Here is a 144179-nt window from a genome sequence, read left to right as displayed (position 1 = left end):
TCATAACAGGCTTAAGTTTCGAGTTTGGTATATTTCTGTCCAGCCTTTTTAGCTCTAGACCATCCTCAAGAAACAAACAGAGAGATACACACCCATCATTGAGATATCAATGTTTTTGGTGTCAGGGGACCCTAAAACGTCAAGATCCATCAAAAACGGAATACAAAATTTTTGACGACTCTAAAGCTTTCGCTCCACCCCCATAGATGACAGGTTATGGTGATTGAGGACGCAATGCAAACATTTCGTATTCTGATAATTCCGGAGCTTATATTTGCTCCCATGTAGGTGTGAGAGTGACATATTGTATTAGGATAATTATATTTGTACTATTCAGCTTGAATAGGCAAAACATTTTATGTAAACTCAGAGTATATTTCATTACTCTGTACTGTATTAATTGACCGATGTACTGCACTGTAAAATTTAAAGTCTGAGTTTTGTGTCTTTCAAACATTACTAAGTTAATACAAGTGCTTGACCTGCAAGTTTGGAATGTTTTTTACTTCATAAAGAAAATTGTCTACTTTGAGGTATTTTTGCCAAATGATATAAAGAATGGTTGTATTTATAGTTGAACTCAGAAAAAAGGTTTTTATTTGTAATATGTGTATCTTTTATTTTTGTAATTGTTTAATTATTCTTTTTAGTGAACCCATAGTAAGTAGTGCATTTTTTATAATTAAATTAATTACTGGCTTATATGCCAATCATATTCTCTGATCTAGGGTACATTTTTATTATAATACAGATGCATTGCCACTTGGCTAGGCTGCAGTATTTGTAATATACTGAACTGTAGTTCCAAGTTATTTAGCTGGTGTGTCACATATTTCCCCTTCAGTACATTTCCAATGTTGTATAGCATGTTCTCCAGCCCTCACTGGCTCTTGTGTATGTGTGACTGTTCACAGTTGTTTCCACTGTCACTGTGCTATTTCTTCCCATTTGGTTACATTATATAGACTACTTAACTTAAAAAAACACTGATTTTGCAATTAGTGCCTCTGTATTTGTTTGCTTTTTTACATTTCCTACTGATTGTTCTTTGAACCTCTGGGGACTTAGATGACAAAGTTATGAAAATGTTTGAGAACATATATAAATCAGAGACACATATTTTTCAAAAATCTCTGTACAATGGGGTTTCCTAACTTATGGAAGATAGTAAATATTATCCCACTGTATAAAAATGGTTAGGCTGATCCAAGTAACTACAAGCCACTAAGCTTATCTTGCATCACAGGTAAATTAATGAAAGCCATTTTGTAAGGAATCACGAAAACATTGTCCATCATATGCCAAGAACGAGGGTTTTGGCAGATATTCAGCATGGGTTCAGCATGTTTCACAAATATGCTAGAATACTGTGAAGTAGCCACCAAGGCATACAATCAGAAGTTGCAGAAGTGGGCCTTTAGGGCACAGTATGCAGGTGGGGAAAAAACTACCTCAAATACAAGAGGGTTATGGTGAGAGGAACCTTTTCAGAATTAAGTAATATTAAAAGTGGCGTCTCTCAAAGGTCAGTTATGGACCACTGCAAGACAAGTAGCTGAGTAGTCTTAAGAGACTGCTAAATAATGATCAGGCAGATTGTGAATTCCTTCATTGTGACATAAAGAAAATTCATCCTTTATGAAAAAAAGAGGGTTTGAAAAATAGTAATAGAGGAATAATCCTCTCACTGACCAGTGAAAAATATAAAGAAGTTGAGTGTTTTCAGTAGGTTTTACAGAGATTGAAGACCACATTAAAATATGTAAAATACAGTCCATTCAATAACTACAATCAATTTGCTTCCCACAGATAATGGAATGGGATTGAATTGTCCCATTATAGCATATTCCCCTAACTAACATATAAGCATTTCACATCTCTGTAAATCATGCTTACTCTCAAGGCCTGTCTATATCTATAGAAATAACGTAATGATTGCTCTTATATTCAAATGTTAACTTGTGAAGTGGAATTGGGAAAACTATGAAGAATATACCTTTTGAACCTTACAATACAGCCTAGACCATGAACATGGCGACCAAAAATTTACAACAAACAGTACCTTTCAAGGTAACAATAAAAAAAACACTATCAGCTTACCTTTCCGCAAGGAAGAAAAGCTTATAATGGAGATAAAGTAGCATAAGCTCTGTTCCCAAACTGCAGATTATTCTTAGCAAAACCTAAAGAGCAATGCAATATGTCAACGATGAGCCTCTGCTTGTCTTCGCAGTTGCCGTCCTCTGGGACTTCACTAGCACAAGCTGTGTCTTTATTCATTAGACATGACATGTGCTGAAAAAACATACCTTGAAAGGCCAACATGATAGTCTCAGTAGACATATCACACTTAAGGACAGTTGGTGCCCCTGCACCAAAAAAAGATTTTTGTACAAATATAAGTCTCCTGTTGGTTAATTGCCTAGATTAGAAGATGGTGAGAGACTTTTAAGGCTTTAACTTTTACTTGATTTATTTTTACTTAATAGATTTCTTCTCTCATGTCATTCATGCTCATGTTTTTAGCTATATACAGGTGCTGGTCATAAAATTAGAATATCATGACAAAGTTGATTTGATTTCAGTAATTCCATTCAAAAAGTGAAACTTGTATATTAGATTCATTCATTACACACAGACTGATATATTTCAAATGTTTATTTCTTTTAATGCTGATGATTATAACTGACAACTAATGAAAGTCCCAAATTCAGTATCTCAGAAAATTAGAATATTGTGAAAAGGTTCAATATTGAAGACACCTGGTGCCACACTCTAATCAGCTAATTAACTCAAAGCACCTGCAAAAGCCTTTAAATGGTCTCTCAGTCTAGTTCTGTAGGCTACACAATCATGGGGAAGACTGCTGACTTGACAGTTGTCCAAAAGACGACCATTGACACCTTGCACAAGGAGGGCAAGACACAAAAGGTCATTGCTAAAGAGGCTGGCTGTTCACAGAGCTCTGTGTCCAAGCACATTAATAGAGAGGCGAAGGGAAGGACAAGATGTGGTAGAAAAAAGTGTACAAGCAATAGGGATAACCGCACCCTGGAGAGGATTGTGAAACAAAACCCATTCAAAAATGTGGGGGAGATTCACAAAGAGTGGACTGCAGCTGGAGTCAGTGCTTCAAGAACCACCACGCACAGACGTATGCAAGACATGGGTTTCAGCTGTCGCATTCCTTGTGTCAAGCCACTCTTGAACAAGAGACAGCGTCAGAAGCGTCTCGCCTTTGGACTGCTGCTGAGTGGTCCAAAGTGATGTTCTCTGATGAAAGTAAATTTTGCATTTCCTTTGGAAATCAAGGTCCCAGAGTCTGGAGGAAGAGAGGAGAGGCACAGAATCCACGTTGCGTGAGGTCCAGTGTAAAGTTTCCACAGTCATTGATGGTTTGGGGTGCCATGTCATCTGCTGGTGTTGGTCCATTGTGTTTTCTGAGGTCCAAGGTCAACGCAGCCGTCTACCAGGAAGTTTTAGAGCACTTCATGCTTCCTGCTGCTTACGAACTTTATGGAGATGCAGATTTCATTTTCCAACAGGACCTGGCACCTGCACACAGTGCCAAAGCTACCAGTACCTGGTTTAAGGACCATGGTATCCCTGTTCTTGATTGGCCAGCAAACTCGCCTGACCTTAACCCCATAGATTTTCTATTGTGAAGAGGAAGATGCAATACGCCAGACCCAACAATTCAGAAGAGCTGAAGGCCACTATCAGAGCAACATGGGCTCTCATAACACCTGGGCAGTGCCACAGACTGATCGACTCCATGCCACGCCGCATTGCTGCAGTAATCCAGGCCAAAGGAGCCTCAACTAAATATTGAGTGCTGTACATGCTCATACTTTTCATGTTCATACCTTTCAGTTGGCCAACATTTCTAAAAATCCTTTTTTTGCATTGGTCTTAATTGATATTCTAATTTTCCGAGATACTGAATTTGGGACTTTCATTAGTTGTCAGTTATAATCATCAACATTAAAAGAAATAAACATTTGAAATACATCAGTCTGTGTGTAATGAATGAATCTAATATACAAGTTTCACTTTTTGAATGGAATTACTGAAATAAATCAACTTTGTCATGATATTCTAATTTTATGACCAGCAGCTGTACAGTATGAAAAACAAAGTCATAAGGAGTGTGAGGTAAGATGGGCAGTGCTGGGGGCAGTGAAGAGGAAGGGTAATGATTTTACTATACAATATTTGCAAATCCAGTGTTGTTACTTTCTACAGTCCTTTCATTATTGTTCTAGAAGGTAGTCACTGATTAGTTTAGTATACAGAAGTAAATAACATGAGGTCATCATCATATTCAGAATCAGTACTTAACTTAACATAGGTTTGCTGTGTCTTTGAAAGTTTTAATTCACATCTTCCCCTTCTTGATTGGGCAAAGCAAAATAGCACAATTAACTAAAATTCATGTTATAGCAGTAGTTCTCAAATTTGGTCTTGGGTTTTCTTATGTTAATTGCAAAATAACTCCATAAATCAGTATCTGATGTCTGGGGCTCAATTAAGATCATTATAGGCATTTCAGAGGAGGGTCTATCTCAGTGTTTCCCAACCCCACACAGAAGTGGGAAAAGATGAAGAAGACTCCCTACTGATGTTTAAATAAAGCCAAGTAGTGCACTAGTGCTTACTCCTGACTTCCAACCAATGAAACATTTTTTACTATAAATAAATTATTTTTATTATTTTTATTTTATTATTTTATTAGTGATCTCATTGTTTAATTATTTTACCTTTATTTCTTCTCTTGTTTTGCATTAGGGAAAAGTACAATAATGTTACAGTTATATGTATGTGCAATTAAGCTGTATTTTCGCAATATCTTTAAATGTTTAACTTTATTTTGTCATTTTCTATTTAGCTCTGTGGGTCTGCTTTGCATACAAATTGTATGCAAATACTGAGAATTGGTGATAAGCACAGCAGACCCCACAGGGACAATAATGAATGGAAAGTACAGGAATGTCAGTGTTATCACTTTGTGCCCTTAATTAGTTAATACTTAAACAACCAGAACATTAAAAAGAACAAAACTCCAGTCTATGTTTGAAAGTTCACATCCTTGTAAAGTAAAGCATAAAACAGTTTAAATACATGAGATAAAATATCAAAGATAAATGTTCTGACTATGATGATGTATTGTAAACACCTGGGGCCTCATGTATAAAGGGTGCATATGCACAAAAATGTTGCGTAAGCCCGTTTCCATGCTCAAATCGCGAAGTATAAAACCTAAACTTGCCGTAAAGCCATGCACATTTAACGGTAGCTCCAACCCTGGCGTAAACAAGTTCTCCGCTCAGTTTTGCAAACTGGCGGCACCCAGCATCAAAGCAGTGCTACTGTTCCAGTGTGGTTTCCCTTTCTTTTTTAGATCCACATCCCTGATGCAGCTTTATAAATACACTGAAATTAACCGCATATTGTTTATTAGTTTAATGCATCTGATTGTAATTAACCTGTAACAATATAATAGTCTATGGAATGGTTAAACTATTCTAAATACCATAGCTGCTTTAGCATTGTTACTCTCACTGCACCTTTTTCTTCTTCTTTCAGCTGCTCCCATTAGGGGTTGCCACAGCGGATCATCTTTTTCCATATTACTCGCACTGCACCACTCAGAGCATTTATAACACTGTATCTGAGTGGGAAATCACTGCTCTTCAGCAGATGATTGGGAAGAGATTATCGGTATACACCATCAAGCACATGCTGCCTCAGCCATGCTGTCTATTGAACTGCTCTCATACGGCAAACGCTTCAGAGCCTTTCCTCGTGGTTCAGAAACAGTTTCATCCCAAGAACTATAAACGCACTCAATCAGTCCATCAAGTGCTCCTTGTAGAACACTTTGTACTTATAAGTACAATTACCTCACTGTAAACTTGCGATACAGTTATAATATTGCACAACCTGAGCCACTTTATAAAGCGCGTATTTATATATGATGACAATATCATTTTTAAGATGAAATGCAAGAAAATATGTTTATTATATTATACAGATAAAATGTTAATATCATTTAAATAATCTATATTGTTAATAATTAAACATGTGAGGACACAGTGCCGCAGCACTAGCACAGAGCTGGCGCTCCGTTCATGGATTGTTCCTGCCTCGCGCTGTATTCTTGCTGGGGCTGGCGTGACACTGGAAGGATAGATGGATAGAATAATTAAACATGTACTATGAAGATATTTAAATGTTCCTTAAAAGTTTTGAAAAATCGGCATTCTAAGCTTACACATGGCTTTACGTCTATTACAGAGCTGATTGTGTGGCGATTGGGTATTTGGAGAAAGAAAAGGAAGGACAGGAATTGGGGGTTAGTTCGTTTGAAAAAGACAGTACTGCTGCAATAAATTATTTCATCTAAGGTTCCTCTTGTGGGAGGCAGGAACAATCACTGCGCCACCGTGTTCCCATGTTTAATAAAATGCTTTAACTCCTATCATCAAGAAAATGATATCAAGTATACATCTCAGTATTTTACTTATTCAGAGAGCTGTAATATCACAAATGTAATGGATTCTGTTTCCTGTCGGAGGAAGAGAAAGCCTGTTTAAGAAACACATAGTGATTCACACACATAGAGCACATAGAAGATCAAATACAAAACAAAGCATTTAACGTGCTACTTTAGTTACGATGGGATTTGAGAAACTAGTAAATTAAACGATTTTAAGATGAAGTTTATGATGTTCTACTTTAATGACAAAATAAACTATGTGATTAAAGTGGACATTTCGTGCTTTTTTCCCCACTGTGTGCCTATTTTTTTTCTCTGTACTCTAATAAGCTTTCATATGACACTCAGACGGTGGGCTACGATTCGCCTTTTCACGGTGATTTCTTTTTTATTTCGGGCACTGTGCAACTTTGTAAACTTGAGCATTCGAGTTTCTCCGACACTCTGTCACTTGATCAACTTCCTTTTGTTGATTATATCACTGTTTAAACCAGCAAATAGTAAATTCTTCTATTTTCCTCTGTGCTGTTGCCATCATCTTTTCACAGAAGGCTGAGCTTAAGGGCTATTTATATTGATTTGCATATTCAAAGAGGCGTAATTCTGGGAGGAGTTGGGGCAGGACAGCAGGTGTGTGCATGTGCGTTACTTTTCACACTGACCAAAATTTATGTAAGAACGTGGAATTTATTTAAGAACGTGGAAGTTGGCGTTCGCACAGATTTATGCATCTGGATTTTTTTGTGTGTACGAACATTTCCGCTTTTGTCCGTATGCCATGTTATAGTGTGAATTCTACGCACAGCATTATACTTGAGGCCCCTGGTGTCCCTAATCTTTCAACTTACCTTTCTTCACTTCAGTCACTGGTTAATCAATTATTTATTGTATTATTTATACACTGTATATGCTAAAAAAAGGTTTTGCATTTTTGTCAATCTTTTCAAGGAAATATGCAAGAATGAATGTCATTGTACTTATCAGATTGACATGCTGACCCTGCTGCAGTCATGAATTTCATATTTGTTATTTAATTAAAAAAGCGTTTCCTGTCTTTACCCTCTTCTCGCACATTTTTCTCATTCGCATTGGTTAGGCACGGTGGGATGGCTAAGAGATAATGCCATTCTGTGATAGGACAGGTACACAGAGTATGTAGTGTGGAGCAGTCATGTCACCTCTCTCTCTCACTCACTTGCTCTGTTTTACAGCTTTGGCTCAACAGCACAGCACATACAGAGAAAGAGAGAGTGTGGCAGGGTTTGTCCCGTTAGTCCCATTGGCCAGTCCATCCCTGCAGGTAATTTAAGGTACATCCTTAAAGTAACAATGTAAAAAATTTTATTTTCCTAAAAAGTAATTGAACAGAATTAATCCAATGACTTTTTTCCCCCCAAGGCAGGGCCCTGCAGCCAGCCAGCCAGTGCCCTCTAGGCTGTAGCCGATGATAGTCATACATAGATAGGGGCAGATTAATGAACAGGCTATCAATAAAGGCTTTTTACACAATAAAAAAAATACATAAACCACTAAAGAGACTGTTTTAAAACTCCATGAAGACTTCAAGACCATGAAGACATTTCAAGCCTTTAAGTACAGAACACGATGATGACACAGTTCGAAACTTTTCAATGATGAATCCCTCTCAGGTTCCTGGTTGGTACAATTTCCATATATATCACAGGAAATAATTTACTTAGTAGGCTGGTTATGTTAACATTACAAAATAAGGAATTAGTGTTGAATAATATTAATTTAGGGTGTTCACAAGAAATGTAATGATTTGCTTCATGAGGTAGTAGTAGAATGAGGTAGAATTATGCAATAGAGAAGAATACCTGTGTTAGATATTTTGAAATATTAAAAGTTGTCCTTTAATTTAAATGTTTATTAGTCACTTTTCATCCTCTGATAGAGTTACATAGATGGCTAGATCTCAAGTAAAGGATTAAAAACCAAAAATAATGACATATTCATAATCACTGACTTTGAAATAGTCTAAAACAATAACCACATGCTTATGTCTAAAATTTGTCATTTGTAACCTCCCTTGAGTGGTTCTTAGATGGCTGGGATCTCCGGTAAAGAATCAAATATCAAAAATATAGTCATATCCATGATCAGCAATCTGGAAATAGCAGAAAATAACACTCCACATGCCCATATTACCAATTCCTTTTTTGTCACAGTTTTCTAAAAATTAGTAACTTTGACCCCTTATATCCCGTTAGGAGGTAAACCCTTGAGGTTGATTTATGTGGCATGCACAAGTCCTACTGATCATTTTTGCTTCAGGCACCTATTGGTTTACATTTTACCATAAGGGTGTAATTTCCTACACAATATGCAGTCTAAAAATATCCTAAAAGGGAGGGTTTTTTCACATCTAGAGGTCTAAAAACAGAGAGGAATCCCAAAAAGCTTGACATCTTCTATAACTAAACAGCAAGATGAGCTGAACAGCATATCGTATGTAGGGATTTTCTCGTACTGGTTTGTCAGGAAAAAAAAATGGAAGTGATTCCAAAGCATTCGTATATGTTTAGTCCAAAACATGAAGTTCTGCCAGTTCCCGAATTGGCCGGCCATTTCGTATTTTGGGCCGAGAGGTGTGGCCAAAGTCCGATTACTAGAAATGACCAGTGTATATGCTACTTTGGCTGGCCATTTTACAAAGTGGCGGGAAATCCCTGGCCAAAATTCAATGTGCTGATGTAAGACTGTCCACGGCACATCTTTCGCTTCTGGTGTGACGGTGGCGTGCACGTGGTATTCCAGAAGTGAGTTTTCTATTCTGCACAAGAAACTGCTCACAGTGGAATCCGTAGGCACAGAAGAAAAATCACTACGAACCGACACGTCTTCCCAATCACTGACCGGTGGCCAAGGCTATACTCGATGCAATTGCACTATTAATTGTGCAACAAATCGTTGCAAATGTAGAAATAAGAAACTGTTGTGCAATTCGAAATGTCATAAAAGTTCATCTTGTTGTAACAAGTGATGATGGATATTCATAAAGTAAAGAGAGTGTATAAATTATGAAATTATACAGACCCACCAAAATCTGCTCATGCCTTTTTTCTTCCGACTTTGGCCGTATCGCCCCATGCCATTTTGCAAACTGTCTGGCCAAATCCCAAAATCAAGGAAAGATCAGACATTGGCTGGCCAATTTACAGCGACATTGGCCATTTCCCGATTTGGCTGGACACTTCCCACTTTGGCCGATTTCGGGCTTTGGCCGCAACATATATAAATCTTAATACAATAATCAGAACAAAACATGAACTAGGTTTGGCCTGATTTCACTTGTTCATGCTCCAGTTTAAAATGGCATAACTGAAGAAAACCCCTTGTAGTTATTATTTCCTGTACTTTATATACTCTTTAAATTTTATAACTTAGTTGTTAAAATTGTTTGTTGCTCACTATTTTGTTTATTTTACTTTAAGAGTAAATAGTTATAATTCTATCATGAGATAGTTTACAAATCATATTGTGAAATCTAAATATACCATTCAGTCCCATGTACTGTATCATCATGTCTACAATCTCAGAGTGTAACACTTATATAAAAAATAACAGTGAAAAAACTTCAACTATAAATGGATATCTGTTAGACATTGTAAGCACATGATTAAGTGCTGCACTAAAATACAGTATCATGTCAGTTTGAAAATTAGTTTGAATAAACCACAGTTCCATATTTCTTTATGCAGTAAGGCTTTAGTAAAGTGAGCCTGTTTTCAATAAAAGCACTTAGAGTAAAAATCTTAAACTTTTACTCCAGGAAAAACATTCTCCGACCTGCCTATAAAAATGCCATCTTGTTGCCATTAAGTCAGATCTGTCTTGAACTCAGTCTGTAAGGACCCTTTTTTTGATCATTGTTTTTTGCTAGTTCCAAGTATATGGGGTGTCTACCCCAAGCCTTTTTCTGCCTCTTTATTATGTTTTACATCATTAATTGTCATGTTTCTGAAACATTTTCTACATTTTTTTGTATAAATTCAATTATTTCATTTGTGTGCATGTTGCTTTTCTTTTGCTTGGTGTTTTTATTTTAAGGACACTGCTATTTGATTTTTTGGATCGTGAGGGAAGCCATGTTGTTTCCTATTAACAGTGACCATTGCCAGTCAGGAGACAGTGTATTATTTACTTGACTCAGTGAATGCAACTAAAGCATTTTTTGTTTAGTGTAGCTAGGAAAAAGATCACGAAGTTAGTGTTTTAGACTTTTGGTCCAGCTTTAGTCCTCACCTACCATATTGTGCATTAGGACTTTAATGTTTTGTTTAATGTTTGTTGGCCTCTCTCAATTTTTTGGATACTTTCTTTATATGGACCACAACAGGCTCACAAGATGGTGTTACGGAACTCTCACTGTTATGTGAACTGAAATAAAGCAAACCTTATCTGCAGAGCAATCGCTTTGTCCAAATCATCATCAACAGACTTAAAATAGAAAAACTACAGTCTTGGCAATTAGGGTAATCAAATCACAGTTGTCGACCAAATGTGTGAATTCTGCATATTAAAACTGTCATTTGAGTTTTCACTTTTTTTCCAAAAGACATAGTAGAGCAAAATGGCTTGCCAAAATTTGATGGGAAACTTTAGACTACATGTGCAGTCAGCATTTTGAAACTGTTGACTTTACCGTATAGGTACAGGAGGGTACAGAATGCTCAAAAATGCACCTTTATCTTCCAACAATTTCACAGCTTTCACTATCCTCATGTGCAGACTTTACAGTTACCCTTCTATTAGGTCTTGATTTATTGTCTTCACTTTCATTTTCACCTTTCAACAGCCTGTCAGTATTTCTTTTCCATTCCACTTCACTTGGTTTTACCTTCTCATTTCTTAATAAAACTGTGCTATCCATAATGTACAAATACTGTATCAGTTGGTAATGTGCTGTATTGAAATTGCTTTACACTGTAGATGAGCACCAAAATGTTTTGCTTTTTTTTATATGTTGTTTAGTAAAAATGGATATGCTGCACATTAGAGATAAGCAGCTATAACTGTAATATTAGACATTTAAGGGAGATGAAAATATACTGTACAGCAGGGGTTCCCAATTTCACTCCTGGGGAAACATTGTGGCTGTGGATTTTCATTTCAACCAGTTTCATAAAAAATTATTCAGACTTATTGCTAAATTGTCTAATTGGCCTTTTTCTTCTCTTATTTTACATTCAGAAATATTTGCTAGTTTATTTACAGGGAAAAAAATTGTATTCTTTGTCATTACACTAAATGTAAAATTTCTTTTACCATGTTCTTTTTAATTCACCTTTTCCTGTGGAGTTTACTCCCTTAATAACAACCAAATACTGACAAATGGCAATGAGCAGTACAGACATTGGTGCAAATGACACTGAATACCAAAGAGAAGCAGCTACTTCTGTATAAAATTGTGAGCTAATTCATTCATTCATTCATTCAAGAAAAGTGCTACTTACCAAAACATAGAAAGAGGAAAAAATCATAAAAAGTGAGAAAAAGAACAATATTCACACAAACACAAATGCTTGCGACATTCCCCTAAAATTTAGCAAACCCATTTTTTAATTCCTGGATTGACACAAAAAATAACAGCAACTGGGAAATAACAGCTTGTTTATTAAAAGTAGGAGTCAAGTTAAAAGCTGAAGGTGGTCGGTATGAACACTTGCTGTTAAGGTGGTCCACTTAAGCCTTTTGTTACTAATTATAATTTGCCTGATTCCTTTATCCAAGGTGACTTACAACATTTGAGATACAATAGATACAATGAGTTACATTTCTTTTGTTTTCCAATAGGATACTGGCAAATGAAGTGACTTACTCATGGTCACAGTGTCAGTGTCAGTGAGACATGAACCCACAATCTCTGGTCCAAAGTCTTAACCACTACACACCCCTGTGTGCAAATGAATGTAACTTTGAAGTAGCGGGTCTGCTTTAACATTCAGTGAAATTTGTACCTGTGTCTGCACTGCTCCTCACTAATTGTTAGTATTTGGATACAATTAAGAGTAAACTCCACAGTAGAAGGTGAACTGAAATAAAAAGGTAAAAGAAAGTTAAGTGTTTACAGCTATGACAACAAAACACATATCTGTATTTCTTCTAAAGGCAAATATCATAAAAGAACAGTTTTCTGAATGCAAAATAAGAAAAGAAAAAGGGCAGGCTAAACAATTGGATTGATGAGACAAAAGAGTGACCGACTGATTCATACAACTACTTGGAATGAACATCTGTAGGCACAGTGGTACACCAGTACTGAACGTGGGAACCCCAGCTGTAGAGTGTTTTGCTAGTGGAATGAAAGAAATTAGTTTACATTTATTGTTAACTCATGTTTGGTGGTCCTAATCAGGTACTTCTGCTTGCTGCCTTAAAAATAGCTACATAGTTAGGTAGAACACATGATATTTATTTGAGACAGATGGTACATTAGCTAGGCAGTGTAGGAGGATGAACTGTTAAGTCACAAATTGAAATCTCACCCTTGAATCACTATGTGTTATATTGACTACAAATACCTGGCTGAAATCCTCTCTGTTTTAAACTAGTAAAAATGCCAAGGTATTGCTGAGCACAACTACACACTGTGTTTCCAACAAGTCATTTCTCAGCTATGGAGTAGGCAGCTTGGCAATATTGCTGTACACAGAAGGCTTTTCAGTATTTTGTTTTCTTCAAAAATGTATGTTCATCATGCAGACATGAAGTAGGGATAATATAGAGTATCTTAGAACAAAGCAAATAAAAAAAAAACACCATTAAAATCTCTATGTCCATCTGAATAAGCTAGACAAGATCCTCAAAGAGCAGCAGTCTTTCTACATGGCAACCAAACTACTAACCATTACCATTCTTGGCCTCTTCCTCATCCAGCAAGTCATTACATCCATTTACTTTCCAAATCTTAACATAACTCTTTGCCTTCCAGAGCGAGAGTGCACACCAAATAGGTTATGGAGTGTCTTTAAACACTAACAAATATTGGGTATTTACAGTTTGTCTGTAGCTACAATGCTTGTTTACACGTGTTCTGTCCAAACTACAAATTACGACTGTTTCATGGCTATCTAAAGGGTGAAGAGGATATACTCGTAATGTTCGACTGAAACAATTTAGATCATGGGTCTTCAATCACAGTCCTGGAGGGCCACAGTGGGTGCAGCTTTTCCTTTCCAGCCAGTTTCCCCAATTAGAAGATGGTCCTTGCTGATAATGAAACTTGGTATTTAACTATTTGGCTTGTTAGTGCATTCATTCATCCAAGGGAAATTTGAATTGCACTGTAGAGTTTCTTTCTCTGAGAACATTATCCATGTGTTTTGTGGACCAGAATAGATTTAAACTTGACGGTCCTTCCATTTCCCCTCTCATTTATTTGTAAACATTTTTAACACAGATACTTCATTGGGCACATGCTCAGGTTTAAAAGGAAGGCTGTTAGCTGGAGAGCTGCTGGTTTATTGGTTAACTGCATTTAATTATTAAGTAATGTCTGGTTAATTAAACAAGCAACAATTAAAACTTAAATGCAGCTGCTCACACTAAAACAGGCAATTAAGGCTTCTTAATTGTAACAGGCCAGATAACTAAACTCCCAAGAACTGTGTTGCTTTTGTAGTAAATAAATGAGTTCTAATTCAGAAATTGGTTGAAGTGAAAACCTGCAGCCACTGCCGACCTCCAGAACTATAACTGAGGCCCTCTGATCAACAATGTAACGAAAATTTGTCTTTGATGAATGAAAGCACTAACAAGGCCTACAGTTAAATAGCAAGTTTCATTATCAGCAAGGTCTGAGTTCTAATTGGGAAACTGGCTGGAATGAAAACCTGTAGCCACTGCAGCCCTCCAGGACTTTGATTGAGGACCCCGATCTAGATGAACAAACAAGATGAACTGAACACAGTTTTCTGTTTCTTCTTACCCACTATTTTGATCTCATATTGAAAACAAATTGTACTGTATCCTGTCTACTGTATATTGCTAAGCAAGGCTACATGACTAAACAGTGAGGTGCCAAAGAGGGGACTCATAAAAGCTGGTGAGGGATTAATTGATTAGAATTAAGAAAATAACACAATATTCTCAAAACTACTGTGGTAGAGTATATGGCAAAAAGAAATTAAAAACTTAACTAGACAGTTTAAAATTTAAACTTAACAAGCTGTGCCAAATTTTTATATGCCAGGGAACCGCAGAGTTCCCCGAGAGTTCTCTGCCTTTGTTTAGACTCTCTTGATGAATGTTTTGGCTTGCATTACTCAAACATGAGTTGTGAAAACTAAAGAAATCCTGAGGAACTACAGGTCTGAGGATGGTCAATTTCATTTACATTATATCAGGCCAACGATACACCCAGTGGCAGATTTAATATCTTCACATTTCTTCCAGCACCTGCTTGGGAGTTGCCAATTGTCAAGAGAGCATTGCTACTTCATCTGTACTGTGGCAATCATATCACCAAAATACTCCCGATGGAATTTAGTACACTACATGCTGCAGACATGAAGAAGACCCACAGTGCTGCCTCTGAGATCAAAATGTTTCTATAAAAACATTCACATAAAGTCGAGGATGTGCATCACAGAAGCAAGAGGGATGTAATTTTTGCAAAAAAATGACAGACCCATTAACATTGTAATATAGATTGCAACATACATTTTGTGTGCAATTTCACCTTTATTTTATAATAGCAAGCACAAACCCCAGAAACAAAACGAAAGATTGGCACACACGTTCACAAAGCAAACATATACTTCTCGCCTAAAACTCTGGTCACCCTCACTTAAGTCAAATAGTTTCCCTTATAAACTCAATTCTCAAATGTATGTACTGCTACCCAGTACAGCCTTTAATAGCCTGTTTAGGAAAAACAAGACTGAAGCCATCAGAATAGCTGGGGACGCCTCTCATTTGCTGTATTGCCATCCCGAGATGGCAGACCAATATTGACTATTTAAAAACCTAAATGCAAAAGGGTGAATGCCACTGGTTGATGTTCTGTTTAGACAGTAGGACCTCTTGTAACTGCCAGTAAATCATGAACAGAAACTAAAATATTATCCTCAATTTCATTAGAATTTCTTCCAATATCTTTCACAATAAATAACACTGTGCATGTAGAGTGGCTGAAGGAATGCTCACTAAAAAATTCTGCTCTTCACCATAAGAAGTAATTATTGGCCTCATGTTGATCCTAAAATAATAACTTATTCCTTGGTTTTGAGCCCTTGGTTAAATGTGAGTAAGTATCCTACCTTGTGTTATAAATGTGGATCAGGTTGAATATATATACAGTATATATATGTTCTCAAACCCATATAATCCAGGGGCCTCATGCATAACGCCGTGTGTAGAATTCACACTAAAACATGGTGTACAGACAAAAGTGGAAATGTTTGTACGCACAAAAAAATCCAGATGCATAAATCTGTGCGTTCGCCAACTTCCACGTTCTTCCGCTCCATAAATCCTGGTCAGAGTGAAAAGTAACACGAGTGCACATGAGTGCAAAAGCTCGAAATGTTGACTTTAATCTTGAAATTTCCACTTTAATCATGTAGTTTATTTTGTCATTAAAGTAGAACATCATAAACTTCATCTTAAAATCGTTTAATTTACTAGTTTCTCAAATCCCATCGTAACTAAAGTAGCACGTTTAATGCTTTGTTTTGTATGTGTTCTTCTGTGTGCTCTGTGTGTGTGAATCACTGTGTGCTTTTTAAATGGGCCTTCTCTTCCTCCGACAGGATGCAGAATCCATTACATTCATGATATTATAGATCTCTGAATAATTTAAATACTGAGATGTATACTTGATATCATTTTGATGATGATAGGAATTAAAGCATTTATTAAACATGGGAACATGGTGGCGCAGTGATTGTTCATGCCTCACGTGAGATGCTTGCTGCGCTGCGCGCAACCTTCAATTAAATAATTTACTGCAACAGTTCTATCTCTTTCAATGTACTAACCCCCAATTCCTGTCCTTCCTTTTCTTTCTCAAAATACCCAATCGCCACACAATCAGCTCTGTAATAGACGTTAAGCCATCTGTAAGCTGAGAACACTGATTCTTCAAAACTTTTAAGGAACACTGAAATATCTTCATAGTACATGTTTAATTATTCTATCCATCTATCCTTCCAGTGTCACACCAGCCCCAGCAAGAATACAGCACGAGGCAGGAGCAATCCGTGAATGAAGCGCCAGCTCCTTGCTAGCGCTGTGACACCATGTCCTCACATGTTTAATTACTAACAATATTGATTATTTAAATGAATTTAAAGTTTTATCTGTATAATAGAATACACATATTTTGCTGCATTTCATCTTAAAAATGATATCGTCATCATATGTAAATACGCGCTTACAAAGTGGCTCAGGTTGTGCAATATTATAACTGTATCAAAAGTTTACACTGAGGTAATTGTACTTATAAATACAAACACTTCTACAAGGAGCGCTTGATGTACTGATTGATTGTGTTTATAGTTCTTGGGATGAAACTGTTTCTGAACCACGAGGCTAAGGCAGCGTGTGCTAGATGCTGTATACCGATAATTCTCTTTTCGATTCCACACTCAGATACAGTGATATATATATACTCTGAGTGGTACAGTGAGAGTAATATGGAAAAAGATGATCTGCTGTGGCAACCCCGGGAGTAGCTGAAAGAAAAAGAAGGTGCAGTGAGAGTAACGACGCTAAAGCAGTTATGGTATTTGGAATAGTTTGGCCATTCTGTGGACCATTATATTGTTACAGGTTAATTACCATCAGATGCCTTAAACTAATAAACAATATGCGGTAAATTTCAGTGTATATGATAAAGCCACATCAGGGATGTGAATCTAAAAAAGAAAGGGAAACTACACTGCAACAAAAGCACTGCTTTGATGCTGGGTGCCACCAGTTTGCAAAACCGAGTGGAGAAGTCGCATACGCCAGGGTTTGAGTTACCGTGAAAATGTGCGTGACTTTGCAGCAAGTTTAGGCTTTATACATCGCAATTTGAGATTGGAAACGGGAGTACGTAACATTTTTGTGCATACGCACCATTTATACATGAGGCCCCAGGTCACCACTCACTCACTGTTAAGTATTTAGGTATGTTCATGTGTTTTGCGGTTATTTTTGTTTTCACATTATTATGTTTCATTTTTTCTATAAATTTTGTTATTATGTATTGCCTTTTTAAAAATACCTCTGTTCCTTCTTCTTTGTGGGTGGCACACAAGGGGGTGGAGCCACCCTAACATCACCACTCTTAAACCCTCTCTCTGGCTATTTAAGTGACCAGGAGCAGGAGATCATTTCCTTCATTGTGGAGTTTTGTCAGTATTGCTATTTCTGTTTGGATGTGCTGGTTTTTGTGAATTTCTTGACTATTTTCTTGGATTCTGCTTGTGGATTGTTTATTGAGAATTGTTTGCTGTGGATTAATAATAATAATAATACAATTTATTTTTATAGCACTTTTTCCATGCTCAAAGGATTAGTTAAGTCCTTTTTTGCTATGTTGGGGATTATTGTGTCATTTTCAATTTTTTAGAGGAAATCTTCAATTAGTCTTTGTGGACTTCTTTGTTTAAAAGCCAGGGGTTGATGGTTATCCTCCCTTTAGTGGGGCCTTTTGATATATCTGTTTTGCCAGCTCCTCATTTTTTGAGTTATGGCGATTTTCTTTTGGGCAGGTTAGTCATAGGTGCTGGCTTGCTTCTTAGGCTCTTTTAAGCAGACTCATTTCAGGACAATCATAGGGCCCAGTCACACATTCAACAACTCTCATTTACATAGGGCCTGTTTGATATTGATGATTACCCAAATAGGTGAAGAAAAGCCCACAGTGATTTAAGGAGAATGTGAAGACTTTACATATACAATGAGAGAATTTATCGACCCAAAATCCTTGATCCAGGAAGTTGGATAAATAATTTGCAATTCTAACCATTCTGCAACCAAGACAGCTAAAACAAAAACAGAAAGAAAGGACAAAAAAAAATGCAGACTAGAAGACACATAAATGTTAAATGACACAAAATGAGATAGGTATCTGAGGGCTAGTCATAGCAAACGCTAGTGATAATTACAAAACAATAGGCTCTTAGGTAGATTGCTTCTAAAGTGTGATATTAAAATTACTTCCTTCATTAATAGACATGCCACCTCAAAAGAGCAATTACAACCTTCAGCAGAAAAAGCCATCTTAATAATTGTTAACATAAGTGAATATGTCATCCAGTAAAAAAAATCTAAGTGTTATAATAAAAGAAGAAGCAGAGGTTGCCAACAATTGTGCAAGCCACCTTCTGCTATACATCACAGTGCTGAAGTGATTACCATAGAAAAGACCTTCTTATTGGACTGTTTATTTACAGCAATTTCTCAGTTGCCTTCAACTAACAGCTTCATAAGCATGAGGAATGTGATGCAGAGAAACTAAATGACTGCTGTTCTATGCATAGCAACAGTGTAGACAGCCTCATGATGTGACATAAAAGATCAGGCAGGATAACAGAAGATTAACAGAATTTAAAACAACCTAAAAAGCACCCCTGTCACATGATCCAGAATGCACTTAACCCACGCACTGCAGATTTATATAGTTTATATAAATATTTGCTCTCTGTTAATCTGATCTGCTTTAAAAGAGGATGGTGTGGGGGTGAAGCACAGATTAACAAAGTTTGTACTGCTATCTGCAATTTTTTACTGGGGGGAATAGACAGAACAACAGGGAATACTAGGATAAGCATAGTAGCCAACTATAAATCGGACATCTGACACCACTAGAATGAACCTACTGATAATGTCACTAATTATTCCATCTTCTGGTTCTCACTTCATTACTAACTACGCCTGCTTCATTTTTTATTTCTATTAACAATTTTATAACAAAGTTATTTCCTCCCTCTGTGAAATTTACAGCTTGCTTGACACTTGGTGTACAAAGGCGTCATTATGTTGAAATCACTGCACAAGGTCAAAGCATATTGTAGGCACTGACAGCATATATTTTTGGAGAAACTATGTGTCTGCAACAACATTAGCCATCTGGAATAATCTTTTATGGGAACAGGCACTCTTTGGTGATGTCATGGTGGATTTACCGGAATGATATGGATTGGTTAGTTAGCCAGACAGGCAGCAGAGAGAGAGGACATGATACAATATGCTAGAAGAATTTAATTTAATTTAAGTGCAATCAACCAACATGAATTAATATTAGCATAGCAGATTGAAATAAGAAAACATAAGCAATGGAGAGATGCTAGACAGGGTGCTAGATATTTATTGTTATAGATACAGTTATACAGTTAGGTCCATAAATATTTGGACAGTGACACAATTTTCATAATATTGGCTCTGTATACCACCACAATGTATTTGACATTAAACAATCATTATGTGATTGAAGAGTAGACTTTCAGCTTCATTTCGATGGGTTTATCAAAAATATCCTATGAGTAGTTTAGGAATACAAATATTTTTTCTGCATAGTCCCCCAATTGCAGGGGCTCAAATAGATTTGGACAAACTAATATAATCATAAATATAATGATCATTTTCAATATCTGGTTGAAAATCCTTCAATGACTACCTGAAGTCTGGAACCCATGGTCATCTCCAAGTGCTAGGTTTCCAACCTAGTGATGTTTTGCCAGGTCTTTACTGCATCTGCCTTCAGTTGCTTCTTGTTCATTGGACTTTCTTCCATCAGTTTTGTCTTCAGCAAATGACATGCATCTCTAGTAGGGCTGAGGTTAGTTGATTGACTTGGCCTTTAAATACTCTTTAAATTAATCAAAATTATGGAAATTGTGTCATTGTTCAAATACTTATGGAGCTAACTGTTCCTTCTTTATTACCCTAACATGGATGAAGTGCTGCTGACTTCACCTGGGGATACAGTTGGGTAGTGTACGGCGCGCTTTGAGGACCTTCAAGGGGACTCAGAGAATGACTCATCCATCACTGGAGCTGAGGTCACTGAGGTAGTTAAAAAAACACAAAAAATGGTGACAGAGCCCAAGGTGTAAATGATATTCGCCCTGAATCCTTGAAGGATCTGGATGCTGTCAGGCTTATTGGCTAACACACATCTTCAGCATTGCATGGTGACTGGAGACAGTGCCTCTGGACAGGCAAAGTGTGGTGGTGGTCCCCATCTTTAAGAAAGGGTGTGCTCAAACTGTAGGGGAAATCACGCTCATCAACTGCCCTGTGTAAGCCTATGCCAGGGTTCTGGAAAGGAGGAACAATGCAGATTTCATCCCAGCCATGGAACACTGGACCAGCTTCCTCATGAGAATTCTAAAATGTTTGTGAGAGTACGGGATACAAGGCCTGCTGTTAAAAGATAATGAGTCTCTGTACAAGCAGAGCGAAAGCTTGGTTCACATTGCAGCAATGATTTGGACTCGTTCTAGTTGGGTGTATAGGACTCCAAAAGGACTGTCCTCTGCTACCTATTCTGCTCATAATTTTTAGAGACTGATTTTCTAGGTGCAGTCAATTAGTGAAGTGTATCCAGTTCAGTGACCTCAGGACTGCATGTCTGCTTTTTGCAGATATTGTGGTCCTGCTGTGTTCATCAGGCTTAGGTGTCAGACAAGCACTGGGGCGTTTTGCAGCTGAGTGTGAAGCACCCGGAATGAGGATGAGAACTTCTAAGTCTGAAGGGATGGTTCTGAGCTGGTAAAGAATGTAGTGCCCCCTCAAGTTGGGAATAAGGTGCTGCCTCAAGTGGAGAAGGAACATGACATGGTAGCCAAATCGAGGATGCAGAATCTATGAGGTGGAGTTGCTAACAGCTGTTCTACCTTACGCAAAAAACATAGATTCATAAGGTCAATACTGTCACATATACTATTCTTACTTGCACGTGCTAATCAATTGGCAACACATTGCCATTTTCCGTCATATTAGTACCCTATCTCAAAACTTCTCTCTTCCTTATATAAAATACTGTAGCTACCTCACCTCGACAATAATAATTAAAGAAGGCCTATCATTCATATTATCACGGTTTCTTTATTGGTTTTCTCCAGTTGTTCATATTGATAATTTTTCATAAAACTGCCTGTTCAGTATACAGTTCTGCTGATTTAAAGTGATGGACTGGCATTACAGCCAGGACAAATTTCAGCTTTGTACCAATCACTGTTCTTTTTCTCTCTTACATTAAGTTCTGAAAATAGATGAGTGATATTGAAGATTCAGAATATTACTTGCATGCTCTTCCATGTATATCTGCAGTTCAGTCATGATATAAAATTGAAGTATCCAAAGCAAACAGACATGGGGAGAATGTTTAAACTCAACATAAATGGGCCAGCATAACCACTTTGCAACTCTGCAACGTAAGACAAAAAATACTAATTTTATTTGCTTCCAAAATACATAATTATTTGTTGGGAAGCTACAACAAAAGTAACTCTTTAGTTTTTCATTAGTTACACTTAGAAACGTAGGACATTATGATGTATTAGGGTTCAGTTATGCGATATTGATAAGAAAAAAATGTTATTCCTCTGGCAAATACAGATGAGGACTACTAAAAACTATATGGTTATACCAGTGCTGGCAAGAAATAGACTTTTATAAGCTGTTGATGTTTCAGAGTCATTATGCCACTAAGCAAATTATCACTTAGACTGAAGGACACAAGTAACATATGGTATAACAAAATCTTGTGTTACGTGATGAGTCCATAATTAAAAGATATGTCATAATCTTTAATATGGATATAAGGATTAATGTATGTTCAAAATCAGTTTACCCTTGGGAGAATAACATCGCGAAAGTGTGTCAGATGTAATTTTTTAGAAATGTCCTTTAGTTCAGAATTACAGTATTGCCAGAGAGTTCCTGCAGAGACTTCTTACTATCAAACACACAATCTGGCAGACAGAGGCTTTTCTGATTCACAACTAGTAAAATGAAAAAATCCTAGCACACAATCCATCAAAGCAGTCTGCTCAGCCTCATGCTGCAGAAATGTAGTAATACATTACTCTGATGGCTGATGTGTCTCTTTAAACAGGTAAGGAAATGACCTCAGGGTAGGGGAGCGGAAGATGAAGTCACACTGACAAAGCACGGGTTCCTTTTACTATCAAATCTGACATCAGCCTTTCAGATTAATCCTACGCAGGGATAAAGGAGTGTAGATCCATCTCACAGCCTCCATCTGGCATCAAGGAAATATTTGTGTGTACAGAAATCACTGGCTATCCCATATTCCTTTAAATTCTGATCCATTATTTAAATAAACATATTTCACTCTGTGGAACAGCTGTAATGTTAATAATAGCTGAACGAGTCAGCAGTATGGATCTCATTTCAGGCTGTTTAACTCTTGTTTACTGGATAGATAAAGAGCATGCAACTGCTCTTCAAAATAAGAAGCATATTATATTAAAACTGTATATGATATCAGAGTTCATGATGCTGCTAAAGGAAAGAGTTTTATTAACACATTCATCCAAGTAAGACCTACCTCCAAATAAATACTAACTGCATGGTTTTCCTCACTTTTACTTGAAAACCAGTATAACTAAAGGAGCTCAGGAAGTTATAGTTATAATTATAGAAACTGAATGTGGACTTAAGCTTTGTGAATCAAAATCACATCCATTCTGGGAATGATGTTTTATTTCACCAGTTATTGTTTTACATTATGCCTGTCATATAAAGTGAAGACCCAAAGCATTACACAAATTATTATAAACGATGACCAAATATGGAAACAAAGCAATTAGTATATTGAATATTGAACAGTTGTTTAATTTCACACCTTTCTGAAGGCTGCCTTAATGGGGAAATGTCTGCACTTTTTTAAAGATAAATGATTTGTGTTCATCTTCAGACATTTACATATTGAAAACTCATGTTCCCTTACAACACTTGTGCTTTACTGCCTTGCAGTATTACATTTTCTGCCTGTCTAAATATTTTATTTTGTCCACATAGCATCCTATTCCTTAATGCAGTGACCCTAACCTATGCTAAACTACATCCATAATTCTGAACTCAAGTCTAAACTATAATTTTAAAGTAGGCACTAGGCATTGATAGGGCAATCACCAAGGTAATTGTCCACCCATTCATCCATTTTTAACCCTGTTTATCCCAAGGAGAGTTATTAAAGCCTATACAGGCAGCAAGCAGGAAGAAAGGGACCATGCCTGGATGGGATGGACGTCAATTGGAAGGCTCATAGTAACTATATACAATAACACACCATAACATTATTGAATTTTCATAATCCAGTTTAGGATTGCTGAGAGCCACAGCACAGCTTGTTCCACTAAATATGGGGTTATAAGGTACAAATCATCCCTGAATTAGTCATCAGGTTATCACTGAGCCCAATAGTAAGCATAATTATAATGTATTTATTATATTCAATATAATTACATAAAAGCTAAAATAACCATTACACTGGAACATTGTGGCCAGTAGACCCCCCAAAACCCAGATACAACTACAACTGTATTTGTCTTTGGTTCAAATGAACCTTTTAATTGAACAAAATACCTTTTCACAGGCTTTTTCCACAATTCTTCCACCATAAAATTAATTCCTTTCTTCCACCGCCACTCCAAGTGGGTATTGTGCCCTATTGGCACTCCCAGCTTTCACTGCTTGGGTGACGTGAATGACTCCTTTTTAACCTGTACCCAGGAGTACATCTGACACAGCACAGTAACCAGGAAGCACTTTCAGGTCAGGCAGAATTTACCCCTGAGAGGGAAGCCTGCCCCAGCAGCTCCCTCTAGCAGCACCTAAGGACCTCAACAGGGCTGCCAACCAGAACTCCAACTCCCAGGAAGCGCTGCAGGAGTCCAAACATGAGCTATAGCAGAGGTATACTACCAGCAAGCGTACAGTGGAACATTTGATCCTGGAGGCAGATTCCAGACCAGGAAAGATACCACTAACAAAGGGGCCGGGATAGCATATAAAAGTTTAAAAAATGCAATGAACTGAGAGAATAAGAGTGGCAGAATTACCAGGATACTGTTTAAAAGACTGTTCGCAATGCAATTACTTTGCAAAACAGAGTAATTTACTAATGGATTACAACAAGTTTGACAGTTAAACTTAAAATAAAACACAAAATCAAATGTTCACATTGGCGCTGTTACTAGGGCAAACCCCTGTTTATGGAAAAACATAGAAACATCAAGGCCAAAAACCTCAAACTGTAACATAGCAGTGAAAAGAACTTTTTAAAAATACTTGATAATTTAACAAGGAATGATAATTTGCATATTAATTGTGTCCAGCTTTCTGAATTTTGAAAGAATGCATTTCTCCTTTTGTGAAGGCTTTTAGTTTTTTATCATAAATCCAAGAAAAAAGATGCAGCATTCCAGTTAATAATAACTCAGTTGTCTGTAATTTTTAATATTTTGCCTTTGTCCTTGAAATCTGAATGATTACGAGGGACGTTCAAAAAGTTTCTGCACTTTTATATGTTCATTGGAAATGGTGACGACAGGAGGAATGGTAATTGGGTATTAAAAAGATAGTATGACGCTGGGAAAATTGCATCACAAACGAAGGTGTCTATGTAGAAAAGTAATGTAATTTGTTTTTGAAATTCTTAATAAATGTAGTTAAAAAAAAACTTTGTGAACGTCTCCTGTATTTTTTATTTTCACTACTTTAGTGTATAGTTCAATTCATTTTCCCATGAGGACCAAACTGGAGGCATGGGGGAAAACCATGAGAAAAGAATGAAGAACTACAGGTAACTAAAAACATTCTTCTCTATTTCAGCAAAGGACTAGAAATGTCTGAAGAATGACGTACCATGGTAGTGAACCAAAAGTTCTGTCAAGTTTGTGTGATGCCCCAAACCCATAGCCATTGGCACCAGCTCCTGTCTGGACATTGAAAAGTTCATAACTGAGGATGTACTATGGCAAGTGAGGAGAGGACAACAATAAAGTATAAGGGTACCAAAAATGAATATTTATTTAAAATATGGCAAACCATGAAACCTAACATAGATTTGTTAGGACTGTAATAACTATTCAAAAATGAATAAATAAATAAAACACAGTTAAAAGCAATTGGAAAAGCAGACATTTAAAGTACTTTCCCCAGAGCAGCAATCTTTCCAGCAACACACCTCAGCACTCAGTCCAAGACTACAGCCCTGTCACTTCCATCGCCATGTGCCAGGTGAAAATGCTAGTGACACTTTGTTCGCTTCATTCACTCCATCCTCATGCCATATTACCCACAAATTCACAAGCCCACAATTCCCCTCCACCAACCTCACTTCTCCTCTGCTTTCCGTAAGTAGACTGGACTTGGATGCTTGATGTCTCTCTCTCTCTCTCTCTTTCTCTTTCTCCACCACACCTCCAGTCAGTCCCACTGGGAACTCTCCATGGTTGAAGCTACTTCTGACAGGGGGCTCTGCCAGACGTTCCCAGCAGACCCTCACAACACGTTTGGGCCTACCAGGCCTGACTGGCATCCTCCCCCACCATCGAAGCCAACTCACCACCAGGTGGTGATCAGTTGACAGCTCCGCCCCTCTCTTCACCCGAGTGTCCAAGACATGTGGCCGCAGGTCTGACGACACGACCACAAAGTCGATCATTGAACTGAGGCCTAGGGTGTCCTGGTGCCAAGTGCACATATGAACACCCCTATGCTTGAACATGGTGTTTGTTATGGACAATCCGTGACGAGCACAGAAGTCCAATAACAAAACACCACTCGGGTTCAGATCGAGGGGGCCATTCCTCCCAATCACGCCCTTCCAGGTCTCACTGTCATTGCCCACGTGAGCATTGAAGTCTCCCAGCAGTACGAGGGAGTCCCCAAAAGGTATGCCCTCTAGCACCCCAAAAAGGGTGGGTACTCCGACCTGCTGTTCGGTGCATACGCACAAACAACAGTTAGGACTTGTCCCGAAGGCGGAGGGAGGCTACCCTCTCGTCCACCGGGGTAAACCCCAATGTACAGGCTCCAAGTTGGGGGGCAATAAGTATGCCCACACCCGCTCAGCGCCTCTCACCTGGGGCAACTTCAGAGTGGTACAGAGTCCAGCCCCTCTCAAGGAGATTGGTTCCAGAGTCCAAGCTGTGCATCGAGGTAAGCCCGACTATATCTAGCCAGAACCTCTCAACCTCGCGCACTAGCTCAGGCTCCTTCCCCTTCAGAGAGGTGACATTCCACATCCCAAGAGCCAGCTTCTGTAGCCGAGGATCGGACCGCCAAGGTCCCCTCCTTCAGCCACCACCCAACTCACACTGCACCCGACCTCCTTGGCCCCTCCCATAGGTGGTGAGCCCATGGGAAGGGGAACCCACGTTGCCTCTTCGGGCTGTGCCCGGCCGAGCCCCATGGGTGCAAGCCCGGCCACCAGGCGCTCGCCATCGAGTCCCACCTCCAGGCCTGGCTCCAGAGGGGGGCCCTGGTGACCCGCATCCGAGTGAGGGAAAACGCTGTCCACATTTTTTATTCATCATAGGAGGTTGTGTTGAACCACACTTTGTCTCATCCCTCACCTAGGACCAGTTTGCCTTGGGTGGCCCTACCAGGGGCATAAAGCCCCGGACAACAGATCTCCTAGGATCATTGGGACACACAAACCCCTCCACCACGATAAGGTGGCGGTTCGAGGAGGGGCAATGCAAATCTTAGCATCTTTAACTCTGCTTCCTCCAGCTCTGTCTCCTGCTTTCTGGTCAGTGCCACCATCTCCATCCCATATAAGATAGCTGGTCTCACTACCGTTCTGTAGACCTTCCCTTTCACTCTTGCTGATACCCGTCTGTCACAAATTACTCCTGACACTCTTCTCTACCGGTTCCACCCTGCCTGGACTCTCTTTATCACCTCTCTTCCACACTCCCTGTTACTCTGTACTGTTGATAACCAAGTATTTAAACTCATTCACCTTCACCAACTCTACTCCCTGCATCCTCACCATTCCACTGACCTCCCTCTCATTTACATAGTATTCTGTCTTGTTCCTACTGACCTTCATTCCTCTCCTCTCTAGAGCATATCTCCACCTCTCCAGGGTCTCCTCAACCTGCTACCTACTATCGCTACAGATTACAATGTCATCAGCAAACATCATAGACCATGGGGACTCCTGTCTAATCTCATCTGTCAACCTGTCCATCACCATTGCAAATAAGAAAGGGCTCAGAGCCGATCTCTGATGTAATCCCACCTACACCTTGAATGCATCTGTCACTCCAACAGCAGACCTCACCACTGTCACACTTCCCTCGTACATATCCTGTGCAACGCGCACCTTGTATAACTTTTTTGTAGCAGATTTTTTATTACATGGTTTGCCATACTTGTTAAACGCGCACAGTGTAACAGAATATTATATGCATGGGCATGTTGATTTGTAATTAATGGAACTGTAAATGACCAATGATTAAAGGACTAAAAGAGAATAGTTATTTAACTGTTTAAACAAATACAATGTATAAAAGAGAGGAGACCATTCCATTAATGAAGCTCATTTGGTTAACAAGGTTGTCTCATAAGGTCATCCAAACAGTTTTTAAAAAGTTCAAGGTTTCTGCTTCAACTATATGAGTTAGCAGTTTATTTCAGATTCCTCTTTGTGTAGAAAAGTGATATTTTGATTTCCTCAGGAATTCACTTTTCCTTAACTTTTACCAGTGTCCTTGAGTACATGATTTACCAATGATCTTTAAGAACTGTTAAAATATAGTTATAGTGCCCACATAGATCTCTCTTTTCAAGACTGAATAATTTTGATTCTCTTAGCCTTTGACAGGAGGATATGCCCTTTAGTTTGGAAATAATCTGATTGCTTAGTCTGAGAAGCTTCTAGACTAGTACTGTATGTCTTTTTGGTAATGTAGCAAGAACAGCATCACCCAGAACTTCAGATGTAGTCTCAAAATCACATTATAGCCATCTGCTAAAATTACTTCTCATTGAAGTATGTCTCAGGATTTTCACCATGAGAAAAATTAAAAAACTATTATGTTATGTTAATTTCAACAACATAACTTGATCCACCTCTCATTCATAACTGTGAAATATGTTGTCCTTGATGTGACAAAATTGTCTTATATTTGGCTAGTGATTTAAAAAGAATGTGAAAAAGGGTGGGGAGATTTTCTGACTGTAATGATAATGATAATCATTTTTGGCACCCTAGGAAGTTATTTGTTTCATTTCTGGAAATGTGCCTGACTGTTTAATATTTTTGAGTGTTCTGGCAGGAGAATTACCTACTACTTTGACATTTGATTATCTCTGCCAAGGACAGTGCCAAGCCTGGCTGCAAAATGAGGAGGGTGATCATTGGAAATTACCAGAACTTGGTAATTGGGGAAACCAGGCAAGAAACTGTATGGAAATTGATATTGGACAAAATTTAAGAGCTCATGCTACCGCATCCGGGGCAGCCAATGTACAGGGAGAGAAATGGATCACTGGCTGAAATAAGAAATTCATTAACCTGAAAATGAAGATTCAAGTAGCCGCATGGAGTGTACGAACTGGACATCACTTTGGCCAAAAGGAGATTATTCAGCAAGAACTATCAAAATGCAAAATACTGATTGCAGCATTACTCAAAATGAGAATCATGGGATCTGGGACGATTGTCCAGCTACTGATGAAACAATGACCTTCTACTTTGGGGGCGAAAAACAAGTAGGCATAGGATTCATGGTGGACAATCAGGCTGTCTAAAGTGTAGTCACTTTTTGATCAATATCCAGCTGGCTGACAGTGCTCACTGTCGATGGCACCATCAAGGCCCACATTCTCTCAATTTATGCACCAACTGAGGTCAGTGCTGACCCAAGTAAGGGTGAATACTACACACAGCTTCAAAATCTGCTGAACTTGATTCCTACAATTGAGATGATCATCCTGGCTGGCGATTTCAACACCCACATCGCAACGCCATGGATGGGGGGGGGCAACAATGGATAAATTGTTACATCGAACAACTTGGTCGTAGGAAATAGCATCTTTCAGCACACACACAAACATCAACTCACACGGTGAAACCCATCTGGGAAAGATTCAGCAGTATTAGACCACATTTTGATCAGTACACAATTCTAATCATCATTGCAGGATGTATGCGCTATGAGAGGACCAGACTGATTCTGACCATTACCTTGTCCGGACCACAGTGTCACTACACCTTCAATGATCCAAGCATAAACAATCACCTCAAGCCAAGATTGATTTGCCCGCACTATGGAAGACATTGGAGACAGAACTAATGCCGCCTAAAGTCATCAGGATCCTCCAGGAATAATACAATAGCTTGACCAGCCACATACAGATCCAAAACAAACTATCTGAAGAGTTTTCCTTCCAGACTGGGGTTTGCCATCCTATTCAAAATAGAGGTTGATGCAATCATGTGGAAGGCACTAAAGGGTAGGCTTGGAGTGCAATATGATGACGATTACTTTCTGACAGACCTGATGTTCGCTGATGATAGTGCCATATTCACAGATGACAATGAGAAGGTGACTGACATTCTCTTCACTATCGCCCGCACTACCCAGTCATACGGCCAAAGATCAACACTGACAAGACCATGGTTCTAGTCATACATGGGTCGCAGTCCAATGTCCACCTTGAAGGACTACAAATCAAACAAGTCCAGGAATTCAAGTACCTTGGTCACTGGTCCAAGAGAAGAAAGATCCGTAGTAGGACTGGACAGGCCACTGCTGCATTTACCTCACTCAAGTGCTGTCTGTGGAATTCCAACATCACCCTAAACACCAAAGTTAATCTCTTCTGCACGCTCATCCTGCCGATTCTGCTCTATGGATCAGAAACGTGTAGACTACTTTAATCAGACCAAAACCAACTCAAGGTATTTCAAATGTGATGCCTGCGAGAGATTCTCCACGTCTCAATTTGCGATCGTATCCCAACAACATGTGAGCAAATCCAGTAGCAGTGGCTTAGATTATTTGGTCATGTCTGCTGATTGGGCCCAGACTGCATATCACATTGACTCCAGAGGAGGAGGTTGCCCACCCAATGGAGAATACAACGAACTGCACCCAAAAAAACTTGGATCAAGCATGTACTACAAGACTTGAAGAACCAATGCCTTGACCTCAATCTAGCAAGGACAGTTGTCAAGGATGGTAAAGAATGGAAAGGCATCTTGAGCAACATCTGAAAACATTTGGCACCTACAGCAGCGTATCGGTTGCGTAGTCAACCACCACTTCTAGTCGCAAGCTAAGGGTCACAGACAGACACACACAGGAGCCACTATTTTGGGGTTCTGTTTTTACAGCTATAGCCAAGTTGATAGCAACAACATACAGTATATTGTTAGTTACATGATCAGGCATCATAGACTATGACATTGTCACATCATCCTTATTTAAGATGGCAGTGCAAAGCAACTCATTACTGGATCCATTAAAAGAAATAATGAACAATAAGCACCTGTTACAGGTAAGGAAAAATACTTTAGAGTGAGGTCTTTTTGATACACTTCTTAGACTATGACATGTGTTTTGACCTGGATGATTGGTTTTGGTTTGCCTTTTTAGTTCCTCCAACCTCTGCTTGTTTTAGACCATTATTTTTGGCTGTCCATTTGGCACCCTTCATTTCTTGATCTTTATTTTGGCTTTTAAAAAAATCATTTGATCAGCTGGTAATCGACACAGTGATCATAATACAGCTTTTTTTTTTCTCCAGTGCTATGGAAACTCAGTAGTGTTCACAAGAACATGGTCTGTCTTAAACCTGAAACATATTAGTATGAAAGAAAACTACAGTCATAATTTGAATATTCAGGATATAATAGGAATGAAAACCAAAAAAAGAGATGGTGGGAGAGGAAGAAGAGTGTGAAGAACACAGAATTGATAAGAGACAGAACTTGAAGTCAAGAGCTTCCAAAGTGTTGTCACATCTGGTTTTCATTATTAAATATCTGTATTTATTTTGTGTAATTTTTGTATATATTTAGATTGTCTACTTATTTGATTTATTTTCATTGTTATTTTTGTGAGTTCATCACATCACGTATCTAATGCTATTTTTCAATGGCCACCATCATTTTTTAAGCTTGTTGCATGAGCACAGTTATCAGCTGGCACTGGTGACAAATGCTTTTGATTTATACATGTCTGAACCTTGACAGACACATTGGCATTCACAGAGAGAATCTAAAAAATAGTAATCATTCTCTGGTCATCTAAAATATATGTAATTTAAAAGTCTATTAGACTTGCACAATTCCTGTTGCAATCACAAATGTTATTACTATCTGAATGAAAGAATGGCTAAGGGCTGAAAGAATGTTCTCTGTCCTTAAGCTTGTAGCCTGTGTAGTAAAGAACATTAGGGGTCTGTGGAAGTGAGAGATTTAAAGAAAAAAAAAAACAGTGTGGCTCAGGCTCGGTGGCTGTGGGTGTGTGCTACTGTAAAATCTGTGGCTGCGAAGCGAGCACTGGGGAGACTGGATGATTGTGCATGCATGTGTAAACATGATCAGCTCAGCTAGTTTCCTCATTGACATTCTGTGGGTAATTACTCAAAACTCATGTACCCACAAAAGCTTAAAGGGTCTGAAAAGAATAGATAAAAGGGAGAAAAAGTACTGTAGAATCGAGATCAAAAAAGAAAGAGAAAGTTTGGAGAAAAATCAAGAGTGAGAGGATGGAAACAACAAGGAGTGAAATCAGGAGTGCGAGTCAGCGCAGTTGACTTAAGGTGAGAGGAATGACACTCCAGTAGCAGGCATTCCTGTTGAGCACAGAGGGAGCAAGAGCAGCTGATTGGCTTCAGGGATGGTCCTACACACACAAAAGGGATGGTGAGAAAATGGACACAGGCATTGGCTGAGGTGTCCAGGACACAAGCTGTTTATTGGATGACCATGCTTGTTGGCATCTCTGCTCGACTGAGGAGACCTGATGGGAAATTGGAGAGATGCACTGAGGCTCACTAGATAATATGGAAGGAAGCATTCTGAGTTTAACTCCGATTTATTTTAACATTCTTTTGGAAATATTTATGTATTGATTGATTTTTATCTCCCACAAAGAGCACTGATTTTAAGGATTATTTCTTGGTTATTTATTTATTTGAAGAACCTGCACTGCACTTATTTATTGGACACTTTAGTTTGTTTGTGTCCTCATTGCACTAATCCATCTTTGGTTCAAGTCTGTCAGTGTCACGGGAACAGGAAGATACCATGGTGAGGGCACCCTGGAGTGGCATAGCCTAAATCCAGCAACACTAAAGCATTTCAAAATGTGTTCATCTTAGGGTATTCCTGAAGATGTCTTTGGACTAATAAATGCAGAATGCGTTGCTGGCAAGCACCTGTATGATGATATTTACTAGATAAAATTGAATTGCCAACAGTTTGCTACCTGAGAAAAAGAAAACATCAATTCCAAAGGAATGCATACAGAAAGACATTTCAATCAGGAAAAATAAAAGGCTAAAGAACGAGGGGTTAAAAAAAACACCAATCTGATCCTAAAACCTAGAATCAAAACAAAAAGCCAGCAAAGGTCATTTATAAAATCCCAGATGATGCCAAGTGGTTTATCTACTCATTTTTATTGATAGCACTTCTGAAATACCAGACAAGGTGACAGATCAATGCTCTTTAACATACAGGAGCATACTCAGTTCAGACAGATTTCCCCAGTCTCTCACCGAACATTTCATTCAAATGTGACAGTGATGACTCAAATAAGAATGCTTTTCTAGGGGCAAATTAATCCCCTGATTCTTGACCTTCTGCAATATGAAAATATATTTCGATTTTCAAAGAGAGTTGCCTTATAAATGGTCATCCTTCCCTCTCATTTTACAGAACTTATACTAGTGCATTGCATACCAGTTGTTCCTCCCATTGCAGTGTTTAGACTGTGTTAGTTAGCTGAAGGGCTGACACATCCTGCACCCACAAGGCTCTTTCTGTTCATCTTAAGCAGAAAGCCTCTCAAACCTCAACGCCCTGCTTGTTAACTGGCAGAGAAGGAATTCCTTTCAATTATTTTTAGAATATAGTAAATGTTTATACAAAGAGCAAGCAATTTAAATTTAGAGAGACAGCTTTTCTGCATAGTAAAAGAAAACACCTTCCAGCAGGACTCTTCAAGAGTTTATTACATGTACTGTTTCTTTTTTTTTTTGGGGGGGGGGGGGTTAAACTTAGGTGCTTAATAATAAACGGTACTTCATCACCTTATTAAAATAACACAGACTCAATATCAAGGCTTATACATTTTATAGTTTTTTATTTTGGAATTGGGTGGATGGTGGACAAAGGTTCAGTTGTTGGGAGCTTTGTGAAAGAAGTAAGTGTGAGAGTATCAAGTGGCAAAGTGCAAAAGAGCCTTTGTCAGACAGACAAGAGATGAATATCTGCTCCATTAGGTTCAGTGGGAGTGTTACAATTTTTTTTATTATTATTATTTTCAATATCTTGTTTTACTGGTTGTGTAATTTCTTTTGTGGTCTTTTTTGTATTTTTTGCCTTACCAATATTCTTTCCATGTTTAAGGATGACTTGCTTGATTGTCCCTTATAAATGCATATTTGCATGTTAGTCACCTTGTACCAGAACCAGAACTCTAATGCCGCAGTCAAGAGGTGGCCTTTTTCTTTCTTTTCCATATTTATATGTTATTTGCTCATGGCTGTTAGGCCAGCACCTTAAGACTCTCTAATTATAGACTATGGTAGCCTATTAAAATAATAAATGTTGTTTTGTTCATTTTTTACACTGTCTATTATCGTCTAAATGTTGTATTACTTCCACATAAAGGGACGTTTGGTGATGGGTCATAAATTCAGCATCGAGTCAAGTTCAGATTCTAATTCTAATTATCAAAACTTGATTTTGGCATATTGTCTGTGGAAACCTACATATAATGTTAACTTATGAAAAAAGCGACCTGTCTTCTTTAAACATTGCATCATATTTGTCTTGCAACAGACTCCAAGCCTATTATTTTTGGTCAAGTTTGGTCTGCTGCTTATTTCTATATCCTTAAAAAACTGCTTGAACTATGTTAAATGATAACTGTCGTAAAAATAGTTTAATTTAACCAAGATTTTTGCAGTCTACTCCAGGACCAAGCCTATTGATTTGCAAACTTTTTGCACAATTTAAGTATACAGTACATGTACACATACCATACACAGAGGCACATGCTCACACATGTACACATATTCAAAGAAATTTAAAATGTGGAGATAGCTGTCAGCTTGTTTGCTGTACCTGAATATATGCTAAATGATAAAAAAAAATGAACACACACACACACACAAACACACACACTAACAATCACGCACCGCAATAGCTCTGTAAAGGTTGACGTGCACAGAGGCATTAAGTCACCCCATACAAATCTGTCTATCTATGTAGCTTGTTTATTTCACTTAACCCAATGTGCTTAGTTTCAAATTAAATATTATTTAAGGTGTTCACTTCATTCAATTTCCTGTTCATTTTACTGTACATTTATTTGTGTACACAATACATATTATATACGTTAATGTACTTGATTCTACATTATTGTACAGTTTAATTGGTTACATTGGAAAATCTTTCCTTGAGCAATTTCCTGTGGTACTTTCCTGGAAGTACTTTATGGACCATTCCATACAGATTTTTTTTTAACTATGGAGTGATCTCCAGCACACTTCTTTTAGCTCTTTAGAATCCCACATAGTGCCTTTTTTGAGTCAGATTAATACATAGAAACTAAGAAAACTAAGACAGTGTGAAATTTCAGGCTGTGTTTCACACAATAAGTTTGAATGTGCTTAAGCCCAGCCTGCCTTACACTACTGGAGGAACCCCCCAACAGACTGACCTTTCCTAAAGCCCTTCATATGCCGAGTGCTTGGCTCTTTTCAATGTACTTGTATACAGCCTCTACATGGCAAACTGAAGGGACATCATTCTCTGCTGATACAGTTGTTTCTTTTTTAGGCTTTTCACTCTTGACACATTCATTTTATTCAAAAATACAGCCAGTATAATATAATTAATAAAAACATTGATATGACCAAATGCTTTAATATTCAAATTATTCTGAAGGTGGCAAGGCAAATCAGTGATCCTATTAATTAGTACTGCATGCTAAGGAACACATACAAGTGTGAATATCACTGTACTTTTTTTACATAGATATATACTTATAGAGTGAGCAGTGGTCTTATTTGACAAAATTGTGATATTCACATCAGTTAAAGATGTTATTCACCTACTGTACATAAGAAATGTCATTGCAGAATAAGGATAAAAGAAGATATTGTAGCTTAAGGCTAAACTTTTAGAGATTTTTGTAGCTGTACTTGACGAGTAGTGTTATAGAACCATTCAGCACCTGCATTGTTGCCAACAAATTCATGGTCACTGCAGCATTTCTTAATTTTCCAGACGTGACAACTTTGCAGCAGTGCTAAGGACAATTCTGCAGCCAGCTGTTGGGGTTGTCACTTTTAACGGTGGATTTTACCTTCAGTTGGGTGGCATTTGGGAAGATAAAGGATCAACCCATACTCTGATCAAATAAGCAATTATTAATTCTGTTTCAGTGTTGTATTCCTTCAAGGAAGGACACTTTCAAAACATATATTCTTTTTTTTTACCTGTCCAGAAGATAGTGACTTGGTATTTGAACTTCATGTTCCAGTCTTGTTCCTTGCCAAAAAAAGATGGATGAACTGGCTCTCCTAATCAAATCAAGAACAGACTATATATATATTTTGTTCTGATTGAGTAAAGGTATGGCTGAGCTCATCTGTGCCACATTTGGAAGACGTACTGTGGGGTGTAATGTTTCTTCAGGTAGTAAACCTTTTCCACGAGCTCAGAGGAAGAGATCTCTTACATTAACCAGCTATGGTACTCAGATATCAAGCTACTATTATTACTAATATTACTCATGCTACAAATGTCAAGCTAATAGTGTTTTCCAGAGACAGAATTTTTTTCACTAATTTATAGTCTTACTGCGCAAAAAAAAAAAAAAAAAAAAAGTTTCTGTTGGTCAAATACGTGAAGTTTGCATCTGTTTTTCAGAAACTATTGTGCAAAGTTACTAAGGTTGAAAATTATACCCAGATGATTTGTCCCTTCTTTAGCAGAATTTAAGCAGGTCCACTTAAGAGTGGTTTTACCAATTTAAAGCAAGGAAACATGGGATTTTTGCTATTGCACAGTTTTTGAGGCCTATCTGACCTACTATACATATTTGAGCATCTTGGACAGTTATGTCATAATGTGGTGTTCCTTGTCATTGTGTGTAGACCGGAACTCAAATTGAGCAAACCAATCATAAAAGCTGGAATGAACACCTAATGACACAATTCTTGTATGTTTCATCACAAATTATGATGTACAGAAACATGGTAACTACATTGGTACAATGTCATCACCTAAATAACATGAAACAAAGTAAAATAACTCATGATAAACCTTACGTGAAGCAAAAGAACACTCTTACAGTATGTGTATCCATCTATGTTTGACCAGATTAAAGAGCAGGTGGGCAACTTAAAAATGATATCCATTACCTTGAACACTGTAACATGAGAGGCCAATACATTATGGGATGGCAATATATCTGTCAAGGACAAGAAGCAACTGCATTGATTGGTGTAGACTACTTATTAAAATCATACAATGCCATATCCTGCATGAAATGGATTCCCTCTACTTTTATAAGGCTTAAACATAAAGCCTTAAAGATCTCGTCTGACACATTGCACTCCACCTACCTTCTTTTCACTCCTTTCATTTAGTAAACCGTCTGAGGGGTACCTGGCTACCAAGAGTTCATCAGTTATTTCCATATGTATTTCTTGTATTATTTAAATTGTTTGTGCTATTAAGAACATTATTTTATGTTAAAGTTTTTTTCTGTATTTTTATAAAGGTACTCCTGCTATTTTTTCATATCATTGGAAGTTGCTGTTCTTATGCTGTGACATTCAAATATAAATTTGGGCCCTTTCAATTCAAATTCTAGAACAAAATAGTGTCTATTTTGGAAAAAAAACACTGGTTGAGTGATTCACACTGTCTGCTGTCACTCTGTCAGAATAAATATGTGTATGGGCCCAGATACAGATCAAACTCAGCATGTAGAGAAAAACTTTGACACACTCTCTTCAGTATCTACAAAGAGCATAAATGGGGGTCAACACAGTGGCAGTTTAATAGGCTTATCTCAACATGTAGAAAATAGCGACTAATAATGTCCTGCTACTGACACTGTGTGAACCTGAGCAAGTCACTTGAACTGCCTGTGCTCCAATTGCAAAACCAAAAAAAAGAGAATGTAACCAATTGTATCATAAATGTTGTAAGTTGCCTGGGATAAAGACATCAGCCAAATAAGTAAATGTACGGTCAGTCACATACACAATAAAGACAAAAAAACACTGGTGATTAAAAACCAAAAGTCAGAGGAGGGAGACAAGAAAATATCCAAGTCACTGAATATCTCAAAGAATCCAGTTAAATCAATCATTAGGAAATATGTAGAGTATGGCACAGCTGGAAATCTGCCTAGACTAAAATCAGGCCGTCTACGAAAGCTGAGCAATCATGTAAGGAAACAACTAGTGAGGTAGGCCACCAGGAGACCTATGAGAATTCTAAAGAAGTTACAAGTCACTGTGGCACTGTGTGCAGACAATAACTGGGTGCTTCAAAAGTCACAATTTTTTGGGAGACAAAGAGAAAGCCACTGTTAAAAAAACACATATGACATCTCGGCTAGAGTTTGCCTAAAGGCACATGATAGACTCTAAAGTCAACTGGAAGACAGTTCTGTGGTGTGATTAGACCAAAATGGAGCATTTTGGCCATTTGACCATTTGTCATGTTACACTGCACATTATCAAACTTCCACCATCCCCACTGTGAAATATAGTGGTGGCAGGATCATGCTGTGGGGATGCTCCTTAGCAGCAGGCCCTGGAATGCTTGCAAGGGTAGAAGGTAAAATGAATGTAGCAAAATACAGGGAAATCTTGGAGAAAAACCAGATGCAGTCTAAAAGAAACCTGTGCCTTTGGAGAAAATATGTTTACCAGCAAGACAATAACCCTAAGCCATAAATCCAAAGCTACACAGGAATGGCTTAAAAGCAACAGTGTTAATGCCGTGAACTGGCTGAATCAGAGTACAGATCTCAATCCAGCTGAGAATTTGTGGCTGGACTTATCAAAGCCTGTTCACTTACCACCCCCTTACAAACTGACAAAGAATGACCAGTTTTGCAAAGAAGACTGGTGACAAATTGCAGTTTCAAGATGTGCAAAGCTGATAGAGACCTATGCACCCAAACTCAAAACTGTCATGGCTGACAAAGGCCCATCTACTACATACTGATTTGAACAAGGTAAATACTTACTGTATACAGTTATATTGTGTTTTATATTTTAATTACTTTGGATTACTTTGCAGAGATTTATTTTCATTTTTCATTTTTATTAAAGGGCAGCACGGTGGCGCAGTGGTAGCGCTGCTGCCTCGCAGTTAGGAGACCCAGGTTCGCTTCCCAGGTCCTCCCTGCGTGGAGTTTGCATGTTCTCCCCGTGTCTGCGTGGGTTTCCTCCGGGCGCTTTGGTTTCCTCCCACAGTCCAAAGACATGCAGGTTAGGTGGATTGGCAATTCTATATTGGCCTTAGTGTGTGCTTGGTGTGTGGGTGTGTTTGTGTGTGTCCTGTGGTGGGTTGGTTCCTGCCTTGTGCCCTGTGTTGGCTGGGATTGGCTCCAGCAGACCCCCGTGACCCTGTGTTCAGATTCAGTGGGTTGGAAAATGGATGGATGGATTTTTATTAAACTCTTTTACTGTTGATTGATGTCAAAAAAGCCAAAGTAAATCCATTGTGATTCAATGTTGTATAACAATAAAATGTGAAAATGTCCAATGGGAGGAACACTTTTTATAGGCACTGTATGTTTATATATACTGTATCTAGCTACATGAATGGCAACACTGAGCTAATGCTGTGCAGCAGTAAGCTTTATTACTGGTTTGACATGGTCAGTGTCAAAGAAAGGTTCATGGTGTTACATATTTTAATGAAATAATCCTAAGTCCTAAGGGTGCAGGTCTCATGTGAGTGCCACATGTGGACATGCAAGCACTGCTCCAAGGTTGATTGGGGTGTTTGGCTGATCATGCATTCATGTGCAAATGTGGGTGGATCGGTCAGGTGCTTCATTCATAGCTCTTTATGTCAATAAGAACACCAAAGCACTTGCACCTACCTCTTTCAGGCTGTGTGTGTCCTCATTTGCCAGGCTCATCTCAGTTTAAGACTATCAACGTTTCCAGGTTCAAGCTGCCTAGGAGCCAACCCGGACCACAACATTATCATGGTAGTGGTGGGATGAGCCTGTGGTGGTGAAGAACGAAGATTGAAGAGACAGCAAGAGGGTGTTGTGTCCGACTGTCTTTAGGAACCCACATGCCCAAGCTTGATTAAGGACTTATTTGAATTTTGAACTTTTTTAATGAACCATTTATTTATTTGTTTGTTTATTTATTTATTTACTAGGGGGTCCGTACCCCTGCTCGCTTTGCTCGCCAACCCTCCTGGCCTGCTCTATGTGCCAGCCACTTCACATCTCTGCCACTGGCGTTGTGAAGAGGGGGGCTGAACGCACCCCTCGAGGAGATGCGGTCACTCCTCCGAAACCCCCTCTTAAACGGTGATACAATGGGAAACAAGTACAGTTTTTTTTACCTTCTCTTTGCTCAATCAGCTGCTGGATTGCTGCTGCTGTGCGGTGCTTCAAACATTTAAAAGCCTGTACAGAAGCTGTCCTATTCTTTGTCTTTTATTTCCGGCCCTGAGCGTGGCTAAATCTCTTGGCTGAAAGTCTCGTCTCATGGGACGCGAGTTCTTGATATTTTTTAGTTTACAATTTAAAAACGGAATAAGAATCTGAAAATCTAACAACATCACATTAAAGTTCGATAAATTCTGAAAAGAATGATACCAAACATATATATATGTAGGTTTTAAAATAAGCCTGATTTAAAGCGTGACAAAAAATGTCACATAAAAATGTCACATAAAATCCTTGCACAAAATCATTGCACTTTTAGGCTTAGGATTTTATACATATAGAGTAGATTTATTAAAGTTCTTATACTTTTTCTGTCCTGTTTTTACAAATGGGCTTGGGTTGGGTTTTTAGTATGGGTTTTACTAATGATTTTAGATGGTTTTAGTGGAGGGCACTGAAGCCACTCCAGAAATCGCGGCCACCAGTTGCACTGGGTTGGGTAGACTGTGGAGCCTTTCTGTGCCACTGGTGGCTTATGGGGATCCATGCTGGTGTAGGTGCACGTATGGACATGCATACACTGCTCCAAGGTTGATTGGAGTGCTTGGCTGATTGCGCATTCATGTGCAAATGTGGGCAGATCAGTCAGGTGCTTCATTAACACTTTGGAGTCAGTGGATGACTGCACCTGCACCTGACAGGTGTTATAAGGGGAAACTGCACGGCAAAATCAGGATGGGGCAGCATTTGGATAAGACAATAAATAAGTAAATGAGTGAATGAATGAATGACTGTGGGGTGGATAATTTGGATGTGAACAGTCAAGTGGAAAACAGATGGCAATGGCAGCAGCAGAAGCGCGTGAGACAGGATACAGAGTGACAGAGTCCCGCGAGCAGAGCAAAGTGAATGGAGCTCCATGGGGTGTCCCTGTTGAATAGTGTAGGAATGGAGACAGCAAACAAACCTTGCAGGCATCCAGGTAGCACTGCACTGGTGTATGCCTTGATATAAATCTGGCTGTGTGCGCCCCACATGATGCTGGTTTAGTCAGGAGACGTGGTTGTAGCTGTCAGCATCTCCTCCAGTTGCAAGTCCCATTAGGATGAGCTGGGGAGATGTGTAGTGAAGGACGCACTGGGCTGGCTGAGGAGGACTTTACTGCCAATACGGTTTGACTTGGCATTAAGGAACTGTTTTATCTGTATTTTAGAATTGTTGTTTTTATCCTCCACAATGTACACTGTATTTTATGGATTATTTATTTATTGATGCACATACCTTTTTATAAAAATGTAAATTAAAGCACCAAAGCACTTGCACCTACCTATTGCTTTTTGTGTGTGTCCTCATTTGTCATCTCAATTTACGACTACTGACAGTTCCGGGTTCAAGCTGCCTAGGAGCCAACCTGGACCATCACAGTGAGTATCAAAAAGGTATTTCAGTGATCCTAACAAACAAGAAGGTGGACATCAAACCTGCTTTCTATGCTTACAAGGTACATTTGACACAATCAGTATCTGATCTGCAGAGAACTGTAAAGAGTCATTCACAAATTTATTTGCCCATCCTAGTGGCAATTCTATCATTGAGGGACATTTTTGAGTAGAAAATGTAGCCAATACTTGGATAAGAACACTAAAAGTTCCTGCTCCTCAACCCAGCACAGCAAACTCTCTATTGATATACTAACTCTGTCAGAGTTAAAATACCCTTTTAAAGTGTATAGATGGAAACGCTGTTTTGTGCATACACTTTAACAGTAAATTTAACACTGCTGATTTTGCTGTCAGTGCAAACTACAGCTCAAGCTCTCCAGTCTCTTCTTTTGCAAAACAGACTTATAAAAATACTTCAGGCTCCTAAATGACAGTTTAACAGACGCCAGCACCACACTACATAGGCACCCTCATACTGAACTGACTTTAAAGCTCTCCGTTTTAGGTACATATACAAATATCCTAATTGTTTAACAAACCTCATTTTAATTTTTCACACAGTGTATTGCATTCTAAAACATGGTCATATATTAGAAACATTCTAGGAACTAACAGCTTTTGTGAATGTATTGGGATTTTGTTTATGTAAATTTAAACTGGCCAAGTGTTAGAGAATGTGCTATGTGACGTGCCAGCATTGGTTCTTGCTTTATGTTCAATGCTTCCAATATAAGTGAAAGCTCTCTGTGACTTTAAATTGGAATAAGTGGATTAGACAATATGTGGATGAATGCTAACAATAATAAAAAAACTCAACTCAAGTTGAAAAATATCCTCTTGCTCCCCGGGAGTTATTTTTTAAAACTGTGCCCTTAGCTTATTAGTTTCCCAGTAAATACCAATAAAGAATACAGACCTATGTCTCATTTTCTTCATCAAGTGACTGTACAGTTAAACTCTGAGGCCACTTTCAAAGCCTTGTGGTCAGAATTCATGAATGACAGCTTGATTGGAGTCAATGGAGAGTGACTGAGAAAACACAAACCCAAAGCTTGGCTCAGACACATCTCACCTAACCCACACCTCTGTGTTTCCTGGCTGAAATAATAGAACGTAAAACAACGATACAATGCAAGTTGTGTAGTGAATTAAAAAAAAAAAAACTCTGCAGATCAATTGGTGAACATTAACATTCATTTACGCAGTAGGGTAAACAAATCCAAATTAGAGCATCTGAGCCATGTAAATGGAAAAACAGAGACAATAGAGTCCACTTAATGCTGTGAATAATTCAGTTTCCTTTCAATGATTTATTAATGGTGGGAATGCTGGCTAGGAGCTCACCTACAAGTTGCTCACTAGAACATGGCCCATTGAATACTAGAAGCCCCACTTCTCCTCTTACTGCATGGCACATGCCTGCTACAGTTTACTGTAGTTTGAATAAAGCCCCTCTCATGTCCCAGAGCCTTTTCATGTCAGTCACACGTCCATGACATAGAGAGCCTGAATTGCATCTTCATTGCTGCCACAGTTGCGACTAAGGTGTAGTTATTATTCCACTGGATGGTAAACTGCACCAGCATGTGAACATAATCAAGTTACTTAACTTGTTGCATTCTATTTGTACAAAAATTTTCAAAATTCTATAAGCAGTTGTAATATATCCTGATCGTTTATGTCACTTGGAATAAAAGCTAAATATACAATAATTTCACAGCAACAAACTTTTTATTTAACAATTGTGGTTTTAAAACACATCAAACATTGGGTGACATCTTGCACAGTTCAGACAGTTGGGGTTATGTATATGTGAACTTCAATATGTTAATGGTGTATACAGACAAAAACACAGCACGGAATACCACATACGAAGTGAAATCAGGCCTTGCCTGTAATTGATGAGCGACAATTTAGGAAAACATGGGTTGCTGCTGGAAGAGGTGTTGGTAAGGCCAGCAGGGAGCACTTACCCTGTGGTCTGATTGTGGATCCCAATGCCCCAGTGCAGTGATGGGATGTAAAACTGAGGTCCTGACTCTCTGTTGGTTATAAAATACCATTGGGCATCCTTTGTTAAAGAGCAGAGTGTACCCTGATGTCCAGGACAAATTGTCCACCATGGCCTAGTCATTCTGACCCCCTAATCAACCTCTACGTCTAATTGACCATCTCTCTCACCACTTCACCACCTAACAGCTATCGTGTGTTGAGCGTCCTGGCACAAAAATGGCTGTCATCTCATCATTCATGTGCATGCTACACATTAGTGGTGGTTGATCCGACTCCCCACTGACTGAAACACTTTGAATAGTGAGAAAAGCACTATATAAATGTAAAGAATTATTATTATTATTAGCAGGGATGAGCACAGGGAGGAATTCCAACACAATAGAATAAACAATGTAACATTTGTCTAGCTTGCTGACTTCTACAGAGAAAGCACAGATGTACAGTATAAGCCATAGAAAACTAACAGCAATGTTGCTCTGTGAGCTCCAACTTTTCCATTTTTCATACAGATGGCAATTTGCAAATCAAGTCGGGTGTTTCAGCGGTGACAGGAAGTCAATGCTGATGTCTAAGCATTCAGTTTCAAAGTCACAAGATGATAGGTTTAAATCTCGTCACTGAGGACTTTCCGTAAGTGTGCCATTTAGCCAACCTGCAGTTCCATAGTGGAACAGGTCAGATGCTGACAAAATAACAGAAACATCTGATTAATACAACGTTTATTGGAAGTGCTTGTTTTTGCACTGAGATAATTAAGGAAATAAAATCCCAGAATGCTTAAGGTCATACGTAAAAAATCCAAGGCAGGCAGAGTTGCTCATTATTTTGGATATGATGGTTTGAAAAAGAACTCTTTGGACTTGGAAAGAAAGTAGGTTATTGGGACATGTTTGACAGGAATTCCAGTGATAAAGACTGCTCAATTCACTGATGTTTCATGAGAATCAGTGGCTAATGTGGTATGTGGGCGTGGAATTTAGAGGAAAGTCAACTGCAGCAAGGGGCTAGCAGTGGATAATAGTTCAAACTTCATCATGAGGTTTTGTTCTTTGATTTGAAGGGCAGGATAAAACACACGTATAGCGCTGGACTGGGAGCAGGAAGTTTAAACAAACAGATGAAGAATTTCATAGACAGAGTTATTATAGTCATGTAGATTTGCATAAACTCCTTATTATACCTAAAAACAGCTTTTACTGGTAAAGTGGAAAGCACAACGCAAGCAGTAGGCTATTTAGCAGAAGAAAACTGCCAACAGAGTTATCTTTCATTTTGCTTTCAACAAGTGGACAACTGCATGTGTGGCATACACTAAAAGGTCTACAGGTCTGAATGCTTCTCCTCAAGGGGAAAGGGCTTTGGAGGCTCTGATCAAATTGGGGGATGCTTTTGTGACATGGCTTAGGTTCCCTGATCATCTTAAACAGCAGAGTAAATGGCAATAAATAACTACTCATCAATTCTAAGTGATCACATTCATAATTTAGTGAAGAATTTTTATTCTGAAAGCAGTGAGGTCTTGTAAGATGATAAATTTTCTTATCCATAGCGTATGACTAGTCAAATGTCCAAATTTGAAATAAGGGTTACTGTTTGCTTGTTTTCATTCTAAAAGCCTCATGTCTTTACTTACCTTCTCCATTGACCAAATACAACCTATTCATCAGGTACAGCACAAGTAGAGAGATCTCTGAATGTTGTCCGAGTGGTCCGATCACAAGTGCAGTGACACTTGGTTTTTATTGTGGTCATGTGTTATCCAATCAAGCTCAGATCACCAAAAACACATGTTAATGACAAGTGTAAAGGTGGACGACTAAGACCACAATGAGAGATGATCAGAAACAGAAAGCATTGACATTAGTTCTCTATCCAAACTCAAACTCAATCCAAACTCAATGAGGAGAATGGAGAAGCATTTTAATGTGAGGTGCAAACAAACTGCTCAAAAAAATTAAAGGAGCACTTTGAAAACACATCAAATTTCAATGGGAAAAAAATCCTGTTGGATATCTATACTGATATGGGCTGGGTAATGTGTTAGGAATGAAAGGATGTTACATCATTTGATGGAAATGAAAATTATCAACATACAGAAAATGGAATTCAAAGACACCACGAAAATCAAAGTGAAAAAATGATGTGGCAGGCTAGTCCATTTTGCCAAAATTTAATTGCAGCAACTCCAAATCGTACTCAGTAGTTTGTATGGCCCCCACATGCTTGTATGCATGTCTGACAACGTCCTAATGAGATGACGGATGGTGTCCTGGGGGATCTCGTCCCAGATCTGGACCAGGGCATCACTGAAGTCCTGGACAGTTTGAGGTGCAACCTGGCAGCGTCAGATGGACCAAAACATAATGTCCCAGAGGTGTTCTATTGGATTTGGGGCAGGCGAGTGTGGGGGCTAGTCAATGGTATCAATTCCTTCATCCTCCAGGAACTGCCTGCATACTCTCACCACATGAGGCCAGGCATTAATGTGCACCAGGAGCAACCCAGGACCCACTGCAATAGCATAGGGTCTGACAGTGGGTACAAGGATTTCACCCCGATACCTAATGGCAGTCAAGGTGCCGTTGTCTAGCCTGTAGAGGTCTGTGCGTCCCTCCATGGATATGCCTCCCCAGACCATCACTGACCCACCACCAAACTGGTCATGCTGAACAATATTAGAGGCATAAAATTCTCTATCGTTTCTCCTGACCCTTTCACGTCTGTCACATGTGCTCAGGGTGAACAGCTGTCATGTGAAAAGCACAGGGCACCAGTGGTGGACCCACCAATTCTGGTATTCTATGGCAAAAGCCAATCGAGCTCCATGGTGCGGGGCAGTGAGCACAGGGCCTACTTGAGGACTTGGTCCCTCAAGCCACCCTCATGAAGTCTGTTTCTGATTGTCTGGTCAGAGATATTCACACCAGTGACCTGCTGGAGGTCATTTTGTAGGGCTCTGGCAGTGCTCATCCTGTTCGTCCTTGCCCAAAGTAGCAGATACCAGTCCTGCTGATGGTTAAGGACCTGCTATGGCCCTGTCCAGCTCTCCTGCAGTAACTGCCTGTCTCCTGGAATCTCCTCCTTGCCCTTGAGACTGTGCTGGGAGACACAGCAAACCTTCTAGTAATGGCACGTATTGATGTCTGGAGAAGGTGGACTACCTGTGCAACCTCTGTAGGGTCCAGGTATTGGTTGATGCTACCAGTAGTGACACTGACCGTAGCCAAATGCAAAAGTAGTTAAAAAAACAGTCAGAAAAGATGAGGAGGAATAAATGTCAGTGGCCTCCACCTGTTAAACCATTCCTGTTTTGGGGGTCATCTCATTGTTTCCCCTCTAGTGCACCTGTTGTTAATTTCATTAACACCAAAGCAGCTGAAATTGATTAACAACCCCCTCTGCTACTTACAGTGCATCTGGAAAGTATTCACAGCACATCACTTTTTCCACATTTTGTTATGTTACAGCCTTATTCCAAAATGGATTAAATTCATTTTTTTCCTCAGAATTCTACACACAACACCCCATAATGACAGGATGAAAAAAGTTTGAGGTTTTTTGCAAATTCATTAAAAATAAAAAAACTGAGAAATCACATGTACATTAAGTATTCACAGCCTTTGCTCAATACTTTGCCGATGCACCTTTGGCAGCAATTACAGCCTCAAGTCTTGTTGAATATGATGCCACAAGTTTGGCACACCTATCCTTGGCCAGTTTCGCCCATTCCTCTTTGCAGCACCTCTCAAGCTCCATCACGTTGGATGGGAAGCGTCGGTGCACAGCCATTTTAAGATCTCTCCAGAGATGTTCAATCGGATTCAAGTCTGGGCTCTGGCTGGGCCACTCAAGGACATTCACAGAGTTGTCCTGAAGCCACTCCTTTGATATCTTGGCTGTGTGCTTAGGGTCGTTGTCCTGCTGAAAGATGAACCGTAGCCCCAGTCTGAGGTCAAGAGCGCTCTAGAGCAGGTTTTCATCCAGGATGTCTCTGTACATTGCTGCAGTCATCTTTCCCTTTATCCTGACTAGTCTGCCAGTCCCTGTTGCTGAAAAACATCCCCACAGCATGATGCTGCCACCACCATGCTTCACTGTAGGGATGGTATTGGCCTGGTGATGAGCGGTGCCTGGTTTCCTCCAAACGTGACGCCAGGCATTCACACCAAAGAGTTCAATCTTTGTCTCATCAGACCAGAGAATTTTCTTTCTCATGGTCTGAGAGTCCTTCGGGTGCCTTTTGGCAAACTCCAGATGGGCTGCCATGTGCCTTTTACTAAGGAGTGGCTTCCGTCTGGCCACTCTACCATACTGGCCTGATTGGTGAATTGCTGCAGAGATGGTTATCCTTCTGGAAGGTTCTCCTCTCTCCACAGAGGACCTCCGGAGCTCTGACAGAGTGACCATCGGGTTCTTGGTCACCTCCCTGACTAAGGCCCTTCTTCCCTGATCGCTCAGTTTAGATGGCCAGCCAGCTCTAGGAAGAGTCCTGGTGGTTTAGAACTTCTTCCACTTACGGATGATAGAGGCCACTGTGCTCATTGGGACCTTCAAAGAAGCAGAAATTTTCTGTAACCTTCCCCAGATTTGTGCCTTGAGACAATCCTGTCTCGGAGGTCTACAGATAATTCCTTTGACTTCATGCTTGGTTTGTGCTCTGACATGAACTGTCAACTGTGGGACCTTATATAGAAAGGTGTGTGCCTTTCCAAATCATGTCCAATCAACTGAAATTACCACAGGTGGACTCCAATTAAGCTGCAGAAACATCTCAATGATGATCAGGGGAAACAGGATGCACCTGAGCTCAATTTTGAGCTTCAAGGCAAAGGCTGTGAATATTTATGTACATGTGCTTTCTCAATTTTTTTATTTTTTAATAAATTTGCAAAAATCTCAAGTAAACTTTTTTCACATTGTCATTATGGGGTGTTGTGTGTAGAATTCTGAGGCAAAAAATGAATTTAATCCATTTTGGAATATGGCTGTAACATAACAAAATGTGGAAAAAGTGTTGCACTGTAAATTTTTCCGGATGCACTGTAACTGACCAGATCAATATCCCAGAAGTTTCATTGACTTGATGCTATACTTTGATTAAAAAGTGTTCCTTTAATTTTTTTGAGCAGTATATAATCCAGCTAAATTATATCCACGTGCAATCCAGATACAAAACAGGAGTAAAAAACCATCTTTAGTTTACACATCAAATTGACATCCAACCCCTAGGAGAAGACACGGAGTCTGAAAGCAGAGCTTGTCCAAGAAAAATGACGAACCTCCTTCTGGCCACAGAAAAACTAGCATTACAAACTAATAAGACTACTAACTATGGAAATACATTTGTTAAAGTTGACATTAAAATAAAATAGTGCATGGAGTTTGTTAGGGTTACAGCTGCATGCAGCTAGTTGAAGTCTACACAGTCAAAATGTTATGCCTCTAAATTTCTTTCCTATTTTCAACTTGTTAGTAACACCTTTTTTTTTTTTAAACTAAATTACTGTATGTGCATTTTTTCACTCTTACTATCATCCATATGTTAGTCTAGAGAAAAAACAGGTATTCATAATATTTCACACTCATATATATTTAATTCTATTAATCAATTTTCAAACCCACCTAACTAATTACAGGATAATGGGATAGTGAAGCACAACACAGAGCAAGGGAGAGACCAGTCCTGGACAGGGTTGCCAGTCCATCTATGAGTATAGGCGTGCAAGCATAATTTACACTTGCTAATCAAACTACAATGCATGTCTGAGATGTGATAGGAAAACCAAATATTCAGTAAAAACCCACACAGGGTACAGAAGGAGCATGCAAAGTCCACACATGCACAATTGGCTAAGACCTCAAACAGCTCTGCTAGTGATGTGAAGCAAAGTACGCCATCACGCATTTTAAATCGCTATAGACCAGTTCAGTTCATTTTACTCTGATTAGCCCAGAAACTTATACACTTTTAAAAATGCATACTGAAAAATAACATTTTCAGGGTCACTTAACTCCATCCAGGATTTTGAGAACAGAAGACTATTCTAGAATCAACAACTTAGGAACCAACCCTGGACAGGGCGTCAGCGCATTATACTGTACATCCAACTCATTAACATAGTCACACTGGTACTGGGGCCGTTTACATACTTCAATTAAATACAAATTAAATAAAACTTAAAATTACATGCAACAAGAACATAAACTCAATACTGTAAAAATGACACCAAATAGCATATTTCATACAAATATAAGTTTTGTTCACTAGTTAATTTTTGAGCATCAAAATGGCACACACATTATTTATATCTATATATACAGTACATATACATAAATATAGATACAGCATATTGTATGAAAACTGTATATACTATATACATATGTAAAGCATCAATCTAATTGAATTATGTTCATCAGTCTAATTGCATTATGTTTATCAGATTAATTGAATTATGTTCCAGCATTCCAAGTTTTGCCAATGAATCACTAAATTAATTGTCAATACTGCTCCCAGGAAATAAAAGCTTAATAAACAATTGTCTGGAAAAAAATGCATTAAATATGTGTTTGGCAAATTGAATGGACAAAGGAAGCTCTGGAAATCAGATGTCAAACCCTAAGAATACGCTAGTGTGACTAAATAAAGCACCTCTTCACCCTGAGCTTCACCGAACTCTGTAACTTGTGCTACTTTCTTTGGCGACTCTAAACTGACCGGCTATGACAAAACGTGAGGCGCTACACCAGACCTGCACCCGATGTCACTCAGATAGGCTACGGCTCCCCGCGAACTTGATAAAATGGATCGATGTCTATGCCAGATATTTTAAGTCCCGTGTTCATCGTGAAAAGTATGTAAAGAATGCTAGAATCTATGCAGGATTTGTGTTCGTTGCCCTGCTCGAAGGCACTATAAAAATGCGTTACTCATTAATACTAAATGTCAGTACTAGATGTATATAATAAAAGGCGCCAGCTCCAGTTTTGCCTCACACTAACATAAGATGGTAAGCTTAAAAGTTTTAAGCAGTTAAAAAAAACTTACCAAACATCTGGCAGTGCGCGCTCCGGCTTTCAAAGGTAACATCGTTGGTCTCGGCGTCTAGGTGGCCGGACAGAGGGGTGCTTTCCGAAGACAGACTGTCAAGTTCAACATCCATAACTGGCCTCTGTGTCCTGCACAGTATGTAGCAAATGATCTACGCCGCAACGCAAAGACTACATAACACAACAGGTTTTCAGAACCCCACGAAGAAGTGAATCCCTTTGGAAATTGCGGTCTAGTCTCATAGTATCTCACTGGAAGCTGCCGGTCCCGTATGTGGTTGGGTGGGGCTTCGTCTCCAAGGGGAAGGGTCGAGTTTAAAGACTGTCTGCGAAGCGGAAGGCGCAGTCATCAGAGTGGACCGCGCGGCTCGCAACCGGACTGAGGAGTGTGTGGTTAATAAAACGTGATGGTCCTGAATAGCAGGACGTGGATTAAAAAAAAAAAACGAGTGGCAGGTGAATCGACAGGCTGCGGTACACGATGTCTAGCGACCTCGAACCGAATACTGAACTTCGTCTCCATCGCCCCAGTGACTTCACCGGTGCTGGGTATCAAACTGTCTGGGTCCCGGAGAGCACCAAGTCTACGGGATTCCAGGGTAACCTGTGTCATAAGCAGCACGTTTGACACATTTAGAGAATATGTGCATTTCACATATGATTACATTCAGTCCGAAAGATGCATCTTTCATCTAATTAGAAATCTGTGAATAAATAACTTCTCGGATATGGAAGGTGAGGTGGATTAGTATGTGCTAATTCACCTGAAGATGTTTATTTGTAATTTGAACAAATAATACCCTAACAAGGGACAAAGTAATTAGATATAACCAAAAAAAAAAGTTAGAAAATAGGTTAGTTAAGTAAGAATTTAATTGATTCCACGTATTAGCTGAACCTACTGGACCAGGATTGGATAATAATTAATTACACAATTTATTTGTTGAGTTTAAATTATTTAGCAAACAATTTTACCCTCACTAACACAACAGATGAGCAGTTGTAACATTGCAGAATATGTTTCATTTTTATTTCTCATTATCAAGTTAAGGGGGCCTATGCATCAAGACAAAAATGCATGGCTCACTTTTGATCGGACCGTATTTGAATGCTGCTCTGTTTCTTTTAAAATACACCAATGTTGTCATTTATTCTTAGTACACAGTTTGCTTAGGTGACAATCTGAGCACATTCTGTTAACTAAATCTAAAATATTTTTTTAGCCTAACAGGCTAAATTTCAAACAGTTCTTATATAAAGTTAGCTAATAAGTTAAAAAAAAAAAAAACACGCAGACTCGGGCTCTGATGGGAATAAAAAGAACAAGTAATCCAAAAAAATCTTTATAAACTTTAGCAAAACTTCAGAAATAACAAACAATACTATCCATCCATCCACCCATCCATTTTCAAATTCACATATCCTAATCAGGGTTACTTGGAACATGAAGCCTATCCAAACAAGCAAAGGTGATGCTACTGGGAGCTGAGGGGGCCCAGGCTCCCCCATTCAGAAGCCAGATCCCCCCAGTTTGAACCCAACATTTTAATGATTTATGTTAATTTTCAATCATTTTAGCTGCTCAACTTCAAGAGGTGCCCTGGACTTTAAATTGACTGGCAGTAAACCAAACCACTTTTAACTTCAAGGAATTACTTTGGATTGATCGTCAACGAACCGAGGTGCTTGAAAACTTCAGGGCCGGGGCCAGGGCAGTGGAACCCCACCCACCCACTCACTTGTTTCTAGGCCCACCGACTTTGAAATTGCTGGCTTATTCACTGCCAGAAAGAATAAGGAGCAAGGCAGGAATAATACCTAGACAGGGTGTCAGCCCCATTGAAAGGTTCTCTCACACACACAGGCCAATTTAACATCATCAGTCCATCTAACCTGCATGTCTTTGGACTGTAACAGGATGCTAGATTTCCTAGAGGACACCCACAGATACGGGGAGAGCACACAATTATTATTTCAGTAAAAATACAAACAGACATAATAATAATTATAATTTGATGGTCATAGAGAGACTTGCTCTTTTATTTCTAAAAATGAACACCATATACTGAGTCCAAAATTAATTAGAACAATATCATTTACTTTGGAGAACTATCATATATTGTTTGAAAAACTATTTTTGTAAGTCCGTTTTTTGGGTACAGGCATCATCTAAATAAAGAATAAATAATAACCATCAATCCGATCACTTTTGAATTTTCATAATTCAGTTTAAGGTCACTGCTGCTGGAGGCCATCCTACCCACAAGACAGGAACAGCCCTTCACCAGTCAAATTTGGACAATCTCAGTTTAAACTTGGAAACTGAGTGAATAATAACTAAATGACTGATGCTGAATTAGCAAAAAAGTGATATTTGCAGGATGAGACTAGTTGATCCCTGCCGTATGTGATGACGAACTAAGGATAAAAAAAAAGAAAGAGCGAAATTAAAATCCAGTGGCACTCAGAATTGGACTATAGAAGAGGTTATCCTTCCTTTCAAATTGCTTATTGATGTAAAGGGGACAACTAACTCTTTTCTCAGTTAGAACATTCAAATTGTTGCCCTACTAGAGTCTCTGAATTGCTCCCTGTGGAATCTATTACTGTCTATTACAGTGTGCTGAATATTTTAAAAGAACGATAACTTACCAGGGACAGGAAAAATACAAATGCAGTACTGGCTGCCATTGCTTTTCAGACTTCTTCCTTGACCGCACCCCTTTTCACTAGAGATGTTAAAAATTAAACAGTGCAAATTCTGATAATCTTGGAAACCCATTTCCAACAAAAAAAAATAAAAACACTTCATTATTATAATATTAGAACACTCTAGACGAGAACAGGCCATTCAGCCCAACAAAGCTCGCCAGTACTATCCACTTATTTCTTCCAAGAAAACATCAAGTCGAGTTTTGAAAGACCCTAACGTCTTACTGTCTACCACACTACTTGGTAGCTTATTCCAAGTTTCTATCGTTCTTTGTGTAAAGAAAAAATTCCTAATGTTTGTGCGAAATTTACCCTTAACAAGTTTCCAACTGTGTCCCCGTGTTCTTGATGAACTCATTTTAAAATAACACTCTCGATCCACTGTACTGATTCCCTTCATAATTTTAAACACTTCTTCTTTTGCTTAAACTGTAAAGGCTCAGCTCTTTTAATCTTTCCTCATAATTCAACCCCTGTAACCCTGGAATCAGCCTAGTCGCTCTTCTCTGGACCTTTTCTAGCGCTGCTATGTCCTTTTTGTAGCCTGGAGACCAAAACTGCACACATTACTCAAGATGAGGCCTCACCAGTGCATTATAAAGGTTGAGCATAACCTCCTTGGACTTGTACTCCACACATTGTGCTATATATCCTAATATTCTGTTAGCCTTCTTAATGGCTTCTGGACACTGTTGGGAAGTCAATAGCTTAGAGTCCACTATGACTCCTAAATCCTTCTCATAAGGTGTACTCTCGATTTTCCGACCGCCCATTGTGTATTCAAACCTAACATTTTTACTTCCAATGTGCAATACTTTACATTTACTGACATTAAATTTCATCTGCCACAAATCTGCCCAAGCCTGTATGCTATCCAAGTCCTTCTGTAATGATATAATGGATTTCAAATTATCTGCTAATCCACCTATCTTGGTATCATCTAAAAACTTAACCAGCTTGTTACTTATAACTTACTATCTCATAATAATAACACATTTCATTATTATAGATTTCACATTTTCCATTGAGCAGAAATTGGCTTCCATAGTTTAAAAACTGATGGATACATTGCATATGTAAAATACTGAATTCAGCTCAAGCAGCTTTTTAGTTATTTTCTCTCCTCAGAATAAAATTTCACAATAAACTGATAAATAATTGCATTTTGAGGCATACATTATTATTTATTCCAGATTATTGCATTTTAACAAATACTATACATGCCAGAGAAATATGTAAAAGTTGTACAGGATATGTATGAGGGAAGTGTGACAGTGGTGAGGTCTGCAGTAGGAGTGACAAATGCATTCAAGGTGGAGGTGGGATTACATCAGGGATCGGCTCTGAGCCCTTTCTTATTTGCAATGGTGATGGACAGGTTGACAGACGAGATTAGACAGGAGTCAACGTGGACTATGATGTTTGCTGATGATATTGTGATCTGTAGCGAACGTAGGGAGCAGGTTGAGGAGACCCTGGAGAGGTGGAGATATGCTCTAGAGAGGAGAGGAATGAAGGTCAGTAGGAACAAAACAGAATACATCTGTGTACATGAGCGGGAGGTCAGTGGAATGGTGAGGATGCAGGATGTAGAGTTGGTGAAGGTGGGGGAGTTTAAATACTTGGGATCAACAGTACAGAGTAATGGGGATTGTGGAAGAGATGTGAAAAATAAAAGTGTCAGGAGTAATTTGTGACAGACAGTTATCAGCAGGAGTGAAAGGGAAGGTCTACATTATGGTAGTGAGACCAGCTACTGTATGTTATATGGGTTGGAGGCGGTGGCACTGACCAGTAAGCAGGAGACAGAGCTGGAGGTGGCAGAGTTAAAGATGTTAAGATTTGCATTGGGTGTGACGAGGATGGACAGGATTAGAAATGAGTACATTAGAGGGTCAGCTCAGTTTGGAAGGTTGGAAGACAAAGTCAAAGAGGCGAGATTGCGTTGGTTTGGACATGTGCAGATGAGAGATGCTGAGTATATTGGGAAAAGGATGTTAAGGATAGAGCTGCCAGGGAAGAGAAAAAGAAGAAGGTCTAAGAGAAGATTTATGGATGTGGTGAGAGAGGATATGCAGGTGGGTGTAACAGAGCAAGATGCAGAGGACAGGAAGATATGGAAGAAAATGATCCTCTGTAGGCAACCCCTAATGGAAACAGGCGAAAGAAGAAGAAGAAACACTATACATGCATCAATTTTTCAAACTCCTTAAAACAGACATTAGTAGGACATTAGAACAATCTAGCAGAGAAAACAACATTCAGCTCCATAAAGCTTGTCAGTCCTATCCACTTAATTCTTCTAAAAAACATCAAGTCTAGTTTTGAAAGTCCCTAAAATCCTACTGTCAATCACACTAGTTAGTATCATATTCCATGTGTCTATGGTTCCCTGTGCAAAGAAAAACCTCTTTATATTTGTTCAAAATTTACCCTTAAGTTGCCAGCTATGTCCCTGTGTTCTTGTTGAACTCATTTTAAAATAACAGTCTTGATCCACTGTACTAATTCTCTTCATAATTTTAAACACTTCAATCATGTCTTCTCTTAATCTCCTTTTGCTTGAACTGAAACGGCTCAGCCCTTTTAATCTTTCTTCATAATTCATCTCCTGTAGCCCTGGACTCAGCCTGTTAGCCTTCTTAATGGCTTCTGAACACTACCTGGCAGTTGAAAGTGTGGAGTCCACTACGACTCCTAAATCCTTCTCATATGTACTTTCGATTTTCAGACATCCCATTGTCACAATCAATTGGAGCATCCACCTGGGGCACTGAAAAGAAAGCAGGAACCAGCCTTAGATGTGACATGTGCCTATGACAGTTCACACACAATGCCAATTTAGAGTCCCCAGTCAATTTAACCCTCTTTGAGATGTGGAAAGTAAGAGAATAATTTAGAGGTAACAGTAGTTAAATATTTTGGTTTGCAGTGCACAATGTAATATATAAGCATTTATTTTATAAATGTCATGAAGAGACTGCTGTATTGGTCAGATAAACAAGCAGAATGTTCCAGGAGAATGGTTCAAGAAACTGGCTGATGTGTTGTTCTTTCATGCACCGAGTAAGACTTGCTCATTGGCACGTATACAACTTTCACAACAAAATAAGAGCTGAATTGAACAGATACTGAAAAATAAGGATAGAAAGGAGAAAAACGTTTATTTTACGCATATTTGTGACCTATGCTAAAGCATTTTATGTATTTTAACCAATCAGAGTATGCTATGTAAGCATCAATTTAGCACTGCTATGAATTTTTTTTTAAATCGAAGAGTTTTTTAAAATGGACCCAACCCTTACTTTTTTGACCATTCTGTAATGGACTAGTGTAATGTATGCTCCCTCTTTGGCATAGCTGAAGAGTGAATAAGGGATGCAATGAACAGATTTCCTCCTGTCTGGTTTCTGACTCAAAGACGATTTATCAAACTTGTCTTAGTAATGGATGAGTTTCTTTCTTTAAGAAATATGTTGATTTCTACCACAGGATGCAAAAAGGAAAAAATTGGAGAGAACCCCATGCCAAAAGAACTTGCAAACTGCATAGACACATTGGCTGGGTCAGAATTCAAACTCCAAATTAATAAGGAAATCAAATGAATTGTAAAATATTGCCTTCACTCCACTTACAGCATGACTGAAACAGCTTCAGTATCAAATAGTCAGAGGTGGGTAGAGTAGCCAAAAATTGTACTCAAGTAAGAGTAGCATCCCCTCCTCGAACCGCCACCTTACCGTGGTGGAGGGGTTTGCGTGTCCCAATGATCCTAGGAGCTCTGTTGTCCGGGGCTTTATGCCCCTGGTAGGGCTACCCAAGGCAAACTGGTCCTAGGTGAGGGATGAGACAAAGAGCGGTTATACAAACCTCCTATGATGAATAAAAAACTTGAATGGCGTTTTCCCTCGCCCAGACGCGGGTCACTGGGGCCCCCCTCTGGAGCCAGGCCTGGAGGTGGGGCTCGATGGCGAGCGCCTGGTGGCCGGGCTTGCACCCATGGGGCTCGGCCGGGCACAGCCCGAAGAGACAACGTGGGTCCCCCTTCCCATGGGCTCACCACATATGGGAGGGGCCAAGGAGGTCGGGTGCAGTGTGAGTTGGGTGGTAGCCGAAGGCGGGAACCTTGGCGGTCTGATCCCCTGCTACAGAAGCTGGCTCTTGGGACGTGCAATGTCACCTCTCTGAAGGGGAAGGAGCCTGAGCTTGTGCGTGAGGTTGAGAGATTCCGGCTAGATATAGTCGGGCTCACCTCGACGCACAGCTTGGACTCTGGAACCAATCTCCTTGAGAGGGGCTGGACTCTCTACCACTCTGGAGTTACCCCCGGTGAGAGGCGCCGAGTGGGTGTGGGTATACTTATTGCCCCCTTGGAGCCTGTACATTGGGGTTTACCCCAGTAGACGAGAGGGTAGCTTCCCTCCGCCTTCGGGTGAGGGGACGAGTCCTAACTGTTGTTTGTGCGTATGCGCCGAACAGCAGTTCGGAGTACCCACCCTTTTTGGAGTCCCTGGAGGGTGTGCTAGAGAGCATACCATCTGGGGACTCCCTCGTACTGCTGGGAGACTTCAGTGCTCACGTGGGCAATGACAGTGAAACCTGGAAGTGCGTGATTGGGAGGAATGGCCCCCCCCCGATCTGAACCCGAGTGGTGTTTTGTTATTGGACTTCTGTGCTCGTCACGGATTGTCCATAACGAACACCATCTTCAAGCATAGGGGTGTTCATATGTGCACTTGGCACCAGGACACCCTAGGCCTCAGTTCGATGATCGACTTTGTGGTCGTGTCGTCGGACTTGCGGCCACATGTCTTGGACACTCGGGTGAAGAGAGGGGCGGAGCTATCAACTGATCACCACCTGGTGGTGAGTTGGCTTCGATGGTGGGGGAGGATGTCGGTCAGGCCTGGTAGGCCCAAACGTGTTGTGAGGGTCTGCTGGGAACGTCTGGCAGAGCCCCCTGTCAGAAGTAGCTTCAACTCCCACCTCCGGCAGAACTTTGACCATGTCCCGAGGGAGGTGGGGGACATTGAGTCCGAATGGGCCATGTTCCGTGCCTCTATTGTTGAGGCGGCTGACCGGAGCTGTGGCCGTAAGGTGGTCGGTGCCTGTCGTGGCGGCAATCCCCGAACCCGTTGGTGGACACTGGCGGTGAGGGATGCCGTCAAGCTGAAGAAGGAGTCCTACCGGTCCCTTTTGTCCTGTGGGACTCTGGAGGCAGCTAATAGGTACCGGCAGGCCAAGTGGAATGCAGCTTCGGTGGTTGCTGAGGCAAAAACTCGGGCATGGGAGGAGTTTGGGGAGGCCATGGAGAACGACTTTCGGATGGCTTCGAGGAGATTCTGGTCCACCGTCCGGCGTCTCAGGAGGGGGAAGCAGTGCAGTGTCAACTGTATATGGTGGGGATGGTGCGCTGCTGACCTCGACTCAGGACGTTGTGGGTCGGTGGGGGGAGTACTTTGAAGACCTCTTCAATCCCAATAACATGCCTTCCAATGAGGAAGCAGAGCCTGGGGACTCGGAGGTGGGCTCCCCCATCTCTGGGACTGAGGTCACCGAGGTGGTCAAAAAACTCCTTGGTGGCAGGGCCCCGGGGGTGGATGAGATACGCTCCGGAGTTCCTAAAGGCTCTGGATGTTGTAGGGCTGTCTTGGTTGACACGTCTCTACAACATCGCATGGACATCAGGGACAGTGCCTCTGGATTGGCAGAATGGGGTGGTGGTCCCCCTCTTTAACCCCTTCACCGCCCTCTGCCGGATATATCCGGCACCGCTGTTTTAATGCTAACGCCATACTGCCGGAATTATCCGGCACATTTGCCTGTGGTTATATGAATGCCTGGCAAGTAGTATAACTGACGGTTTGGCGTGGGTATTATTACTACGTTGTATTTCGACAAGTCTGTGGTTGTTTTGGCCGGTCATGTGACGTGATTCGCATGTAACAGCTGTGAATATGGCGAAACGTAAACTGACTTCAAGTGAGGCTTTGCAGGCGATTTTGGACAGTTCTGATCATGATTGTAGCAGTTCTGAAGAAGATTTTAGCGACAGTGATGAGCAGCAACGTGCGCTGCATGATATTGTGAATGAAGACGCATCGGATGACGGCGCTGAGTGGGTGTATCCCCAGCATCTCAGCTGGGCTGCTGCCCGTGGTGAACTACCTTTTCTGCATTCGTTTGAGGGAACGTGTGGCTTTATTGTTGATGTAAACAATTACACTGCTGAGCAGTTTTATGAGCTGTTTGTGTCACCTGATTTGATCAGACATTTTGTTCATCAGACAAATCTGTATGCAGCACAGTTTATTGAGAAAAATCCCAATTTACCTCCACATTCCCGTGTTCGTGCTTGGTTTGACACTGATGAAAACGAAATGAAAAAATTCATTGGGATTTTGATGTTGATGGGAATAATCAGAAAACCAGATATTGAGATGTACTGGTCTACAGATCCTATGTATGCAACACCTATTTTTGCAGCTGTCATGACACGTAACCGATTCTCTTTGCTGCTGAAATTCTTTCATTTGAATGACAACAGAAACGAGCCAGATAAGAAAGATCCAAACCGCGACCACTTGTTCAAGCTACGTCCTTTGATTGACCATTTATTTGAAGCATTTCAGTTGCCCTACATGCCAGGACCGTAAGTTGCAGTTGATGAAAGTTTATTGTCGTGGAAGGGCCGCTTACAGTTTCGACAGTATCTACCATTGAAAAGGGCACGGTTTGGTATCAAGATGTTTTGCTTAGCTGAGAATTCAGGTTACATTTATAGATTTCGTGTATACACTGGCAACTTGCACAACATTTAGTGGTCAATACTGCTTGAATAAATGTAAAAAATGTAAAAAAAATGTAAAAAAGTAAAAAAACAAAAATTGTTCAGATTTCGCCTGGCTTGGGGAATATTTAGGGAGTTGGCGGTTAAAGGGTTAAGAAGGGGGACCGGAGGGTGTGTTCCAACTACAGAGGGATCACACTCCTCAGCCTCCCTGGAAAAGTCTATTCGTGGGTTCTGGAGAGGAGGGTCCGTCGGATAGTCGAACCTCGGATTCAGGAGGAACAGTATGGTTTTCGTCCTGGTTGCGGAACAGTGGACCAGCTCTACACCCTTAGCAGAGTCCTGGAGGCTGCATGGGAGTTCGCCCAACCAGTCTACATGTGTTTTGTGGACTTGGAAAAGGCGTTCGACTGTGTTCCTCGGGGAATCCTGTAGGGGGTGCTCCGGGAGTATGGAGTACCGGACCCCCTGATAAAGGTGGTTCGGTCCCTGTACAACTGGTGTCAGAGCTTGGTCTGCATTGCGTTTCCAGTGAGAGTTGGACTCCGCCAGGGCTGCCCATTGTCACCGATTCTGTTCATAACTTTTATGGACAGAATTTCTAGGCGCAGCCAGGGTGCTGAGGGGGTCCGGTTTGGTGCACTCAGGATTGGGTCACTGCTTTTTGCAGATGATGTTGTCCTGTTTGCTTCATCAGGCCGTGATCTTCAGCTCTCTCTGGATCGGTTCGCAGCTGAGTGTGAAGCGGCTGGGATGGGAATCAGCACCTCCAAATCTGAGACCATGGTCCTCAGCCGGAAAAGGGTGGAGTGCCCTCTCAGGGTTGGGAGCGAGATCCTGCCTCAAGTGGAGGAGTTCAAGTATCTTGGGGTCTTGTTCACGAGTGAGGGAAGAATGGAGCGTGAGATCAACTGGCGGATCGGTGCGGCATCTGCAGTGATGCGGGCTCTGCATCGGTCTGTCGTGGTGAAAAAGGAGCTGAGCCATAAGGCAAAGCTCTCAATTTACCAGTCGATCTATGTTCCTACCCTCACCTATGGTCATGAGCTATGGGTAGTGACCAAAAGAACGAGATCGCGAATACAAGCGGCCGAAATGAGTTTCCTCCACAGGGTGTCTGGGCTCTCCCTTAAAGATATGGTGAGAAGCTCAGTCATCTGGGAGGGGCTCAGAGTAGAGCCGCTGCTCCTCCGCATCGAGAGGAGTCAGATGAAGTGGCTTGGGCATCTGATCAGGATGCCTCCTGGACGCCTCCCTGGTGAAGTGTTCCGGGCACGTCCAACCGGGAGGAGGCCCCGGGGAAGACCCAGGACACGCTGGAGGGACTATGTCTCCTGGCTGGCCTGGGAACGCCTCGGGATTCTCCCGGAAGAGCTAGAAGAAGTGGCCGGGGAGAGGGAAGTCTGGGCATCTCTGCTCAAGCTGCTGCCCCCGCGACCCAACCTCGGATAAGCGGAAGAGGATGGATGGATGGATGTAAGAGTAGCATTACTTCAAAATAATATTACTCAAGTAGAAGTAGAAAGTAGTCATCCAAAAAATTACTCAAGTAAGGGTAAAAAAGTTTTTGGTGAAAAGACTACTCAAGTACTGAGTAACTGTTTGAACATAATAAATGATGTATTTTTTAGAAATGTTGTAATAATACAGACAAAAATATAATGTGCAAATAATAAAATAAAAAATGAGTAAAAATAAATAACATCTTTACAAAATAAAGATGCACAAATAACACAAAGTTCCAAATCTCAGTTTTTCACAACAAAGCTTTTGAAGCCAATACCTACAGTAGGTAACATGTATGTTTGAACAGTGCAAACTACTTACAGTAACAAGATATGCTGACTGTACACTGACAGTATAATACTGCATATTCACTTGCTCTCCAAATAGCACAGCTGATAGAAAATAACATTAGAACAAGGCAGCTTGTGCACGTACAAGAAGTCTCACTTTACCTTGACTAGCCAGTCGCGGATAGTTGACACAGACTGCTCAGCCAATCACAGCGCAGTAGGCCTGCCGTGCCTCAGAGACAGAGTTCGATTTCCCACTGGGGAGAAAGCGTTATTTTTTTTTTCTTTTTAACTTCAAACGAACATAAAATTTATAAATTGGTATGCACTGTCAGTTAATGAGATCGTTATATTTTCATGTGGGATGCTCCTTTTAAAATATTTTTAACAATTGAGACTGCAATTAACATGAACAAGTGTCCTTATAACGGTTATTTTTAAGATCCACAAGACACAGACAGACAGAGCACAGCGTAATAGAGAGACAGGCAGACAGACAGTCACTAGATATATAAATAAATAGGGAAGGCATTGTATAATAGATATGTAAAAAAATAGCTAAGGGGATAGATATATAGATAGATAGGAAGGAAAGGCACTATATGATACGCAGACAGGGAAGCTGCTATATAATAATAAAATTACTGTTATTACTATATAGATGGACAGAGAGTTCACTGTATAAAAGACAGAGAGAGAAAGCACTACTAAATGAAAGCCTTTTTATTAATCAACAGATACTTTAGGAAGGCAAGCAGATAATGAGAGTACATGTAGATGTGAAAAGCACTAGACAGACAGATAGATATGGAAGGCACTGTATAACAGATACAAAACTGTCAGAAAAAACATGGTATACAGTAAATAATATACAGACAGAGAAGCCACTAGATAGGTAGATAAATAGACAGACATGAAAGGCATTATATAAGACAGATAGATAGGAAAGGCACTATATACTAGGCAGAAAGGGAAAACAAAAAGTAATAATACTATTATTACTACATAGGCAGACAGGGAATTCACTGTATAATAGGCAGACAGCGAAGGCACTATATAAGAAAACAGACAGAGAACACACTAGACAGATAGATCTCAGCATTAGCAATATATTAGTTTTATTATATATATATATATATATATATATATATATATATATATATATATATATATATATATATATATATATATATATATATATATACAGTATATGTGTGTGTGTGTATCTGAGATTTATGTTAGTAAAATAAATGAAAAATTATTCAGTCTGTTTATTATCTATCTATTCAACATATATTATTCAAGTCACTGTATAATAGATGTGGGATGCTCTTTTTAAAGAAATTATAACTGTTCTTATTTTTAAGTTCTGTAAGACATACACTGTCAGACAGATCACTGAATAATGCACAGACAGAGAAGTTACTAGATAGATAAACTGGGAAGGCACTGTATAATAGAAGATATAAAACTGTCAGGAGAAAAAAAACAGCTAAAGGGATAGATAGATAGATAGATAGATAGATAGATAGATAGATAGATAGATAGATAGATAGATAGATAGCTCTATGACAGGTGCTGCAGAAAGGCAAGCAGGCAGTGAGAGTACATTCACATGTGAAAGGCACTAGATAAATGGATAGATAGGGAAGGCACTTATAGAATAGGCAGACAGAGAAGGTACTAGACAGATACATAACAGTATTAGCTATATAGTGGTTTCGTTTTATATACAGTATAATGTATATGTATTTTACAACACGGAGAATTATGTCAAAAAGAAATACATTAAATCATATATCAATCGACATACGCTGCACGCAGGCAAGCGGGCAGTGAGAGTGGAGATAGATGTGAAAGACGCTAGATAGATTGTATACAACAGGCTAAAATAGCGACCACTTGATAACAGTATTAGCTATAATCAGTGAAAGCATGAATTAATCAACAGAAATAACCGTGATCGACATTTTAAACTTAACGATTTACTTAAGAAAAAAAAAAAAAGAAAAACGCCCCAGCACGTCCATGAAGGCAGACGCTGCAGGCAGGCAGGCAGAGCGGCGAAAAGCGCAGAACAGCTCCCCCTGAGCAGATTCAGTCCTGGAGGGACGCAGTGGCTCCAGGTTTTTGTTCCAACCCAGTTGCTTAATTAAAAAACAATCCTTGTCAATCATTTAATTTCATGGCTTGCTAGTGCTTTAATTCGGCCATGTCAAGTCATTCTCATATCCTAGATTTTGTTTCATTTCTAAGGATATCATCCAAATGATTTGAAGTCTAAAATAAATGAGTAATTCTCAGTTCTTCACTTTATTCTCTTCACTTTCCTTCCAAGTATTTAATTTAAACCTAATAGTGCATGATAAATACACACAGGTGTAAATGGAAACAAGCTAAATGGTGAAATGCTGGTTTCTTTTGTCATTTGCATCTTATTGCTAATAAGGAGCAATTAAAAACCAAGACTACAGCTGTTTAAGACTAAAATAAGTAATAAGGGTTCAACATCTTAACGAGCGAGACAACTAAAGTGAAGCAGAAGTGTTACTTGAGCAATAAGTGCTTCTTATTAAGCAATTGGGTTGGAGCAAAAACCTGTAGCCACTGCGGCCCTCCAGGACTGAATCTGCCCACCCCTGAGCTAAAGAATACGTGGCAGCCGGCACCGCACATTTTTGGAATATAGTGTATATAATGGAAAAAAAGTAACGATCTGAGTGTTGCCCAGTGTAGCGGAGTAAGAGTAGTGTTTCTTCTTCACAAATGTACTCAAGTAAAAGTAAAAAGTATGGTGCAGTAAAACTACTTTTAGAAGTACAATTCTTTTAAAAAGTTACTCAAGTAAATGTAACGGAGTAAATGTAACTCGTTACTACCCACCTCTGCAAATTGTTTAATATAGAGCATTTACTTCCAATAAGTTGACCTTCTAAATTATTTTTTAAACTGGGAATGTAAAACATGAAATCAACAGTATTTAACAAAATGATGAAAATAACAGCCAAAAAAAGCCAATATGAAAATCTACCATTTCTTCAAAAAACTTCACTTCTCATCCATAAAAGTATTTTTAATTCTCTTTTCACACTGCAGGTTCACAAAGTCTTTCATATAAAGTCTTCTGTTGTCCGTATATGCATCTGGATGAAACTGGAAAACTCAGAGAAAGAAAAAATACACACAAAAGACACAAATGCAAGCTTCAGAAGCTTCACAATGCTGCATTGTTTCACAGTGTCCCTAAACAATATAAAGGGTAAATGCAAAAGCAGTTCAGTGTCTTTTTTAAACTGAATACTATTTTCTGTATGGAATTTGCACCTACTCCCCATATTTACATAGGTTGTCCTCTGTCTTCTCTGGTTTTCTACCATATCTTCAAGCACATGCTCAGTAGGTCAGTGTCCAATTCAAAATTGTGAGTGTGACTGTAGGTGTCTAAAAGGACTGCAGTCCTATTCAGGGCTTGTCCTGCCATTCACCTACACTAAAGATGCCAAAGTGGTTCTTCAGAGTGATGGCATAGGGGAAGCATTTCTGGTTCCCAAAAGAATTATCAACATAAAGATTCCAGAAAGAACATTTAATTTATTTAGATCTGTAACAGGTAACATAATGAATAGATGATAACAGATTTGTGAAATACCAATGGGTCCCTGATTTTACAGGGACTCCTACTGCATAAAATAACACAGGCTAAGTTCAGAGTTTCTGAATCTTCTTGTATCCTACAAGGTTACCAACTATACATCAAATATTTCTGTTTTGTCCACATAGTAGGAACAAACTTCATATGCGCAAAGAACGCTTCCCAGATATAAATATTTTTTGTTAAGCAGTGGTTCTATGAGGAGCCACACAACCCAGTAAATGCCATTAAGTAACCATTATTTTTGAGAGTGTGGTGCTACTGGGCTTCAATCCCCATAATCTTGGCTTTGATTAATTGGGCATGATAATGTTATATTATGTTATTTTTTATATTTCACAGAGTTCCCTCCTCTCTTTAATCTTCATCTTTCTTTTCTACTGTCTTTCGTTTTCCTTCATTCTGCCCTGTAGGCTCTGATGCACCCCTTCTTCAGGGAGCTTCTTGTTATATACTTTATGTTTTATCACAGAATCTCCTTGAAGACTCCTCTACCTTTATGTAACTTTAAATAGTATTATGAATAAATGAATACAAAACTGGATTTAGAATTTTACACCAAATAGATTTTAAACCAATAGATGCAGTGCATTTTATATCAAAAATGACACATGATTTATGATAACATTATCCTGCTATGATTTCTGTTTTTCATATGTATTGATCTTGTACATTGTGAATAATGTCTACTTTTTTACACTCCTTCCTCAAAAGCCTCTTCCTATACCTTATACAAATATAATAATAATAATAATGTATATTATTAATATTATTATTATTGTATAGTGACAATAAAAACAACAAATGCCAGCTGAGTTACAGAAGTAAATTGACTGCAACCAAAACTTATGTAGTATATATTTAAATATTTGCAAATTAATCAAGTCGGCCAATCACAAGCAAGGTAACTGGAAAATGATTCCAAACATAATGAAACTGATGATAATGTGTAGTCATCCTTTGCCAAACTTGGTGAATCCACTTCAAGGTCAAAGAAGCTGCAGCTTTGGCATTTGAAATTCCAGGAAATTCTGGAATACAATTAGGGTCTGCCAGATATACTTTATATTTATGTAGCTTTGTCAAAGAATGAAAAGAATGATGGATAGAATGATTCAGTTTTGCATGTTGTGAGTGTATGACTCGATGACATGACATGTGGATTATGGGAACTGAGTAATATGAGATGTTTTCGTGGATATTTTAATATGTTTGCTGCTGTCCAGCACTGGTAACTATAGGCTCCCATTCTATTAGAAACATTGTCATCTCAGTACTCCATGAAAAAATGAGAATACAATTTTTTTCTCAGCCATCACTACAAATCACATGGGATAAGTAATTTAAATAATATCATTTTTGGGTGGAGTATTTTGGTAACACTTTGGTTTAGGTACTGCAAAAATGCATTTATTACTCATTTACTGTTATGTATCATACCTTAACAAGGACTGCTTTTGGTCTTCATAACACATACAAAACCACAGTAGATAAAGTATTCTTTTATGAGCAGTTGCGCATATTGACATGATGATAAAATTACTTGTTAATATGAAGGACTCACATGTCTTACACTAAATATGTAATATCAAGAGAAATTTGTGTAAGTTAAGCCACCTTAGATAACTCCAAAGTGAAGTTTTGTTAGTAGGTCACATTGCAGAGATGAATAAACACTTTACTGATATTTTATAAGCGTTATGAAAACCTAAAGAAATGATTGTTAAGGTCTTGTTACATAACAGTAAATAGATGCATTTCTGCAGTACTTAAACTGAAGTGTTAACTATTATTTTGTTAAGAAAACAAATTACTTCACTTGTTTTTGTATAAAAAAAAGAATTAGTCTGTTCATACAGCATGCTGGTATTAAACTCAGTGAGAACATCTTGTTCTCAGTCATTGTTTTTGCTAATAAGTTGGAAGTAAATCTCATTTACAGGTTCTTTATGCCATGATTCTACAGGTTATTTTTCAGAATCAAGCTTATTGGCCAACTATGCTCACACATACAAGAAATTTGATTCTAGCTGTTGGTAGCTCTCACAGAAATTTAAGCACATTAATTTACAAGTAAATGAAATAAATTTACGAGAATTTATACACAACATAATGAATTCAGTGTGACACACACTTTTAGAAGGATAATAAATATGTGCAGAAGTGAATGTATAAACTATGTAAAAGCAACAATTGCTGTAGATATGTTAACAAGGAGTGGTGGAGTAACTGCTTATGGGCGTGATCCCATCTATCATTCTGAATGGCTTTTGCATTTGTCTTTTGCCATATTATTTATTTAAGTGCTTTATTTTGTTTTACTGCAAGTTCTTAGAATCAGTTACTGCAGGTATCAGTTCCCCTAGTTACTTTCCTTTGACTGCCGCCCAAACCACAATGCACCAGACCCTTTTCACTCCTCCTGTAGGTGGTGGGTCCACTGGAGGATAGTCCCACCACTGGAGGATAGTCCCATGCTGGTCATTCAGGCTGTGTTTGGCCAGGGCCCATGGGTAAAGCCCTAATCACCAGGGGCCTCATGTATAACGGCGTGCGTAGAACTCACACTATAACATGGCGTAAGCACAAAAGCAGGAATGTGCGTACACACAGAAAAATCCAGAGCAGGAATCTGTACGTACGCAAACTTTCACGTTCTTCCACTACATAAATCCCGATCAGTGTGAAAAGTAACGCACGTGCACGCGCCTTCTGTCCCGCCCCAACTCCTCCCAGAATTACGCTTCTTTGAATATGCAAATCAATATAAATAACCTTCTGTGAAAAGACAATGGGAAAAGCACGGGGGAAAATATAAGAATTGCAGCGAATACCAAGTGCAGGCAAAGGAACAACGTACTATTTGTTGGTTTAAATAGTGATATAAACAACAAAAGGAAGTTGATCGAGTGACAGAGTGTCGGAGAAACTCGAAAGCTTAAGTTCACAAAGTCGTACAGTGCCCGAAATAAAAAAGAAATCACATATCAAAGTCACCGTGAAAAGGCAAGTCGTAGCCCACCATCTGAGTGTCATATGAAAGCTTATTAGGGTACAGACAAAAAAAATAGGCACACAATGGGAAAAAAGCACAAAATGTCAACTTTAATCTCGAAATTTCCACTTTAATCACGTAGTTTATTTTGCCATTAAAGTAGAACATCATAAACTTCATCTTAAAATCGTTTAATTTACTAGTTTCACAAATCCCATTGTAACTAAAGTAGCACATTAAATGCTTTGTTCTGTATTTGATCTTCTATGTGTGTGAATCACTACCTGCTTCTTAAACGGGCTTTCTTTTTCTCCGACAGGACACATAATCCATTACATTCGTGATATTACAGCTCTCTGAATAATTAAAATACTGAGATGTGTACGTGATATCTTTTTCATGATGATAGGAATGAAAACATGTTATTAAACATGGGAACACGGTGGCGCAGTGATTGTTCATGTCTCACACAAGAGACTTGCTGTGCCATGCGCGACCTTCAATGAAATAATTTATTGCAGCAGTACTGTCTCTTTCAAACGTACTAACCTCCAATTCCTGTCCTTACTTTTCTTTCTCCAAATACCCAATCGCCACACAATCAGCTCTGTAATAGACGCGAAACCATCTGTAAGCTTAGAACGCTGATTCTTCAAAACTTTTAAGGAACATTGAAATATCTTCGTAGTACATGTTTAATTATTTACTCCGTCTATCCTTCCAGTGTCGCGTCAGCACGAGCAAGAATACAACGCAATGCAGGAACAATCCATGAACTAGCTAGCGCTGCGGCACCGTGTCCTCACATGTTTAATTATTAACAATACAGATTATTTAAATGAAGTTAAAGTTTTATCTGTATAATATAATCAACATATTTTGCTGCATTTCATCAATATGTAAATACGCGCTTTATAAAGTGACGCAGGTTGTGTAATATTATAACTGTATCCCAAGTTTACAGTGAGGTGATTGCACTTATAAGTCCAAACAGTTCTACAAGGAGCAATTGATGGACTGATTTAGTGCATTTATAGTTCTTGGGATGAAACTTTTTCTAAACCGCGAAGTTCATACAGGAAAGTCTCTGAAACGTTTTGCCATGGCTGAGGCAGTGTCTGCTTCATGCTGTATACCGATAATTCTATTTCCGAGCAGCTGCTGCTGTGATTCCCCACTCAGATACAGTGATATAAACACTCCGAGTGGTGCAGTGAGAGTAATATGGAAAAAGATGATCTGCTGTGGCAACCCTTAACGGGAGCAACTGAAAGAAGAACAAGATGCATTGAGAGTAACAACGCTAAAGCAGTTATGGTATTTGGAATACTATGGCTATTCCCTGGACCATTATATTGCTGCAGGTTAATTACAATCAGATGCATTACACTAATAAACAATATGCAGTTAGTTTCAGTGTATTTATAAAGCCACGTCAGGAATGTGGATCTAAGAAAGAAAGGGTGACCACACAGGAACAGTAGCATTGCTTTGACGCTGGGTGCCGCCAGTCTGCAAAACCGAGCGGAGAAATTGCATACGCCAGGGCATGAGGTACCGTGGAAAAGTGCGTGGCTTTATGCCAAGTTTAGGTTTTATACATCGCGATTTGAGCGTGGAAACGTTCGTACGCAACATTTCTGTGCGTACACACCATTTATACATGAGGCCCCAGGTGCTCACCAATTCCCCAAGGACTAACTACTAACTCAAGTTTAATTCTTGAAGATTTTAAAGTTTTGATTTGCCTGTTTTGTTTGCTGTTCTGCTGTTTCATTTGGACTTAACTGTTTTTTGTGGATTTTGGAATTGGTTGCCTTGGGATGCCTCTTAGGAGTCAATATTTTGTAGTTCACTTTTGATTCCTGACCATTGAATATAATTCTTTACATTCTGCTGTGTTGAGTATTTTTGAGTCTTATTGTTAAGGGCATTTTGGGATATGGTAGAAAACACTGTAGAAAATGAAGAAAGGGGGCGGTCTGATCTGTTTTTCTTTTGAACCAAAAGCTAAACAAATCGGTGGAAATAACAATGTGTTTCAGCATATTGTTGAATTCTGGGACATATTTATGCAAGCAGACAAACATTCTAAGAAACATGCAAATGCAAATGTAAAGCAAATGTAAAAAAAAAAATTACAATGTGTATGTTTAAGTTCAGATAAACTAACCAGTGTGTATATGCTTGTAAGAAGATGTAAACTAGGAGCTTGGGAACTTTGTTAACTTGTATCTCTTAATTAGCTTAAAATAACTTCACTGTCAACTAATGAGACCAAAAGAAATTATCAGTCATCCTGTTTCTGACTGATGTCACTTACTAAAAATAAACAAGCCATAGTATAAGAAAAGTTATCTCAATTGGCTTGACACAGATGCTATATGGTGTTTGAAAGAAGAAGATGATATATGGATTTTGATAAGAGAGATGTGAAATGCAGCGTTGACACGAGAGAGAGGGGGCATAGTCAGTTGTGAAGACACAACAAAACATTCTGCTGTTTGAGAACAAAAGTACAACACAGCCTACAAAATCAAAATATGCCCCAATGGAGAAGATGAGGAAAGGTTGCACAATATATTTAAAGAACATCTTAGTTGGATAAAGAAGATTGGACTCTTTAATCTACATGGACATCTCTTTTTGGTTATGTGGACATTGATTTAAATAATTCAGGTTGTATGTTCTCTTCTACTTTTGACTTCTAGTACAGGATGCCTGCTTTTTCTGCACAGAAATATAAGTAATGACTGAAATAAAGTTTTAGTATCATCTCATTGAAATTTCCTTGCTTACTGACATTTTCTGCTGTGTTGTGCTCATCCAGGTGATTCAAATGTTGTTTAAGTGATTCTTATGCCTTCTGGTTCGAGCTGTGCTTCATCGAGTGACTTATTGTTTGTTCATTTCTTTCAGAGGTGGTGTTTCAGGAGCTGAAGGATATAAGCAATCTGGAAGTAGGTTCTCTTTGCTTTTCTTGAAAATATTTGTGCAGCTCTTTCAAAGGCAGCCATCTGGGAGTGGAGTAACACATCTGTAATCCCAGCAGGAGTGCAGTTCTTGGAGCAGATCTAGGGCTTTGGTAAAGTAGACTGAAGTGTAGCCCTTGCAGGAGTAACATTTAAGGAGCTGAAGAATGTTGGCATCCTGGCAAGAGTGTAGTTTGTGAGTGGAGTGGCTTAAGGTATTGAAGTTGAGGTAGCCCATCTCAGGCATTGTTAAAGTGTTGCAGACCTCTCGTTGAAAATATAGTGCCTCTAAGGATATTGTGCAGCGCATTTTGGGTCAAGTGCACTTTGACAGTGTCTGTAATGAAAGTTATGTCTTGATATATGAAATGACTGTGATGTCTGTGATGTGATGTCATGCCATTTTCTAAACTGCTTAATCCAGAATAGGGTTGCTTCAGGCGAAGCCTATCCCAGGTAGCATAGTGCACAAGGCAGTCCTAACTCCCTCATACATACCCTGGTCAATCGTCCCATACTTCTCTGGTACTCATTTCTCTGTCATGCCCCTCCAGAGCTCTTAATTTGGCACTCTATTACAAGCCTTTTCCAAATCAATAAACACCATATTTCAAGTCTTCTCAGTGCTTCTCTATGAGCTGTTTAATACATCTAATTAAATATCTCTTGTTAACTCTGATGTCATAGACAAGATTATTTGTTTTTCCACGAATAATTAAATGATTTGAGTACCATTCTATGAAAACACAAGTTTACTTGTAAGTCCACAGTGCAGTTATCTTGTGGCTATTAGCTAGTAATACAGTAAGTACAGTAAGCACTAAGTGAAAAGAAAGCTACAATAAGAAACATTATTCAAGCCCAAATATAGACCTTTTTATAGAGATAATGTTTCTTTAAGGTAGAACCCTGAAATGAACACAGGCTGATAGACACATTAATTTCCTTCTATATAGCACTGTTCCCATTCCATTAGAGAAGCAGGCAATACAGTCTCAGGAGGATCTAAATTGTTTAAAGGAATGTCTATCATTAATATTAAACCCCAGAAAGGGGACTATCAATCTTATTCAGTAGTTTCAGAGTCGGCAAGACAGACTTGACTTCACAGAACCTATACTAAAGTGCTTCAACTCCTAGTGTAGTCAAATGTCAAGTACTAAGTCCAGATTTACAGAAGGGAGCTTTTTCCATAGTCTATTTCCCTTTTTACCAGTTTGATTTATTCAGAAGCCTCTGAACTAAAGACGTTACAGTTAATTTTCAGGTAGAATATCATAGAGTAGTTAACGCTTATGCTTCATAGCACTTGAGACTTGAATTTTTGGTCCAACAAGTCCTTATCTCTGTGAAGCTAGCATAGATTGTTTTATCCTTTTCTGTGTTGAAATTTTGGTTTACCCCAACATCCCAAAATGTCAGCTTTCTTTCAGGGACTCTTGCAAGCCATTATTTCCTCACAGTTAGCATAGACGTCAGGAGCTTTTTTACTGATTTGGGCAGGGGAGTTCACTTTAGCTGAACTGGGTAAGCTGCTGTTTACTGACTTAAAGACCCCGTGATTATTGCCAGCTTCACTGTGAGAAGCATGAAATGGAGGGGGGCCCCTGCCCTGAGCTTTTCTAGCAAGTAACAACATTGCAGTATTTCATTCCAGTCAATTTCAGCTTTAATCGTAACAGCTTATTTGTTCACAATAATATATATATATATATATATATATATATATATATATATATATATATATATATCACAAGAACGACACAAAGACATTGCAAAGGTTTAATAGGTATAATATTTCCTGGCTGCAAAAATGCTTATTACGAACAGACATGTTCACACAACTGAGTCCAAAACAGAACTGAGTATCTTCTTTAAGATGGTGGGAAACCCTCATGGGGGAAGTGATGTCATCAGGACCGGAACCAGAAGTGACGTCATTGGCTACCCCAAACAGGGTGGGATTTCCCGAGAATGGTCTACAAGGAATTAAGGGAGAGAATTAGTGCACTTCGCGACTCCTTGGTCAGGCGTGAAACTGCATTTATTCGGGCCCTTTGGTTGTCCTCTAAACACGTTTTATATATATACTAGGAGGCTCACTTGCCAATCCCAGTGGCAGGCACTGGGCCCCCATTTATCCCGCAGCTGAGCCGCTCTGTTAGAGAAAGCATTTGTATTTAAAGATATGGTACAAGACCCCTGGCGCCTTTGGCACCCAACCCCCAGTTGTGGCCTAGTAGGCCGCCCCACGATTTTCTTGATATTTTAGTTTATAATTTAAAAACAGAATATGAATCTGAAAATATAACAACATCACATTAAAGTTTGATAAATTTTGAAAAGAATGATACCAAACATATACAGTATATGTTGGTTTTAAAATAAGCCCAATTTAAAGTGTGACAAAAAGTGTGACATAAACTTATTGCACTTTTAGGCTTAGGATTTTCTATATATAGATTATATATATATATATATATATATATATATATATATATATATATATAGGGAGAGAAGGCCGGGGTCCTTGCCCTTCTGAGAGGAGGCCCGGGGGAGACAACATGTCAACAGCAGTACCTCCCTTAGGACATGAGAAGGCAGCCCCCCTGGTTTGTATCGGGGCCATGGGCTTGGAGCTTAGAAGCTCAACCCTGCTGGGGCCTGTGGCCACTGACAGGGGTCACCAGGACAGCACCGGAGCCTTGGTCTGCAGCACTTCTGCCACAACCAGAAGTGCTTCCATTCAGGGAGAGAGGAGTGGAGGCGGCAGTGAAAAAGGAAAGGAAAAGGACTGAGTTATTGGATTGGTGATTTGTGCATTGTGCTGTGTGCTGAAAAGAACGAAATAATAAATGTATATATTTTTAGGACTTCTGAGTCAGTGTGTCTGGCTAGGTCGAGTCTGATCTTCCACAATATATATATATAAAGGGGGTGTACCAAAAACCCAAACTCCAGAAGCCAATACACAGTCCAGGTTTCAAACAGGGCTTTGTTAGAATTATTGTAAATAATTTAGTACAGTACAGCACAATCCTTCCTTTCCTTTTTTCCAATCTTCATTTTATTCCTCACCAGATGTGCTTTGTCTGTCTCCACTCCAGAGTCTGACTCCCCAGTTGAAGTTTTGTCAGAGGAGCTCCTTTTAAGCTGAACTCTGGTGTATTTTTTCCCTTAGCCCCTCCAGGTCAGGCAGAACCCTTTGGAATAGAGGAGCCTGTACCCCAGCAGCTACTTATAGTAACATCCAAGGACCCTGACAGGAATGTCCACCAGGACTCCAATTCTCATGTGACCCTGTCGGTGTCCAAATGGGAGCCATACCAAAGAGATGTTGCCACCCAGTGTACTGGGGGAACACCTGGTCTCAGAATGTAATCTCCCCCTGTCCTTCTGTTATGGCCTCCAACCAACCAAGCATTTCTGTGTTTTAGACACATAACAGAATTGATTAGGCTTTCATTATCTTGCTTGCTGGGACTTTGACCTAATATTTTATTTGAAATGTTTTTGTTGTTTAACAAATTGCAAAGAAATAAGCACACAGGTGGAGAATAACCCCCTTTAATAATCATTATCATTTCTATCTATGTCTGCTTTGCCGTTTGCTAATTGCTACTTTTTGTACAAATAAAAAATATATTTTAGCAAATAATGACTCTTGAGTACTAATTGCAATCTTGCCTGAAGAACGGGCCTGAGTTGCCTTGAAAGCCTGCATATTATGAACTTTTTAGTTAGCCAATCAAATGTGTCATTTTACTTGACTTTTCATTACATCCATAACGGCTAACACGGTAATAATTCTTTGCATTTATATAGTGCTTTTCTCACTACTCAAAGCGCTCAGCAATTGCAGGTTAAGGGCCTTGCTCAAGGGCCCAACAGAGCAGAGTCCCTTTTGGCATTTACTGAATTTGAACCGGCAACCTTCTGATTGCCAGTGCAGATCCCTAGCCTCAGAGACACCACTCCACCAGTACAACACCTAAGTTTAACTTTAGTAAGACAAAATTTAAGAAACCCAGATAAGCTTCTAAGTGTGGAATCATTTGAAAAGAACTAGAGCAGGTTTAAAAGAATGGATAAAATAAAGATAAAAAAGAAGTTCCAAAGGAAAACCAGTGGTGTAAGACATACAAAACAAATAACTCTAGAGGTAACTGGAAGATGCATGATAACATATGAGCGATGATTAAAGAGATTATTAGGAAAACTAGAAGGCAGTTAAAGTGAAATATTGTAGAAAAGACAAAAGATGACCAAAAGAAATTCTCTCAGTATTTTAGTAGTAAAAGAACAGTCAAGGTGAGGTGTTGTGCTTTAGAAACAATAAGGAGAACTAAAATATATTGACAGAGAAATAGCAAATGAAAGTTACATATATGAAGAAGATCCCAACAGTAACAAAGGCTACCAGGGAGGTACTTTGTAATTTGGAAATTATAGAGAGAGAAATGCTGCTTAGACTAAATAGGTTGAATTGTAAAAAATCACTAGTACCAGAGACTTTTATTCTTGAGTGCTTAGGAAGTTAGTAAGTACATACAGTATATCAATTTTGATTATCTTTTTTTTTTAATTATCAAACACTGTGGAACTGCGGTGGGTTGGCACCCTGCCCAGGATTGGTTCCCTGCCTTGTGCCCTGTGTTGGCTGGGATTGGCTCCAGCAGACCCCCGTGACCCTGTGTTCGGATTCAGCGGGTTGGAAAATGGATGGATGGATGGAAACACTGTGGAAATTCCTGAGAACTAGAAACTAGAAAATATTACCCAGTTATTTAAAAAGTTTGATCAGGCTAATCCAAGTGTCTAAGGGCCAGTGAGCTTAATGTGCATATACAAGAACTAGCAAGGATCAAACCAGGGAGAGAAACTAAAATGCAACAAAGCCCAATACAGGATCAAAAGTCAAAAATCAGAGTAAAAGGTCTGAATCCTGAAAGTTCAAAAAAGGAACTTGCAGAAAGGATTTGATTAATTTCCACAAGTTTGGATAGAGATACACAACAGTGTTGTGTTAAGTAACATTGTGGGAATTACAAAATATGATGATCAAATGAAAAACTCAAAAACAAGATGAAAGTAAAACTAAATTATATGAGGTCCAAAATCTCATTAAAAATGTAACAAGGAAAATAAAAATGTATTAAATCCGAGAAAAATTGTAGTTCATAAAATGTGTAGGTAAAGAGAAAAGGAGACTATGCTTAAGCTGTATTACACATTAGTGAGGTAAAGTAATGTGTAAAGTTTCAATGTTTATATTTAAAAAAAAGACATAGCAGTGCTAGAGAAAGTCCTGAGAAGAGCAACTAGGCTCATTCCAGGATACACATATATGAGCTATGACATTGAAGGAGCTGAACCTTTTCAGTTTAAGCAAACGGTGTTATGGTTTAGCCAGGGTTTCCTCCCTGGCTTTGTTTTTTGTCTCATTTGTCTGTATACTCTGTTGTTTTTTATAGATTATTTTGTGGTTTATGTTAATGAGTATGGTTCTGTTTTCTTTCTTGTTATATTGTGCTGTTTTATAAAGTGTTCTCTTCTTTACTCATGTTTTGTACTTTTCATTTTCTCAGTTGATGTTACATTTCTTGCTCTTGGTTTGTTGAGTCCAAGGGGACAACGCCTCCTGTCATGGCAGCTGCTGCCTATAGTTTTGGCCCTTTTTCAGTCTCCTGTTTTTTAAGTATGTTGATCAAGTCAGTTTTTCATTTTGATTTTTTTTAATTATTTGTTTTATTACTGTTTTTTGTCTTTTCTGTTTTTCCAGATTTGGTTTTGTTTATTCAGGATGTTGTGTGTTTGTTACTTGGACATTTTGGTGTTGTAAGCTGTAGTGGCGACACAGTATGTCTGTTTATCTTTCCTTGTTTAACAGATTAACCAATTCAGTCATCTCACATGTACATTCAAATTTACTAGAGTGAATTTGTATGTGTTTATCGAGTGAATTTGTTTGTGTTTATCAAGTCTATTATAAAATTAATAGCATTTAAATTGTGGAAGCATCTGCCTGCTTCCATAAGCAAACTATCCAACAAAATGATGTATGGTGAAGTATTGTTAAAACTAAAAATTTCATTTAACTTTTCCATAGTAATTTTATTTTAATCACTGAAAAATAAAAAGAAAGTTTTTTAACCTATGTACCATATTCTATAATCCTTGTGCTATGGATAATTTGTATTATTTTGTAAATGTGACTGTTTATGTGACTGTAACAGAAAAAAATGCTTGAAATGTCCTACCTGTTAAACTAGAACATCCTGACTTAATTCATACCAGCATATTTTATATTAGAAAATGAGATTATATACACTCAACCATCACTTTATTGAGCATACATGTTCAACTGCTTGTTAATGCAAATATCTGATCACATGGCAGCAACTCAATGCATTTAGTCATGTAGATATTGTCAAGATGACCTTCTAAAGTTCAAATCGAGTATCAGAATGGGTAAGAAAGGTGATTTAAGTGATTTTAAACTTGGCATGCTTGTAGGTGGAGGACGGGCTGGTCTGTGCATTTCAGAAACTGCTGATCTACTGGGATTTTCAAGCACAACTGTCTCTAGTGCATGGTCTGTAAAAGGGAAATATCCAGTGAGTGGCAGTTCTCTAGGTGAAAATGCTTCGTTGATGCCAGAGGTTAGAGGAGAATGGCCAGACTGGTTTGAGCTGATAGAAAGGCAACAGTAACTCAAATAATCACTCGTTACAACTGAGGTATGCAGAAAAACATCTCTGAACACACAACATGTTGAACCTTGAAGCAGATGGGCTACAGCAAAAGGGGTGCCATTCCTGTCAGCTAAGAACAGGCAACTGAGCCTACAGTTCACATGAGCTCACCAAAACTGGACAATAGAAGATTGGAAAAATGTTGTCTGGTCTGATGAGTCTTGATTTCTCCTGCAACATTCAGATGGTAGGATCAGAATTTGGCGTCAACAACATTAAAGCATGGATCCATCCTGCCTTGTATAAACGGTTCAGGTTGTTGTTGGTGGTGTAATGGTATGGGGGACATTTTCTTTGAACACTTTGGACCCCTTAGTACTAACAGTGCATCATTTAAATGCCACATCCTACCTGAGTATTGTTGCTGACCATGTCCATCCCTTTATGACTGCAGTGTTCCCACCTTCTGATGGCTACTTACAGCAGGATAACACAACACTTGCACCGTCTCAAACTGCTTTCTTAAATATGACAATGAGTTTACTGTACTCAAATGGTCCCCACAGTCAAAAGATCTCAATCCAATAGAGCACACCATGGATGTGCAGCAGACAAACCTGCAGCAATTGCATGATGCTATCATGTGAATATGGACCAAAATCTTTCAGGAATGTTTCCAGCAACTTGTTGAATCTATCTGACAAAGAATTATGGCAGTACTGAAGGAAAAAGGGGGCCCAACCCAGTATTAGCAAGGTGTACCTAATGAAGTGGCCGGTGAGCATATAATATTTAACGTGGTGTTTTATTTTCTGATAACAGTTTGCATTTGAAAAGCTATTTCGTATACAGTACTTAGGACTTTTAAAATGTTTGACTAGTTTGGGAGTTTGCATAATACTAAATTCAGAGATGTGTTTCTGGAGGTCACCGTTTATTTAAAGCTAATTGGTGAAAATTAAAATATACCGAAATGTTTTATTTAAATGAACCAGACTGATAAAAGGAAGCTTTCTGTTTGCTTTCTTCAGTCTGCCATGATGTTTTGAAGAAGGCAGATGGGGGCTCCACCTACAGGTGGAAATAAAGGACAGCCATGTTTGAATTTCACATATAACATTAGTTCAAGACTCTTCTTTATTTTCTGCAACAGTGACCCTTTGTGTGAATTCACAAATGTTTGTTCATAAATTCATATTCATCTGTTTCCCTCATGCAGATCCTTCTTGTTCCAACCCTCTATGAGGAAGTACAGATTTATAAGATTGCTTGCCATATACATTTCTCTGGGTGGCACTGTGATTAGCATTCACAGCTTCACACAACTCGAAAGTCAGCCAGTTGCTTTCTGTTGAGAGATTTCTTATTCTCCCCATATTTATTATTTTGCATACCAAATATATAGTATGTGTGTTAGTTCAATTGGGGCTTCAAACTGGAATATGGATGACTCTGTAACTGTGCCCTGCAAACAACTGGTGCCCAAGTACATTCTAGACGGGTCTGAACTTGTAGAACTTGTAGAGAGGAACAGCAATGGTCATATGAAAGAATGAATCAAATGAATTTGATTGGAGCTTTTATAATTGTAACCATTTAATTAGCACATGCAAAACCAGACAGGATTTGATAGGCTAATGAAGATCCTAAGAGAGTACAATGAATAAGCAATAACTAAACTATCACCTTATAGCTGTGCTTTTGTAAAACAAATACTGCTTTTCTGCTTTACTTGTTTTTCTTTGACATGTCAGCTTCATTTGTTTTAAAATATTTCATGCTGAAGTTTATCTGAATTCTGAAAGAATTAATTTTCATTTAATATTAATTTCTACAATTTTTTTAACATTATCAGTAACCAGATATTTTCTGAAAAAAAGCTGTTAATCATTTACAGACTTGGGGACCTGAGTTTGAGTCCCAGCTTTTTTAATCTCTCTCCGTGGAAAAAACATGTCTTTATATGTTCAAAGGAACTATCCATCCATCCATCCATTATCCAACCCGCTATATCCTAACTACAGGGTCACGGGGGTCTGCTAGTGCCAATCCCAGCCAACACAGGGCGCAAGGCAGGAAACAAAGCCCGGGCAGAGCCAGCCCACCACAGGGCACGCACACACACACACCCCACCGGAGCACCCAGGGGAAACCCACGCAGACACGGAGAGAACATGCAAACTCCACGCAGGGAGGACCCGGAAAGCAAACCCAGGTCTCCTAACTGCGAGGCAGCAGCACTACCCACTGCGCCACTGTGTCGCCCTCAAAGGAACTAATGGTAGCTAAATGAATTACTCCAAATATTGGCTTGGACAAAATCTGTAAATGTGTGAGTTGTTTTTCTGCCTAAATAGAGTGTGACTCATGACACAGCTTTACTGATATCTTCCTAGGATAACTCTACAGAAACATATTCCAAAAGGAATATTTCGCCACCGTGTATAAAACAGTTATTTCTTTTAAAAAATGATTGTATTATTTTTACATTTATCTTATATTTACATATCTACTGGGCTATTTAGAAAAATGATTGTGTTATTTTGCATTTATGGTGATGTATTCTTGCAAATGTAATTGCATTATTTCACAGATGTACTGCTAACTTGCAATTGGCAACCTTGTCTGCACATGTCTTTTTCTCCTCTGGGAACAAGTAGAAATAGAAATTCAACAAATGTTTTTCAGGCAGTCCAGTAACAGAACCTCTATATCAATCATATGCCTCACAGATGCTGGACCTCTGGTATAATCCCTAGTTTTTCAGTAGTACGTGTGTTTATGTAGACTTGTTATTATGAATGCATATGCATTATTGTGCCCAGTAATATATTGAGGCATCTCACAGGATTGATTTCCGACCCATCCTGCTCATACAGGTTTTGCATGTTTCTCAACCCATAATCTGGGGAGCAAAAGTTACCTGAACATACACAACAAAGTCGTATAGTTCACATTTGTTGCTTCTGCCAATGAAAACACATGTAGAAATGTTATATGAGATTTACTATGTATGTGAAATGAGATGTTGATATATCTGCCCAGATGTACAGTCAGGTCCGTAAATATTTGGACAGTGACATAATTTTCATAATTTTTGCTCTGTATGCCACCACAGAGAATTTGAAATAAATCGAGTTTACCAAAAATTTTGTATGAGATGTTTAGGAATGACAGCCATTTTTATGCATAGCCTCCAATTTCCAGGGGCTCAAAAGTATTTGGACAAACTAATATAATCATAAATATAGAGATCATCTTCAATATTTGGTTGAAAATCTTTTACAGTCAATGACTACCTGAAGTCTGGAACCCATGGTTATCTCCAAGTGCTGGGTTTCCTCTCTAGTGATGCTTTGCCAGTCCTTTACTGCAGCCATCATCAGTTGCTGCTTGTTCGTTGGACTTTCTACCATCAGTTTTGTCTTCAGTAAATGAAATGCATGCCCAATTGGGTTGAGGTCATTTGATTTACTTGGCCAATAAAGAATTTTCCACTACTTCCACTACATTTGGTTTGCTTTTTGCAGTATGTTTTGGCTCATTTTCCTTCTGTACTGTGAAGCATCATCCTATCAGTTTTGCAGCATTTGGCTGAATCTGAGCAGATAGTATAGTTTTTACACTTCAGAATTCATCCTGGTACTTCTGCCAGCAGTCATATCATCAATAAATACTACTGACTGACATCCAGCCATGCAAGATGTGTCTCCACCATGTTTCACAGATGGTGTGGATCATGAGCAGTTTCTTCTCTTCTCCATACTCTTCTATTTCCAACATTCTGATATATATTTATCTTAGTCAATGGGTGAGCCTCTCTGGCAGTGTCTTAAATTGGTTTGAGTCCTACCTGGCAGGTAGAAAAGTCTTTGTTACCATGTTTCCCCGAAAATAAGACCTACTCCGAAAATAAGCCATAGTCAAGATCGTCAGTTGAAAATTAAGGCGCCTAAAGCCAGGTTTATACTTCACGCGATGCAACACATGTGCCCGAAACAGCCATTAAATTCCAAGGACACCTTGCCACAATATCTCTGAAAAGGGTGTTTAATGATTACATCCATCAATCCAGGGATGCACCCATTCCAGGAGGCATCGGGCGCAAGGCAGAAACAATCCCTTGACGGGGCATCAGCTCATCGCAAGGTGAACACAAGCACACACATACAGTGGCGTCATTGTAGCTTTACCAAATCCCCACCAAATCCCCAAACCTTCATGTCTTTGGATGGAAAACTGAGCACACTGTGGAAACCCACCAGGAAAACATGCAAACTCTAGGCAGGGATCACAAGGGACGTGACTCCCTGCAAGACAGCAGCATTACCGCTCTGACACCGTGCCACCCCATATGTGTAACTATTAGCAGTATTCATTATTTAAACAAAGTTAACGATTTATCTGTAAAATGTAACATACTTATTTTGTATTTCATCATGAAAGTGATATTAAGTATAAATCTAAGAATTCTAAATGTGCAGAGAGCTGGAATATTATAAATTTAATGTGTTTTGTGTGGCGATGCTGCTTGCCACTGCTGTCAGGTTAGGAGGAAGCCCCAGAAGCGTGAAGCGACTTAATAACTGGGTTGGTTTTATGTCGATGTCAATTTATTTATATAGCACATTTAAAACAACATAGGAATGCTGTGGCCAAAGTGCTTTACAATAATAGAATAAAAGAAAAAGACAAACACATAACATAAATAACATATATAGAAATAAAAATATGTGAACATAAATAAAAATAAAATAAATAATAAATAGAAGTGATATTATATAATCACAATGAGGAAAACCAACCATATTACTGAAGGTTACGGAATGCAAGTGAATAGAAATGAGTCTTTAATCTTGTTTTAAACAGTTCAATTGTAGACGACTCCTTTATATGATGAGGTAAAGAGTTCCACAAGCGAGGAGCAGCAGCAGCAAAAGCCCTGACCCCCTTGGTTTTACACTTGGTACGAGGGACAACAAGAGACAACTGATCAGAAGATCTAAGCACTCTGGATGGCTGGTGTAAAACACACAATTCGGATAAATAGGCAGGATGACGTTTTAAGATGACATTTACGACAGTCTACTTTAATGATAAAGTAAACTACGAGGTTAAACAGGACATTTCGAGTTTAAAACTGAAATTTCCACTTTAATCTCAAAATAGACATTTTCATTATGTCCTTATTTTTTTTGTCTGTGGCTCAAATACACCGCCATACATTCTGATGGTATTGTGATGGTGCAAAAAAAAAAAAAAAGACAGCACAGAAGATGGTATGTGAGACTTTTAAAATGTATCGTGTCATTAGTTTGGGGGATATGAGACGCTTGAATATCAAAGCAACATGAATACATTTGTATGTCGGCATTTTTCTTCACATTGAACCATTCATCAAACATCGAAGCACGCACATCGATCCTGGAGGATCCTAAAAGCAGCTGGAGTAGCAAGAAATTCAGGGTTTGAATGTGGAGAGTTATGACGATATTCCAGAAGAAGATGACATGACTGTATTTGGATAAATGTATATTGTTGTACATGAATAAATATAGGTATAATAACCACGGTAGTTGTGGTTATTATACCTAAAAGACACATTGATGAATTAAAGGCCAGATGTCCACATGACCATCATCATCAAGTTCTTCCATGTGAACCCTGAATACAATGAGGACTGACTGAGATTATTTATATTAGGTAGAATGCCTAGAGGGGGCTGGGCGGTCTCGTGGCCTCGGAACCCCTACAGATTTTATTTTTTTTCTCCAGCCGTCTGGAGTTTTTTTTTTTGTTTTTTCTGTCCTCCCTGGCAATCACACCTTACTCTTTTCTATGTTAATTAGTATTGCCTAATTTTATTTTTTATATATTTTGTTAATTTTCTCTTTCTTCATCCTTCATCCACTTTGAGCTACATCATTTGTATGAAAATGTCCTATATAAATAAATGTTGTTGTTTTGGTAGAAATATTATTTGCACACTTCCCATTGCACTGGCATTATTGTATACACCATCTACATTACCTGTATTGGACAATAAGAGTACAACTTTGGTGTTCTTACTTAAAGTTATTTGTATAGTGTGTACTTAAATGTTTGTGTCTAACTTGGTTTAATTTTTGGCTACTAGTACTTAATTTTCCCTTGGGATCAATAAAGTATCTATCGATCGATCGATCGATCGATCGATCGATCGATCGATCGATCGATCGATAGATAGATAGATAGATAGATAGATAGATAGATAGATAGATAGATAGATACTTTATTAATCCCAAGGGGAAATTCACATACTCCAGCAGCAGCATACTGATAAAAAACAGTATTAAATTAAAGAGTGATAAAAATGCAGGGATAACAGACAATAAGTTTCCATAATATTAACGTTTACCCCCCTGGGTGAAATTGAAGAGTCACATAGTGTGGGGGAGGAACAATCTCCTCAGTCTGTCAGTGGAGCAGGACATTGATAGCAGTCTGTTGCTGAAGCTGCTCCTCTGTCTGGAGATGATACTGTTTAGTGGATGCAGTGGATTCTCCGTTATTGACAGGAGCCTGCTCAGTGCCCGTTGCTCCGCCACAGATGTCAAACTGTCCAGTTCCGTGCCTACAATAGAGCCTGCCTTCCTCACCAGCTTGTCCAGGCGTGAGGTGTCCCTCTTCTTTATGCTGCATCCCCAGCATAAAGCGTAGGAGAGGGCGCTCACCACAACCGTCTGATAGAACATCTGCAGCATCTTATTGCAGATGTTGAAGGACGCCAGTCTTCTAAGGAAGTATAGTCAGCTCTGTCCTCTCTTGCACAGAGCATCAGTATTGGCAGTCCAGTCCAATTTATCATCCAGCTGCACTCCCAGGTATTTATAGGTCTGCACCCTCTGCACACAGTCACCTCTGATGATCACGGGGTCCATGAGGGGCCTGGGCCTCCTAAAATCCACCACCAGCTCCTTGGTTTTGCTGGTGTTCTGTTTTAGGTGGTTTGAGTCGCACCATTTAACAAAGTCATCAAACATAATCACATTTCCAAAACAGAACAATACTTTTTATCAAGCAACTTGATTATTTTTGTAAAATAATTCAAGGATTTTGCTAAATAGCACCACTTTCAAAAAATGGGTAAAGGGAATAAGCTTCTATTAAAATTAAATACTGAGGGTCCAAAAATATATACTGCTGAAACCAACTTCCATCATTTTTCTGTCATTGTCTAAATCCCTGATTTTTGTCTTCTGTTCACTGATGTTGTTACCCTGACTCATTTACCAACTCCATGGTGAACTGATCATTGGTCCTGAGTTGGTCTTATATCCCACCCTGAGGCTGCTTCTAGGGCTTTTTTTGGAAATACTTCTAGGGTCAGGAATACATTTGTGAAGCCATGATTTTCCTTTAATGGGAGAGATAACATTTCACATAGCCTGCCCATTCCCAGTGTTTCACACATATGTAGAGTACCCCTTGTTTTACCTGCTGCTCTCGAGCAGCTACCGTCAGTGCACTTATTAAAATATGAGCACTGCCACTCTAACAGAATATGACAGTACAATCAGTATTAATACTGCCAGGGCTCAGGCTTGTGGCAACACCCTTACCCTGAAATCACAGTCCTGATGGGGCATCCCTCTGCATCAGTTTATATGACTATTGCGCTATTCTCCAATAGAGCTTTTTTACTTTAACAAACATTTATATGCTATTTACACAGAGGTGAATTAATATAACTCATCACCCTTGCTTTTATTTATTTTTAACCATCCTGTGATCGTGACCTGGATTATGTAGCTTGAATAATGGATAATGGATTTGTTTTTGAAAGCTTTTGTCATTTAAGTTCTTACGGGCTACAATAAGCCTCACAAAGGAGATTGCATTATAATGACTTATTCAAGGCTTAGAACATTTTAAAGTCAATAATAAAATTGATCCTAAAAAATTCCCACAGGTATTTATTGAATATTATATTTGATAAAGGTTAACTTTATTCAGGAGCGAATCCATGAAGGACCTCTTTACTTAAAGAGTCGTGACATCAAACTACTAAGTCATATAAACAAAGAGAAAAGCCTGATACCTTTTATAAAATATCAGAATAAAATTTTGGGACAGCTTAGCTAAAATGGATTATACAGCGTATTTCTGAGAAGGTATAAAAGTTTCAGTTCTTCAACTATTCATTTACATTTGCACCCATTTTGGTTGTTTGTTATCTAGCAACACTTTTATAACAATGATGAGTTTCAAAGGCGGTGAAGAGTGTCCTATTTTTAAAGTAAGGCAAAAATATACATCTTTACCCTTTTATACAAAAGTCAAACGTTGTAGTGTCTTTCTGGTACAGACTGACAGCAAAAGAAAGCAGTTAATAAAGCAACGAGTACAGTTAAAAGCGGGAAAGGGTCACTGATTGTGGTATTGATTGGAATAAAATAAAAATCTCAGGTGTACCTCAGGCCCAAATATGTGAACTGCCACCATATGTAATGTTCTCTTGTTTTAATGGCAATTCTGGACAGTAACAGACGTAGAATGGAACAGAGCTGCCATCTGCTGGAGACTGAGAGACTGACATGATTCTAGCAGAGGACCCTTGTCATATTTTACATTGTTTCAGTTTTAAGAAAAGTTATTTATACTTTTCATTTCTGTTAGCTAAATTGTAATAGTTTTATTATTTATTGTAAAGGTTCCATGGCTAATAATAATGTGAACTTTTACAACTGGAATTCATTTTAAAAGATTTAAAGTTATTTGTGATAAGACTGTAGCAAATTAATTACCAATCAGATCTGTACAGTATTTTGTAAGAAGACCTTGTCCATTAATATTTAAACATTTTTTTGGTAAAAGTATTAGAAATAAATGATATAAATATGTATTTATTATATCTATTACTCCATCCATCCATTCAATTTCGGAGTGCACTTATTCTATCAGTGTTGCAAAGTGCTGGAACAGCTAAATTGTTACTGAGGGACTGAGGGCAGCATATACGCTTGGACTGATTTGTGGTAAATAAAATGGAATGTAAGTACATGTAACATATTGCATACAGGAAGTACAAATGTTAGATTTTATTCCACAATGGGAGGTTTGAAACCTGAACTTATGCCTTATGATAAGGACTTAGGAGTCATAGTGGATTTGTAATTACATTATAGCAGTATACAGAGATGATCAAGAAAGCTAATAAGATGTTAAGTTAAATATGTTGGAGTATAAATCAGGGGAGGTTTATGTTTACGTTTTTTAGCTTGCTAGTGAGGCCACATTTGGAGAAATGGGAACAGTTTTGGTCTTTATATTACAAAAATGACATAGCAGCACTACAGAAAATTCAGAGGAGAGTGACTGGGCTTATTCCAGGACTGAGTGATGAGGAGAAACTGAAGGAGTAACATGACTGATCAGTTTTAAAAAAATGAAGGGAATTAGTACAGTGGATCCCAGTTGTTACTTTAAAATAAGTTCTTCAATAAGACTACTGGGACATCATTCAAAAGTTGTTACATTGCTAAAGGAAGATTTCACACAAATGTAAGAAAGTTTTTTTCATAGTCTGTAAACTACAGACACTTGGAATAAATTACCAAGTAGTGTGGTGGATAGTAGGACTTTAGAATTTTCAAATCTTGACTTAATGTTATTTTGGACAATCAGTGTGACTAGAGTGGACTAGCTTGTTTTGCTAAATAGGTTACTCTTTCACAATTCCAAATGGGAGGAGTGGATGTCATCATAGGGAGATCTACTCAGACAGGATGTAGATTTAAGAGCTGTTTCATGGTAGTCAAAGGTCTGCTGAACTTTACAAAGCTGCTTACAATGCCATGCAGGCAAATGGTTCTTGTTCTTCATGCTCACGGCTAAGAATCAGTTACATTAGATTAGAAAAACTTTTTAATCCTAAGGGGAAACTTAGATGCATACACTAGCAGAAGTAACAGTACTCCATTGGCCCTTAACCTGCAATTGCTCCTTCCTGTGTATGAAGTTAACCTGCATTCAGCCCAGAAAGTAGTCCCTCCAACCTGTAGGAAAAAAAGACCTGGGGGTTGGTGGCACACCAGCTAACATAAAAAAAAAACAAACCACACACTGTTCTATTCCATCTGAACTAGTGTGGTGTTAAGGTGTCACATGTCACATGGTTCGACTCTGGTCCTAATCTGGGATCTTGAGGTGGTTTGTCATGTGGTGGGTGCAGCAAAGTGATGTATCAGCGTATACTCCTGTTTAGTAGAAAAATTAAAATACAAAGATAGAGACTCACAGAACAAACGATACAATCAATCAATAGATACATAAATAAACAATAAATGTATATCTGTGCAGAAACAGTCAGTTAAAGAGTTTAAGTATTTAGTCTGGGATGTCTAAAAGACACATTGAATTGCCCTTTAGTACTGGGCAGAAAAGACCCCCAGATGCGCTTCACTGTGGAAGAATGTACCTGTGGCTAAAAGTGCTCCAAGAAAGCACCTCCTGGAGAAGATGAAGGGGATTTTTCGTAATACAGGTAAAATTCCGTTACAACGAATATCTTTACAACGAAACTATCATTACTACAAAGTATTTTTATGGCCCCGACAGTTTCCCTATATGACACGAGTCTATAGAAATCTCGTTACTACTAAATACATTCAGCAGATACTTTCGTTACAACGAAGTGGCCAAAAGACCTTGAAATGCCTGAATGAATCATCCATAGAGCAGCTAGTTCTGTGGTCACAGCTCAGTTGTGCACAACGATCCCCGAACAGAAACATTGCAATTTTTATTTCTTCGAACTTTCCTCATACTGTTTTTTTTTGTTGCTGTTTTTGTTTTCGGTGGTTTTCACTGATACCTTTTGCTTATTGCTTGTCAACATTTGAAAAACATCCATTGGAATTTAACTCATTGTCACCCTCCTATAGAAACGGCAGACACGAAAAAACGATAACAGCTCATATTAGGAAAAAAAAAACTTTACATTTTTGCAGTTCTCGATTGTGGCAAAAACAAAAAAGATGTTGCCAGTGAATTTGGAATTTCGCCATCGACACTGTCAACCTTCTTGAAAGACCGAGCAAAAAAAAAGAAGAAAAATTTCGGGTTGCAAATGTATGCGAATTTCTGTATTTGAAGACGTTGAGAAAGCAGTTTTTATGTGGTTCAGTGATGCTCATTCAAGAAACATTCCTATTAATGCAGCACTCATTCAAGGTAAATGTGAGGTTTCAAAACTCTCTTGGGACCTCCCCCAACTGGACAACACGCCGAAGAGCGTCCCGAAGTGCGATCATCGTGTCTGTAGAAGACTGTTTATCTGTTGCCGGGGCAACAGCAGGCTCACAGCTCTGATGAGGCATGGCACTGAAGCAAATAGAAAATATCTTGATGGGTGATGCAAGGAACATTGTAAATGTGTAAATGCAAATGCAGGGAACAGTATTATTTGGCCACGACCTTGCCTGACTGCTGTTGTCTGTGTAAAGGAGAGTGGCAGATCATGCTACAATAAATAACCCTGCTGTTTCAAGCTGAATAAAGCTGTTTTTGCTAAATTACTGAGACTAAGCCTCGTGTTTTGGGGTATAAGACAGGGACTTATAGTGTGACCCCAATCTATTAGGATTCGCTTCTGTGGCGCTTCACTGCAGCGCTGTGAGCCTGCTGTTGCCCTACCCCGGCAAACAAACCTGCTGTTTATTAATAAAGCTGGTGATTTATACACCCCAGTGTCAAGCTTGTCTCCAGGTTCTGGAATGATAAAGTTTGAAGTTTAGCTGCTACATCTCAATAGAGAATTCATAAAAGCTTCCTTTAATTATCATTTTTACTTCATCTTCACCTCTGGAAAGGATTCAAGCATCCCTCTGTTACAGACATGATGCAAGATTTGTAGCTTCTGTCAGCCTTTCTTATAAGGGAAGCTATATGTCTTGGATTATTAAAAGAACAAAGTTTATTCTTTTTGATAACAAGGTTGTTGGTTTCAATGGCAGAGACACTAGAATTTGATCTACTGAGCACAATGCCTTGCTACATAAACTTTTGAACCTGGCACTTAATTATTTGGAATTGACTTAAAGAACAGAAACATGTTCTGCTTTTGAAAGGTGAGTGCATTAAAGGAACAAGATTTTGCTTAAGATCCCTCTATCAGTTTCTAGATTATGCCTCTTTTAGTAAATATACAACACCAACATGTATTTCAGCAGCACATTTTCATACAAAGGATGTAGCAAAAAGTGCTTTACAAGACAAAGAAATAGTTAGATGAAAAAGAGAAACAAATTACATTTAGGTAAGAATAAAAAACAGTTGAGTGTACTAGTCAAGAGAAATCACTGATTCTCCACATTATTTCGCCTGCCTTGGAGTCCATGTTCACAGTTGGCATGGTTTTAATTTATCGCTGTGCTGCCTTGTACTTCATTGACTCAGTTTCTACTCAGTCTTGTTTTTCTTCTAAGTTTGGCTTCTTTAATAGCTATGTTAACTTGTATTTATACAAATAGTTCAAATTTGCTTGCAGGTCATTGTATTTGTAACAGATACAGTTGTTTATTTTGGCCAATATTAGTTTAGGTCAAAGTCTTCCTTGTCCATTCGGCAATGGACACTCTACAAGTAGTGGCCAAGAGAACAGATGTGGCACACACAATTTAGGTATTTTACCATATATTAAGCCCAATCATTTTTTTTGCCATGACTGGGGCACTCCTGAGTACCAGTCTATAAACTCAGTAATATATTAAAATATTGATTTTATCAAACAAAAAACAAAGTATTTCAATTGAGTATACACTAAATATAAGGCCAAAAATCACTAGTTGGCCGAACCGGTTAAAAGGCTGTCTAAAGGTGTTTTCACACTGAATTGCAGTTGTTTCGAACTTTGGAGCAATTTCCCCTGCTGTTGGTTTCATTTAGGTAGATATGAATATGTCAGTTGCACTCTGATGTGGACCAAAACCAATAAGAAACTGTGGTCTTGCCATAGTACCAAACAAACACTGGAGCAGTTTGCGCAAGGCTTGAATTTGATTCATAATTCATAATGTGATCCAGCATAGGACTGATTGAACTACAGAAAGTGCCTTTTGTTTAGGTGCAATTTGTGCACACTGTGGCAGTAATATTCTCTTATGATGCCTGGGTTGCCTGCAGACTACTGTAGCTGTCTTCTTGAACCCTGAGGTATCAATAGTTATTGCCAGGATGAACTAGTGCAAAGAGGACACATAAACAAGCAGGTTGGTGCAAAAAAGTTCAATTTGCTTTTTATTCCAAATCAAACAAAAGAAAATACATATTCAATAAAATGTGGTGCAGATTTTCAATAAATAAATATTACAGTAAAATTAGTGCTTAACTGTGAGAGTCAACAAATCAATCAATAAATCCACACAAGGGTTAAAATCATCTTGAAAATCCCAGACATAAAATCAATTCTTTCATTTCCTTACAACAATGAGCCACTCTCTCTACAGCTCTCTTTCTGTCCAGTTACCCCCACTCACCCATCAAGTCTTTACAGTGGGGTTGAGGCTCTGGAAAGTGGGGTCCTCACTATGGCCCTCATCCCAAACATCTCAGTTGGCCACTGCTGGGATGCTTGGAGCCGGTCCATCATCCTACCAAACGTCTTCATTCCAGCAAGACTCCTGGAGCATTCAATCACTCCCGCTGTTGCAAATTGCTCAGCAGCAGCATCCATTCATATTTTTCCCTAGTGGGTCACCTGAACACCTTGCCTTCTATCCATCACACTGGCTCATTCTCCCCAATGCACTCTATTGCTCTTTCACAAACCATGTTCCACTCTTGCTTTTTTTCCATTGTGTTTTTTTCTTTCTTTACTCAGGATCCTTTTATACATTAGTGAATGCAGGTGCTTTGCTTAACAACCTGCAGAATGTCAGTTCACAGCAACTTAGACAATCTTGCCTGCACATTAACAAGCAATCAGCTAGCATCCATACGGCTTACCACCAGAATGCACACACACACCCACAAGCCTAAACCACATTCTTTTTTACTTAAACTCCCGCACTGTCATGGAGCACTAAAGCACAGCACCACAACTCTATATCAAATTAATGCAAATCATTATTAGCAGGCTAGGAATTTAATAATTACACCATGTCTTGTTGTATAAATGCATCCTCAGAACAATGGATTTCAGGTGCAAAGGATAAAAAAATTAAATATATATTGTATTAAACAGCTTGCACAAGTACCAGTCAATGAAAACAACCCTAATACCAGACTCAGGCTGAGAGCCTTTCTAACTCTTGCAATTGGAAAACAGTTAACCACTTAAAAAAAAAAGCTTTAAATTACCTTTGATCGGGTCAATCAAACCACAAACAGAGATGGTGAGAAACAAATAGCAGTGCCCTTGTTGACTGATAATGAAACCTCCTAATCTTACATGGCAAGAGTGATGTATAAAGTTGAGGTGGCCTTTCATTGTAATTGCTACTGAGACATGATGTCAACACTGAGGGCACATTAATTTGGATTTTGTGTAGTAAATGTAAACCAAACATTCCATTTTCCAGTTTTCATGTCGGAATTACCAAATATTTTCAGGCCTAAATACAGTAGACATGTGATCTGAGATAAACTAAATAGTCATTACATTCATTTAGTAGTCTACTGGAAAGTATACAGTGAAATGAAACTTACCTGACATGTCAACTCTCTAGATTAAACTGAAGCACATCTCTGCCCGCAAGAGAGCTTACCATCTTTTCTAGAGTCACGTAGATGAGATAAACATACAGTACTGTTTCCATAGCATGTGAAGTACAATATCATTTTCATGTATTCTTCTAGTTATCAGATAATAGGCATTCTGCTTCCAGAGTTAGGCGAACAAACTGCATAATTATTGCAAATGTGGTAGTGCATGAATGCAGCTGGTTTACAACCCTTCTTGATATTGTTCCCAGAAAAAACTGTTTGTCACAACATGCTTGGTGATTTAGTGTTTGTTTGTTCATTTTGGTTTGCTTGAAAGTTTGTAGAGTAAAAATGCATCCAAATTATCTGGAGATTGAAACAAATTAATCAATCATCTCCTGATTCGGCATTACATGAACTACACGAATGAAATAACCTTAAGTTCTGAGGTGGTACACTCTATTTGCCTGTCTCAGAACTTCACCACAACACTCCCACTCACCTTTCTTTCTTTCTTTCTTTCTTTCTTTTTCTTTCTTTCTTTCTTTCTTTCTTTCTTTCTTTCTTTCTTTCTTTCTTTCTTTCTTTCTTTCTTTCTTTCTTTCTTTCTTTCCACACTACCTCCCACCCAATTGAGATCTTGCCATGTCCTCTTCCAAATTCTACATTCAATTAAAAATCAACCTAGGGATATTTCAAGAGAAACAATTTTTATCACTTATGTTACGGGGTTTAGAATCATGATTTTGGGACTGCAGGCACTATACTTAAAAGCAAGGTGCAACCTGTGTCATCTACAGAATGTTTATGTGTGCTGTGATGAACTGTATATGAATTTAAGCTTTTACTTTGCCTTGCTTGATTTTTATTATTTGTTGTACTCATTTAGCATATAGTTCCATATATTTCTTAATTTATGCAAGGATTTTATCTAAGAATTCTGCATCAAACTGACCCGTTAACTCATGTGCCTGGGAGGATGTGTCCATGCCTGAAAGAAATGGAAGAAGTTTAAATTGACTTTGTGAAAATATAGCACATGTACTGCTTAGGAAACGTTTTTTGAGCAAAGCTCTTTGGAATGGTTACCCAATTACCAGTGAATAACACCACAGGGTCAGAAACTCCATATGGGGATATTGGCATAAAGGGGATGAGAGAGAGACTCCATTCCATCTGTGAGACTCCATCTAGTTGGATCCAAGAGGCAACATCTTTTTTTGCCTTATGCAAAGCCTTTGGATGAACATAGAGTTTTACATCCAGATTTTGTCATTCATTTACTATTAGACATTAATATTTCTGTATTTTTTTGCTTTGTGCTATAATTCATATATCTGAATACATTTTGGTTTGTTTTAAAACTGTGGAAGAAAATTTAATACACACAGGCAAACCACCCCCACCACTGAAATGCCCCGATTTAAGCAATAAAACACAGGCAGGAGAAAGCGTCAATCGTTATTCTTTATCTAAATCTTCGAAGAGGTAACAAGTGTATTACATGTTAGCCACATGCTAGTCACATTGCTACAAAGGAAAAAATGTCCTCAGCGCTATATTTATACAATTCATTGATTAGGTCACTATTCTTTAAAAGGAATTCATTACAAATTCTGAAAACTTTTAACATGATTGGTTACACCTAGTCGCTAACAGGACATGCACAACTTGATTGGTAGTCCTGTTTGTTTAGGATGTACGTGACTTTTTGAATGTATGTTTTTCATTTTTATTTTTTGAGAGCTGTGTAAACACTTTAAAAGGTAGGAGAAAAAGAACAATGGCCTAAATATTAATATAAATATATAAATATAAATATATTATGATCCAGCTTGGTACAAGACAGGAAACGGTATTGTAAGGGAAACATTATGCCATAAATATAGCACTTCTCTTAAGGGGTTATGTAAAGGACAAAAAATACATTTTATCATAGTGAATAATAGAATAATAGCGTCCGCTTTTAGGCATAACCTACAGAAGGATATGAGACTCAGACACATGCCAGGTGCACACATAGAACAAGGTTCAAATTTAACTCTTACAAAACTACTATACTTTGTACACCTTGGGTGACTGAAGTTCTAAAGTAAATACAGAGCATCTACTGTGGGAAGATTGTTACTTCTTTCCAAAAGTTTTAGCAGCTGAGAATTGACACTTCATTAGTGAGCAGCAAGGGAAGGAGTGGCGTGTCTTGGTAAGTTGCAATGGGAGAGGAGCATCAGCCTCCACTTGGACACCTAAATTATCTGCTCAGTCAAAAGCTACAGAGTCCCTATGTGGAGGGCTAGGCTCTACAGGCATCTCTTATTACCAGTGCTTAAGTCAATAGTTTATGTATGTGTTAATGCGTGTGTTCATGGGTGTGTGTGTTAAACTTAGAATGCACAAGCTTAGATCAAACACTCAACTTATTCCATGACAAAACACCTCACAAGTTCAAGGACACTCCTAAATAATTCATGGACTGATCGTTTGGTTTACGCAGAAATGCCTTTTCCAAGAATCCTCTCTCTTTTTAAAGGAGAGGCATTTCAGTACCTTTTATCCTACAAGTCCTACATGTGGGTCCTTTTCTGTCAAGTTTTAGAGGAATTGCATTGACTTCTTTCAAGGCCATCCCACACCCTTGTGCTATTTTAGTATCTCCTTTCAGGGCATTTTAATTTGTTAGAGGTGTTGCTGCCTTCTGGGAACCTCAGTCTTTATTACAAAGTGACCCCCTTTTAAAAAAGTTGGATTCACCTACAGTACTGGTTATTTTCTCCTATAGCCAGAATTTACATATGGACTTATAAATCAGTGTTTCTTAATCTATGGATCATGAGACCTTGTAGGTCACGTGATGTCTGAATTGGGTTGCGCTGTGTCGTGACTCTCAATAGTACTGAATGGGAAAGGGTCCTGAACGGTTTGCAGAATGCCTTGCAATGGTTAACCGCAACAGAGGGGAAACAAACTCTCCTAAAGATGATCAGCAGCAATTCTCTAAGGGTGATGGATCCCTTGGATGACACTCCTCGGTGATTATAGGTATCAAAGACAAAAAAAATCATAATTGAGTCTCGAGAAAAAAAAGTTTAAGAACAATGACCAGATTTTTTGTGTGTGCTTCCATAGATGTCTACCAGCATAGTCCAGCTGCTTGTGTAATGCTCCTCCTGCAACTCTTGAAGGGTTTAATCAGGACTGGTTTTAACTTTTGCTATTATCTGCCTTTTCACATTTTCCATTCTGCTTTGAGAACATCTTAAAATCATATTTTACAGTGAGACAGCTGGTATATTTTCTTTAGTGCTCTGGGCAAATACAATCAAGGTTACTTCTCATATTCAAAGTAAGAAAAAACTTCCCTGCCAAATGTTTTGAGGGTTACCTTTTCTGAGATGCAGTAAACCACAACAATAGATGCGTTCCCTGCTTTCTAATTTGCTGTACGCTCTTAAAAATGATACCTCTTTAATGGTACTTTAGTGGGTTGTCTTATTCTTAGGAACCATTCTTTGACAAAGCATCATATCATTCTAAGAAGGGTTCTTTGCAAATCAAAATTGTTTCTTTATGCTTTGAAAAAGTTCCTAATGTGTGGATAAAATTAGGGCCAATTTGGAATCGCCAATACACCTAACCTGCATGTCTTTGGACTGTGGGAGGAAACCGGAGCACCCAGAGGAAACCCACGCAGACACGGGGAGAACATGTGAACTCCATGCAGGGAAGACCCGGGAACCGAACCACTGTGCCACTGTGCCGCCCCCCAGTTAAATCAAATTTTCAAAATCTATCTATTATAGCATCTTATTTTATTTTTGTGGTGACCTTGTTTTTTCATTTTCTGCTGATCTTTTAACAGAGCTGTTTGACTGGCCATTTTGCAGACATGCTATACTTGATAGGAAAAAGAACAATTTTGAAGAATATTGTATGCAGAACTATCAAAACAAGTTTAATCACATTGGTTGTGAGAATATTCATTACCAGAATTGTTTTAAATATCATAGCTATGTTTAAAAAATGAATCTCAGATGATTCTGCACTTATGGGGTGTATCGATATGAAGCATGAGACAGTATAGGAGTCAGGTGTAGAAGTTTGTTTCTTGGTACAAAGAGAATTATCTGCATCTTAACATCATCAGAACCAATAAACTGGCTATTGACTTTTGACTCACCAAAGATCCTCTATGTTCGGTCACTATTCAGGGTGTGTAGAAGTAGACGTAGTAGAATGCAGAAGTAGTGCACTCCTACAAGTACTTGGTGGTCCACATCAATGACAGATTGGACTGGTTTCAAGAAACAGAGAAACTAGATAAGACTGCGTTCCTTTAACATGGGAAGTGACATCATTCACATCTTCTACAACTCTGTGATGGCCAGTGTGATTTTCAGCACTGTGGTGTGCTGGGCTGGTATGATCACTTCAAGAGATGCTCACTGAATCAATAAGATAATTAAAAAACAAATCTGAATGCCATTATGAACATTGCTGATATCTATCTAAAATAAAAACATTTGGAAATTTACTTGAAAGGGCCTTCTGCCACCAGTGCTGCTCTATAAAAGTACATGGATTCAGGATTTTACATGGATATGCCATGATTTTCCTTCATCTTTTTCCATGTTAATAGCCTTTAATAGCCAGTTTCATAGAAGACTTGGGTTGAGTGGCACCCTGGCCATGGTAGATGGTTCCTTGCCCAGCCAGGAAGCCATGATAAGGGAAGTAAATGGACAGACGGCCATCCTGATTGGGTTGGTTATTGGTACCTTTCTGGGTTGGGAGGTCATTATGAGGGAAGGACAGAGGGTGACTGCCTGCCAAGGCTTTGTTTTTCCCCAGTATGGGGATTAAATACAGTGTACCAAATGGCAAAATATACTGGGGCCAGTGTTCCTCTGGAGTCCCTAACATTTGGACACCCACAGGGCTGCACGGGAGTTGTAGTTTTGCTGGGCAGCCCTGTTGGGGTTCTCAGGCACCAGTAGTGGGGCTGCTGGGAGCAAGCTTCCCTGTTACGGAGAGGTTCTACCGGACCTGGAAGTGCTTAAAGGTTGCATTGCTGTTGTAACAGAAGCACTCCAGGGTTCATGTTAAAAAGCAACTGCTCTACCTCATCCAGCAATCAGAGTTGGGAGGAGGTGGGCCAGGCCTGCTCAGAGGAGAGTGGAGGTGGAATAGGAAAGCAAAGAAACAAAACACAATTGTGGCTGATGTACCAGGTGATAAAAACACGTAAAAGGTTTTTGTATGAATTAAAACTTCTTACCTTACTTCTTACTTTAAATAAAAAAGTCAAACCCACATAGTGACAAATGTGCTAATAATTAATTATTCTAAATGGTTTATCTTACATAAGTGCTGACTTGCACTTTGCTCGCAGCCACACTCTGCCATTTACAGAATGGACTTATTGAGCGCTTTAATCTGATAGTAAAAAAAGTACTCTGCAAACTTGCATCTGAAGATGAGACAGGGAAAATGTCACTTTCCTACTGAGAAGTTTCATAAACATCTATAGGGTTTTCACCTTATGAACTACTGTGTGGTCATAATGTCAAGGGGATCATTGGCAGTCTTTAAAGATCCTTAAGTAGGAAAATATTGTGGAAAAAACTTTCCTCAGTTTTCAAAGAAGTAATTTATGGAGACGAAATGAAAATGCAGAATGGTTCTGTATTTGTACATAGATAAGCACAAATGTCTCAGTTCATGGCGTGAGCAATCAATAATACAATTCATTCCCTTTGATACGTTTTTATAACCATTACCTTATCTAATATGTCACATCATCAGACTCTTAATATGCAGAATTCTATCACCTTAGACAATCTTCTGCAGCTACCATTAGCTTCATATACATGTCGATCCTTCCATTATTGTAAAATACTGCTTCATTAATAGGGGTGTCCTACCGATTTTCCCATTGATCTTATCTTTGCTTCATAATAGAGGTATTTGGGCTTTCTCACTATTTTCTTCTCACTTTTTAAGGGGATGTTCATTGCTCATTTACATTTTAATCTTAGTAATTTCTTTGCTGGTTCCTCGAAGATGAGGAAAAATCCTCACGTGCTCAAGCTTTAAGCAACGTTGAGTTAACCCTTTAGTTACCTTCACTCCTTTTCCTTATGCCATTAATAATCTATTGTTTCAATATCATTTAAGTATATGCTTGTATTAAATTGTAAGAATGATAATGCTTTGATTGAAAATATTTGACTAAAATTCTATAGAAAAAAGTCTGGTGAGTAAAGGAACATTCTATCTTACATATTAAAAATAATGGATGAGTTACCACGTCAAGCTATGCTGAAGCAGGCATATGAGCAAACCTCTCATTAACTATATCCTGCAATAAAGTCAGAAAGTTTGACTTTTATTACTTCTCCGGAATTAGCTTGCAAGTTGAATGCATGAGGTTTTATCAGAAAAAGGAGCAGATAGTTACTCTTGTGATTTTGTGAAAGGGGAAGAACAAACCCATGTAAAGACTACAAGCATATTTATTATTAAAGAAACAAATTAACAGACAATTTAAAGTAAAGAATAAAAAAGAACAAGGGATTAGAATTATCAAAAAGAACACTAAACTTAATAAAAACAAACTGTGATTCAAGGAGTGCTAAGTTAAATAAACAGAAAGAAAGGCCAAAAACAAAAATCAGTTTATCTAAATTTAACATATTAAAAATACCAATATGAATTATATATGAATCAAGGCAAACACATTATTCCAAAAAAGTCAATAATTACTAAGAACATACTAAACAAAATAGTTTTGTTTTAAAGAAAATTATTCAGACTATAAAGTAAAACTAATGCTAAGGTGACAGCCTGTGACCAGAACCAACCCAAACCATACTTACCTATCGACCATGCCTCTCTCTCTCCATCTCTCTTCCTTTTTGGTGATTGCACACCTAATTTATGCAGCATCTGAAGGGGAAAAAGGCAAGGCTTTTAATTAAAAATGAACAAAGTCTATCAGAGGTTCTGTAAGGGAAAAATGTCATGTATGGAATTGTAAAGTGCTTGAGGACCATTTAGGGGGTGGGAAGATGCAGGCTGTTGTATTAGTCCTCCTATTAATTATCTCATGAGGTGTTAGGCCTGTTTTCTTGGGGGTACCACTTACTGACTGTAATACGAACAGTAAAACCAATAGCTATTTTAATCCAGTTTCTTCCTGTATCTTGTCTATTCTCAGAATTACCTCCACAGGTGGTAAGCACAGTGTACAAGTTTCTGTTAATTTTGTCTTCTATTTACTGCCTTCAATTTAGATCATTCAGTAAAAACTAAGCGAAGGTTTATGGATGTGGTGAGAGAGAACATGCAGGTGACAGGTGTAACAGAACAAGATGCAGAGGACAGAAAGGTATGGAAAAAGATGATCCGCTGTGGCAACCCCTAACGGGAGCAACCGAAAGAAGAAGAAGAAGTAGAAGCTTAACCACTACAGTTGTATCTGCTTTGGTAATTGATGTGGGCTCCATTCAATTGAAAAGCACAGCCATAACAAGTAAATGCTCATAATATAAATTTAAGTCATTGTGAATATGTAATAAGGGAAGTTACTTCTAGTTGATCTCATAATATTCAAACTACTGGCACATAAACGTTGCTGCTATAAATGTGATCTGGTAAACTAGTCTCCATTTACCACAACACAATGTCAATCATTAATTTTATACAGTAAGTTTTTCCCTTACAGTGATACTCATGCGCACAACCTCTTATGAACCTGGAAGAACCTTAAAATATTGTCTGTAGCAAAAACCTCCCTAAAGAGGAAGGATCTGTCAACCTTCAACTTGTATACATTAAGGGTACAAGAAGATTTTTTATCAATAAAATATTTATTTCAAAAAATCGCTCTTCTTCACAAACAGCTACAGAAAGCAAAAAAAAGGCATATTCAATCCAAAACCAAACAAGTCTCAAAAACGCAAATCCAGCAACAATGGTCAAAAAGCAGAGCATTAAGGTCACTAAAAGAAAGTCCTGCAAAAGCACAATAATCAAAAGAACTCACCAAATCCACCAAACACATTCAAATGAACCGCAAGGGGCTGCTTGTTTTCTCACTGCTTATTGAGTTGAGGGCAGCCCTTGACTGAGACAAGCAGGTGGCCCCGCCTCCTGGGGAACTACTCATAAAACACACAGACCATAGCATGTCAAGTAGGGATACACCGAAATTAAACAGTACACAGAAAACACATAAAAATAAAATTCATTTTATATCAAAAACAACAATTAAATATATAAATACCTGTAATACCACAACACAACCACACAAAACTCACACATGTCCCAAAATCAAATTCCATGACAGCTCCTGAATGACTAGCACTGGGAACAAGTTTAATGCACACTGTGCTAGTCCTGCCACTTTAGGGCTAATGCAAATGAATGTCTCACTGCAGCTATGCTGCCACAGCTTTTTAAACTCCTCTGTAGAACCCTTAAAACACATTCACAGTTGAGGGACAAGTATAAGCATTGCAGCATAAAACAAAGAAATGCTGTTGCACATATAGTCACAATGAGTTTGAGGTTCAAATAATGTTACCATGCTCACACCTCTCTCTAATCTTATGATGGCATAACAAGGTTATCACTATGGGCACTGGCAGCAGCACAGCACTGGCCACTTGTGCGTGAAGCAGCCAAGTACTTCTCCAGAATAATTTTGGGATAGTCAGTAACAAGCACCACTGCTTCATGGTGCAGCCTGCTCAGATTATTTACAAACTGTTTCTGTTTAGCTTCAGTCACTGCTGCCAAACAAGAACAATACTTTACTATTTTGTCCTTTTGTTTCAATTTTAATTAAAAACACTAGGCTAAAATAGTTGGTATTTTATTATTATTATTTCATTATTTACTTCCATAAAATAGTTGGCTAGTATTGTACTTTCTGCTCATATTAAAAAAGCCATGTATGAATCCAGTTTTCCATACATTTATTCCTTATCCTATTTATTAATGTTTTAGAGGAGCCAAATCTTATTGCAACAGAACTGAGTGCAAATCTGGAAGCAACCCTGGATGTGGCGCCAGTCCATCCGACACACTCACAAACACACTAATATCGACTGCGACAAGAGGAAGTCTGAGTGGCAGCCTTCCCGAACCAAAAATACAAACAAGTGGCTAAAGCTGCAAAAATATGGTTCATTAATTAATAAAAAATATGCAAATCGAGAGATACAAACATGGGAGCTCAAAGTACAAAATTAAGAAAGGTCAGACTATTCCTTGACTCTATTTTAGGACTGATTGTTGCCATGTGATATAAGATTATGTGGCAAGCATAACATATATGACACATGTGAAATCACAGGGCATGGTTACAGGGTTTTTAGTTAAAACAGAGCCATACACCATATAATCTCCTGCACTTTGGTAAACCATTGCTTTAGCTTGAGAAGACTAAATTTACGGATCTGCACCAAAATCCGGCACAAATATATTAGTATACTTAATAGATTATGGGTGCTGAATCCATTTCTGAACCTGGCATTTCTCTACCATAAACTGTTTCCGAGAGATATTAAATTCAATATAAAAATGCCATTTTGAAAGATGTTGTCATTTTTTTTTAATAAGTTACATTTGTTTCATGGCAGAATAATTTTTCATGCTCAGAATATTATTTTAAGTATATTTTGATGTGAAAAATTCCTCATCCTTAACATTAGTTGTGTTGGAAACAACCCAAAATCCATTATTTGCTGCACATTTATTCTGTCAACCAGTAATTTTTATTTTCTCTTCTTATTCCTTTAAAAAATGTCAGGAATTTATATTTAGAAGCTTATTATTTTCCAGAAGTGAGAAAGTTGTGTATATGCAATGTCAGGGGGCAGAATGGTTCCACAATGGCAGAAACCAGAGTTCACGTTACTGGGTCCTCCCTGCATGGTGTTACCATGTTCTCCTCATATCTTTGGGGGTTTCCTCCAGGTGATCCAGTTTCCTCCCACTATCCAAAGACATGCAGGTTAGGTGAATTTGTGGCACTAAATTGCCCCTAGTGTGTAGTTGGGGTGTATTTGTGTGTGTGTTGTCTGCGGAGGAATGATGTCCTGTCCAGGATTTGTTCTGGCCTTATGCCCTATGCTAGCAGCGACAGGCTCCAGCACCTCACCTTGTGAACCTGGTTTGGACTGAGAGGGTTAGAAAATGAAATAACACACAGTGTTGGGTTGACCCATCCGTTATCTTGACCAGGTGACAGGTAAGCAAACTGTAGAAGAATGGAAGAATACGGACCTTTCCTTTAATAAAAAAAAAAAAAAAAAGCATGCACCACAACTTTCTTGGGAATACAATGGCAGAAAGTTATGACAAACTAGTTGTGCAGCTTCTCTCTACCTACTTAGCAACATAATTTTTAAAATCTATTTCTACTGTTTCATTTACAGAAAATGTCAGTGGTCTCTGATGAACATGGAGGGAAGCTCCACCCGGACACTATTAAAATGGAGAGATGTTCTAGTGGAAAGTGGAGTGAGTCTATGTTAGCAGACATCTATCTGCTGGTCATTCCACCATGTAACACCTTCAGATGATCATAAGAGGACCCAAGTGACTTCTTTCTGTAAATAATAATTATATTTAAAACAATGATGTGCAATTTATAGTTTTTTTTTTCAATTCTAAATAATTAATTTATAAAATATAAATAAAATAGTGGCTTTTATTTTAAACCTCATCAATCAAAAACTGAATGTGATTCAGGAATTCTGCTGCCAGATTTGGATTAAGCACATCAAATCTATAAATAACTCCTAAACTTTTTGAAAGGAGCAAATTTCTTTTTTTTTTTGAAGAACAGTGTTACTTGCTTATTTTTCTTTGCAAGACTTTTTGACTGTGTACTAGAAACAAATAAGAGTCAAATCAAAACTCGTCTTTAATTTGAATGTTGATTTATATGTCTTAAATCCAGCTCAGCACTCATACTCACTTGGTTTTCTTGTTTGCTTCTCCGGTTTACTCAGGTTAGTAGCATCAACATTTGATCTACAATTTTTTTAGAGTTCAAACTGGTCAAAACACTCTTAGCCTATCTTTACAGTTTAAACCCTTGTTTATTAGGTTGGGTGGCACACCTATAGGAAGAGTCATGTATGGATAAGACTGTGTTTGCTCTAGGGGCCTGGAATTCTTGGCACTTCTGCTATCTATTTTCTGCTCTAAGGCCCCAATCACACTTAGGTGTTTGTTAAGCATTTTGCAAGGTTTTCAATGCATTTTGTGAGCATTTCTCAGACTTTTTTGTGCATTTTTCAAGCAATTTTAATATGTTTTTGTGCATTTTTGAGGCATGCTTCTAGTGTTTTCCAGAAGAATTATTGCAGGAAAAACAGGATTGATATAATTTCCATGTTGTAGTTTGTGAGGTGGCCTCGTGTTGTGAGGTGATTGTTGCGTTTCCAGAATGTCTTCTATGATGTTACTACTTTCTACAGGCAATAAGATCGCTAAACCTTCTATAACATGCGCATAACAAGCCAGTTTGGATACACATATTTATTTATTTTTAGCTGTAGTATTAACTTGACTATTTTACAAGTATTGGTTGGGCTTTGTGAATTTATCACTGTTTCGGTTTACTTTTTTGTGTTTTTTCCTTTTCCCATTTTGCACATTTTCTGGTCTTGAGTAATGAAATTTCATCCCACTGTTCTTTAGATATGGCTGGAATGACAAATAAAAACTTGAACTTTAATCCTTTCAATCATGGTTGCATATTCATACATAGTACCAAAGAGAAGGTGTCGTCAGCATCATAAGTGCACATATTGGATTCACTCTGTTTTGCAGCAAAGGGACTCTCTATGAACCAATCAGCATCCTGAAAACTTCCAGAATTGCACACAGGTGCCAATGAGCATGTAAGCATATAAGCACTGAAATTTGGGGAAAAAAATCATTGCAATGTATCACAAAGAAAAATTGCCTGCTTCTGTCAGTGTAACATTGTGCAAGTGCATGATCCAGTTGTCTAGTAACAGTTAGTCAGGAAGGGGTTATTGTGCACAGCCATAATCAATTCAAAAGAACTGAGCATATGTTGTATTCATACACATTCAATCCTATGTGAGCGGAGGGGTAAATTTAAAATGGGGGTGAAAACAAGTAATAATAATCAATGAAATACAGTCACTAATACCGATTAATCCAGAAATACAAGGGTAAATCAGGCAAACCTCATACAGTTGGCACTGTGAGTCAGGAATAACAGCTCTGTGCTACCACTCTGCCTATATGTTAAAACATTTGTATTAAACTTTAACCTGATTAAAACTAAATGTATGACTTTTGTTCAGTTGTTGTCACTTGATTGCAAGGTATGTATGCAATTGACCATTCCGCCAATAGCTGTCACTAGACAACCATAGCATGTACGTGCATGATGACACTGGCATTTTTTTTAAGTTTCAATCAGCTGCTTCACCGAAAAAGAGGAATGAATTTCTGTAAAATGGTTACAAAATGCTCTTTGTTTTCTTTCACCAGAGTTTTACGAGCATTACTACTGATTACCATGCATGTGATTTCTAAACCACTCACTGTTAAAATGGTTAAGTTTGAATAGAGTCATTGAAAATAATGGCAAAGAACATTTCAAGTGGTTTAGGAGCATTCTGGTCTAGCACTAAAATGGGTGAATGGGCCTTAACTCTTTTTACAAGGAGTGGGTCATGTGTCCCTGCCAATAGCTGGGTATCCTACGTAGAAATATCTTGGGGAGCGTTGGAGGCACTGCTTCCACCTAGGCCAGTTCTTTCTCACACTAATGCTTATGCCTTTCATTATTGTCCTTGCAGGGACATACAACACTTACAAAGGACATGCCACCCCCTTTCCTGCAGTCAGTGTGCCCCTGTCTCATTGGCATTGTCTACCGCCTAGAAGTCTGTTACAGAATAGCTCTATCTTGTACCATTCAGGTGGTGTCTTTGAAGCTGGCAAGCATTTGGAAATCATAGATCAATTCAGAATCCTTGATTAATATCACATGCACATCTCTTAAATGGATGTTTTACTGTTATTTGCCAAACCTTTCCAAATTAATTTTTTTTGCAAAAGAAATGGGAATATTTTAAATGAAATAATCTTGGTGGTACATGTTGATAAAACAATGTACTTTCTTTTTGCTTATTGCTCGCCTGAAAGGCAATTCACAACTAGACCTTAAGAACAAATGTATTCTCAAGTGCATTCACAGCCGCAGTAATTTGTGGTTAAAGCTTTTCTGTTATTCTATTTGACACTACACTGGTAAAGCAATCAGTTTTTTTAATTGGGTCATTTTCACTGGGACTCTAACCCCATGCAATAGATTTCCCTGATGCTGTGGTTTTAGGTTAATTTCTCAAAAAATGTTCTGTTTAGTATTAGGGACATTTATTATGCTATGACTGGGAACACAAATTGATTGTCTTATCCATAGATCATTAATCTTTTATAAAATTCTCAGTAATAACACTGCCTAATCAATAATTATATTATTATAGATAATAGCAAAGGTAATAATAATAATTACACCAGTGATAATAACCATGAACATGTACATTTTTCACCTGCCAAGAAGTATAATATTTTTATGCATGATGCTTACATACGAAACACCAAATTGCAAAGACAAACCAAGTGTAGTATATAATAATAAAGTGGGGAAAACAAAAAAAGTAGGAAAGATATACAGTATCCTATAGTCATGGAGATTGGCTGTTGTTTAAGATGGCGCTCCAGCTGAACCATTGCAATATTCAGGTAACAGCGTTTCTAGTACACAACTTTAGTTGTTCCGAGGCAAACTGCTCCACATAGCTAGATTAGCCCTTTCCTTTTAAAACCACGCTCTGTTTATGCGTTTTCCACATTACAGCTGTTTCTTTTCCTCTTTGGATGAGGTTGCATAAAATATGAAAGCACCAATTGTCATCGCCATATCTTTCTGTCCGTGCGTTCATCAGTCTTCCTGCCTGTCTGAATGAAACTTTTCTACCAGAGTTTAAAGATTGAAGGACCACAGCAGCAGGTTGTAAGACTCGAAAGATGGAATCAAGTGAAAACACAAGTGGGGATCAAAAATGGAAACACAAATATTACTTCTGCCAAGCCAAACTTGTGAAACCAAAACAAAACTCATACATAACAAAGCTCATAAACAATGAGTTCTTTAGAAAAGCATTCATAAAATGTGGGTGACATTGCAAAACCATAATTTCTGGGAAGCATCATAGTAAAGGCAGCTCAAAATGGCGGTCCACTGAAAAACAAAATGGTGACACTATGGTAACAAAACAAAATGGAAAATCGAAATGAAAATGAAAGTAAATTATAATTCAAATAACTAGAAAAAAATAGCAAAGCTCAAGAAAAAACTTATTCTTTCTGCAATAAATGAACAACATAAAATAGAATTAATGATATTAACAACTCTGATCCCAAATGATCAATTTCTTGAAATTCAGTACAATTATTGTTTAAGGAAATTTGTGAGGAAGATTTCATTTTCATTGAAAAATCTTGAACAGTGTGCACTGTACAACATTTTGACATTTAAAAAATGAATATTTAAAAAGCACTGATGTATTTTTAAAATTGTTGGTCTTAAAAAAGATTTCTATGTATTTACTGATCAGTAACGCACTGTACCAGTGCATGCTCCCCAACTAGACTTGAATGATCAGTTTACTCTTTCAAATGTAATGTCACACACATGTGATTTGGTGATAATTTAAAGGGTACTCCACCACAAGTCGATGATTGGCGCTGTTACTGAATGCGCCTCCTCCTTTTTCCCCTACACATCAGACAATCAGCAGTTCCAATGTCACTACTTCCAGGCAACAGTCCATTGGCACCACCCCTTCCAGTCTGGTTTCTTAAGGGTCGTCACCGCCATTTTTGTGCCAGACATTATTTTGACTTCAGTCTGAAAAGATGTTTATTGCCTTAACAACTGTTTTGCATTTTTTTCCATCAATTATATGGGGTTTGCCTTCAACGTGTCCCAACTCTATATCTTGTCTTGCCTCCTGTTTTATAGTAACTTTCATATTTTCACTTTTGCACATCCAATAATGGCTGATGATAGTAGAACAATTCCCCAGTAAGAGTTATTAAAATGCTAGCATCATTGCTTGGGACACACCGTCATCTCTGCAGCTTTGCCCAGGTGGATGTCAAAGCAACTGAAAACTAGCAATGCTACTTCATTTGATGGCATCGTCTCCTCAGATGAATTGGAATCTGGTGTCTATACAAACAGTTTCAGCCACCACAATCCTATTTAGGCTTAGTATTTCATTTTAGGATATTGTAAAGTGGTATTAAAAAACATGCAATTTGGCTTCACTGCTGCTCCATTGTTTCTGTTGTCACTATTGTCGAGTAATTTGATTAAAAATTACTGTCCCTTCTACTGTATCTACTTGTAGCAGCAGAAGTTAAGATTCATCAGAACAGATGACACCTTTTTCAATCATCAGTGACCAGTCATTGCAGAAGAAAGCAGACAGGAGAAACAGTGTAGCAGCATCCATTTTGAGGCCAAGGTGCCATGGTGAGCTGATATAGGTGGCAGTTCCAATCTGCAGACTACTGGGTGAGGTGACAAAATGGGATGCTGCGGGCTAAGTAATGAGGAATCCATTATGATGTCCTGAGAAGAGAAAAATAATGAAATACTTTGAGAGAAGTGTTTGAGTTTTAAACGTATTTATTTAGGGAGCACCCTAAGGCACTGGTCTGTATAGACTTGACTTGTTTTAAAAAGATTTACTTATTGAAGCACTGATTACACTGCAGAACAATTTTTTTGAGAAGTTTTGTTACCTGAAAGGATTTTGCTGATTGTGACAGGTACCTACTGGGTATACAAAAATATTGTTTTCGTTTTACTGCATCACGTAGGAACTCTGAGAAATAGACATTTATATGTTTACTGACAATAACGTATTTAGTCATGTTTATGTTTCACATAAGCCAATAAATTCAACAGAATTAAAAGTGTTTTGCTCCTGAATTTCTTTTGTATTCAATGTCTGGTGCATCACGTTGCAGTGTCCAACAGTAGTCAGCAAGCATTGACGGATTCCAGTTGCCCTGGTATCGTTTCTCCATCGTAGCAATGTCCTGGTGAAACCTTTCACCATGTTCGTCACTGACAGCACCGAGATTTGCGGGGAAGAAGTACAAGTGTGTGTGGAAGAAATGAATCTTGAGTGACATGTTGCACTTCATTGTCTTGTATGCTTTGAGAAGTTTGTCTACCAGCTGAATGTAGTTTGGGGCTCTGTAATTGCCCAGAAAATTGTCAACAACGTCTTTGAAGGCTTTCCAGGCAATCTTTTCTGGCCCAACTAATCTTCAAGCCGCTTGTCACTCATAACATGTCTGATCTGGGGGCCAACAAAAATGCCCTCTTTGATCTTGGCATCAGTTATTCTTGGGAACATCTGTCTTAAATAACGAAAACCTTCGCCATCCTTGTTCAGTGCTTTCACGAAATTCTTCATGAGTCCCAGTTTTATGTGAAGAGGAGGCAAAAATATCTTTGCCAGGTCGACAAGCAATTCATTTGCCACATTTTTCTGTCCTAGAACTAACTTTTTACAGAGTGGCCAGTTCTGTCGAGAATAGTGCAACTCTTTGGCACGGCTGTCCCATTCACAGATGAAACAACAGTACTTTGTATAGCCAAGCTGCAGTCCTAGTAACAGAGCAACGACTTTAAGATCTCCACAGATATTCCAGTTGTACCTGCTATACTGGACGTTCAGCAACAGTTACATATTCTCATACATTTCTTTCATGTGTGCTGCATAGGCAACAGGTACTGAAGGATAAACGTTGCCATTGTGTAGCAGAAAAGCTTTCAGGCTTAACATTGATTAATCAATGAAGAGATGCCACTCTTCCCAGTTGTGATCACAACCCAAGGCCGAGAACAATCCTTCAATGTCACAACAGAAACAGAGACTGTCGACTTGGGCAAAAAATTTGGTTATATCATGATGTCGGCCTCGAAACACAGAAATTTTCGTACCTGGTAACAGCAAACACTATTCCTGCAGTCTCGAACCCATTAGCTTGGCTTTTGCTTTTGACAGACCCAAATCTCTGACCAAATCATTCAATTCGGACTGTGTTATCAGATGTGGATCACCTGATGAGCACGGTTCAAAATCCAGATCAATGTCACTGTCAGAACCCTGCATTGCAGTTTCTTCATCTGGTTCGTCTAAGGTCCAATCCTCTGGCGGTTTCGGAATTGGAAGACTGTCGTCATGTGGCATGAGTCTCATTGCTGAAGGCAGATTAGGATATTCAATTGACTTCTTGTTTTTGGCAGAGAAACCAGACACATTAGTTAAACAGAAGTAACAGTCCGTCACATGGTCTTTCTGTTCTTGCCATATCATCGGAACAGCAAACGGAATTGTCTTTCGAGTGCCTCTGAGCCAGGCTCTCAGACTGACAGCACATGTTGCACAGCAAATGTGAGGCACCCATTCCTTGTCTTGATCACCAAGTTTGTAGCCGAAATACAGATGATAATTTTTCTTCACAAGAGCAGTCATCCAACGTCTCTGAGTGTATATTCGCCACAAATATAGCAGAATGTATCGTGGCTGTTACGACATTGACGAGACATATCGCCCGACACCAAAACGTCTATAGCATCAAGCTTACTTACTGTTATATTGCTACAGATACTATACTTTACTATACTGATACTATACATACACACTGACTATCTATATTAACCAAATGAGTAGGATCGGTGTATACAAGCCACCTTTATAGCATGCTGAGACAGCGTCAAGCTCATTCAGACCTGCCCAGGCATGCCCAGGATGTCATCTTCCACAGAACAGCTGCCAACCTGGCCTGATTCCATGCCTGGACATGCCCAGGCTGCACAAACTGTTGTTGATAAGTCACTTAAGGGAGCAAAAATGTTTGGATACAAATATAAGAAAAAAATCATGACAAAACTGAAGATTTCCCTGAAACAGTATGTGATGGGTAAATTGTGATATTTGTGATCAGCACCCAAAAATCTATAAGAGAAAAGCAACAGTGTTCAAGAAGCAAAAACTTTTTTGTGCAGTGTAATCATTTTAATTCTTTGTTTTTGAATAATCTTCTGCTGCAGTTTTGCAAAAAAAAGGCTTGCCTGCCCACTTACTTGCCTTGGTCCATCTCAGTACATAATCATATCTCAGAGTGAGATGCCCATGGCAGTGAGCACCAGAGCATCACAAAGATATTACATTTAATTGACATATAATAATTTCCTATTCATATTGTTAATTGAATAATAAGTTCATATGCTAATGACTTTTGGTATGACCCACAGTATATATAATATGTGAGAATATGTAGTGGTAAAACACCTTGGCATGTTTACTGTAGAAAGATGTTACACAAAATAAAGCTTCATTGTTTCTGTCACACTTGTTTACTCTTTTATTTACATTTAAATATAGCAGGAATACTTGAGTTATTCTTCCTTTTTTGTGATCAAATCTTTTGTGTTATTCTTTGAAGCATTTTTTGAGTTCTTAAAATTTACTTACAAATGTTTTGCCATCACTTCAGTTTTTAGCATAGGCATGTGGAGTTTCGTTTAATGCTATTTAGAGGTTGCTCATTATATGTATGATATGAATATGATATTTTTATGTCTGATTTTTTGCTGGTTGATATAGCCGTCTAAGAGTCACTCCCAGACATGAGGGGCATTGTGTTAGACTATTTCAAGATAAGTGATTACAGATTTGATGATATTTTTGATCCTTTACTAGGCATCAGACCTCTATGGACCTGTATTACAGTGTAAAAAAGACAAATTACTGTTACAATATTTAAACTTTAAACATTTAAATTGAAGCACATGTTTAATACTTCAAATATTTGATGCAATTGTTCTTGTTTATTATGTACTTCTACCTCATGAAGTTGGTCATTACATTTCTTATGAACACTCCAAATTAAGGCAGCTTATGCTAGTTCAGACTTTTGGTCTTGGTATTATATTCGGACTTGGACATCACAATGCAAACATCAGCATGTTGTTTTCTGCTATACTTTTTTCAGGAGTTTGTAACAAATGGCCTGTGACTAGTAAAATACACACACTCTGTGTTTATGCCTAGGACAAGCTGTGCACCATCATTGGCTTGGTACTGCTTATACACTAACTAAAACCAGATACAGAGACATTCAGAGCTTCTCAAAATGTACAAAGGCTCAGAAGTCTTCTTTCCTTGGCCTTAGAAAAACAAGAAAAAAAAAATAAGAGCAATAAATCTGAAGTACTTTTACAGAATTCAGTTCACATGCTTGCTCTGCATTATTGATAAGATGTTTAAGCTGCAAAAGTCACCCCTGGCAATGCAGTCAATGAGTTAATGACTCTCTGGGTGAGGAGGTTACTCCCACACACTGTCTGCTTTAAGCCTGACTTGGTGACCTCTGTGCTTGTTATTGGTGTGACTTTTACTTACCACTTTGAGTTTGTTACATCTCACAGGAATTGTAAAGCTGCATCTCCAACAACCCATCAGCCGTACCTTTCTGCACAAAAGTCATTTACACTAATTCTCATTCTCAGTCCAGGTGTGAGACTTGCCAGCCTCTTCAAAACCTCTTCACCTTCAACTTTGTGTCATTTAATAGCAGATCTTACACTGGAAGTGAGGATAATTCTTGGAACCTCCAATGCATCAGGCGCCATGCAGTTTTAATATGTTTTATGGCTTCAATGATTGACTTCAGCTGACATTTTACACTTTCAAAGTGACTTTTAGCTTCTAAGATTTGCTCTTTAAAGCTCTATATATTTTTAGCATGACCTTCATTCTATATTATTTGTTTCTTATAGTGCTATGCAGCTAATTCTTATGATTTACTTATGATTTCCTCCACAGCGTACACTACAATAAAAAAAATCTTTGCCTTTTTATAGCTTTCTTATTTTACATGTCATTTAGTTTAGAATTCTGGCTTTGAAAGTACTGGAAATAAATATAAACTATATAATTTGAAGTTTATTCATTCCTTCATTGAATTTTCTGTCATAAAGCATTATGTGCTATTGAAAGGCTCCAGGCTTTGTGACACAGGCTGCCATAACAAGATATACAGTAGAATTTAATATTAGTTTTGCATTATAGGAATGTGTACTTGATGGTGGTGTATTCAATACCTGTTGTTGGTTTTATTAATATCTGACATGTCAAATTACTGTCGCTTGTCTGTTGGAGAAATGCAAGTAAGAACATCATTGGTCTTTGTACACATGAAAATGAACTCAAACGTAACCTTTAATATGGACTTTAGAGAAAGCAAAATGTAAACTTTCAAAATAGAGAGATAATTCTTCTTCTTCTTCGGCTGCTCCCATTAGGGGTTGCCACAGCGGATCACCTTCTTCCATATCTTTCTGTCCTCTGCATCTTGTTCTGTTACACCCATCACCTGCATGTTCTCTCTCACCACATCCATAAACCTCCTCTTAGGCCTTCCTCTTTTCCTCTTCCCTGGCAGCTCTATCCTTAGCATCCTTCTCCCATTATACTCAGCATCTCTCCTCTGCACATGTCCAAACCAATGCAATCTCGCCTCTCTGACTTTGTCTCCAAACCATCCAACTTGAGCTGATCCTCTAATGTACTTATTTCTAATCCTGTCCATCCTCATCATACCGAGTGCAAATCTTAGCATCTTTAACTCTGCCACCTCCAGCTCTGTCTCCTGCTTTTTGGTCAGTGCCACCATCTCTAACCCATATAACATAGCTGGTCTAAATGAACATTTTTGTAAAAATAATGCTCTTAAACAAAAATTTACCCTCTGTCACAGTTTGCTCTACCTCAGCACAAGGCCCAACTATGAAGCCTGGAGAAAATCAAAGTGGTAAAGGCAAAGATCTAAGAGATGAAAACACCCATAGCTTATGTTATCATATGACCTGATAAAGAAATAGATTTATGATGAAAACATGCTATGGCCCTGGACCCCTCTTAACATTGAGCCAGGAATGTCAAACTAGTTTGGTGGGTGACTAAATATTTGAATATAATGATGACAATTCACTTCTAACACGCCGGCAGGATATCTGTCCAGATCAAGGTATAGTGGAAAAAGAGTACCCTTGCAGTACACCTGACTCCAAAAATTAGGTGTGAATTCAGAAGTACAGGATGTACTTCCATACAAGTGTCTACAAATTTAAATCTCATCAAGATTCCAAGGTTATGATCCATCATGTATATACACAAACCCAATACACTCCAACTACAATGACATTCAGATGTTCAAGGAAGTTTATAGGTTTTATTTCTACCCCATGTCAAGAGTGAATAATTCTAATAAAAACGAAGGGAAACTTGATTTATCACAACTATTAACACCACAAATGGATATTGGCAGATAGCCTTTAGTAACACTAGTGATCACTGGCAGCATTATATCTTGCCCTTTGGATTTCAAGGGGCTCCAGTTACATTTCAGTATCTGGCTGCTAAACTGCTCTGGCCTCAAAGTCTGATAGTGCAGTGTATGAAACAGCATTGCGGTCTCCTCACCCAAGTGGTAGAAACACCTTCAACACCTGAGGAAAGCATTGTTGTTTCTGGGTTATTGTCATCCTCAGTGGGGATCTAGTTGGGTATCAAATGTTCATACCTCATTACTTTATAAGAGCTACCTACCCCTTATTGAGCTGACTAAGCAGTGGGCAAAGGATGTAGTTTGGTCTCTTCAGGAAGAGGTGTCTTTCAAAGATCAGCAGACCTCTTTGTGTTCCATCCCTATATTCAGTATACCCTATTTCTCTCACTCTTTTACACTCTATTATTTGTTATAAAAATTCTGAGAACAAAAGGAAATAATCTTTCTGGCCCTAGAAATGTTACAAACAATGAATATTGTCCTCGTAATGAAAAGAGAGGCTCATTTTCATGACTGGTTTAAAGAGAGATTATGACTGATGCATTCCTAATGTAATTTCACTCAACCCATTTCTAATAAAGGCATAGTTTATGTCTGGAATGGATAATTTATGAAAAAGTGTCACGTTTGGCTAGAAGGAGTCAAATTTGTTTGAACTGAATCCATAATACTCATGTAACAATAAAGAAAATGATATAAAATATAAAAGAAAGAATATACAGTAGCACAACAAAAGCATCTGAGAAGTCTTATAAAGTTAAGTTTTACTTGTAAAGGTTCCTACCAGTGGGAAAGCCCATTTTATTATTTGCAGTTTTTGGCTGAATTAATAGAATGAGTTTAATCAGATGCTGCTGGCAAAAGAAAATATAATTAGCAGCCTCCAAAGAAGAGTGACATTTAAAGTAAATTTCCTGTTATATGCAAATATTTCCACGAGGGGGCAGTGTTTCTCTGTGTATAGTGAAAGAAGCCGGCACCGAAAAAATCGGCATGTTAGTCGCAGGAGAAAGGACTTGTGGTCAGACAACTAAAGCAGAATCACATCTCATGCTTCCAAAGCATCACTTATTCAAAGAAATGCCTTCAGTGGCACTCTGTTTTTATGCATATACAATGTGCCTTACAGAAAGATAAAGATTTAAAGAACTAGTGTTTGCCTTAGTATCATCTGAAACCAGATTGCTAATTAATTATTTATTTTGTTCCATCTGAAAGGCCAAAAATTATTTTTTCAATGGGTGATTCTTAATAAAGAAAAAAAGAAAATTAACACAAACCTTTGGAAAAAATGTCAATGGGAATATCACATTCATCCATTTTCTAAATATACTATTTCTTTCATAAGGTCATGGGAAGCAGGAGCTTAACTGGAAGAAAATACTGCAATTTTCTTATGAACAAAAGAAAGTGGTATGTGGCATATTGTAATAACACTTGAAAGGTTCATTTATACACCACTTAGTTTTCACATTCCTGAATCAGTTCAGGGTTTCAGGGGTTATAAAAGGTGCTAGATGTAGAAAAAAATGATGTGCTGGTTATTCTGATTCGCTTGTGGTTATATGTAATATTATTGCTCCTGATAATCTTGCTCACAGCTTATTATTGCAGAATAGGAACAGACTCTGGTTACACAGGTAACTATTATGATCATACTCCCTCATTATGGGCAATAGGGGAGCTGTTAGCTGACTAACGGCATTGCCACAATCTAATTTTATTACAGAATAATTTAAGATTCCAAAAGCATGAGCCAAATTAATTTGTACCTCAATAAATGAAAAGAACCATAATAAAAAATGCAGCATGAAAGCCTGCAGTAAAGTAAGAATAGAGCATATGCGAAAATGAAGAGTGCTTCCCAAAATCTTCGTGAACTTTTTTTTTTGGTAATTAATTTCTTGTTTTGTTGTTGATCTTTGAATGAAACCCATGACTGAATCTCAGGTCTTTACTTATGCAACTGCATTTGCTCAAATTCCCTCAAAGACGTCATGTCAAGCCGACTGCAATGTCAGTGTTAAATTAAGCTTAGATCGAAGCACAGGTATACATGCTAGGCATCAGCCCGGAGTCACCCTTTGCAGATGTTTCACCCCTTCCCCTGGGAAACATCAAAGGCAAGTCAGCATTTAGAGAATTTTGCATATTTAGATTGTGCAGCTTTTGATTCCCATAGGTACATTAACCTTAAGCTTAGTGATAAGGATGTCTGAAAAATTTTTTGTGTGTTTTGAGAAAACCTTAAAATGTTGCAATATTCCGATAATGGTTATGATAATAACTAATCCAGGTGTTTGAGTGTGTGAGATGGGGGATGTGAAGAGTCACGTCTCACATTTAATGGGATAAAAACAAAAAGGCACTTATCATGTTTATTTTTAAAGAGAGTTCAAGATGGTAGGCAGATGGTGGGTGCAGCTGCTTGTGTGCATGCCCAAAACCCATGAGTGAGGGAACTAGTGAAGCACTCCATGACCCATACTCACCTCACATGGCACGAAGATTCATTCAGCTACAGGGGAAAAAATTTTTTTGGAGTGACACACCAGAATGCTGTTTGTGAGAAAAGGACCAAAGATAAAGGTTTGCTGGAGTCGACCAGGCAAGGTTTTGTGGCTAAACACATAATCAAGTCAGAAAGCAGGTAAGAAGGGAGAATGAACTGCAGGGATCCAGTTTGGGGAACACAGGCACAGCCATTAGCACTGCGTTTTTACTCATTGGTGGAATCGGAGTTGAGAGTGGTGAAGGATTGCAGGAATACACTCCAGCACAAGGTGGACGAGTGAAGGTTAGATAAGCAACCGGTCTTCTTTCAACCAACAGGTCGTGAGAAGCGAATGTCCTCTAGAACAGTGAGAGTAACGGAGTCCAAAGAAACACAGTAGAATTCCAATCCCTAGAGCAGTTTAAGTGGGGATACGGGGAGTGTGGTAAGCTTGCAGCATTTTTGTACTTTTTGTCAAGAAGACAAGAAAGGAGAGAATTTGTCCTTTTCTTTTTGTAAATATTTTCCTCTTTTGTTGAACTGTATGGTATAAAGAAAAAATCTACTACAGTATATTTTACTTTAATGATTTTTAGTCTGTGTTTCAGTCTCTCTATAACTGGTTAATGCTGGTTATAATTTACATGGTGCCAAAGGTTTAAGGTGGTGTCATTGGCTTCATCACAAGAGGGGACAGTAGTTTCTTTTTATTAATCACTTTTCAATTGTTCCTCAGCCACTGTTTGAGAACAGACATTTTCAGTTTAATTGCTGCTTTTCTGACATTTCTGTAAAGACCTCAACTCAGTTGTAAAGTCTCTTTCAAAGAGCCTTTCTCTCTCTCTCTGCTGTTTTTCAAAAACTGAAACAGTTATTAAATGCAGCTCTCTCTTAGCTGCTGTTCACTTGGAAAAAAGTTCCATCTGTGACAAGAAATATTTTTCCTTTCATTTTTTGATTAACAACATGCATAATTTGTAACCAAAAAAAAGAAACCATCTGGGAATTGTCATCTGTGACTGAATGAAGACTTGACCAACCCACGTTTTATGATTTTTTTTGTATTGTTTATATTTTCTGTTATTGGATTTTGATGCAAATAAATATTATTTTTTCAAATAACACTTTAAACCAAGCCACTCTGTCTGATTGTTATTAACATCACCGAAATGTTTAGATTGATCATTTCTTGTCTGGCTGTGGTCACTTAAGTGCACAAGAGGACAGTCTTGTGAAGCCCTCTATTGGTGGTAAACTGGACTGAAGTAAAGAGCTGAAAGTAAAGACAGTCTCTGTAGTCTGCCATAGAGGTCCCTTGGCTTGAGTATATGAGGTACAATACAGAGAGTGAGAGTTAGTTTTGACCTTTCTTCCTAGGCTACTTGGTACCTTTTGTGCTAGGTGCATGCCATAGATGATCTGTTAGCATCGGAACTCTATCTAGGGTTGTTTCTTACATTAGAAAGACAGACATATTTTAGTCCCCTTAAGTGGATTTAAAAATATATGAGTGTATGTTAAATAGCTTCAAAAATAACTTTGAACACTCAGTTATAGAAACAAAATGGTACATAGGGGAGATAACATAAACAAGAATTTTCATGGATATCAGTTTTTTAGATTTTGCTTTCAGATATTTAGTACTTTTCAAAATGAACAATATAATTCTCTGCAATAACACAGAAAGATTTTAGGAGCTTCCCAGGTCCCATTTATTATTAACTTTATTATGAAGAATTTCAGCGCAGAATCTTGAGAGAAAATCACTGCATTCCTCTCTGCAAGAATCAACATCTGGCATAACAAAGGGAAGGGTTTCATGGTTTATGTATTGTTATCCATTATTTATAATTCCTCTTGTTTTTTACATTTTTATTCTCATGGATTGGTGATATTATTGAGTATTGCATTCAGGTAACCCACAAGTGACAACATGTGCAAGTGGCCAACCCAGACATTGTCATATTCTAATTAAAATTATTTGAATAACTAAGTAACAACTATTTACTGATGAAAATTGTATTTCTGTTTCTGCAGCCTAAAAATGCATCTTTATGGATTTCTTCTCTAAAGCACAACACTTTGATATAGGCTCTTGGTGTCCTCTACTTAGACCCCTTTACTAATTCTTGTTCTCTACCTGTCATGTTCTCCTGGTGTCTTAGATGAACTCTGCTCACACTTTCTCCAGGTTCAACAACCTGTTCATCTGGGCTCTCACTTAGGCATTTTAAGCCTTTGTTGCTTTGAGCTTTCTTCTGAAGTACGCCTGGGCGAATTTAATAAAAACAGGCTCGGCATGTTCTGAGGACACATCCCAATGGCTTTTTTTATGAAGAACACATCCACAGCCATAGATGTGCACTGTGAGACATCAAGTTAAGACTAGGATTTGATTCTGATTCCCTCTCTGGGGAGAAAAAAAAAACAACAAATACACAAATACAGTATGTACTGTATATATTGCTAGGATCTGGAAAAATACTGATCTGGATATTTTCCATTGTGTAGTAACTACTTTTTCTAGGAAATTCTTCATAAATTATTCAAGCTTGCAGGTTGATAATGTGTTTTGATGTCTACATTTCATATTAAATAGGCAAGTTTTCCTTTTTGATACTGGTAGGGCTCCTGGCCACCACATTATACACCCCCAAAACTAACTGGACAAATGCGAGACAAAAAAGCACCTTTGGAACTTGTCTCTAGCCAACAGAAAACGAGATGTTGGGATTAGTTTACCACTGATTCATTTGCAGTTACTTATGATCCCAAGTGGGCTACAGGCTTACCAGATGTTGTGAAAAATAAGAAATAAGCTTCCCTTAGTAATATATTGTATTATTAAAATGCTTTCATCAATGCTCAGCTTTGTTTTCTTAAGTAATTTCTTCCCAATTTACTAACATTTACTCAAATTAATTACTTCTCTAGGAAAAACTGCTTGTATTAGAATAGAAAATTATCTTTGTGCCAGGTGCTGCAACCCTGTTTTCAGCTAAGAATCTGAACCAACTGGTCCAGCAGATATGCAACCTGAACCTTCCAGTTTATAGATGGGATTGTCTCCTGTATTAAAGTGAGGACCACCAGTTGTTGCTGTTTTTATTTTTTAATCACACATTTGCCCTTCTGTTTTGAGATTTTCTCCATCAAGACCATGGGGGTATTTTTCGTACGTCGCTTAAATCATCTGAGATCAGGTGCCTCATCTTGGATAAGTTAATGCCAGTGACACTCATCCGGGATAAGTCGGTTTTTCAAACGCAGCCGTGTATTAGATTAGTTTAGCTGGATCTAATCATCCGAGATGAATGCGCGCGCCCGCGCTGATTGAAAAGCCCATATATATTGAGTCTAGAAAACATGAACAGCAAGTCTTTGATAGGCTGTAACAAAATGACGAAAGAACGGGCGCATTTTTTTTTCACACACGCGGCGCAAGACCTTTTATTCGAAGGACATGATGAATTTCAAGATTTAATATGCACAAGGGGTAACACTGCAAAAGCAGCCCAAACCAGAAAAGACGGCTGGCAAAAAGTGGCCGACAAATTAAACGCTAAGTAGTGTGCATTGTACTTACTGAATGCAACGTTTCATTTCCTATGTGTCAGATTAATTATTATTTAATATGTCATAATTCCAGATCAAACGTGAGCACAAGGAGAACATGGGAACAGGTTAAAGTGAAGTACAAGAATATACTTCAAACTGTTAAATATTGGTATATAACTATGTAAAGAATTATTGACATAAATAATCAAATATAATATAACAAACATAAATTTTAAAGCTAATAAGAAGGCAGACAAGCAAAAAACAGGTGGAGGTCCACGCGGTCCACACCTAACCCCTGCAGAAGAGTTGCCTCTCCAGCAAAATGCCCATCGCCCTGTTTCTGAGGGCATTCCAGGGGGAAGCCCCTCCTCAGAATCAGTGGCAAGATGCAGTGGTCACTTCACTTCAGGTAAAGGATGGTCATTGCATATATTTGTCCTCCATGTGTGCCATAGGTATGTTCCATATAGCCCTCTTTTTTGTTGGGTCAGTTGCAGGGAATGTCATATCCCTTGAACCTGTGTCTGACCAATGAGATATTGACGAAGGTCAAATATTTCATGAAGACACTGTGTCTGATTATTCATCAGGAGGAGAGGTACATTTTCCAAATAATGTTTGATCAAACTCCACTCTGATCAGTCCCATGTGCCCCAATCACATTTGGAAATCCTGGTAATGAGAATGTTAGGCTGACTGAGATTCTTCATGGAACTGTGGGTGTTTTTGCCTGTGTATTACCTACCTGCAATGGCATGAAACGCCTCTTTTATTGTCTGCACACGCAGGTGTCCAGAAAACACTATGAAAACCCGAAGGAAATATTTCAGAGCCAAACAGACTTTACGAATTGCCTGGCAAACTGCACTTTTAGTTAGATTTTCCGCATCGCCTACAGTATATAAAAAAGTGCCGCTTGTAAAAAAACCTCAAAGCAATGCATACTGTCTGTGTGGTTGTGAGAGCCCGACTTCGCCTAGTTTGACTTCGAATATACTGTAAGGTGCTAATAAATCTTTGAGGTACAATATTCCCCCTCGGCTAAAGCGGTATCTTTCAAAAAGAATTTCCTCCGGGAGCAATAAAGGATCTTGCCGATCGCGCAAAACCCTCTCTATATGAAATTCTCTTCTTATAATTTGTGCACCAATATCAATTGGTCGCTCATTCATGAACAGCGAAGCCATGACTGAATGACTTCCACGCACCGTCACCGATTACGTGTGTAAACTAATCTTTGTTTACGAAGAACAAACCTGCTCCGAGCAGGTTTGAGGATTAGGATGTGTTGCTATGACAACACTTCCAGCAAGAGTTTCGAAAAACCGACAGATCCAGGATCAGGCCAAATCGTCAACAATTACATCCGGCTAAACGACTAATCAACGTACGAAAAATACCCCCCACGTGTAGCACACGGTAGCAAAGTGTTATTAAAAGTCCAGTGCCATTTGCTTCCTTAATGGTAGCCTCAGCAATCTGAAATGAGAAAGAGATCAATATAAGGAATGCATTGCTCATAAGTCATTACACTTCATCTTGATTTTCACTCACTGCTGAGGAGGACCGAACTAAACCCAAAAAATCCACCAAAGAAGTCTATGTGTGCTTCTTCTATTTCATGGGAAAAAAAGCCAGCAGGTATGTGCTCCTGTATGAATGAAGTGCAGAACAAGTATATATATATATATATATATATATATATATATATATATATATATATATATATATATATATATATATATATGGTTGAAATAGTTTACTGTCAAGTAAATGCAAAGAGTACGCGACACGTGTTTCGCCCTCATTCTGGGCTCATCAGGCGTACTCACTCCACTGCACTCCCTCTCGGGAATCGAACCTCGGACGTCAGCGCCAGAGGCGATGCCCCTAACGTTGCGCCACGGCGTGTGGTTCGTTTATTTGACAGCATGTAGATCGGGGTAATTACATTCACGGCATTCGTAGTCTGTGTCACAATCTGATTGTATGGGTGGTTACCTTCCAGGTAACGCTTGTGGTTGGCCAGCAATCTGCTAACATCCGCCACGGTGCCCTCAGTTTGTGAGAAGGTAACCACCCATACAATCAGATTGTGACACAGACTACGAATGCCTTGAATATATATATATATATATATATATATATATATATATATATATATATATATATATATATATATATATATATATATATTTACGCCTCGTGTAGCTGCATTGTTCTTATATGTGAGTGGACGTTTCTTGTGGGGAGGGCTTCTGTTCTCTTTCTCCAACAAATGTACAACCCTCATCCTCATCTGAGTTCACCTCTGTTATAGCACATCTTTATTTGAAAACAGCAGTGTCAGATTAGGGGGAGCATGAATGCAACTGAGAGAATAAAACTGATTATAAAAACAAAAAAATTAACCTTTACAAGTTCCGTAAATTTACACCAGCTGTTACAGACTCAAATCAAATGTGTTTGTATAGTATAAATAGTAACAATAATGCAGCTCACTAATCAAAACGTTTTATTTGGGAAGTGGCAAGGCGTAAACTCGTAACCTCTTGATTATGAGTTAGCAGTTCTTACCACTGTACTACCAAAGTAGTCGTGACCAAGAAGTATACTAACCCGATTTCTTTTTCATTGGTTATAGTCTTGAATAAAAGCGCAGTTGTTTTGTAATACTTGTACCTTTTGTGAAAGTGTTTATTTGATATCTGGACTTCAGTATTCACACATTATTGGATTTCATGTCAAAATTTTGTTGTTAGTACTAAAACATGAAAAAAAGTTTGTCTTTTAGTTTAGGTATGTGTTCAACATTTCTACACTTACATAGATCTATGTAGACAATATTCATTTATTTACAACTAGCCAACCCACGGCATAGCATACGCCGCATAATTATGTATTGATGGGTGACCACTTCCTGAATGACACAGTTGTTAGTACTTGTAGTCACAGTTGAGAAACACTTTTTTAATATCTTTTAAGCACAGGGGAAACAATGAACATGTGAAACATCTGTAATGTAATAAGCCACCAAGAAAAGTAAAATTGCAACAATGCTATCTACAAAAGTGAAAACAAATTCGAGCCTGGTGTATTTTTTAACTGCCTTGTGGCGCTGTAGTAGTGTTGCTGCTTTGCGGTAAGGAGACTCTGGAAGATTGTGTGTTCACTTCCCGGTTCCTTCCTGTGTGGATAGTGCTTTGAATACTGAGAACACCGCTATATCAGTGTAACGAAGTATTATTATTCCTATGTGTCCAGTGCGCTCTCTCTCGTGCGCGTGCGTCTGTATGTGTGTGTGTGTGTCACACGCTCTCACTCTCTTGCTGCACGTGGTCCTGTAGGCAAGCGGCGCAAAAATAATTTATTGATAGATGAACACTTCTGGAAAGACACAGTTGTCTAAAAGGAGGGAAAAAAATGAACATTTGCAAAATCTGTAATGCTGCTTTCAGTAAGTACAATGCACACGCGTTTAATTTGTCGGCCACTTTTTGCCAGCCGACCGCCATCGCACGGTCATTCAGCGATTCAGTTCCGAGACAAACATGCCTCTTCTTACCTGGTCCTCCCCCGTCCACCCTCGTTCTGTAAGCTTACACACCCCCTGGTCATGTGCCCGCTTGCAAGAGCAACTCATGGAGACCAGCCCACCAACATTAAGACCATGGCGTAGTTGAGAAACACTTTTTTAATGTCTTTTAAGCACAGGGGAAACAATGTACATGTGAAACATCCGTAATGTAATAAGCCACCAAGAAAAGTAACATTGCAATAATGCTATGCACAGAAGTGAAAACAAATTTGAGGCCGGTGTATTTTTTAACTGCATTGTGGGGCTGTAGTATTGTTGCTGCTTTGCGGTAAGGAGACTCTGGAAGATTGTGTGTTCGCTTCACGGTTCCTTCCTGTGTGGATAGCGCTTTGAATACTGAGAACACCGCTATATCAGTGTAACGAAGTATTATTATTCCTATGTGTCCAGCGCGCTTTCTCTGTCACGCGCGCCTGTATGTGTGTGTGTGTGTCACACGCTCTCGCTCTCTCTCTCGCTCGCTCGCTGCATGTGGTCCTGCAGGCAAACGCCGCAAAAATAATATATTGATGGCTGAACACTTCCGGAAAGACACAGTTGTCTGAAAGGAGGGAAAAAAATGATCATTTGCAACGCTGCTTTCAGTAAGTACAATGCACACGCGTTTAATTTGTCGGCCAGTTTTTGCCAGCCGACCGTCATTGCACGGTCATTCAGCGATTCAGTTCCGCGACAAACATGCCTCTTCTTACCTGTTCCTCCCCCCTCCACCCTCGTTCTCTAAGCTTAGAAACCCCGTGGTCATGTGCCTGCTCGCAAGACCAACTCACGGAGCCCCGGCCACCAACTTTACCGCTTGTGCACATTAAATCTTGAAATCCTTCGAGTAACTAATTAACTAACTAACACCCACCCACACACACACACACAGCTTGTGTAGAAGGTCATCTGCTGAGAGAGCGTCTCAACTGTTGCAGGGCTTGCATTGAATGAAGCAGGTGAGATGCTAATAAAACAGAGGCACAGGGCTTATTGATTTTTAAAGACTGCTTCCTTCATTGTGTTTTGAGAGGGAAACATACAATTGTCCATGACTTACAATTGGAGGACCGCCGACGCTAATGAAACAGAGGCACAGGGCGTATTGGTTTTTAAAGATTGCTTACTTCATTGTGTTTTAACCTCAGTTGTAAAGGATTGTTTTAAGGATCCCATGGGATACCCCTCGCAAACCGTTTTACACGCTGCATATGGCGATTCACCTCCGCGAGAAACATGCCTCTATGAACAGTCAACGTGGCTCGGAGGTGCATGTGGCCTCTACGACAGACGAATATAAATGACGCCGTTTTTTCTGCGTCGTCGCGTCCGAGTTGGTGGGTGTGGCTCTGCGAGTTGTCGTCGCATCCAATGGTCTTAGAGTTGGTGGGCGTGGCTTCTTCCTGCGTGCGCCATGGGTGTCTTACTTGTCGGCGGCTTAGTGAATCCATGCGTGCTTTCCATGGTTGTCTTGCCTTAGTGAATTATATATTTAGATTGCACTGGATGGCTAGGACAACTGGATGGATAGACAACTATTAAGGTAAAATCTAGTAATATGGTAAGATTATCAGTTCTTCTGACCCTTATCGGAACCCAGAATGCATTAATTTTGCAGTCGTTTTTCATTTCCAATTGTTGCATCAGTTGTTTTTGTTTGTGGATTTAAAACATAGTTTTACGATATTTTGCCACATTTCTTTGTGCTATGCCTCATTCTTTTTTTAACAGTTCTGTACTGTTTAGTCTTGTGGTCATTGGAAGATAGTTGACTGAGGCAGGCATTTATTTCTAATTACTTATAGCCAGGTGAGCAAAGCAAGTCCTTCTGGTTTCTGCCATAGATTTTTGAGTTTTCCTATCACTGTTATTACCAAGGCAACATAGCAACACACTCCCTCCACAATTAATTTTTTTATCTGTTAAATTGAATTGTGCTGCGGTGGGTTGGCACCCTGCCCAGGATTGTTTCCTGCCTTGTGCCCTGTGTTGGCTGGGATTGGCTCCAGCAGACCCCCATGACCCTGTGTTCAGATTCAGCGGGTTGGAAAATGGATGGATGGAAATTGAATTGTGGCATATAAAATAAGTTTTTATTAAAAATCTAGATTGGTTCACTTAGATTGCTTTTCCAGTTTGATTTCTGTTATTTTTAGTAGTTTTATTATGCTTGCCAGAATTTGAGTAATAATGATGAGATTCTTTTTCAGAACCAGATTCTACTGTACCTCTTCATTATCCTGAAATATTTCTTTTTAAACTCCCTTTTCTGTCATAATAAATTCCATATGGTTATAAAACTCACAATAATATCAGATTATTAAAGAACTTAAGTGGTATAGTGCAGCCCTAATTATCTGAGGTGACATAGGAAATAGGTTCACTGTCAAAAAGATACACTCTAGCTCCTTACTGCTTCTATTGAGTATTACAGTATATATTTTTATTTTCAGCTCAAACTCATTTAGGATAAGTGGGTCAGGAATATATTCACCTTCTCAATTACACCAAAAGTACAAACATTTTAAACAGTGGTACTCAACATGTACTGGAATTTTGTGAAAACACATATTAGACCATTGTGGTGAAGCTCTTGGATCACTGAAGTGTGTTCTTCAAGGTATTCAGTACCTGAACATACCAAAATATGGCAGATAATTCCCTCTAAAGGTAAAAAACGTATTAAAACATTTTAATTGTCATTAATCTTTTTCCTGCTGACCTGTTATATACAGTAGATATTGGGGTGGTCACACATAAGAATAGCTAACAAACCCGCTCAGTTTGGTCAAGAAAACAAAGCTGAGAGACAGCACTGAATTACAAAACAGACAGATATTTTCAGAGCAAGAAACATGCACAGAATAAGTCCACAACGTTCACCATAAGTTTGTAAGAAATAAAGTAGCATTTCAAGAGAAAAAAACAATAGACATTTTTTCAAATTTCAACTCTGTATAGGAAAAAATTGGTGCATAAAGTAAATGTATAAAATAATTCAAAATGATTATAGCCATTCACGCTATAAGCACAGAATTAAAATATTGTTTGGCTCATGATGAGTTTGTTTTATTTGCTTCTGAATTCAACTTAGAAAAAGGGTATGCACAAAATAAATAAGTCTAGTAATAATAAAAAAAAGATTGTAGCCTTTCATTGTGTGCTACATGACCTCAGTATAAATTTGGAGTTTGTGTTGTGACACTTTCATTTTATTCGCAGAGTTGGTTTCATTGCTCCGCACATTCTCCTATTCACGAGTGGGGCAATGCAAGCTGGTGCCTTAGGAAATGTTATAGCACTGTGCATCTTTCTTTGAATTCAATGTGGAAAAGTCATGTTGGAATATTTGTCAATTCACTTTTATTTCACTTTTTTTTGTTTGCGCTTTCATTTTTGTTTCTTTTGCTTATTAGGTTTACTTTCATTAATTTTTCGGTTTATTTTTTTTATCTAAACTTTCCATGAGTTACAATTTTTTAATGAATGTCTTTTTTTAAAGGTTTTGGCTCTACCATCTTGGAGAAAAATCTTAACAAAATGTCACAGACTGAATAACTTCAAAAAGATACCAGCAGCTGCCAACAGCGTAACCGACCAGGTGATGGGAATTTGATTTTAACTGATGCAATATTAGATGGCTGTGCTTCAACTTTTGTAGGGATAACAAAAAGGGAACTAGATAAAATTGGTATATAACATTTTGATGCTGAATAGTGCACTCAGGAAGATAAATAAGACTGAAATATTTTTATGTTTTTGGGGATATAGGTGTCATGGAACACAAAGAGTTATTGCCCTGTCCCAAATTCATTTCTCTTTTTCTTTCTTTTGTCTTGCCTTGATTATCCTCATTCTATATTCTGTCTATTTCAGGACTTTTTACTTTCTCATATACATAGTATAGAGAAAGTATAGGAATTGTGAAAAAATTCAACCTTGAGATTTTGATTAATCTTGACGTTTTAAATCTTCTTGGGTCCAAAAATACCATTTTTGAAATTATGTCTGTCTGTGTGTAAACAAGATAACTCAAACACTTTGACCTGGGTCAATGAGATTTTGTACACCTGCTTTATGTCAAAAATAAGGAATCCTATCAACTTTTGGGCAACTTTTAGCAACCGGAAGTGGCACTTTAACTGAATACTTTTGTGAATTTTCAAGTAAACTATGGTTATAATTACAAATGGATGATTCAGAATTTATATATATATATATATATATATATATATATATATATATATATATATATATATATACAGTGGTACCTTGGTATACATCCTTAATCCGTTCCAGATCCTTTGACTTATATCAAACAGGACATATACCAAATGAATTTTTCCCATAAGAAATAAAGGGAAAATGATCAATCCCTTCCCATGAAAAAAATCCTATTGTTTCTGGCATATTATACATTGATGGGGTTGTATAAAATAATTTAAACACTGCTTAATACTAAAATGCATAAATACAAAAGCAATTAGATGAAATAAATTAAAATTTAACCTCACTTTACTTTGTAATAACGTCTTTGTTTTTCACAATCGTAGATACAGTCGTTCTCGGTAACGGTATGCAGCAGCCATGTCCTGGGTACGCATGCCACCTTCATACTTTTCAACAATCAATTTAAATTACACAAAAAAACACAAAATCACGTGAAAATTCACATAGAGTTATAGCGCGGGTTGTTCACTGAATGCTAGTAACTGGCGTACTGACGCTCGTGGGCAGCGTAGGGTAGCGTGCGGTGTGACGATGCAAGTCCGCTCCACGCTCCCATACGTCCTTACAGGGAGTCCTGAACCCGACAGCATTGGTAATGTCACCAAGATGAACTGACAAATGATGACAATTCTCAAATGAAGCCAGGGGATAGTGCAAGAATGGCAAGTATTTTTATTTAAAACAAAATTCAGTGTCCAAACAAAAAGTGCAGTGTATCTGGTTTCAATAAATAATTATTTAATAAATATTCATAAAAACAAGTGTTCAGTGGGGATAAAAACAACAATAAACAAATCCGATAAAATCCGAGGTTAAAAATGCAGCCTCACTCTTCCCGATCACAGCCCACCTGTGCAGGTGCGACTCGCTCCAACTACCTCATTAACTTCCCCACAGTTGTGCAATCGTGCCCACGGAGAACGGCACGGCTATACGGGTTAAAACCTGGCCCTTTTTTTGAAGCCGCGGACCCACTATACCACACGCGGTGTTCTAGCACACGAGTAGTATTCCAAACAAAGGCCATATACCAAGCAAAATTTTTCACATCCAAACAGGACGTATACCAAGTTGAACTTATTCCAAAGCAGACATTCAGAATTCTACACACAACACCCCATAATGACAACGTGAAAAAAGTTTACTTGAGATTTTTGCAAATTTATTAAAAATAAAAAAATTGACAAAGCACATGTACATAAGTATTCACAGCCTTTGCCATGAAGCTCGAAATTGAGCTCAGGTGCATCCTGTTTCCCCTGATCATCCTTGAGATGTTTCTGCAGCTTAATTGGAGTCCACCTGTGGTAAATTCAGTTGATTGGACATGATTTGGAAAGGCACACACCTGTCTATATAAGGTCCCACAGTTGACAGTTCATGTCAGAGCACAAACCAAGTATGAAGTTAAAGGAATTGTCTGTAGACCTCCGAGACAGGATTGTCTCGAGGCACAAATCTGGGGAAGGTTACAGAAAAATTTCTGCTGCTTTGAAGGTCCCAATGAGCACAGTGGCCTCCATCATCCATAAGTGGAAGAAGTTCGAAACCACCAAGACTCTTCCTAGAGCTAGCCGGCCATCTAAACTGAGCGATCGGGAGAGAAGGGCCTTAGTCAGGGAGGTGACCAAGAACCCGATGGTCACTCTGTCAGAGCTCCAGAGGTCCTCTGTGGAGAGAGGAGAACCTTCCAGAAGGACAACCATCTCTGCAGCAATCCACCAATCAGGCCTGTATGGTAGAGTGGCCAGACGGAAGCCACTCCTTAGTAAAAGGCACATGGCAGCCCGCCTGGAGTTTGCCAAATGGCACCTGAAGGACTCTCAGACCATGAGAAAGAAAATTCTCTGGTCTGATGAGACAAAGATTGAACTCTTTGGTGTGAATGCCAGGCGTCACGTTTGGAGGAAACCAGGCACTGCTCATCACCAGGCCAATACCATCCCTACAGTGAAGCATGGTGGTGGCAGCATCATGCTGTGGGGATGTTTTTCAGCTGCAGGAACTGGGAAACTAGTCAGGATAAAGGGAAAGATGACTGCAGCAATGTACAGAGACATCCTGGATGAAAACCTGCTCCAGAGCGCTCTTGACCTCAGACTGGGGTGACGGTTCATCTTTCAGCAGGACAACGACCCTAAGCACACAGCCAAGATATCAAAGGAGTGGCTTCAGGACAACTCTGTGAATGTCCTTGAGTGGCCCAGCCAGAGCCCAGACTTGAATCCAATTGAACATCTCTGCAGAGATCTTAAAATGGCTGTGCACCGACGCTTCCCATCCAACCTGATGGAGCTTGAGAGGTGCTGCAAAGAGGAATGGGCAAAATTGGCCAAGGATAGGTGTGCCAAGCTTGTGGCATCATATTCAAAAAGACTTGAGGCTGTAATTGCTGCCAAAGGTGCATCGACAACGTATTGAGCAAAGGCTGTGAATACTTATGTACATGTGATTTCTCCATTTTTTTATTTTTAATAAATTTGCAAAAACCTCAAGTAAACTTTTTTCACGTTGTCATTATGGGGTGTTGTGTGTAGAATTCTGAGGAAAAAAATGAATTTAATCCATTTTGGAATAAGGCTGTAACATAACAAAATGTGGAAAAAGTGATGCGCTGTGAATACTTTCCGGATGCACTGTATATAATATATATATAATGGTAAAAAGCAACCGGATATAAAATTTGAGAAAAATTACTAGAAGTGGTATTTTATTTAAACATCTGAATTTTTTGTATCATGAAAATATAAATGTGTGCGCAATAGTAAAAACTGTATTCAATATGATACATATTCTTTCAATAACTATTAATTTTATATTAATTTATACATATATAATTTAATTTTATATTTTTTTTATATCTGCCATCATTATCATAATTAAATGTAGCTAAATACAATTTTACCTATAGCAATTTATTGCAACAAGTATTATGTAATGGTGTATCGATATTATCAATTAGTTATGATGAGAAATGATATTTGATAAATATTGGGCAACTGTAAGTGGTTCTGTTGACCTTTTTCTCTATCTCAGTATATGAGAAAGTTGAGGGGAGCACACTCCCGTTTTCTTTTTATTTAAGAGCCGTTAAACCCATTTTGGGCCTATGCATACAGAAAAACCTGCCTGTTGACTTTTGGGATTATGCTGCTTAGGTAAGGTCCCCACATTGGGGGTCAGACCTTAATCAGGTTTGGTCTGTTCTTTTTAAGTTTTTCAGGCCTACTTCCTTGCTGGAGGATATGCCAGCAATAAGAGTGAAATGAATAATGCTTAGTTGCATGGAATCACGTCAAATTTCCTTTCAGGTGGTGCCTTATCAAAAGCCTTCTGAAAGTCAAGATGAATAATATGCATATAAGCACATCTGTGATTGTATCATTTTGTTGCTTCCTCATTGAATTCTAGCACATTAGTGAAACATGATTTTCCTCGCTTGAGCCCATGTTGAATGATCAATAACACTCCTGTTACAGACATGTGCTGGGCAATCTTTTCCTTAATAGTTCCTTCCATTAATTTAGATAGATAGAACTTCAGGTCAGGTCAAGTTGGGTAGCATTAACTGGTACAGCATGTTGTTGCACCCACCACATGATGAAACAGCTTGGGATCCTGGATGGCAACCCCCCAGGCAGACACATGGTTCAATCCCACCCTCTGGAGATGACCCTCTCTCTGCCGCAGCCAGGTGTTACGTGGGCATCCCCTTGACCTGGTCCAGCCACTCAGGTCCTCAACAATGAGGATTTTACGAGCCGGATCACCCTTGGGGAATCGCGCTACATTGCCATAGTGCTGTAACTGACACTCCCTCACAATGCAGGTAATGTGCCTCATTCAGGACTCCATAAGCAACCATTCATTCGACACAAAGTCAAACCAACGGTACCCAAGGATTTTCCGAAGGAGTCCAGTCTTCGTCTTAGGTCACTGGGTAGTGTCCATGTCTCACAGCCATATAGCAAGACAGGAAACACTAGGACACTAAAAGCTTGGACCTTCATCCTTTTGCAAAGAGATGGGGAGCGTCACAAACTCCTTTCCAGCGACCTCATGACCCCCAGTGCTCTCCCAATCTGTCTACTGACTTCATAGGAAGAGTCACCAGAGACATGAATGTTGCTACCCAGGTAAGTTAACATCTCAACAAGGTCGACATTTTCTCTCCGCAGACAGACACACTGCTGATGGCTGTGCCTAAGAGGTAATTAAAGACCTGGATGGAAAGAACTTAATTGTATGTAAAGTATATAATATTAGAATTGCTAATCAGACAAAAGCAAAGTTTATCCAAATCTCCAATAATTAGTGGTTGAGCAGCAATTTTATACAGTTTCTGTGAAAAAATGACACGCAGTGCATCCCCAGGTCCTTATGTTAAAGGTTACCATGACAAAAACCAAAGTGAAAGTACACAGAATGGCAGTGCCCACAACAAAACATAATGGCAACATGATATAATGGTAAATAAGATTTCTAGTGTTTACATGGATCAAATTAAAGGTTAACTGTTGACATTTTTGGGTAGGGAAAATCCCAAGTGGATATACATCTTTAATAAAACAGCTTCAGAATAATTATTAGAAATTAAAGAATTCACCAGATGACAACAATAAGAAATGTTTGCTTTATTGACTGATCTGAGATTTAAGCTTCCTCCATCAAGCAGTTGCTCTAAAGGCCTGATTTCATTTGTCTTTTTCTAGTTCAACCTTACAGTTGAAACCTGAGGTAATTTATCCAGTATTTAGGATGTATGGACTTTCCCAAGACAATATAAAACGATCCCATTATTGTTGCTACTTTCACTTGCTTTCTTGAAACTATTAACTTATGATAACTGCAGTTAAGCTTAATTCATTAGGGAGGATCTGAAGTTTTCTCTTCCTTATTTATGGTACCATCCTAGCATTTCATTACTAACACTTTTGTAATAGTCCTGATATATGTCATCAGAATTTCTCTTTTCATTTGCTGTACTAGTTTACTTTCAACACCTCTGACTCTGATACTATTTATAATGTTTAAACTGTTTGTTTGGTAATCTTAGTAGCACCATCTATCTCTAGTTGAAGTGGATTTGTAGAGCTTCAAAAATGCTTTTGTTTCAAGCTTCTTCACCAGGTTTTACAGTCCTCTTCTCTTTTGGAACCATTGACCTCATCACAAACACTTGAATCCCATAAAAGGGACTTAAGTGCTACATTGGCAGGATTATCCTGGAGGCCTCTCATTATTGTATTCAAAGTAAAACTGTGCAATTCTAGGTAGCGTTGTACTTTATTGCATATTCTACAATTTCATATGCAACATTTTTTAGACTTTATTTGGAATTTCTTTAAACTATTTCACATTATTGGATTGCACTAGACAATGATTGGTACTACTCTGCAGACATGTTTAATGTGAAATATAAGTTATTAGCATTTGTCTTATCTTGTTTATAGTCAAGCATTGTAAGATACCTTGAAGACCAGTGGAATGATAACTTCTGTGAATTTGTTTCTTCTAACTGAAAAAGCCTTACTTCATAAAGCTATGCTGTTATTTTTAATTCCCTTTGATACAAGGAGTGTAGAGAAACACTTCACACGGTGCTTGTTGTTCTGCCTTACTGCTCCAGGGTTCAGTTCTATGTTAAACCATTGTTAGTGATAAGCCTGTACATTCCATTAATGTTTGCGTAGGTTTTTTGTCCATCCCAAAGAGATGTATTGGTTATTTAAAATTGGCTTTACATTATTATGTGGGTGTGTGAGTGAGTATGCCTCTGGCGCTATGTCGATAGGTTCAGATAGTGGATGGATGAATAAGGAATGTATATTCCTATGCATTGCATTGTTTCTATCTTTTTACACTCAAATATGTAAATATCTTTTAGAGAGGGAGCATGTCAGATGCAATGTCTCCTACCCTGGACCAGTTGTACTGATATGCTTGCTATCATCAACACTTGTAACCTCTCTCATGCTTTCATAATAATCATTCATAGCCATCCCACCCTTGTACTTTTCTGAATCTCCTTATTTAGTACTTGGTCCTGGGGAGCTAAAGTCTATTCCAGCATTGTATGACAAAGAAACATTCTGACAAGGATGCTAGCTCAGTGCAGGTCACACTTACACAGACACCCTCTCCCATTCTCATTGGATGTATTTAGATTTGTCATTTGAAGTGCATGAATAATGTTAAGTCTTCTACAAATCTACATGCACAAGACACAAATGAATATACAGCCATTGGTCAAACCAGAGTACAAGCATTGTGAGGAACCTGTGAGAAGCGAACATCCACTGCTATACCACCCTGCAGCCCTCTGAAAGCCCCTCAACCTTTCAAGCCAATATCATCAGAATTCACTGGAATGTCTCTCCTCAACAAGTAAGATAAATGTTTCATGTCATCTTTAACTTAGTTTAGCCACCAGATCTCTCTCAATTTGTTCCTATTGTGTTTCTCTTGCTTGGCCTATTTTCAATCATGAAAATGCTAGCACATTTACCTTGTAGTCTGTAGCGTCTCACTTTACCATAAATAACTTTGCCGCCAGTGTAATGTTCTGTTATATTTGCAAGGCTCCATCCAATTTTCCATGTTTCCTGTCAGGCATTTCTTCACAATCAAATGAAATTGTTGCTGCAGACCAGATGTAAACACTAGAATTATGTTGTTTTCTCAAAGTAACAGTCATGGAGGCAGCTTATCTTCTTTTATGCATTTTTTAATTAACCTTTTACTTCAGAGTAGATTATGTGAACACACTGCACATTCACAGCTTGTTTTTCTCAAGCAATGTGGTATAGTTGTTAAGGAATCACATGGCAAATGACATGACTGCTGGATCAAATCCTGCTTCTGTTGCACCATGTAAAACTGAGCATGCCATATACCTGCTGATGCTTCTACTTATGTATCTGTACTTGTAAAGTACCTCAGGAAGTTATTTACTGTAGAAAGGGGCTATATACTGTATATACTGTACATAAAACAGAGGCTGTTTGTTTATACCTCCCATACTGACAGCCTAAACTCTTAGCATCATTAGTTCTGGAAAATATCACAGAAATGGAACGTTCTTAATATGTTTTTCTCTCCATTTCTCTTTTTAGACACAGCACAAAAATACAGACAGTATACATTAGGAAAAATATATTTATTTTAATAACAAAATTAATTATTTTATCAGAAGTGCCTTCTCAGTAAGTCTTCTTAAAGCTTTTGTGCACTGACTGTGGGTGAGGGAAGATTTCATTTAGAGAAATGCGGGGAAGCTGCATGTAAAGGTTATGCACAGTTAGTTATTATCATTTTTGCCAAGGCTAATCAGGTCAAACATAATTACTTCTTAACTTCTCAACTCTCTACAGAAAACACTACTCAAAAATTAATTGGAAAAAAGGAGCAGACGTGCAACTAAGCACCTAGCATTGAGCAAATGCACCAAACAAATCAAATGTCAGCATGACACAACGAGAGCAAAGCCTTGTCAAAAAATATGTGCAATGTGTTCTTGACCTGTTCTTCGTTCAGCTGTGTGTATATACTGGATTACATTTCTACATTGTATTAATTTTATAATTAACTTTATGATTAACAAGACCACTGGAATCTCTGTATTCTGGGCGAGTGGAGCACTGCCCCAACCATCTTCCAGAGCAGGCATGCGCAACCTTTCCGCTATTGACGGCCGCACTACAGACTTTTTACTTTAATAACGGCCGCACTACAGACTTTTTACTTTAATAACGGCCGCCAGTAAGTCCAAGTAAACTTAATAATGTTTTATGATTTATGTAAAAATTTACAGATTACACATTAAAACAGAGTATGATATATCTGACAATATTCAATTTACTGGTCTACATATGTAAAAAAATGTCTACGAAACGTCATATAGGACAAAAAACCTTTACAGCAATTGTTTCAGGAAGTTTGGAAAACATCGCCATTAATGGCTTCCTTGCTCTTGCATGTTTGCAGACAGACTTGCAAAGTCAGGGGACTCGCTGGAGACCATTAGCCGTATTCCAGACTCTAGATTGCTGTCTACCAATCGGGTTCGGTACTTGTTTTTCAGATATTTCATTCTGGAAAACGCTGCTTCGCACATATGATGACCGTTTGCTAATGGCGATAGGCAGTGTATGGACTTAGCCACAAGGCCGTACAGGCGTACACTCCCATTTCCTTCTCAGTTCCATATTGGCTAGCGGCTAGTCACGTGACTTCAAATGTACTCCTGGGTGTCAGCCCATTTCAACCGAACTTAATATTCAAGTAAGCAAATCGGCTTTCGGCGTCACCATACCGACCCGGCCGACAAAGATTCCGCGGCGTTGACCCCTTACTCGCTGGAGTCCAGAGACCCTACACCTGCACGGCCGCCATTACGTACACTTTAATATACACGTCCACGGCCGCCAAAGTCCTTGCCCACGGCCGCATGCGGCCGTACGGCCGCAGGTTGCGCACAGCTGTTCCAGAGGAAGAAGCTGTAGTTGTGCAATATCTTTTCTAGGAAAATATTTCTTTTTGGAGTATCTGAAATTTTCTTTGTACCCAGTGACTCTAGTCTGTTTCTGGGTTGCTTGCAGAGACCCTTCAACCATGCAGGGTCCTTAGTATAACTTTGCTCTTGTGTGCTTCTGTGCAACCTGACGTTTTCAGTTCCACCTTAGTGCTTAGAGTCTAGAACCCTTCTAAATGAGCCATTGGTTGATAAAGGGTATATGAACACTCACTAAGAGGAGATACAAAACCTAGCACTATGGTGCTCAGCCATAGTGGACTATAGGAGGTCCAGAAGAACAGAACATGCTCCTATATTCATACATGAGGAGGCTATAATGTGTGTGGACAATATCAAGTTCTTGGGTATCCACATCACATCGGATCTGACCTGGTCTTTGAACATATCTCACCTGGTAAAGAAGGCCCAACAAAGACTCTTCTTCCTCAGGAAGATGAGACGTGATGGATTCTCCTCTCGGCTGCTCACAAACTTCTACAGATCTGCTATAGAAAGCATTCTCTGTCACAGCATGACAGTGTGGTACGGCAGCTGCACAGCACAGGACAGGAAGGACTTGACACGAGTGGTGAGAACAGCACAGGGGATCGTGGGAAGTCCTCTCCTAGACCTGGAGTGTGTATATGCTGGAAGGGTGCAGAAGAGAGCCAAATGTATAGCTGCGGATCTCACCCATCTGGGAAATGGACTGTTTGTACCACTGCCTTCGGGAAAGCGGTACAGAAACATAAAAACACGTACCAGCAGACTGAACGCTCCTTTTCCCCAGAGCTGTGAAGTCCATCTGCCCCTGCTGATTCACACACATACAGTACATCTACATCTACCCCTAACCTGCCCCCCTGTAGACATGCACACACACTTTCCCTCGTAATCAAACGCAAACACTCGTATTCCTCCCCTGCAGACCCACACACACAGATCACTGGTCTCTGCAGGCGTACTACCTCAGGAAAAGTCTGGACTTGATGATGTTTTATTGCTGCTGTCTTTTATACTTATTATGTTTATTATTTATAGTGTATTGTGTATTTAAGTATTCAGCCTTGAAGCCGAGTCCTACCAACAAAAGATTTTGTTATGTGTATGCATTATGACAATAAAGAATTCTATCTATCTATGAACTTCTACATCTTGCTATTTTGGGGTAGCCTTCAGTATTATCACAAACTATGTTGATTAATTATTCACTATATAATATTTTAAAAAACGTTACCCTGTTTTGATTTTTAAGTGTTGAAACCACACTGGGTTGCCACGGATCCCCAAACCCCAAACATAGTAGTACAAATACTATCCCAGGTTTCAATCACTGTCTTTTATTCAACCTTTAATAAGTTCTGTTCCTCTTACTGTTTGTGACACCGCACACACAGCACAGCAAATAATCCTCTTTTCTTCTCTTGCACCTCTATTCCTCCCAGGTGAATTTTGCTCACCTCCACTCCCAGCTTAGACTCTCTTCTGGGTTGGGCAGAAACTTGAACCCTCACCTTCCAGTAGCTCCTCCTGGCAGCCCCCAAGGAACACAACAGGACAGCTATATGGGACCACAATTCCCATGATGCCCAGTGGACGACCATACCAGGGCTCGCCATAAGGAATGCTGCCACCCAACATATTGGGGAATGGCCTGCACATAGAAGGCAGTCTCCCATTGTCCCAGATGCATAATGTCCTGGCTTGGAAAGAATTTATTATTATTCCATCCATTTTGTCCGTCCTGTAAGTTGGCAACCCAGCTGTGTCTGCAAGTCCCATTCACTGTTGCTGGGATGTCTAAGGTGGCATATCGCGCCTTTTCGTACCTCATGATGCTTGCCTTCTGGCCAGGTATAAAAAGCGAATTAATCCCTGTCGAGATGTCGGTCTGTCCATTACAATGTGTTTAAAGGCACAGTCACTTTAATAAGGCAGTTGTTTATTTACCAGTTTGTCCTCTGTGTGCACATGGGAAATGGCCGTGGTTTATCAGATTTGAGGTGGACAGGGTGCAGGTGTTTCCATTTGATGGCCAATGAAGTGGAGACACATACCTGACATCCGTCAGTAGTTGTGGTGCTTCAGAGAAAGTGACTGGTGTGTCTTTTATAATTTGAATATAATTTTAATCCCCTCTTTTGTCAACTGGCCATAGTCCTACATTTAATTAATGGACAGATATTGTTGGTTTCCATTTAAGTTTAATTATTTTCTACCTTGTTCTCTGTGTGCTTTAGCAAATCTGTATTTATTTGTGTACCAGTTCTGCATTTTGCAATTATAATATAATCTATACTTGTAATTTAACTGGGGATTGTTCACAGAACTATGGGACTGTACTCAGTGAAGAGCAATATGCAAAAAATAAGTTATAAGTTGTAAATTTTATTACTAAATCAATCTATGGAACTGATGAAAGAGGACTCCCTGGATTGTGCGAAATGGAGGAAACGTTGCAGACAAGCAGACCCCACAATTGCGTGGGACCATCGTTAGGAAGAATGAAGATGTAGCATGACACACTGCAAAGATTTTTGGGAAGTGATAGGGTGCTATATTGAAAAAAAAAGAAAGAGGAAAATTTGGTAGTTACTGTTGCTCATTTACTCCTCTTAGAATCTGTTGATCCTGAGTGTGGGCAAACTCTGAGTGAAAGCAAAGATAGGAAGGGATAAGGAGAAGGTTCACCAAAGTCTCAAAGCATACTAGTAACTGACTTACACAGTCAATGTTGACATTACAGGTACAAAGGAACCACTTTTTTCTCATATATGCCTGTGGCCTGCAGGTGGCACACCAGCTCCCCAACCCCGATACAGACAGACGCAGACACAAGTTCTGCAAACACAACACATGCTTTATTCAGTGGGAAATGCTTCTCAGTAGTTTCCTACAGCACAGTACAGTACAGTAGCAGCTGTACACAGTAGTAGCGCTTTCTCTTTCTCCATCTCTTCTGCCCCCAGCAGGCTTCATCTTCTCATTCCCGACTCTGGCTCTTGGAATGAAGGTAGCGGGCTTCTTTTATGCTGAGCCTGGGAGTATATCCGGTGACCCATTAACGTGGTCCAGAAGCCCTTCCAGGTGAGGCGGAATCCCAACAACGTAGAGCTTTGCAATTCCTACAGCACCCACTGGCAGCACCCCCAGAACCCAACAGGGCTGAGAAAATGAAACTCCAACTCCCATAGTGCCCTGTGGGGATCCAAGGGCCTGCCACAATACAGGGGGGCTGCCATCTACTGTAACTATCCAGGGGAGATGTTGTCCTGTGCACACTCTCTCCCCCAGTCCTTCCTTCAAGAAGGCATCCTGGCCAGGCATAATGCTAAATAATAAAAACATATATGCTTTAACACAAACAGGACATTCAACCCCCCCATAGTTCATTAATCTTTATTCACTTACAATAATTGTTTCAAAAAGCCCTGAAGCTGAAATTTAAAGTACTAATGTCTACTACACCACTTTTTATCTTACCCCATGTATCTACTTTTCACAGGGTTGCATCTTTTTGATTATGATTTTGGTTACATACTTACCAGATCCTAGGTACTTGAATAGGATATGCTTTTCACATCTACACATGGTATGATGTGAACATCTTTATAAGAAACAGTGGCCTACAAACAACTACAAAAGAGCTTTCTAATGAAGATTGGCCATCTCAAGCGCATGGTTGGGATATTAGGGCAATCTGACTGCTAGGGTCGATAGGCTGATCAGGCTTACTAGAAAGGGTTTCATTCCTCCCTTGCAGCTGAATGTCTGTTCCTCTTGAAGCCCAGCACTAATGGAAAATGACAATCCTCCCCATAAAAGAGTATCTTTCTTTGGTTTCAAGGGTTTACAGGCAACTTGAACCTCTAAGCAAGCCCAAGGGTGTGGTTTTTGTACAACAGTTGTTGGGCAAGACACTGACATAAAGAATCAAATGCCTACAGCAGCTTTCTAAAATCTGTATAAACCACACCTAAAAACTATATCTGGCTGTCCTCCATCATCAAGAAGTCTCTCTCCACAGAAGTAAGTGTGATGACTTTTTTTCCCTTTTCTCCCCTATGATTATTAAGTCAAAATTTAAAAGCAATCCAAGTTGGATAGGTATGGATTTGTAGGGGTGGATGGGTGCTATTTTGCTTTTTATGACCCAGGACAGCTTAAAGACATGATTTTTTGAAGCATGCAATGGGCAAAACAATGTCAAACCTATTAGGCTATATCATAATAGGCTCATAAAATATACCTGTAGGGGAAGTGAAAGAACAACTGCAATCATATACACAACACAGAAAGTCATAAATGGTGTCTATCATAGAGCCTGTCATCGAGCAGGGGAATAACACAGTCCAGAAAAAAAACAAATGTTGGGGTGCCAGCAGTGCACAACATTTCTAAATGTCAATGGAATTGTCCAAGGACTAAAGTAAAGAGCCTCAGTAGGCAAATTAGTGGTGTGCTCTCTGTGGGTCTGTTGAATATGATGGAGCTCTATCCCGAGGTCAGTTGAGTCCAGCAAGTGACACCATCTTATGTGGAACCTTGGACTTTATAGGGCTCTTGACCAGAAGAGGCTGAGTCAGTCACTGTCATAGGATGGCTTCTTGGATCTGGGGAGAGAAGGGGAGATGACGCAGATAGAGGCAGGTGGTCCTCCAACACACATGTGTGATGCACACGTGAAGGTGTGGGTGTCATTCAAGGTCCAATGGAGTAGTATGAAAGTTGCTAAGGCAATGGTGTTTATGTGATTCTTATGTAAAATCAGCGCTAAGTTATGCTACAGTATTTATTTTAATTATAAAAAAATGAAGTTATAATACAGTTCAACCCCTTGAAAACTCTTAAAAATAAGAGAATAATAAGAAATCTGAACTATCGGGTGAAAATTGTAACTCATAATGAACTATTTCCATAAATGTAATCTTTGTTTATTTATGCATTTGTTTATATATTCAATATTAACTTATTTGCCCTATTAACACACTTGGTCAAGCTGCCTTTTGGTTTCCAGGAGTCTTTAGCTTTAAGGGCTCAACAGATACAATGGGATTTTTCCAGAGAAAATTATAACTTCCATTTCAAGTCTGCACTCATTTTGCAGCTGAAGACACATGCTCTGCCTCTGGAGTTCCAAAGGCTCTCTGGATTTAGCCCTTGGCAAATATGGCCTTTGATCAGTAAGCATGAGGGCTACACTGTGAACAAAGCATCAGACTGGCAGTTAATGAAGAAGATGACAAGAGATCATTTCAGCAATTAAACCTAAGCATACCATGTACAGAAAGGAGAAATCCTGATAGTGAAGTGAGGAATACTTACTGAGCTGTGCGATCCACTATCCACCTCCCGAGTGACATTCTCCACAAGGCCTCTGACTTTATTAGGCAGGCTTCGTTGAATCCTCTCTGTGAACTGAAATGCTATAAAATGACACAAGGGGATCTTCTGTCTTAAGTGTTGATTGGAGATGCAGCGTATTTTATGAAGGCACATGCCTAACTAATACTCAAGTACATTTCTGACTATATGAGTGTGATATTTTTTCAAGCTCCCCTACTTTTATCAGTTACTCATATTATTGACATTACGCCTTCAGTCTACCTGGAAAGCCAAACTCCAAAGATACTCCAAGTGCTACTTTATTCAATAAACACTATGTGATAATTTGTGTACTGATAAATATAAATGTTCATTTCTGACTGCACTCATTTTGTAAAATTTCATCTACTAGTTATAGAATTGGAAAATTTAAAAAGACACCATAGAGTGCTGCCCTCTTCAGAATCATAATTTAAAAGCAGACAAGTAGAAAGGCAAGGAAAAGAAAGAGGCATTTGTCAGTCTGCAGTAAGAGATAAGCTCTGCTTAAAACATCCATAACACACTAATTTACTTTTCAATAACCCAATGTCTTGGATTCTAATCCTGCTCTGTCTTTATCCATGTCAGGTTTACACATTCTACCCGCATCTGTGCAGGTTTTCTTCTGGATACTCTGGTGTTCATCAGATATCTACAAAGATGTGCAAGTTAAATTAATTGGTTATTTCAACTTCAGTCTGTGTGTATATATGTGTGTGTGTGTGTGGGCTTTGCAATGGACTGCTGTCCTGTGTATGTTGCCAAAGTAGCATATTGGACTTCCAATTGGATTAAAGAGGCTGGAGAGTGCTAGGTTACATTTATGTACCATCTTCTTTTTTATATCATGTATATTTTACTTTCAGCTGTTGGCTTATACAAAATTCTACTTTTCTGCCCAAAGGCTGGACGAGAACCAAGAGATGAAACATAATCAAAACTAGAAACAATTCAACACTGTGATGCTGAAACCTTTTGCACGAAGGCCTAATCGCTAATCAGGATTTATTGTCGGAAGGAAAACCGAAAGTTCAGAAAACAAAATTCTAGAAAGTAATTCACACTATGTTTCAATTTTTTTTTCCAAAATATGGATATGAATGAATCGTTACTGCGGTGGGTTGGCACCCTGCCCAGGATTGGTTCCCTGCCTTGTGCCCTGTGTTGGCTGGGATTGGCTCCAGCAGACCCCCGTGACCCTGTGTTCGGATTCAGCGGGTTGGAAAATGGATGGATGGATGGATGAATCGTTACCCAGGAATTTTAGATGTCATGTGTGAGACTTGCCCGGACATCACCAGTCGGAGACCACATCTTTATAAAATGCACACATTTATTAAGCACAAATACACAGTCCCACACAGCACACAGTGCTCCCAGCACCAAATCACCCCTATTCTGGGGTTCTTTCAATGTCCGTGGCTGCCTTTCCTCTCCTCATGGGAGCTTTGTCCTGCTCCCACTCCCAACTCCGGCTCCCAGACTGTAGTGAGGCAGCCCCTTTTATTTCTACCCGGATGTGCTCCAGGTGCCTGGTGACGTACTTCCGGCAGCACTTCCTGGTGTGGCGGAAGTGCTGCCCTTTGCACCAGAAGCACTCCGGGTGTCCTTGGAAGGCTCTTCCTCCATCTTCCCGGGTGTAGCAGAAGTAAACGTTTTCCGGGTTCCATGAGGCTTGAGGAGCCCCCACCAGGTTGGAACCTCCTTGTTCCTCTCCCGTGGTCCTCTCCTAACCCAGGGCGGTTGCCCCCTCGTGACCCGGAAGATATGAATGCCACCTTC

This window comes from Erpetoichthys calabaricus, chromosome 2 (genome assembly GCF_900747795.2).
Source record: "Erpetoichthys calabaricus chromosome 2, fErpCal1.3, whole genome shotgun sequence".
Lineage (NCBI taxonomy): Eukaryota > Metazoa > Chordata > Cladistia > Polypteriformes > Polypteridae > Erpetoichthys > Erpetoichthys calabaricus.
Note: the sequence above shows the minus strand (reverse complement) of the source record.